The following is a 108,053-nucleotide window of genomic DNA, read 5'->3' as shown; positions in this document are numbered from 1 at the left end:
AACCAGAACAACAAAACCCAGACTCTAGCTCTCAAGAAAACGTGATTTAAGTAGAAATTTACTCACAGATGATATCACTGACGACTCATCTTTCCGTGACTTCTAGTTAGTCATGTTTGCCCAAGCCAAAAAACAAAACAGGATTGCTTATTCTAATCTGAGAACAATTCTGCCCTCTAGTGGAAAATCAGAAGTCAAACTCTGTACAGAACAGTAGTTTGTTTTAAACGAACCATAGTTATATTGGTCTGACTGCTTTCTTTAAAACAAACTATAACCTTATCAAATTTATAAAGTATAACAACTGCTATCAACTTCATTAGTCATTGAGATGACATTAAAACAGTCAAAATATTCTAAAGTAAAGAGTAAAACTCTCTTATAATTGTTAATATTTCATATTCTCAATATTAAGGTTTTCTCTTTCTTAAAGGAAATGAATACATAATGCTTTCCACTACTGAACTGTGCGTAATTATAAAACCAGTCCAGTTTGCTTACTACTCCCATCTACTGCATGACCTTTTCACTTGAAATGAAATCTGTGATTTAGTGATTTTATAGGAATGTTTTTTTGACCATACTGGTGCCAAACAACCTTTGCTGAAGCTCCTGATAATGAGACCTCAAACACTACAGGCCATAAATACCTGGAGCATCTGTGGCTTGACAAACTAAGACACAGACATCAAGACATTTCATCACCTGGATGTCTGCCTTGACTCTTCTCTGTTCAAGTTTTCTTATAACATCACCTCAGTTTTCATGCAAACCTCTCCGACAATGTGCCTACAGACTTTGACCTGCAGTGCATCACGATAGAAGGTCTGGCCTGTGACTCAAACACACAGTGGCTTTATTAACACAAACACATCAATCATGCGCGCTGAAGCGGTTTGAAAGCTGCATTGCAATGGCTCAGTCTCCAACATTTGCAGTCCAATGTAAACAGCACCAGCTGTGTGTAGAATACCCTTGCTTTGACTGACATATGCAAGCATTGCTTTGATTGACAGGCTGTATACTTTTTCGGGGCTCAGATCTTGGCTTGGCAGAAGGATGCAGTAATACCAACCATCCTCCTGCCCACAGTCTGTGCTTCATACTCACTGACGCACTGTCTGCCTTATTGTGGCTGAGTAATGGCAGGTGCTGCTAATAGTGAGCGTCTACTCCTCCAGGTCTGTGCTGACGCTGCGTTCTGATGGAATGCTGGAATCGTGTCCTTCTGGGATTCACGTCGGGGGAGGAGGAGATCACCACCACCACTGACAGGCAAGAGACCAGTCAATGAGCTCGGAGAACAGTGCTGTGTCACTAACAAGATCCAGATATGAGACAGATGGCTTTGACAATAGGAAGCAACAAAAAAAGAAGAAAAAAACAAACAAACAAAAAAACAACCTGTGAGCAGAAAAGAAAAGGATTTTAAATTTAGAATAATGGGTCTGGAAACTGCAGCTCCTCCACTGTAATATAACTGTACAAAATAACAACTGTTATTGACTGGAGACTGGAGTAATGATGCCGAATATATATATATATTGCTGCTTTACTGCATGTTTGTGTAACAGTTAATCTGGTTTTGGTTCTGTGTATGTCTTTGTTTAGTTACGTTTTCTCATTATTTGATTAGTTTGATTCAGGTGTGTCTTGTTCTCTTCATTAGTTTGCTTTGGTAATTAAGCTCTGTGTTTCTTTCAGTTGACTGTTTGTTCAAGTTGCGTTTTAACCGGTTGTTCTGGTTGTGTTTTATGTCTAGTGATTTGTTTGAATAAAGGACTGTTTACTGCCACTCCTATGTCCTTACCATTATTGCAACTGATTGTGAGAGGTTGATCAAATAAATACAAGAGATGTCATAAACACTAGAACATGTTAAAGACCTCTAAGTTTTGAATGGCAGTGTAAAACCTGTTTCAACCTCGGAATAATATTAGTCCTGTTTATGAGATATAAATCTGCAGTTGTGAGATACAAAGACGCAAACTCAAAAAATAGTTACAATTGTGAGATGTAATGCCAGTTCAATGAAAAATATTTAATAAATAATGAAATTAGTTGAATCCCTTTTACTCAAATATATTGAGCAGATGATGAGTCAACAATGATGCAGTTTTTAGACTCAAAAACGATTTTTCACAGGGCACGATTTATTAGAAATAAAGTTTTTTTATTGGCATCTAGTTCCATGAAGAAACTTTAACATCCATGGGAGCTTTCCATTGCACAAAAGGTTCTTGATAGTGGAAAAGGGTTCTTTAGATTAATAATGTTACACACACACACACACACACACACACACACACACACACACACACACACACACACACACACACACACTCACTCTCTCTCTCTCACACACACACACACACAGTCCTTTGCTGTAAAAGGATCTTGGCAACAATTATGTAAAAGCACTTTAGAAATAAAACTGAGTTGAATTATGTTCAATCCACAACTTAGATAGATCAGTGTTGAGAACTGCATCATAATATTAACATATTCATGTTTTTTTTTGTTTTTTTTGACGTTTGTTGATTACATATATTATCGGTCGTATCAGACAGGGTCTTTCCAGCTCGGATCTTACACACTGAAATATTCCCTGCACTGATGGCAAAGAAAATTACCATCCCTCATCTAACAAAATTTGCTCGTCTTTTAAAAGCTCATGAATATTTTAGAGATTCTGCTGACACAGGACATTTCTCTTCGGAGAGTAAATGTCAACTACGTTTTTTTTTTCATTTTCCATATAAGTGAGAGCTTAGCAAAACAGCACACCTCTCCTATCATTTGTGACAGTGCTGTGTATAAATGAGTGATAAGTCAATTTTAATGTTTAGGGGTTTGTTCAAATCTAAGTATGAGTAATAGTAATAGTCATACTTATGATACTTCTCTCTATATTTATCATTCCATATCATTACAATTTGAAAACATGGTATGCAATATATACAGTCATTCACATATTCCACAATCAAATCATTTCAGATTCTGCTATGAAAATGACAACGTTGTATCCACAAGGAGGCAGCGTGATCTGAAACTGTACCGAATCTTACAGTAGGCTGTGCATATTTCATACTGATACTAATTTAGTAATTAATTTAAAGTCATTTACACAACTCACAGTGAATATGCAAAAACACACGATTATTTAAAGTTTGGATATCAAGAAAATGGATTAGCTCAACCCTAGTTTAACCATTTCAAGTGTAAAAGGTTTGTCGGTTTAGTGAAATTAGCCATCAGTAGAACAAATAGAACACAGTGGGACTCTGGGATCATAAAATAAAATAAGCAAATCGGGGTCAGCATCTCCGTCTGAAATACTTTTCACAAGACATGCGAGCAACCTCTTATGACTTATTTATTATTGAATAACACCTAAATAAATAATCATCCTCACTCTAAAACAAGACTGTACCTTATCAGCAAAACCACTACATCAGGTTTATCCAAGGAAAACACTCTATTTCCATCTTTCAGTTATTTGATAAACCAGCTGTTGTGTTACAGCATGAGAAGAGCATCCTGCCTTTGAGCTCTGCAGTGACAGAATGAGAGAAATCAATGACAACAAAACAAATGATTAGGGACAAGAAAATAAGCAATGTGTGTGTTTGGAAACAGTCCAAGTCATGAATTTATCAGTCCAACACTGCATTCATTTCAGACCCTCTGATATGCTGGTTTCATTTCGCTGCAAGGCACTGAATGGGAAATGAGTGTTATAGCCTATGTCTGGCAGGAAGGAGTTGATATGTAGGCCTACAGGCTCTCATCAAATCTGACAGGTCACAATTTCTTATTTTCAAACAAGCAAATGTAGGGTTCGGTTGAAAAGAAAGGCTCGCAAATCTCGAAATGAGCAAAAGGATCTGTAAGGTTATTTGCAGAAAAGCAAGACAGTTCAATATGGGCCCAAGTTATTTAATTTTAACTTCTAATCTATGCTTGCTGTTCGTTCATTTAGTACATCAACTCCCATTTAATGCCAGGAAATGTTCTGGCGTATTCCGAGTAAAACCTACTCTGTTAAAAGGTCTGTAAAAATATGGCACAATGTAGGCTACCGCTACTGTATAAATATGAATTTTCTGTATTGGTATTTTACAGGTACTTTGAATTACGCATTGCATTGTGTAGTGCTTTCAGGTTAACGTATACATTTCCATGAAATTACTGGATAATGTCCTGGCAGAAAATTACTAGTAGCCTAGGCTACATTTTGTGCTTTTATTTTTTTGCAGTGTTTGAAAGCTAGTATAAACTGCTCTTTCATTCATTCATATTAAGAAAAATGTTTTATTCACTCAAAAGAACCGACTCGGTAAGAGTCATTATTAGTACACAGGCGGCGCTGATGAGAACCGAATCACAAGAGTCCTTCAGTTGGGAGTCGGACCAAAGCTATCTCATGACCAATTCGTACGAATTCGTACCAGTGATTAAAAGGTGGCTAATTCGTACGAATTCGTACGACCTCACTTGTACAAATTCGTACATTTGTCAAACCCACGTGATGGTTAGGTTTAGGGGCGGGGTCAGGGATTCGTACGAGTGAGGTCGTATGAATTCGTACGAATTAACCACCTCGTAAAAATTTTATGTTTTGTTTCGCTAAAAAAAAAGAACAAGAGTAGTTCATTTGGGAATCTGACTACACTGGTTGAGCTGTATGTTTTTGATTTACTAAGAGTATGTTTACCACGACAACGATGCACTAAAAGCGGAAATGTTTTTTTCTTAGTACAGATAACAATGATATCAAAACGATGCCCATTCACACTGATCTGCAAAAACGACTAACATTGCTGTATTATGCATGTATTTATGCATACCAGGCCAGTAGTTAGTGACGTCACTTTGAAGAAAGACTTCACATCAGTGCACATCTCGCGCCAAATGTCCGTGCAATAATAGTCCGGCGTGTATCTATGAATTATTCATTCAAGAACATTGTGCAAGTTTACTGCAACAATGGAGCCACGAATTTCACATATTGAAAATCCAGCGTTTAGTTGATCCTGGTAAGTGCACATGGTCATAGTTGTAAACACAACGGCGTTCTACTTCCACGAGGGGGTTTGGCATCATGGCATTTGTTTCCACGCGGACCATTAAAGATACACAAACACTTCTCCCGGACATCCTGTAGAATTCAACCAATCAGATGACGACTTCGAAACTCCTGAAGTGTTTCCAGATAAGTGTGCCATATATGCATCAGACTGAGGCTGAAACTAGGTTGCATGTTTTATGCTTTTGATTCACTATAAAAACCTGGCTCATAAAAGTTATTCATTTGGGAATCACACACCTAATCCATTCGGGATTCGGACTGCACATAGGTGGCATGTGGTTTAGATTCAGTGAAAAGTATAGTGCAGGTGTAAAATTGTCAGAAAGTGTATAGCTCGATGTTTCATGGAATAATTAACGTTTGAGAACCGAATCATGAATTTTTTTTTTTTTTTTTTATATATTTTGTAAAGAAATTGAACCTTTTTCTCAGTTCCCAACCTTAATTGATTATTATAAATTCAATTTGACTGAATTAATAATAGAAAAAAAACCTAAATAAAACTTATAATAAAAAAGAAAGAAAGAAAACAATAAAAAGTAGATTGACATACATAAAAATGATTACAAAAATATATTGAAATAATATGCCTTTTTAAATTTTAGGAAGGGGGTCCCTCACAAAAGGATGATCATATTTGACGGTCTGTCCCTAATGCGCAGCACCCATGACGCGCGCACCCCTCAGCATCATCTAGTGGCTGACGCGAGCATCGCACTCGGATGAGAGAGAGAGAGATAGAAAGAGAGAGATAGAGCAGCTGGAGCGCTTCACTATGGACCAGCACGGCCGCTGCGCTCTCTGACCCATCGTCTACATTCTCGTTTTGCTTGGACAACTCTCCAAACACACAGGTAGGCGAGCACAACACAGAGCAGATCTTCAGCATCACACATATTCATGATGGCACAATGAGGAATAGCGCAGATCATCTTGGCTATCGTGGATACGGGTGCGTGCATGCGCTCCTTCCTCCAGAGCCTATGGCAGAAATGGGTCTCCCAATGGATATGATGATGACAGGGGTGTGTGCTGAACAACAAAGCCGACAAAACACTCGGTTCGGATGCGTAAAATGCGCGGACAGGTCATCCATATGGATAGGAAGATGCTCGTGCAGTCGTATAGTGAGGTGAAGCGTTTGCAGACGCATTTTACGGATTGGATACAACGATTCAAAGGCGATGTTGTGTGCAGAAATGTTCAGTCCTTTATGCAAAATATAATAGTGAAAAGACATTCAAATTCATAGTATCGAGAAACCTGTAACAAAGAGCAGAGCGTTTGCGCACCTGAAAGGGTTAATGCTTGAAAGATGCTGAAGTAGGTTATTTGAGCTAGTCATCCTGAGCATGCATGAAGTTATTATCAAAACCCCATCATTGGTGTTACTAAATATAGAATGAAAGATTTATGGCAGAAACTGTTGAAATGAAGAGTTCCATTTTTTTAAGTTACTCAAATATATATACATTTTCAGAAGATTTCATCTTGCATTAGCCATTGACCCATATCATTAAAGGAATATAATAATGTAAGTGTCAGATTTTGTGCAATTATAGTTATTAAAAAGTTTCCTTCCTAAGTCTCTTTGAAAAGTTGTGTAGTTATCTGGATCAAATGTAGAGTTTAGGATGTTGGTGATCTAATTAGTTGTAATCGGGGCTACTTGTCACAATTATTTTCTAAGTAATCCCCAGGGTGGTTTTATTTTTGAAATTCAATTTCTGAATTGGCACATGTAGAAAGATACATTACATTTATACCATGCTGATGATGCATGTTGTAACAGTATATGGGGTAAGTTGTCACTGTGAGAATCTACCATTAAATAGCATATTACAGATTGGCCTAATAGAAAAGCCTTGTTTTAAAAATGCAGTTTAAACATTTGGTTCAAATCTATCTTCAACTAGGTGTTTTAAAACCATTGCTAGAGAAATCAAGCATTTGTGCAGCTGGACTCATGTTAGAGATATGGGATATATAACCCTGGTCTACGTCTTTACAACTTTTTAAACTTCATGATGATCAAATGTAATACACTGATGATGAATGATAAGAAAAAATAATGACAACATTGCATAGTTGGTTTATTGAAGGGCAAGAACTGGATTGAAAATGCATTTTCATCATTTTTACATCCTTAGATACTTACTTAATGCCACAACCCTGATATTTTACAATTCAAATTTGTGTTAACCAAATTGCACCTGGCCTTACCTTCAGCATGTTGGACTATACTTCCATCAAACAACACTATGAAGGTTAGCAGTGTAGCTAAAGTATTTTGTTTTCTTCATGTAGGCCTACGTAAGTGTTAGATCTTTGCAGATGTGCCCTCGACATCATTTCTCTTGCCCACACACATATCCAAATATAGATCCATACATCAACGGATAGGACCTTGTGGATCATGTTAAGTAGGCTGAAAATTATAGATACTCCCAGAAGAGGTAGTGCCCGTTAGAGCCTTTGCAACTGCCTAGATCTGTGCTACTATGGCATTATAGATTCATAAGCTCCAGTATGTATACCAGTGGTTCTCAAGTGGTGGGTTTGCGACTTACGACACAAAAATGGGTCACCGATCTGTTCTGATATAGGGTCGCTGAGAGCAGAGAAAAAAGGCCAAATGCTTTATACATAAGCTAATAAATATGATGATCAACTTTTGAATCGGAAAACCCTTTAGGGTCCTATCATATACCCGGCGCAAATCGGCGTTTTTTGCTAGTTTCAGCCCGACGCAGTTATCATTTTCACGTCCTGCGCCACGTTGTTTAAATAGCAAATGCATTTGTGCCCATTTGTGCGCCCATGGGCGTGCTGGTCTGAAAACGAGGTGTGTTCTGGCGCATTGTTGGCGCGTTGCTATTTTGAGGCAACTGAAATAGACTGCGCCATTGACCAACTGAAACCTGGTCTAAAGTCAATGGCGCAGTATTTTTTTTGGTTAAAGGGCGCATTAGTAATATGCGCCTATAGGTGGGTGCAGAACGGGCGTACACTCTGCTTATTACACACACAGGGACGGGCAGCAGCACACAAATGTATTAATTAATGAATTAATTAAAGGATTACAATGTAAAATATTAATATTGTGTATGTAAAGATATGGTGGAATCCGGCTTGTCCCGTTGATGGCCTGCTTGGGCACTTTAACCTCATGCACGAGCAGATCCGTTTCCTGTTTGGAGAAGCGTTCAATCTCTCCGCTTGCAAATTCCGCCATGTAAATAGCGAATCCGCCATGGCGCAAGCGCAACTGGCTTTTAAAGGGAGTGAGAGATGAGACTCTGATTGGTTTATTGCACGTTACGCCCAAAACACGCCCATTACTCATTAAGAGAATAGGGACAGCCCTTTTAGACCATGCGCTGGGTGCGCCGACCATTTTTTCCCGTCGTTAAACTAGCAAAAGTGGATTCGGACACTCCCTAAGTGCACTTGCGCCGTACACTTTAGACCATGCGCTTAGATCATTAAAATAGGACCCTTATTCTTTGTTGTTGAAGACAATATTTGGCACATCACACTTTTTCTGTCCATGAATTTACAAAATTGTCCATTTTACTAATGTAGTACTTAATGTAGTAGTAGTTGCATATTGCTCAATGGATGCAGTTCATGATAATATTAATTCATCTTTATTTACAATAATATGTTGTATTGTGTCGCCACTTGATGTCTGTTGTTAAATCTGGATCCTGAATCAAAACCAGTTGAGAAGCACCGCTGTAACAGACATGCTTGCCTTTTTGAACCTTAGGTTTGATAGATTTGACGGCCACTAAATGATAAATGTAATTCAGTCAGTCACGCTGTGTAATCATGCAGAAGAAACTGCTTTGTTTTTTCAAATCCTTAACATCCAAAAAGGGTTGAATAATGTTGAGTCTTGACTCATCTATGCATCATAGAGCCAGCTGTCTACTTCCAACACAGCTGCAGCAGACCACGTACATTTATACTGTCAGGATTGCATTGAAACATCTTCAGCATCTTCTGCTGGAGTCCTTTAAATTATCAAAGCTTCAATTGTAATTAGGTCTCATCTGTTACCCGGATAAATGCCCAGGAATAGCTGCAGATGTGCTCGTTTTTAAACAAGCACAAAGTAATGCATTAATGAGGAATCACATGAAGAAGTAAAGTATAAGATGCAGGGAAGTTATTATGATCAGTTGGACTGACGTAAGTGTGTGACATTAGAAGCGTGTCAGCTGTGTATTGATTTTTTATACACACATTAGATATATATTCAGATGTCTTCGGCCTAATGTTTGTCATTCTTCAGCTGTCAGTGGTGTGTTTATCATCTGTATAGATGGTGATGTAAACAGTGTTTCCTCAGCTTGTTGTTTGCTTGTTCATCTGATGCTTAATAAGTTAATTGTTATTTTGAGACAACAAACTGAAGTATGTCTGCTGGAGAGCTAGTTTCTTTCTAAATCAACACGCAATAGCTGTTTTATTAACAGTGTCAAATCAATTTCTTGACATTTAATCACCCCCTTAATTATGTCAAACAAAAAACATGCAAACACAAACTAGAATAATTGTAGTAGAATGATTGTTTGTATTGTTATTCAGCAGAGGCCAAGACTGCGGGTGTGCAACTTAAAGGGATAGATCACCCCAAAATTAAAATTCCATTATTTACTCACCTTAATGTTGTTCCAACACACAAAAAGATAAATAATAATAATAAAAAAAGTCAAAACTGTCTAATGTTTTGGACCCCATTGACTCCCATTGTATGGACAAAATAATTCTTCAAAAAATATTTTTTTATGTTCCCCAAAATATAGAAAGTCATACAGGTTTGGGGCAACATAAGGGTGAGTAAATGAGTAAAACAGTTTTTTGGGGGGTGTACTATCACGTGCAGAGTTGGGCTGCGTCCGAAATCACATACTCTCTTGAGTAGGTACTTATTTTGAATAATTACTTCAAGACCACTAAAAAAGTATGTTCTATATAGTATGATTGTGTGTTGTATGAGTGTAATCTGGACGTACTACATTCACCATGTTGTCATTATCATGCATGTGACCAACCAGCGTCAGTTACATCGCTTCACTGCCATTCATAAACCCTCTCCCCTGGCCTCATGGGATAGTAAAGTGTCCATTGTATGCACACTTCAGAATCTTCCCGGAAGTAGTAGGTCACCTGGGTACTACTCTTCGGACATACTTCTTTTGTCTCATATATTATTTTGTCACTACATAGTAGGGAAGTATGCGATTTTGGATGCGGCCATGGTCTTATTAGTGTGAGATACAAGGATCTGTGGCTCTACCATTGGAGAAAGCATAACAGCCAACTTGGATCACATGTGCTTTGATAACCAATCACATTACAGCCGTGACATCATTGAATTTCGTTCAGAGTTGTACGACAGTCAGTCACTGTTTGCGGAAACCATATAAACGAATGAGAATGGCTGTAAACTGTAAAATGGCTGTATTTTCGGTGTTAACTAAAAAAATAGATCAATCTAAAACGAACGTCTAAGAGCAAAAACGTGTTGAAGATTAGCCGATGGGCGGTCCACTCATTAAATGATAAGCTATTCCCTCCTGTTTATTCAGCGTAGTGAAGCCTCTCCTCTATTGACATCCATTAAAAAACGGCCTCTTGTCTCCTTCCCTGTGTACCGCAGCGTTAGCTAGCAGTAAGATTTTTTCGGCTAAGGTTGCAGGCTTGCCTTCAAGTGTCTTTGTCACATGGTTAAGAACTTTCCGTCTTAGTTGGGTTCAGTGGAAGGTGTGTTATTAAGTGTAAACGGGCCGCAGTAATCTGTGATGTGAGGGTGCTGTGCTGCGATCACACCTGTTAGCACAATAGCAGAGGCTCAGACAGGCTGAGAACAAGACACTTCAATAAAACGGCCTCTTTAACTGATTGAGCCTCTCACGAGGGATGCTTTGGGTTTAGCATCGGCTATGTGTTGCTTCACACATATAGAAGTCTGTCCCCGTGATGTAATTTCATTTTGTGAGAAGTTCATTTAATTCCTGAGGTTGGCTTACTGTCTGCACGCATAGGCTTAAGCATGTGAATTGACTCTCCTCTTGCAGACCCGGTTAATTATAGAAATAACTGTGGAGTTGGTGTGCTGAACCATGAGGTAAATAGCTCTTTATATATTATTGCATTATGATTGGTGGCATCAAATTAAATTTCTGATTTCAAATAATGTTTGATTGAATTACCAGACTACATCTGTGGTTTGAAGACAGATGCATGGCAGTTATTATATCCAATTGTAATATTACTATAATGATTTCATAAATATAATGATTTAATTAATGATTATAATAATTAATATTCATAATACACACTCTGAAAATTCACCTGCGTAGATTTAGCATACAATTTTTATGATTTGGGATGCACTAGTACTATATAATATGGATATAATCATAACTTTTTTCTGTTTTCATTTTACCACTATAGAAATATTTTATAATTATAGAAATATTTTGTAAAATAAGTGTTAAAAATTTAGAAAATACTAAATTAAATACCAATATATATATAGTGTATATATATATATATATATGCTTAGTTTTAATAATGTAATTGTAATGAATATAGATTTTTTCAATGTTAATGTTGTCCATTACTGAAACAAAAATAAATCAATAAATAAAATCAATAAATAAAAAGTTTTTGCAAAGGGTGGAATGACGCTACTATAATATAATAAATATTAAAATACTTAATATAATATTTATGTATTTGTGGTCCACTTTCCATTCACACTTTTTTATTTTAAATTACAGTCTATAGTGCTGAGATTGATGCATCGGTGACTTATTGTTTAGTGGTGGGAATTGTGATTCCTCTCAGTTTAGTCTATTCACCAAAAAACAAATTTTTAAAGATTGCATATTTACATTATCGGACATTTAAAGTCATCAGGCTGAACCTCATCAAACCTTTCAACCTGTATATTTGAAATTAAGACTAAAAGAATTGTTGGAAGCTCAGTGATGGTGACGTGGAATCATGTGACCATGCATGGTGTTGTTCGTTTTTTTTACTTCTGACAATTGTATAAAGGCTTCAAGATTAATAGATTATATTGATGAACAAAACATGTAAGAATCATAAACTTGTGTTGGTTTTTTGAGGGAACCATGGGGTGGTGCTAACTTTTGGGTTGGCCTACAAAAATACATCATCACTGCAGAGCTCTATACAATATTAAAATATGCATGTCTATACTGTTAAAGCATTATAAGTGTTTTCTTAATGAATGACAACAAAACCATAATGTATTGAACTCCTGACTTTAACGATTTGTTCAAAACCACTGATTTGTTCATGAATTAAACATTACTACAGACATCCCAAGTCTCCCGGTTAGAGTACAGTTTGTAACAGTGACTTCAGCATTGCCCATGGGCATGGCGTGTTAAAATGATTGAACTCTGTGGGGGGGGGGGGGGGGGGGGGGGGGATTTCAGGATACCTACGATATATTAACAGTTATTAATCAAATGATGATAAAATGATGGAGAAGAGCATTATAACCAGGTACATATCAAGTGTAGAGAAAAAAACATTTTAGGTGAATCAAAATCATTCCCCCATGCATCTTAAAAGCAGACAGAAAAGGAATGAGGATAGTGGATAGTTACTGTGTCTGCTGGTTTTAGAGTAGTGGAGGTAGGGCTCCGCAGAGTCTATGAGCTGTGTGCATTGGGGATTTCTTTATTTAGAGCATGTTGGGTTTGGGGGATCAAGCATGCCTGTGATTAGCCTTTGGATGAGCTCTATTTAGACAGCCAAAGCTCTCTGTGGAACGACGCTGTAGTAAAATCCAGAACCCGGAGACAGCTGGAAGACAAGCTAACAACCAGAATCGCCCTTGAATACAGTGCTTCTGACCACCACTCTTTTCTACATTGAGCTGAATGTTGGAAGCTGCAACTAAGCCTCTGCTCAGGACGTAAGCTAACTGTTCACATCCAAAGTCAGACTGGTGCTTAAAGGGCGCCTTAAGGTGGAGGCATTCGTGGTTACGAAGCTAGAAGCAGTTTGTTTCTATAGAGTCCATGGCCCCAGGGGCCATTAGCTAAATCTGCTTGGGCTCTGCGTGCCTAATTGTTTGCGATAAGAGGCTATTAGCGTTAATAATTTACCTAGAGCTCCCTCAGAAACAAACATCTGGTCCTGACGTACTCTCATTTGTGCAGACCTTAATGTGACCCACACGTTCTCTGGTGTAAAAGCTGCATGTGGTCATTTGTTAATCCAGTAATGGGTGCGTGCATCAACGGTGATGGACCCTTAAAGACGAGACTCCAGATTTGAACACTTGTGCACACTGATTTAAATCAGGCTGGATGCCACAAGACATGTTGTTGTAACGTGTATGTTACATTTTTTGTTTCGTTTTCACTCTGTTTGCTCTGTTCCTGTTTGCCTGATTTGATCCTGATCCCTGTTTTTTAAATAAATAGTTTCCATCATTCCTAATTCCACTCATTCCCTACATTCTCTTTGTATATAAGCCCTGAGTTTCCTTAGGTCATTTGTCCATTATCGTCTATGTTGAATGTGGTTGAGTTCTAGTTTATCTCCTGCGATCCCCTGAGTTTTCTGTGTGGATTCTAATAAAGACTGTTTTTGTTTCTAGTCCTTCGTATATATATATATATATATATATATATATATATATATATATATATATATATATACATACAGTATATATATATATGTATTTAGATTTAATAATGTAATTGCAATAATTTATATATTTTTAACAATGTAAGCTTAAATGTATGAGTTTCTTTCTTCTGTTGAACACAAAATAAGTTATTTTAAAGACTGTTGGTAACCAGACAGTTGACGCTAGCCATTGACTTCCATAGTATTTTTTTTCCTACTATGCAAGTCAATGGCTACCGTAAACTGTTTGGTTACAAACAGTCTTTAAAATATCTTCTCTTTATTTCAACAGAAGAAAGAAACTCATACAAGTTTGGAACAACATACTGGTGAGTAAATAATGACAGAATTTTCATTTTGGGGTGAACAATCCCTTGAATAAATGACTTTTTACAAGATAAATATCTTATAGAAAAGTCATTTATTCACAAGGTCCAATTTACGTACATATGCAGTAGTCTATGCCGTTTTGTAGTATAAATAGTGTGATTAGTGCGTTCACACTGACAGTGTGCATTTTAAATACTCAGATGATGCACTTAATTAACCAAAATAACGAAGTTATGCATGACATGAATATTAAAATACTTAATATAACATTTAAACTTTTTTTTTTTTTTTTTTACCCAGCCTGAATGTTACACTACAATATTGATTATTGTTATGTGCTCTATTAATATATGCAGTCATAACTGCAGTGAACATCAAGTGACCATTTCTTTTGCTGATCTCTGTTTACAAAGGACGACTCTGTGTGCCAGTGCAGCTCATAAATCATTTGTGGCGCTTTGAAGGCTCGGTGAAGGGAAGAGGAAGTGCATGATGAATGCTGGTTAGACACACAGGAAGCAGACAGGGATACTTATCAAAATGATTCATACATCTGTTAGATTCATCTTCACATGAGGTTGAGCGTTAACCTGACTTGAGTTTGCTGGACTCAGACCAACAGCAGGACGACAGTGACTAAACAGCTGAGAGAGAAGTGACCCTCAAGTCAGGAAGATGCCCAGGGTTTTCATGGATCAGACATTCTAGAAGTGTTTACAAGCAACTGCTTTCCCAGGTGAGCGACGTGTGGGACTATTATTTTCTCCCATGATGCCCTGAGTGTTCTCTCATACATTAATAGCAGTTTCCCACTTGGGTTATTTGCAGAAGGCAAGTGAATGATTTGATGAAATATTCTGCTGCTGCTCCATAAATATGTCAGATAGGCCATTTCCTGCTGATGTGTGTGTGTGTGTGTGTGTGAGAGAGAGAGAGAGAGAGAGAGAGAGAGAGAGAGAGGCGGGTGAAGACCCCAAAACATTGTTATGCTCCTGAAGAGTTGCAAGCAAACAAGATTATATAAGGCATCCTTTAAGCAAGTAATACAGTAAGAGTTTAAAAGTTGTTTATAAACATTTATTTTGTCGATTTCCCTCAATCAACTAAATCTTGACATATTCATGCCCAAAGGAATAAAATAAAGCACAAATAAAAGCTCTTATATCTCAGTTTTTCCCTAGACAGCAATAAGTTTAAAGGGATAGTTCACCCAAAAATGAAAATTTTGTCATCATTTACTCACGCTCAAGTTGTTCCAAACATGTATGAATTTCTTTCTTCTGTTGTCGAAGAGAGAAGAATATATTTTAAAGAATGTTGGTAACCAGACAGTTGACGGCACCCATTGACTTCCATAGTATTTTTGTTGTTGTCCTACAATGGAAGCCAATGGGTGAAGTGAACTATCCCTTTAAGTCTCTTGAGAAAAAATTCACAAAAATCTCACATCTCTTCTAGAGCAGTTTTTCTCAAACAAGGGGTATTTGCAAACTTCCAACGGTGCAATAAAATGACTTAAAAAAAAGAAAAGAAAAGCTATTTAAAATAATAATTAGAATAATATTAAAACCGCTCAAGATCTAAGCCTAAAACATCATGTTTCTGCAGCGCTGAGCTCTCACTCGGACACTTTTTCACTGCAGCGCAGAGGTCTGCGTGGATTGATTTTTTCATCCCACTACTGCGAGTTTCATTCCACACCCGCCCACTACCGCCGAATTCTACTTTTGAGTAGGTACACTTGATCCATGTTTGCAGTGAATCTGTTCTCACATGGTCCTGCTTAATTTAGGATCCGTAACTGGAGTCCTACATTTGATTTATTCATCACTCTAAGTATACACAGCTGTTTATGCTTTTACTCAAAAGACCAGCGTCATATCTTTATTGTAGATACGTTTTTATGTTTTCTCATATAAACTGTTGTTTTTAATTTAGAATCCTCTTGAATCCTGCCATTAATTATGATGAATTACTTTGGGGTTGGAAAAAAAGGACTTGTAATGGAGTCCAAAAGCTTGAGAAGCACTAGAGTTTCAGAAGTGATCTCAGTAAACAGTGCTCCGATTTGCCAAGATATCAAAGTCTGCAATTGAAGGTCAGAGATCTCATTATGATCTCAAACATTCCTTATCAAATTCTTCCAAGACCAAATTATCTTAAGTATGCTATCCACATTTATTACTGTACATCAACAACTACTTTTAGCTAGTTCTTTCCGATTGCATGCTTACATGTGACTTTTGTTAATCCCACTGTGCAACTAGTCCGATTACAAATGGATTATTAGGCTCCATATAAACGCAGATATTGTCTCATTTTTCATCTTTACCAAGGAGTATTTCCCTCCCTTAAAACAAGGTAAATTTAATTGAGACTAGGCTAAGACTTATTAGCTTTATTATATTTCATAAAATGTATATATAATTATTTGTTATACTCCAATTGGCACATACTGTAGATTTGTCTTGTTTTAACACAATTTTAAAGGTCAAATCTGCTACATGATTACATGTAAATGTTTATGCTTAATATGCAAGCACATGAAATGTATTTATTTGTTACAGCCTGAGCTATGATGGAGCAACTGTTCCCATGGGAGATGATTCCAGCTCAGTGATGAAAAACTAGTTCTTTTCATTTCGGTCTGATCGGGATCAGTGTTCTTAGATTTGTGTGGATTCAAGACAGTAGAACTGTGACGTTTCAGGCCAGAGAGGGTGTTTTAATCTCTGACGCTGGTACATGGAGATGCCACTGTCGTTTTGCAGCTGCGTTCCTCAAGAATGATATCCAGCTGGGTGCGGTTAATACGGCATAAATGAGACGTATGCTTGGGCTGTCTGCAGTGACGCAAACTCAAGACATGAGTCATCATCAGCGCTGGATTCCCATAAGAGCTGTTTATCATATAATACAGCAGACTCTAGACTTACAGTTGCAGAGCGAACACTGTCACGATCGCACAACCACACAGCAGACTCACACCATCCACACTCATATGTTGTATGGTGCGGTATTACATCCATGATCTTTGTATAACAATCGGAATAGGTTTATTTTGTGTTAATCTGCTTACTGTACCATATTATGTTTAATACATGACTGTTTATCAAAATAAATACACAGACATGAAACAAGGATTCAACTTGAAATAAGTGTATTGACTGGCTTGTAGATTAGCTCAAATCTCCTATTAAAATGTAGAAAACAGTCGGCCTTGCAAGAAAATGAGCACATTAAAAATATTGATTTTGTATTATTATTACTCTGCAATCCATGTTAAGTTTTCTCTGGACTAGTTTGCTAACTTGTTATAGTACAATGCGACATGTCTAACCTTTTTTTTTTATCAGCCGAACTATTATGAGTTAAAATAATTTCTTGAAGTACCCTTTGAAATTTTTACATTCATATTTCAATTATTTAACATCACATTTTCATGCACGGTTCCTTGATATTGATTAATGATCACATGACATGCAGGTAAACAAATAAAGGTAACACTTTACAATATGTTAACATCAGTTAACATGAACTAACAGTGAACAATACTTATACAGCATTAATTAATGTTAATCTCAACATTTATGAATACACTTTTAAGATCAAAAGTTGTATCTGTTATGAACTGTGAATTAGCATGATGTGTGTATATTTGCTGTATGTGTATGTATATGTATATATAGCCACACAGAGACTTCTGTGAACATGTTGCAGATGATTAATTGAATGAGTTTCATTGAGATTTTTTTTTATTTTATATATATACATTTGAAACATTTTGAACTGTTTCATGTAAATGAATCGATCTTACCAACCATGTACAGACACTTTCTCATGATTAACATGGTTGTTTCATTGATTAACAGTTTAACACAATCAATATTATGTCAGTTGAGTTCATTGGCTATTGATGAAACCCTGCGTTGTAACTTAAGGGCTAGAAAATGCTCTGTGTGTTTCTTCTTGATTTATTCTGGAAATCCTGCAACTGAGTATTTCTTTCCCACGTACCCTTGCTCCTCTGTTTGTTTTGGGATCTGGTGGCCTAATCTAATCTAAAAGAGGGATCTCGCTCTTACAGGTTATGCCACCCCACAGGCTGACTGGAAATCCAGCCGTGAAAGAGAAGGGCTGATCCCAGACCCCCTCGTGTTCCCGCAGCTGCGCCCCTCCCTGTCCCCATGGCGACAGGAGGTCATGCCCCCGAGACAGATGTGTTGATCAACCTGCATCAGGTGAGAGATGTGAAGACCCTGCCTGTTGTTTTCAGGGTTTGTGAGTTTTAGTTATACTGCTTTAGGCCTGTCACACTCTTAAAGGGGCATTCCACCCATTTGAACATTGTTTTTTATTTAAAGTAGGTCATATATGTAGTCGAAATGTAAAATAAATTTTGAATTTGGTGCCTTCGTGACCGAGGAAAGACAAAAAATAACTTCAGGACGCATTTGTATGAAAGACAACAACTCCCACAATGCACCACATTGCACAGCTCCGCAAGCCACTCCCACTAATCCAGAAAGCGCATATCTGCCTATAAGAGAAATCACTCTTCCGTCTACAAGTCTAGCTACCACCAGAGCTTGAAATTCATTTCACATTCACACAAAATGTCTAGTTAGTTGGCGAACTCATTAGTGCATTACTCCTCGTTTGTATTTCTTTCGAAAAGGTGAATTATTGCATGGTACCTGGATGTTCAGTCAGAACATATGTGGTGCGAAACTAGGATAGTTCTCAACACAAACGTCCGTGTCCTCGTCTGATTCAGAGATTTCGTCCAGGAGAAATTGTCATCGTTGAAATTCTTTGCCGCAGACGGACTCTATCTCTGTGTTCGTAGTTGCATCTTACAGTCTATGAGTTGCATAGTGAGATCACCGGCGCCACCAGTCCGCCCTAACTCGAGCCAGTCCGGGCTCCTCGTCCGCGGCAGGCAGGTCTTCTGCCTCGGCTGCTCTTCGCTATAATGCGGCTTGTAAAGGTAGCCACAAACACCTGATTCAAGCATCAGACTTCCGAAATCCTCTTCTTCTATATCATATTGAGCACTCTCCTCCGCTATTGTCATTACTTTACATCTGTCTCCACAGCGCCTGTTAGCTTAGCTTCAAACAAGATGGAGGATATTGCTTTCAGTTTCAGAGAGTAAAGTCCCACCCACTGATCTGTAATAGGTCTGTAGCGTGAGCGGGTCCCGCACCCTGGGAAAGATGAGGAACTAGTGCTTGTAGTCTCAACAGAAATCCCCCCCTCTTACACTTCCTCCTACAATGACGCAAAATGACGATTTTTGCGTCATTGTAGGAGGAAGTGTAAAAGGTAAATAACGGATTTCTCCCGTCTCAGGGGAAAATGAGAGAGTGTTGCACGACCATTCAATAGTATGACTGGGTTTCTAACAATGCAAAGCTTAATGCAAATGGGTGGAGTGTCCCTTTAAAAATAAAGGTTTCCAAAGGTTTGTTGAAGTGCATGTTGAAGCAGAAGCACAGCTGCAAGTGAAGTTTCAGCATTGTGCCTATTTTTGCATTGCATGCTCAGCAGAAAAATGCACTAAAAATCATTATTTACACAGTTTTGCAGTACAAGCTTTAATGAAGCAATATAGAATAAACTACTCACATACTGTTTAAAAAAAACTCTGCTGGCTTTCATATATGTTCCATATGTAATTGCAGACACGCTCAAGCACTTTCTATTCAGTAAATATGACTGAATCCATATGATCCAAGCAACAAATACCTATAATTTGGGTTTTGTTTAGATTTATTACCATTTTGGATGTAAATGTAACCCCCTTCCTCATGTAAACTATATTTCATAATGCACAAGTCTGAACAAGAAGGGTGGCTGACCGCACACTGATCCACTCAAGACTGGAAAAGTCTACAAAAACATTTTTATTTTATAAATGGACTTTTCCAGTCTTGAGTGGATCAGTGTGCGGTCAGCCACCCTTCTTGTTCATTCTTCAATATACCTTTGGCTCTATGCACCTGTAGTACAAGGACCTGCAGTACAAGGACTTTTTTCCTGTTTGGAGCGCTACATTTTTTCTAGTTTCATATGATGCACAAGTATGTAATAGTTACCAATTTCTCATTCCTGATAACTTCTTTTTATTTAGACTATAGAGTGCATTAGGAAAGACTTTAGGTATAAAATGACGGTGCACTCATATTACTATGAATGGGAGAAAGTGCAACGCGCAATATAGCGGAATAAGTCCCGCCTTCTAAGTAAAAGAGCCAATCACCAATTGATAATGTCATTGCATCACTGCAGCTGACGTTAGAAGCTCGGTTGCTAAAGAAACAGTCAGTGTTCTGAGACGTGCGCATTGGCAGCTTGAAAAATAGTTTTTTTTGGTCATGATTTGAGTGTTTAGAAACTAAATTTATGAGACCATTGTTGTCAGATTTCATTGGTGATTTCAAATATGAAATTGAATCATAAGCTTGGTGAACAGCTTTGGAGAAGTTTATGTTTTCCCATTCAAAGAGATAGGAGCTGCATTTGCATGACTGAAATCATTCAAGAAACATTTCTTATTATTTTCAATGTTGAAAACAGTTGTGCTGCTTCATATTTTTTGTGTGGAAAATATATGGTAGAAAGACTCGTATATGGTTGGATTTGCAAATGGTTGCTATTTGGTTTCCTGAGCAACGGCAGGTTCGGGGCTGGTGGCGCAGTGCCAAGCAGGGAGGCGCAGGTGCTGGGTTACATGTGATGAAACACACGGGCCGTACACAGGACAATAGCATCAGTCTGACCTCCGTCTCGTTTGACACTTGGGATGCACGGATCTCAGGCAGTGTGTGTATATTTGAATGGCCCTTTTTGTGGTTGCCTGCATCTAATGTGTGTTTGTGTTGTGTGTGATAACTAATTTTTATCAAGTTTATCGGCCAAACCTTAGTGAAAAATAAATGTATTTGAAATGCATTTCTTTATACTAAGTATACTGCAAATACATTTACATATTTATGTACTTAATATAAATACCCTACAATTGTACTTTTGGTATACTAAATTGGTATACACTAAGTCTGCTAAATTGGGGCAACTCATTTTGTTCTTAATGCAGTTTAGTTATCCATTAGTAGTGCGGAGGTCCAACTAAAGATAGTATATTTGATTGTGCTGAAGTGGAACTATTGCAAGTATACTTTAGGTACACTTTAAATATCTTGCATTTAAAGACTGACATTAAACAGAGATTATACTATCTTTATTAATAGTGTTATTAAAACACATTTTAGGCCTAATATTATGAAATGTGCATTGTGCAGTAAAGAAGCACTCCAAATAAGTATAATTATAATATTTATATCAGTAAGTGTCGAGTGATATGTCAGTAAATATGTTAATGGATTTGTAGTATACTTAGTATGAAATACATGTATTTTAAATACATGTTGGAATAGGGTTTTTTCACTAGGGTTTTTAAGCCTGATTGCTCTCATATATGACACAATTTCATATAATTTAGACGTAGAGGAGTAGCGCAGAAAAAAAAAAAGGCAAACCACAACGGTCAACCTCCATCGCATTCCTGTTGCTTACAATTTTGCAACCCAGTATATTCAAATAAAAATGAAGGCCGACTGTAACTGAGAAAATCTGTCATGTTGAGAGAAGTGTAAAAGAAATTCTTCATCTTGGGCTCAATAAAAAGGAGACGTTCTGCTGTTGCTTCTGCAGTTGTTCAATTTGTACTTGCCCCGCCAAAATTGTAACTATTTCACCAATATTTTGACCCATTATAGAGAAAATACACATTTTATTTTTAACAACACATTAGTCAACAACATTGTAATATGTTGTTTATTTTTCAATATACTATTATTCAAAATATTGAAATTTTTTAAACAGGTTTTTAGAAAGCTTCGTTGCTGCTATTAGTAAAAGAAACAGACACGTGTGGTTTATACAGCCACATTCATTTATTTTGATACTGTACCATCATGTATTTAGTATTCCATTTAATCTAAGTGATGGCATTCCTATCCATGTAAACAGCAGAGCAAATGAGACCTTTTTGGACCTTGAGACCACCTGCAGTAAAACTAGAGCCATTACTGATAGTTTACTTGTTCTTAGATGTAAGTAAATGCAATCAGGGCCGGTGTTTTAAAAGAACTGTCTCGTCAGAGGCGTCTTGAGATGTGCTAATTGGTTGATGTTCACCGTCGTCCTGTGGTGCTGTCAGCTCAGAGAGTGGTGGATCCTCTCTTATTGATGTCAGTCTTTCAATGGGCTTTCTGAGGGGGAGGCACACGACAACATCTGGCATAAAGCCCTCCGATATTAGAGAAAAACACAGTAATGCTTTTTCAAAATGATTATTTTATTTAAATTAGTTTGGTAATAAAATATATTAAATTAATAATTATTACCATTTTCCACCCTCTTATTTAAAGTCCTCCTGTGGTGAAAATCAAGGTTTTAATATTGTTTATATGTCTATGTGGTGTTTTTAATATGCTTTAAGACAAACTCTGTGTAAATTCATAAGTCAACACTCTTGTTGAGTATTTTCTCCTTAAAACTGCTGTGAACCAAAGACAGTCCCAAAATCGTGGTTTGAAATTGCGTCAACGTGTGATCATCAACGAGTGGATCTCTGAGCTGGTGTGAGTGAGTGGAGGCGGGGCTAATTTGCATATTCATAGAACCACGTAAACTAAATGAGGCAATGGTGTAGAGTTATACATTCAAGCTATTTTAAGGCATGGATACATTTTTTTTCACTGAAAAAAAAACGCTTAAATATGTCATTTTGGTGACCAAATATGAATTTTTAGGGATAACAGGATTTACGGGGACTTAACCCTTAGAATTAAAGGTGCAGTAAGTGATTTCTGAGAAGCATTGTTGAAAGTGGATCAGACTGAGCACCACAACAAACTTGTAGCCAATCAGCAAGGGGCCACTCATGATGTCGGAGGAGAGAGAGTGAGCAAGAGGGAGATTTCAAGAAAGACTGTAGAAACAGAGATGGATGAGAAACATTACAAAAGAGAAAAGGTCAGAGGAATATCACTGGAAAAAGAAGGGATTCAGGCAAGAGATTTAGGACCCGCGTTAATATCTGGAGAGACGTAAGCGGGAAGGTCTGAAAATGGACGCCAAGGTTGCGTTGTTTCTGCTCCATATGTGAGTAACATTGGTTTTGCTATGTTTCACAGAACCAATATGCTATTGTTGTAGCTATAGTTACAGGATAGTTTTGAGTGTCATTGTTTGGCTGGAACTGGTGTGCTTCTGGCAACTAACAGCCAACTATTGCTTGAATTTTTTGTCGTTCATTTGACATCTTCGCTTTATGATATGATAAAGAGAGATCAACTCTTGCATTGCATGTTCATGTATTTGGGGGCGAAGCAATGAAGGGAGAGGTGTTTGTTTGGGTTGAACAGTGTTTCTCAGAAATCACTTACTGCACCTTTAAATTGGTCATTATGTGATGTTCCTTTAAAGCATTGATGTAAACACATAATTCACACATGAAATTATCATTTTACTCTAATACTTCATATTACCGCATGGTGGCTGGATAGGCCAAGTTTCTGAAAACTCTATATGTTGCTGTGTTGGAATATATTCATCTTTCTTATTGCAGAATTGTACAAAAGTTCATAATGAGTCATTTTAGCAGCTCAGTTTCAATAAATGCTCTTTTTGGACTGGGTTGAGGTTTTGAGTTACAGTTTAGAGTTACATGTTTTCTTAGCACAATGAACTCTCACAAGATTAGGGAAAATCTGATTCCTAATGACATGAGCCCTTTAAATACATCATCATTAGTTGTTAGAAAGGATTCGGAGCATACATCTATTAGTACCAATACATGGAGCCTCACCAGAATTTAGGGCCTGTTTCCATGAACTCTGCTGACATATTGTGAGTAAGTGTGGTTGGATCGTTTTAGGCAGCAATCTGCTCACCATGGCATCAGATACCAGATTAATTGCCTGGTGTCGACCTGCATGCGGATGGCCATTTGGTATGTTGTGCCTGGCTGTAAAGATCGCCATATCATGTTTCAGCAAAGAGAATTGAATGTTTAGTAATAAAATAGTGTGCAGGAGACATTATAGTACAACCCAGACAAAAGCAACATGTTAATGCGGCACATTGTTACTTTCTTGTTTTCTAAAGCAATAATCAGCATTCCGTATGTTGATGCAGACTTCCCACACAGCAAAAAGTCCAGTGTTGAATTAACTCTCACAGAGTTGATTTCAACACTTTTTGAGAGTTTATATAGCTCCACACTTTCCGGAGTTAAATTAACACTTTCACAATAGTTAAACATTTAACACTATACCAGAGTTCCTTCTTTGACTCTATAAAGTGTTAAAATAACACTCAAATGGATACAGAAAAACAACACTGTTCAGAGTTACATGTTTTATTAATTAATTAGTTTCAATCTGTAGTGTTAAAAAAAAATCTACAAAACAGTTAAATAAACTCAAGCAGACAAAATCATTTCCATCAACTTGTTTATTTTTAATTCTCTTTTGCAGTGCAATTTTAAGTCGATTTAAAACATTACAAAAGAAGGTATGATATACAAATGTTCATCTGCAACACTGTATGAGTTTTGAATATCAAATGGCTTACAAAATTTAATCTCTGACATTTTTATAACACACCTTTCCTCACTTCGTAGTACTCTGAATGCATGAAGATGCTCATCAAAATTCTCTGTAAATAGTTTGTTTACCAATAGATAAATGAGGTTGTCAACCAAAAGTACATCACTTATTTGACAAAAGACTGGCATTTCATTTTCCATTGCACTGCAAACAACAAGTCCAGCTCTATATTCGACACCATCAACTTTAACCCAACTGGTTGAGAAGACATCTTTTGACAAGATCATTTCAAGGATATGATTGCTGACCACATTCTCATCTCGTAGGGAAAATGATTTAATTGGACCAAACTCATTATGTTTGAGGGTCAAGGATTCCCAATGATAAGCAATGGCCATTTGATGCTTTTTAGCCAACGATTTTGTTATGTTTTTGAAATTTTTAAAAAAATCTTTGAACATCTTGTGTTTGGCCTCAAACCTCATAGACCACATATATAATAAAGGGCCAATTTTCCTTATTGAAGAGGGGTAGTGTATCATAAAATGATGCTTGGGTATTAAATTTTTATGTGGGTACAAGTACTTAAATAGTTTGTGGTGGTCAGCAATCAAGTGCTTCAAATAAACTGTCATGCCTAAAGTGAGACAAGGCGAAAACACAATGTTCATTATTTGGAGTAACAGTAACAACAAACTCCAGTGTTTGTGACCTGGAGGAACAATGTCACCAAACAAAAGAGGCAGGTTTTTCACAAGACATAATGTCTGAATGGAATTTAAACCAACACCATTACCAGCACTCTCCAAAATAACCTTTGTGGGGCGGTTTTTACGTTCTAAAAATCCATAATCAAAAGAATAAATCCTCGAAAGCAAGTCCTCTTCAGAGATAAAGTTTTGTGTGAGATATCCTAAAAGCAATTTAGTTTCGTACTGAGCCACACCCTCTAGAAGATCATGCATTATATCGAATGAGTAGTTATTGCAAACATGAAAATACTTGAGTGTATTAAGTGTAGAATTTTTTTTCAAACCATACAGTGACCTCAATTGTGGGTTTTCCTGGAGAGACTGGCAATGCATTTCAAAGATTTCTTTTCCACGAAGGACCACCTTAGGATCATCCTCACTGTATACTGTTTGAGTATCCTGCTTTTCAATTAAACAAAGGCGACAGAAATGACGGCTACTAAATGACTCATTAAAACCAAGAATTGAGTGCATTCCTAGATTATCGCCAGTGATCTGTGCAACGGTGCCATAAATCTGCTCATCTGAAAATGGAAGACTTAATCCTTGGCTTTCCAGTATCTTTATATCATTTATCAACGGTTCCAGAATAACATTAAAACCGTACTTACTTATATCCTGTGTGTGAAAAAGTGATAACAAATGAATGTTCATTAGAACAGAGTTAAATTTGGGGGGCAAGTTTCTTACAATAAAATAAAGACAGCCAATTTTGTGAATTACACGTTTGGAGCCAAGGGGATTGGCAGTTTCAAAATCGTCATAGTATATTTGGATTTGTAATGCATGTTTCTTGGTTGTAAACAAAGGGTGAGTTTTAAAATAACTACCATCGCTAAAATCTTTAAAAGTGTCAGTCTCTAATCTACAGTCTTTCCTTAGGAGATCACAAATGTCTGGATTTCTGCACATGAATTTCAAACTTTCTAAAATTGGCACATAAATGAAAGTATCTTTAACTGGTACTTGGTCATAAGTACCAGATTTCTGATTCAGTCTGCTATCATATCTCAGTCCAAGTGTTATCTCAACTGGTTCAACCACTCCCCATTTTTCTTTAAAGTACTCATTTCGTTTCCAATCGGTATTCAGATTTGTGAATGGATTTTCTAATTTTTCAAAAGATTCGTTTATCACAGATTTGTAAGGGTCACTTGTAGGTAAAGCAGAAAGCATGTTACGCTTAGCTTGTGTGTGAAGTGCATCTGTAAGTTCCTCTAAATCTCCAACAATTGAGGTCACTAAACTGTTTGAAATTCCACTTCCTTGTAATTTTGCCACAATGGATTCACACATTTCTTTAGTTGAATCTTTAGTAAACTCAGAATCATTGTTCTCAGAGGAAACACTGGAACAAGGAGATTCATGCTGGGGATTCATTTGGTTCTCTAAAGCATCTACTCGAGAAGAACTTGCAACTGGCTCACTCGAACATCCAACAGTTGAAGTTTGAGCAATTCTCTGAACATTGCTATGAACATTATTAAGGTGCTTACGAAAACCTGCATATGTTTGGAACTGATGCCTACAACCTTGCTGCGAACAAATCAATTTGAACTTAGATCCAGGATAGTAACTATGTTCACCTCTTAAATGTGAAATCAACTGTTGACTGCTGTGGTGCTGTGTCTGACAAATAAAACAGATCAGCATTCTCTCAACAATAATCAGACTTTAAGATAAGGTTACTGTCTGGTTAAGCAGTCTGGCTCTCAAGTCTTTGACTCTGGGTGACTCCTTCATTTTCCCTACATCAATGTTATACACTGTTGTCTGCAGGAAAGTGTAAAAGCTCACAAGTGCACTATCATAGGACAAATTGAACACGAAATGTGCCTTGAAAAGTTCATCAAAAGCCCCAAGGGAGCGGTTTGCCTGGCATGGGATGAGATGCTTATCCAAGGTGATGTAGAAGCTGTCAATCTTGCTTCTCTGACGTCCAACGGCAAGGAGGTACGGGTGCTGATGCTGGTTGTTTCTGAGGTGCTCCTCCAAACTGCAGCATGACTAGGGTTAGAATGAACACTGAACATTAGACACAAACATAATGTGCAATCACAGAGAAAACAACATTATAAAATGATTGCTCAAACGTTGACTCAGAAATATGTGAATGCCTACAAGACTTGATTTTTAATCTCATTCATGTTTTGAACAACAAACAACACTTTAAAATGCCACTACCTTATGAAAGATTACAAGTCTTTCAACAGCATCACATGCACTGATTTTTGGAGACTTCAGTCCTCCTGGTGGTGGTGGAAGAAGATGTATCAGTAACAGAAGGGATGCCATTTCCTGGTCATAGACTGAAGACAAAGATTAACATGAATTAATTAACTGAAAACTTATAATGTAATACTTTAAGTTTGATTAAGAACAGAGAGCATATTAAACATTCATCTGTTTTGTTCATGTTTAGCCTGAAATTTGTTTTCCAGATTAAAAAAATTAATCTGGAAAACACCCGTCTTATAGGTTGTGATGTTGCTCATATTTTTAACTATAAATGCAAATTTAGCAAATGCTCCAAAACAATTAAATCAAATACAACTTACCTCTTGCCTCGTCAAGATCACCTTCTGCTGACAGCAACAACTGACTCAACTCTGCTGTCGATGATAGACGCTTGGCTTCTTTTATGACATTTGGCCTGAAGAACGTGTCCCACTTCTGAAGCAGCCTGGTGGATATCTCGGCATCAAATAGGAGAGTGAAGTCCTGATCCACCTTTAAGAAAGAAGATATTAAACTATAAACAATACTCTCAAAGTGCATGCCACTGAAAACATGTTATTCCAAACTTACCAGCCCCTTTGTATCCAGGAATCTTGGGAAGGTGGAGAGAATATCAACACTAGAGCCTGGATCTTTAACAAGCTTCTGGCGATGCTGAAAGGTCTGTCTCATCTTCTGGAAAATTTGTGACTTGTCTGTGGCATGGTTGAGCAAAGACATGGCCTCTTTGCAAGCATCCCCATCAAGTTGATCTTCAAAATTAGTAACCCTTTGGCATTTAGGGCCTCCTGGAGAAACATCAAGAGGGCTGTCTGGTAACACAGATCCTCGACGAATCTTCCTGTGGACTGTTTTCATACGCCAGGCGATGTATCCTGTGTTGCTTGCAGCATCATAGAAGTGTTCCTGAAATAGACTTTATAATCCTTTATCATGTACAGACTAAAATATCAAACATTTACATTTCAATGTCATAGAAACAGCCTGTGTAATAATATTACAAGTATGAATTAAAGTGCCATGCAAACAATAACAATGACTTACGTAGCCTTTCTTAGAATATGGATCTCTGAGGGAAGGGAACAGCATCACGATGCCATGGGCATACTGTTCTCTGACTGATTTAGTAGGGAGTTGTCTAAGAGAAAGTATCAAATTAGTTATCGTAATTTACACAATGACAATGCAGTTATTGGTGTGTAAAAAAAGAAAAATATGCTAAAACAAATACCCGTGTGTATCAATCATGTGAGACACCAGAATATTAATCATGTGTCTTCTTGTGGCATCTGTAAGAGTTTCTGTTTCTAGATACTCCTGCAGTACTGCCTCACCACCAGACTTGAATTTTAGCACATCTTCAACCAACTAATAAAAAACATGAGAATGGTGATTCACATTTTTTTAGAAACTCATAGGGGAGAAAGTGTTAAGAGGGATAGTTCACACAGAAATGAAATTTTTGCCACTAATTACTAAGCTTTGTGCTAACCTGTTTAGCAGACAGTGCAGATGTATACTCATTTCTTTGTCTTTTGTTAGGGACCTCATCTAAGATTACAGTTGATGCACTTGAGCTGCTTGATTCAGATGTCTCAGATATGGAAGAGTAGTCTGAAAATTCTAAAGAATTAGAAAATATTAAAATATTTTGATGACCAGCACAAGGATCAGAAACATGAAATAGCTCATTTATCATATATTTATTTATTTATTTATTATGAGTGCTTGATGATACCTTCCTTTCAAATTCAATAAACTTACCATCATTTGAGAAAACAGTCAGCACCACATTGCCTTGTCCAACGAGGTCACTGAAAATTTCAGCATCGACTTCTGTCCCCGTTGCATCCTTGTATATAACTTTTGCATCTGGAGGCAAGCAAAATCTCTCGATGACTGAAAAAGATGAGATGAAACTGAATGTACTTTTTACATGTAAAGAAATATGTATACAACATTTAGCCTATGTATAAAATATAGACTACCATATTTTAATCAAGTAAAATAAAACATACCTTTTAGATGAAATAGCATGAAGTCAAACCGTCCTTCAATACAATCCAGCTTCACATACTTCTGCTGTTCGCTGTACTTGACCTGGACCAGCATTTTTATTATAACTGCAATGCGTTTGACAATGTAACGTTACATCAGTGTAAAGGAAGAACACTGTACGGCTGCATGACATATCATTTAAACATCAATAGCTCGATGTGAGGATGCGCACAAGTCACTTAATTACATTTTGTCTTGTAATAATTTGATCCCTTGTTACTTAAATCAAAATGAGGGAACGTATTAGTACGACATGACCGCGATTTACATACGTTATGCATGATCATAAATGGATATATCGTGTTAATTTTCTTACATATAAATAGAGAGAGAGAGATAGATAGAGAGAGAGAGAGATGATACCGTGGCCACGAATTCGTTCCCTCCTTTTAGTAAATGGCAGCGTTAAATCGTGACCCACGAGGTAGGCCTAAAATTCATGTCCTCGTTTTGATTAAAATATGAACTTGTCCGCATAGAGCTGCATACTATATGTAAAATTGCACATGTTGCGGTTGTATTCATAGCATCAATCATAAATGTTTAAGTAGTTTGATTTAATTTGGCTTACCGTTCAAACCTACACGAGGACATTGACGACGACGCTTTCTCCAACGAACGAAGAAGTGAAATGCGCATGCGGCGGCGCCACTGGGCGGAGTGTAATTACACCTCTAAGGAGTTGGTTTAACACTGATGATCAACTCTGTCAAATAACTCCAACTCCGAACACCATTTTACTCTAAATGAGTTAAAATTACTCTTAGGGTGTTGAAATCAACTCTGAAATGTTTAACACCTAAATTTTAACACTCCAATTTTTGCTGTGCACAAGCAACACCTCCTCTTTGAATTGACAAAAATCAACAGAGAATAAAGAAATCAATAGTGGTAAGCGAGATGATTTGGCCAGTCTGAGTAAACAGAAAGTGTTCAGAGATTGATGCGCTGTTTCAGTTTAGCCCAGAATTGCACACTGATGTCCCACACGCAAATATTTAACCGAGTGTTATTTATACATCCCATAAAATCCAGTGGCAGCAGGACACACACTTCTGCATGCATACTGCTGCGCAATGTGGTTTTTGAACATTTAACAGAGCTGTTCTTTTGATGATGGTGATGAACATTTTCAAAAGTAGAAATAAATTATATACCTTAATGTTTGGGAGATCTAAATCTAATGAGAGTTAGTAGACATGTAGGTGCAACATTACTTATAGTCAACAGAATGTAAAAGTGTAAAAGGGACAATCAAAATAAAGTAAAACCAATTTTTGCTGTGTGACTTCAGTGTGAACAGACAGGACAGACAGAATTAATGTAATTTTTACATCAAACTCAACATTTGTCAAAATTACGTGCTTGATAACAAACATATGCAATAAGATTTTTTAAATGTTTTTGAAGGAAGTATCTTACGCTCACCAAGGCTGCATTTATTTTATAAAAAATACAATAAAAACTGTAGTTGTCACATTACGTGTAGGACAAAGCTCATGGATATGAGTAATACCTAGAAATAACATTTAATAACCAAACTCTCAAGGGAAACACCAAACACTCACGCTTACATTGACAATAAAAAACAAAGACTGAAGGAGAACACAAGGTATAAATACACATGGACTAACAAGATAACTAATGAGGTGATTGACAATGCATAGGTGATAGACATGACTAATTAGAAAAATCATGGAACACTAGGTCACAAGACTAAACCAAAAACACAATGAAGGGGGGAAACACAGATCATACATGTAACAGTAATATTGTGAAATAACATGAATGTAATTTATTCCTTCGATGCAAAGCTGAATTTTCAGCATCATTACCCCAGTTTTTAGTGTCATATGATCCTTCAGAAATCATTCTAATATGCTGATTTGCTGCTCAATTATTAATAATGGTTTTATTTGGTTGTATTTTGGTTGTGAGTATTTGCAGCGTGTTTCTAAATTTGGTTGCGTTGTGAGTATTTGCAGAGTATTTGCAGCGTGTTTCTGTATTTAGTTGCGTTGTGAGTATTTGCAGCACGTTTCTGTGTTTAGTTGCGTTGTGAGTATTTGCAGTGTGTTTCTGTGTTTAGTTGCGTTGTGAGTATTTGCAGTGTGTTTCTGTGTTTAGTTGCGTTGTGAGTATTTGCAGTGTGTTTCTGTGTTTAGTTGCGTTGTGAGTATTTGCAGCGTGTTTCTGCGTTTAGTTGCATTGTGAGTATTTGCAGTGTGTTTCTGTGTTTAGTTGCGTTGTGAGTATTTGCAGTGTGTTTCTGCGTTTAGTTGCATTGTGAGTATTTGCAGTGTGTTTCTGTGTTTAGTTGCGTTGTGAGTATTTGCAGTGTGTTTCTGTGTTTAGTTGCGTTGTGAGTATTTGCAGTGTGTTTCTGTTTAGTTGCGTTGTGAGTATTTGCAGTGTGTTTCTGTGTTTAGTTGCGTTGTGAGTATTTGCAGTGTGTTTCTGTGTTTAGTTGCGTTGTGAGTATTTGCAGTGTGTTTCTGTGTTTAGTTGCGTTGTGAGTATTTGCAGTGTGTTTCTGTGTTTAGTTGCGTTGTGAGTATTTGCAATGTGTTTCTGTGTTTAGTTGCGTTGTGAGTATTTGCAATGTGTTTCGTTGCGTTGTGAGTATTTGCAGTGTGTTTCTGTGTTTAGTTGCGTTGTGAGTATTTGCAGTGTGTTTCTGTATTTGGTTGTGTTGTGACTGAGTATTTGCAGAACATGTGTTGTCAAACTGATGAAGACGTTTTCTTAATTTGCTGGTGTTTTTTAAATTTTCTTCAGTTGCAGCACATTGAGATCTCTCTGCCACAGCAGATTTAACTAAAACAAAAGAAAGAAATATTACAACGTGGCCATGATTTAGTAAAGCGAGGGATTTAATTATTTTCACAATGTTTAATGCAAATATGTATACAAAATGAGTTGCAAGCACTGATCTATATAGAATAATAGTCATTATATAGATCAGTGGTTGCAAGTAACATTTCCTGTTGACTTTAAGGAAAGAAAACAAAATGATAAACTACACGTAACAGAGAGGATGGACAGAGAGTGATCAAGAATTAGGAATTATGTACGAATCTAATCCTATTATGCATCAGTCTGTTTGAGCATGCGAGTCTGTTTATCTAACTGAGCAACAAACTACCACCCATATTTTTCTGTACAGTAAACCACTGGCTGTAAATTTTTAAGCAGCAGATCAATGTTGCCCCACCCAATCTGAACAGGTGGCATCAGGATAGAGGGGGGCGGTTACCCCAGCTGTGTACAGCACTATGATATCATCATCACCATGACAACCATGAGCTCAGACCACTGAGAATAGAGATCCGTCTATCCTCGACCCCGTACAGTGCAAACACTGATAAAGCAGCGTCTAGCGGGGTCCTCAAGGGACCGATTAGGGCCAGACATCTATTCCAGGGATAGTCCACCCTATCTCTTATTTCACTCTTAAACACACAAAGGCTTGGAAAAATGTGCATGTATGTTCAGGAAACATAAACGAACAACATATCATCATTGACCTGCTATAACAAAAATAACTTATATAACTATATAGACTGACAGTCTTTTACAGACACTAAAAAAAAAAAAAAAATCAAAGCTGACAATAAAACAAAGCTTATTGGAGTACGTTTTACAGGAAATTCAATCTTTTATACTTAATTTCATTTTTAATTTAACATGCTAGTTCTGGAATGGAATAGGAATGGCTAATGGAATAAAAAACAAAAAAAAGGTAATTGTGACATCTTTATCTTTGAATTTATTTTCCTCAGAATTGTGTGTTTATATATTGCAATGCGGATAACTATATGTCAAAAACAATTTAAAGCAATTTCTGTTTCTAGACCAATTTTTTTTGTTGTGTTTCTTTTTTTTTCATTGTGCTGCTGTCACAGTCTGGTGGTGATAAATGCAATGAAAGCTAATGAACTTCAAAAGAATTCAAACTCAGTCTTTACTTGATAATACACAAGACATATAACAGAAGAAGAAGGCAGGAGAATGCACACCACGCGTATACACTGATAAGACAAGACAATGAACAAAACAAAACAGGGAGTACTTATGCTAGAACTTAACGAGGGAACTATTGAGTTAATAGATGTACACCAGGTGAACTAAATGACTAATCAAACACAACGGAGAACTGGGTCAAACTAAAGCTACATTTACACGTGGCCGGTTATTTTCATAAACGGACATTTCACCCTCTCCGTTTTCAGAAATGTGTTCGTTTACACAAACCCGTGTATATGCCGTCAAGAGCATGCCAAACCTGTAGGTGGCAGTGTAACGAGAAGCTCAAGCCCATGTTAGCCAATCAGAATCCCGAAAATATAGCTCGCACCTTTGACGCAGTGCAAGTTCTGTCGCATACTGTGACGTCCACTGCCTAAAACTCAGTTTTTCTCAGTTTACATGCAAACGTGCAAACAGAGTTTTCCAAAATCTCCACTCTGGCCAGAGTTTTTAGAAAGAATCGTTTTCAGAGGCGAATTCTCCGTTTGCGTGTAAACGAGAGGCACAACCGAAGGGAAATGTCTCCGTTTTTTCAAAATAACCATGTACGTGTGAACGGGGCCTAGCATACAACGAAGGCAGAATACACAAAGAAACATGACAAAACAGAACATAACTCTGACAGCGGCATGATTCATTATTTTACTATAACGTTCCCTGTGCTGCTACTGAACCTACATTGCTATGGCAAAAGAAATGACATTTTACCCATATTGCAAAAAACAGCAGAAAAACAGGCTAATAATAAGAAGACAATAAACAGACAACACATTTTATTAGTCAGATAAAATCACAAAGTCTGAGTCATAATGAATGACTGAATTAATCTGACTCACTTTTTGACTGGATGTTTTTAAGGTATCAATTCGCAAAAGACCTTGTTGTTATAAATGCTAATTAAAATAAAGAAAAATTATACAAAAACAGTATTGCGTGTGTGTTGTTAGGGCCATTTCATGTGTGTCAATAGAAACACTGTGCAGCTATAATACACTATTTATAAAATGTTCTGTCGTTTTTCAAGAGAGTTCAACAGTTTGGAGCAAGAAACGCACTGGCTCACACTCCTCCATTCACAGGAAAGCTTCGCACATTTGTCTGTATAGGGGTGAAGGAGCATTTCTGACTCACCCTTTTGGACTGAAATGCAGACGCGGGTTTTAGACAGCTTTATTTGTCTTTGCATATCTTGTGCATTCGGGAAGCACTGTTTAAAATCTGAGAAGAGAAGAGCATTGTTGCCTCTGTCCATCCTGGCCAAGGCAAGGTTTTTTAAGTAAGTTTTTCATTGCTTTATTTCATTAGTTTATTTCATTTTAGCTTAATCTCAAATTCAGAAAATTATTTTTAATATTTTTAACAACAGCAACACTGCAATTAGTGAGTCTTTTTTGACTTTTTCATTAAAAAGTACTGGCTCATTTGTTTGTGAATCATACCATACTGGTCAATGTTGCCGCATGCAACCAGTAAGGACATTGTAGTAAGAAAAATGTGTTGTCTATTTATTGAATTTATATCATTTTAGAGCACCTCATCTTTATCTATCAGCCCATTTAGTCTCAGTAAATGAAGTTCACAACTAAATACTTTTATGTTTACATCCTTTATTTTGCTTTGTCATTGTGCATTCAGTCAGAACATGTTATTTGTACAGTTCCCGAATGGCTCTCCATTCCCAACTCTATAGCTGCCTTCAGGAACGTACGTTTGACCTGCTATTGGCACATGTTTGAAATCCTGGAGAGAACGAAGCAGACCTTTTTTTTTTTGCCTGTATTTACCTCTCTTTTCAAAAACATGCCATGAAATTTTTTCCATAGTGACAGTGAGTCATCGCTGGTACTGTGGGAAAGGGCAGATGCTGTGAATCCTGTCGTAGTGTGCTAGTGAAATGCCAGCTGTGAGCTGGTTGATCTGGTGTTTTTAAGCAGAGGAAGGTGTCTCTGCCTGCAGCTCTTTAATGACACAAATTGAGTTGTTTATAAGCCAATGACTCACGATTACAAGCTTAAACAAAACAACTCATTTACATCATTCTCGTCTCCCATCACTCCTTGGCAGCATCTGTGAGCTTCATTTCTGACAACACTCTCTTATCCAGCTCTCGTGCAAGAGCCACATTTGTAGAGCAGCTCGCTTCTTCTTTCTGCTGCAAGGCAAGTTTATTTATATAGCATGTTTCATACACAAGTTCTTTGTGTTATTAATTTTGATTTGATTATGTCATTCACAATACTTCATGGGATTGTTCTTTATTCCCATTTTCAGTCGTCTATGCCTTATAGTCTTTCTGTCACTACAGGCCACATGTACATTAAGTTGTTGTTTGTTCTGGGAATATTTGTGAATGTCACTGTTGTTGTAGTGAGACCTGACACACATCACTGAGAGCATCAGTGGGGCTCAAGGGACATGTTGTGTTTTGTTCACCAAAGCTAGATGGAGAATGGTGATTTGACATTGTGGCTCAGGCTGCAGAGCTGTCACAACACTAGAATTTCAGTGGTCTTCGTTAAACTCCAAAAATTGAACTACGGCATATAATACATCAGCTCATCAAATGCTTTCACTTCAAACCCTCTAAATCCCAGCATCTGCCCATTCAGAAATACCGGTTTGTTACCAGAAACCTCTAAACACCACTTCCCTTGGCCAGCAAAAGCCTCTAAGTTCAGAGAACCAATCAGAAGACACGAATCGAATCATATGATTTCAAGATGAATGACCTTGTGCATATGAGCCAGTGTTCTGCTGAATAATGCTACCTATCCATAGAAAGTATAAGAAGTGGACAGAGCCATCTCATTGGAACTCAATTGAGACAAGTGAAGCCCATTTTTAGCGATTTTTTTAGCACTTCCGTTCCTGACGCGCAGACTCAAACCGACTCAAATTAAGCTTGATGACGTGAGCAACCTGTCTGACAGATGTAAATCTTCTAGTAGCTGTGCGTGCAAACTGCCAACGTTAATCTTGCAGAGACGGCGAGCTTGAGCAAAGAGTTCTTTGGCGTGAGTGAGCAGGAGTAAGTATTCTGATTAATTCTTTTGTATAGTATTTATTTTAAAATGTAACGCCAGGGCTTCTCCCTTGACGTCCCCCCGATTGCCTGCGAGCTTCTCCTCCTGTCTGTACGGTAATTTCTCTACTGTGCTACAGACAGTCAAGTGGTTATGACGCAATCGTTAGCCTATTTTTACAAAAACTGTTTCTACGGGGCCATAATGTAACATAGAAGGTAATGGAGCCCTTTATACATTGTTGTGTTTCTTTAGAAATAAATAATGGAAAAATGGAGTCTTTAAATGCCTCAGATGTAAAGTTATTCGCTGTCAAAGTGACGCCAAAATGAATGGGAGTCAATGGAATGCTAACGCAAGTGAAGTTCTGCATGATGGCGGCACGCGGCCGGCTTCAACTTCCGGTCGATGGATTACCCGCTTGTACCTATCAGATTGTGCTACCAACACTGTATTTGCATTGTTTTAAGGGTAGGTTTAGGGTAGGGGTAGAGATGGATGTCAATAAAGCCTCAAACCGCATGAATATGATGCTGGTAGCACAATCTGATAGGTAGCATTCTTTGCTGTTGAAAAATGCAGGTTGTGTTTAACACACACACACACACACACACACATACACACACACACACACACACACACACACACACACACACACACACACACACACACACACACACACACACACACACACACATACACACACACACACACACACACACACACACACACACACACACATATACATAAATGAGTGTGCGCACATAAACGAGATTGCTAGATGCAATCAATCGCGATTAATAGTTTGGACAGCAATTATATATTATATAAAACGTCATATATATATATATATATATATATATATATGAAAACGTCAGATATATATATATATATATATATATATATATATATATATATATATATATAGTTTTATTTTATTTTTTATATATTATAAGTTAAATTATTATAAGTTAAATTATTATATAACAAATTAAAAATATAATCAAATACTAAATAATATGTATCAATATAATATATTATTACACACAAAGAAAATACCATATATATTAATTATTTATTTAATATAATACAAATAAAACATTATTTATTTCAAAATAAAAATGATATAAAAAATGCTGAAATATTAATATTAATATTAAAAACAAAAATGAATTTCTCTGAATTTCATAATTCAACTTCCTTACATTATTATTATTATTTTTTATTTGTTTGTGTGTGTGCTAATTTAATTCCAGTTCAGTTCTGAATGGCGGATAACCCTGGTGTAAGTGTTAGTCAGGGATTGTCTCTCTGTTCTTGGCTGCCTGAAAAGGTCAGTACTTTTGGGAAATAGTGGGACTGTGAGAATGAATGAGTATCCTGTGCTTTCACAAAGAGCTCAGATGGGCCTCCACAGTCACCTGATACCCAGGCCAGACTTAGCAGGCATACCTGCAGCTTTAGACGGCACTTCGAGCACCAGAATAGCTCCTTGAACAGCCTCCAGACAAAGAATAAGTGTAACCCCATCGGATCTACTCGCACCGCTCCGAGCGGGATATCCAGCATGGGAGGCGGGCACACTAACAAGGACGCTGGAGACCGTAGCATCTAGCGTCAGTCGCTAGTGCGCCTCTTGAGGACAGGGGAGTGAGGTTTACTCCCACAGCTCTCACTAGCTGGCCTAGAGAAGATGCAGTTCACTCTCTCTCAGCTGAGGCACAAATGTCATGCATGAGATATCAATAGCATGGGTATCTATTTTCTGCAGTATCAGAAGTACTTACAGTTTTTTACGATTGCTAAACGACAGTGAGCACAACTGGAGCTACATGTGCAAAACTCTAACTACAGTCTGCACAGCAGCAGTCACCTGAGCTAAACAGTTCACATCACCTGCAAAACTCATTCCAAGCAACACAACTCTTAACACACGGCTCAAAACAGGCTCAGTGCAGCCAAGCCAAACACTATGCACAACCCTCACTGAGATAACACACACTGTCACTCAGAACACACTGAGAGGAAAAACACTAGCATCAAACACCAATACAGAAAATACAAACCTTTCATCTTTACAGTTTGAACAATTTCAGTGACTTCATACAAAGTAATATTTTCTTCAAAGAAAAGAGTGACATTCTTTCACATGATTTATTTAAATTTTTAGAACATAAAAATTCTTTAAGGTAAATGAAAATTAGCAGTTTGCTTCAATAGTCTGTAGTAATTTACGGAATTATACAGTAATGAGAAAAAAAAGGTAGAAACTAAAAGTACATACTGTAATTCGAACAAATAATTGAGGGGCTAATCCTGAAATTGCAATCAGCAGTGTTTGAAAGGCACAAGGCTGAAATCTATTCTGTTTTGAATGTGTGGTTCACAGTTTTGACAGCAGTGTGTTAGCATTTGAACAAAGTGCTGTAAATCCACAGTGTTGTGCAGGTTGTGGTTAAAGTCATGGGATAAGTGTGTAGACTAGAGTTTTGAAACATGTGTTCAAGCAATGAAAAACGAACTAGAGTTTGGTCCACATGAACTGCTGCTGTGCAGACTGGAGTTAGAGTTTTCCACATGTGACTCCAGTTGTGCTCACTGTCGTTTAGCACTCGAAAAAAACTGTAATACAGACTCAATTTGATACCTGAGGGCTGACTGCATATTTGTGTGCTTGCTCTTTAAAGAGCTTTTGGGCCTCGAGGAAAAAGAGAAAACCACGCAATGTGTTCTTTAATACTTATTACACGGCTCATGTGGAATACTTGATTCTGATTGGTCAGTCGAGCCATCCAGTGGTATGTCATTCCCAGATAACAAACGGTAAAAAAACACAGGGATCATTGCAACGATTGTTTTGTACACTGTACTGGATTATAAGATAACACAGGTAATATTTTAAAACATTTTAATCTCAAATCAGTATCTCCTATCCCCATAATTATTTATGTGGTGAAATGCCGTAGCCTATAGCCTAATAAGTAGTATGACTGTACCGTATGTCCTTGTCCCTTAAATGTCTGTCTAGTTTGAATTTATTGCTTGCTAGCAACTGCTTTCTTCAAGGAAGCTTAACGTTTAAAGACCTAATATAATATTTCAACTGAAGTCAATATTTTGTGTCTAATTATCTAATTATTATATGTAGCCATGTAATAAGTTTTGCGTTGGTGTCCTGATCACCCTGTCAGGGTTTATTTTGTGAAAACAACCGGCTGGATGTACATTATTACTTACTTAATGTTTAAACCATAGACTGTAAAAAAATATGGACGTAGTGTCCGTGACGTCACCCGTAGGTTTCTGAAGACCGTTTTTGAAGCCTAAAGTGGGCGTAGCCGACCGTCGCCATCTTGGCAGCGCGTCACTCCCGAATTTATTTATTTTTTACAGTCAGACAATTAGCTGAGGTAACGGGACGGCTAACAAACATCAGACAAACGGCTAATGATGACTAATGACCACAGCAGCGGGAATCCACCTGTCACTCAAAAGTGGACACCATTAATTATGCAGAAATTTAAGGCTTAATATAATTTAAACGGATGAGTTATAATAAAATTCACCCCCCTCACAGTTGTCATGAATTCGCTGTATAGACCAAAGCCACTTTTTGCTCCAGGCTGTAAACGTGTTTTTTTCTGTTGTAAAGTTGGGCATTTTAACATGGGGGAGATGCAGATTTGACTCACTTTTGCAGCCAGCCTCAAGCGGCCAGTTGATGAATTGCCATTTAATTCACTTCCGTGTTGGTTTCAAGAGAGAGGGAGGTTGCCACTTGGTTTAAACTTAATGATGAAAAAAAAAAAAAAATTTTTAACAAACTGACCAAATTACTATTGCAATTATTTTTTAAAAAGCGAAACGGCTTCTCAAACAAGAAACAAATGTTGGGCGGGACTTGATTTTTTCCATGGAGAATTGATTGGACCGTTGGATTGTTGTGGCTTGTTATTTCTGTGAGCTCATGTGGGAACTATTCATTAAAATAAGCATTTCATTAGAGTCATTATTCATTCAGATGACAAACGTACACTGGCCACGCAGTATGTTTTCAAATCACTTAAAAGAGAACCGGTTCCTAAAAGTAATTTTTTTGTGCATTGAATTAGACTAGTCACATGATATGTTTTTGATTTGCTACAGAAAACCGGTTCATTAGAGTCATTTGTTTGGGAATCAGACTGCACTGTGTGTTTGATTCACAAAAAAAAGAACCTGTTCCTTAAGAGTCATTTGCTTATGAATCGAATCAGTTACCATAGTTTGAATCACTAAAAAGAACTGACTAAAGTCATTTGTTTGTGAATCATACCTCAGTGCTAACGTCATATGTTTATTTTTGTTCACAGCCCGTGGAAATTCTGTCGAGACAACTTAATAGAAAGACGTTTCTTCTCATTTTTGCAGCTCACACAGGTTTTTAAGTGCTTAACTCAAATTCACAAGATGCAACAGGAACGCTGCCTCTGAAAAGTGGGACAGGAAAATACACACCATTCATTTACTTTTATAATGAACAGAATCCTGATATTTCACTGCATTGGAATCGACTACTGAAATGTTGGTATCATGAGAAGCCCTTACTATCTCGGCAGAGCGGGCAGCCACCTATGACGTACGTAACTCTATCTACCGTTTACCCAGAGCACTTGCTAACAGCAAGCAAACACATCTGCCAGTCCTCACTGAATTCCCATTGTCATTCTGTTCACCTTGCAGTTGAAATAACCCGTAACCTTTATTGGGAGCGCATGCACTCAGTCTCGCTCAAGCCATTAACATTTGCACAATCAGAGAACTGCAAGAGCAAATGCTGTTTGGGTCCTTTGTTTTACATTGAGTAGAGAAACAGTGGGAAATGCTGTTCAAAAAGTACTGTTCTAAAAACCCTGCTGTTGTTTGTTTGTTTTGTTCTTTTGATACATTATGGTAATTAAGAAGGGGCAATTACAGAAGAGAAACCGAATGAGTGAGGGAGAGGTGACTGAACAGAGAAAATGGATAATATTACATTGCTGCTCATGAAAACATGACCAGGTTTCACCCCAATTTCATCCTAGCCTATTTGCCTGTTTTTATGAGCATTTGCATTGGGACATATTTCCAAATTACTCCAAATTCTTGTAATGCATCCTCATGTCTTCTGAGCTTATATAAATAATACAGTATATTTATTGTAGTAAAAAGGTATTACATTAAAAATAATAAAACAATATACAGTAGTATATTCTTTATAGTAAAACATTACTGTAATATAATAAGGATGTGAATTACGTGAGGTTTGGGATGAAATCCCCAAAAAGGGAGTCAAAACAAATCGGGATAGGAAGACAAATTTCAAACAGTTTATAACTCGCAATTGCAAGTTTATATCTCAAAATTCTGAGAAAAGATGTCAGAATTGTGAGTTTACATCTCGCAATTCTAGCTTTATAATATGCAATTGCGACTGGATGTAAACTCGCAATTGTGAGATAAAAAGTCACAATTATCTTATAAAATGTTTTATTCTGTGGCGGAAATAAGTTTCCATACAAACAAGCCTAATAACAGACTGGTGGGAGTGGCCTTGGACAGCAACATGCCCAATGCATTATGGGTGGTTACGTTTTCCTATACCTATTTGGCAAAATGGAAGACAGCAGCCTTTTTTTCTATGTTTTCTCTAGTCAGGTAGCACCAATGTCTTTTTTTTTTTCTTTCCTTTTTTTTTTACATTTCTACGTATAGGCAGCCAAGTTTTGTTGAAAGCCTATTGTGCCAGCAGTAAAATACCCCTTTAAGAGGTTGGAAAAGCATCATGAAAGAGCAGAAATCGTGTGATACAGCAGAATGGACTTCTCCAGTGTCCCAAACTGGCTCATTTCCAAGTCTCCTGTACTATCAGAGCCAGCCGTTTATCATTTGACTTCACAGGTCTTCATTAAAGTCACCACTTCAGCAATGATAAAAGAGCGGCGCACAGCGTGCAGACACTGAGAGCTTAATGAAATGTTGTCCTCATTAATTTACGCAAAGCTGAGGGTCACAGACAACAAAGAAGACTTTGTTTCCTTAATTAATGCCTCATTCGTTCATCTCATTTCAGTTTTGCCGAATTTGCCCCATCTGCTCTGATTAATTATGCAGAGGCCTGCCATTTGCCCGTGCTTATTTTCCTGAAGAATTAAAGAAAATGTATTTGAAAAGATTCATGTTTGTTTTAATGCCTCAGGGTAAATGATTTGTTGGCTTTTGTGTTTGCCGAGGTTCAGTTGGCCGTTCTGAATCTTGGTGCTTGTTGGACATGACAGAGGTGCTGTTGAATGCAGTTGTATTTGTTAATGGGGACGCTGCAGGGCTGCTGTTGACTTCATGCTGACACCGTGGCATTTACTCTGACTGATCTGCGAGCCTTGTAGCCTGTCAGCATGCTTTATCCCACCCGCACTCCTCAAAGCCTTCTTCTCACGAGCCAAACGTTAGATGCCTCGCATAGGTGGAACTGTGGGCGGGGCCATATGGGCACCTAAAATATGATTGGCCCTTCCAGTGTCCCATTCAACATTCCTTCCCAGTAAACAATTACCGTCTTTCAACGTTGAAATATGGTTGAAAATAAGTCGGTCCGCCTTGGCCTGGATTACGACGTGATTTCAACTATGTAGTTTCGGCCGGACTGTTTGACTACGTGTTCTCAACTGATCATCTAAGACAGGATAAGTCTGTTATACATGCTAAAATAACGGAGAAAAACAAACTACCAAACCATGTTTATTATTATCTCAAATAAATTGAAAGAGTTTTACATATTCCATCAAGACGTTGAAGATCGACCTGTTTTCAGCGTTGAAAAGTCGTAATTAGACGTTGAAGATTTACGTATATTCAACGTCTAATAGACGACCTTTTGCTAGCTTTGTTTTATTTTGATCATGATGGTAATGAGATAATTTTAATGAAGATATACTCTTGATACTGTAAGATATTAACAATGCTCTATCTTTGTTTTTAGAAGATTGTGCTTATATTCACACTATTGCGAACTATCCTAATGCCCTGTTTACACCTGGTATTAAGATGCGTTTTCGTCGATCGGATCACAATGAGGGAGACACATTCCCATTTACATCTGGTGTTTTAATTCGTCTCGTTTGTCCACTTTCAACCACTTCTGTCCTGATTTCTTCGAGGGGAGGGTCTATGTGTGGGTAAATGTGTAGGCTTTTTAAGGATCTTTCGATCTAATGTTGAATTTTCTGTCGAATTTGAACCACTGAATTTGTGTATAAGCGAATTTGTAAAGCGAAAGAAACTGACAAAAAATTGCCTGTCGAATATAATAGGTTGTATTTTTAAACAGACCAAATAATTTGGAAGTGAAATCTAAAAGGTGAATATGGATTATTGAATTTTTAATAATGAAATTGTGTGTGAAATGTTTTGAATTGAAATATTCACAGCTTAAATATACCACCATGTTGAATTTCAGCCCATGAAAATTCAAACCCTAAAAATAGCCTACAATGCATTAAAATACAAGCATGGTCAATGCAATGCATATTTTTCAATTAGTGCAATTCAACAAGCTTTTTTTGTTTCAAATACATTTATCATTATTTTACTTCCATCACAACCTATGGCATCACGGGGTTGGTTTGCTCCGCTGGATTAATGGAGATGAACGTAGTTTCTATTCTGGTCTGATTTGTCTGTTTATTTTAAGCTGGGTTCACACTGTGCGATTTTGGCAATAATTTTGCCGTCTGAGACACGTTTTGAGAATCCTAAGAAATTCTTCTGATCCTAAGCCAAAATCTGAAGTATCGCTAGTTTGACATGTTCGGCGACAGCTGATTAATGACCCTTGTTATCAAATTTTACCTCAGACAAAACAGACAATGTCAGAAGATTTGAGGCACAGTCCTGCATTGTGACTTTTCCAATAGTAGCGCAGAACCCGATTACACAACTAGTGAGACAACAACAAACCACCTAGAAAAAAAACATGCCTAGAATCTCCAATAACGCCTCTCAGTCACCATGATGCCCTGTTCTTCTTGGCTGATAACCCATCCAGAATTGCGGTGCACTGGGTGAGCGCTAATGGACGTGTGGTTGTGGTTCAATCTCAGAGAACATAAAACATCTGGCCGTAACTGCTCAAACTCTTCAGAGCATGCCAGAAGGAATCATTTGGCCTCAAGTTTATTTCCCATACTTCCTCAAATGTATTTTAGCATCTGGAACATCTGTCTGGCACTTACTGTGTGGTTTCAAATGATCTCATCTGCAGGTTTTGTTGGAAGAAGAGAAGGACTCCACAGCAGGACAAGAAGATGAGGAATGGGAGAAGGCCTTGTCTGTGGAGAGGTTCGGGGACATCATTACTGAGTCTGCCATCAATGGCGCAGACAAAATGGGCCGCAGCTACAATGAGAAAGACTTTGAGTGTAAGTACTGTCTGATGTATAACCATAATTATATGTGATCTCCATTTTAAATAATCTTCAAGTGTTTAGAATAGGTTTGAAATCTGACTTGGATGATCCGATCACAAGTGTAGTGGTCTGCCGAGAAAGATTTTGCCGAGTGACAAATTTACACTGTTGTGTGCAAACATATTTTATTAACATAACAGTGTTCTTAAGAACATTTAAAACTATTAAAAGTCGATTTTGTTTGTACAATTAGAACTTAAACTATTAAAAATGAATTTGTTAATTGAAATAATCCTGAAATAAAATTAAATATAAATTTTAGATGAAAAACTTAAATGTAAAAACTTTGAAAATGCTTAAACAACAATTAGAAATGTCGCCTTGGTAAACCGTTTGTGTTAAATGAAATAAAGCCTATATATATATATATATATATATATATATAATATATAAAAATTATCATAACAAAATTACTAAAACTTAAACTAAAATGCAAAAAACTGAAAATATAAAATAGAAGCTATTTCAAAATAGTAATAAATACTAATACTATAATATAAAAGAACACTCTACAAACATTTCAAGTGTAATGCTTACTGTTATTCAAGTCCCTTTTTCAAATGATGGTTATGTTTCATGCATGCATTTTTTACGTTTAAAACTCTGAGGGAAATTGGCTTCAAAGTGTTTTGATTGAATTCTTATTGATCTGATATACATTTTCACACTACATTTTCTACAAACACCACACACTACAAAACCTGTCTGTCACATGAGAGATCACTCTCTAAGAGTCCCAATCAGTTTCAACGAGATGCATTTAGCCTTTTTGCATGGCAGCGTTAAGAGCTGCGTTTAGTGCTGACCACTTGTGACTGGATTCTCAGAGACGGATGTTAATACGAGGTGTGAATAAGGTCAAAGATATATTTTTTCAAACTTTAGGGGCTGTTTACACAACACCATTTTCAACTAAAAAGAACAACTTTGTGTGCCTTTTGGCTGTTCATTTACATGACAACGGCATTTTGGGGGCCTGAGAACGCAAACCTTTGAAAACCAGATTCAAAGTGGAAGTTTTTGAAAACGATACCGTTTATCATCTCCTTGTAAACTACAAGAACGTGAATTTGTGAAAACGGTGACGTCATGCGCATGCGTGTTACGTGTTCAGTCTATAGGCGCAAAGTGTTTATTCGCAAAGTAACATCGCCAACTACTGGCCTGGCAGCAGAATACAGCGTTTTTAGTCGTTTTCGCGGATCTGTGTGAACGGGGATCGATTTGACAACGTTGTCATCTGTACGCGAAAAACGCAAAGGAAAAGCTTTTCCGTTTTTAGTGCATTATTGTTGCTGCTGTTGCTGAAAGTGTCAGACTGCTAGAAGGTTCCATGTTTAGATACATAATTCTGCAGAAGGTGTACAGAACATGGCAGTTCAGAAGTACAGAGAAGACTTTTTAATGGCTCTCTCACACTCCCTGGACTCCTGTGGAGCTGCGTCTGTGCCAGTCGCTTTCCAGACCCTGATAAATCAGGGCCTACATTTCCCTCTACATGTCGCGGCAGTAGTGGGAGGTGTAAACTAGCCTGTGATGCATTCACAGAGGCACCCTGAACACAGGACAAATCACACGTTATCCGCTCTGTAAGGGATGTCAAATTACAATTAGAATTTCGAACATTCGTAGAATGTAAAATAAAAAGCATAATTGCAAGATATAAACTCGGAATTGCGAGTTACAAAGTCAGAATCATGAGATATAAATTCGCAGTTCTGACTTTTTTCTCAGAATTGCGTGATATAAACTTGCAATTGCGAGAAAAAAAGTCGCAATTACCTGTTATTGTAATGTTATTCTGTGGCGGAAACAAGCTTCCATAGAACCCCCTTGATGCATCGCTGCTACGTTGTTCATTCAAAACATTGCAGAAATAAAGACGCTCATTTCGTAGATCTTGGTTATGCCAGCCTAAGGCACACCTGTGCAATAATCACGCTGTCTAATCAGTATCTTGATATGCCACACCTGTGAGGTGGATGGATTATCTCGGCAAAGGAGAAGTGCTCACTAACACAGATTTAGACAGATTTGTGAACAATATTTGAGAGAAATAGGCCTTTTGTGTACATAGAAAAAGTCTTAGATCTTTGAGTTCAGCTCATGAAAAATGGGGGTAAAAACAAAAGTGTTGCTTTTATAATTTTGTTCAGTGTATTTTTGATTTATACATTTTTATTTATTTATTTATTTTATTTTTTTTATTTTTTTTGCACATGACAAGACGTTATCTCAGGGCTCAGTGTGCCCATTGTTATTTAAACTACTCTTACAGTCAACGTGAAATTCACAAACACAAATTTACATTTACATTTACATTTATTCATTTAGCAGACAAAAAATACAAAAATACACATTGTATTCCTTTTGCCCTAGTACACGTTCCTGATCGTATTGTGCACGATTCATCAGTTCTTCCAAAGAAAATAAATGTCTTTGTGATCGTTCATCAAAAACATGCTCTGCTTCTGAAGCGACTGTCCTTTTCAGCTGATGTCACAAATCCATCATTATTTTCCTCTCCTCCAACCACACATTCTGATATGTAATTCCCCATTTTCAAATTACAAGTCAGTTAAAAAAAAGGTATCTAGAACACTCACACTTCCATGTTTTTGCATGCATTTATTTAACAAAAAAAAAAAGAGTAAAAACTGTGATATTATGAAATATTATTACAATTTAAAATAACTGCTTTCTATTATAATATATTTTAAAATTTAATTTATTCCTGTGATCAAAACTGATTTTTCAGCATCATTACTCCAGTCTTCAGTGTCACATGATCCTTCAGAAATCATTCTAATATGATGATTTGCTGCTCAAGAAACTTTTCTTCTTATTATTATCAATGTTGAAAAGAGTTGTATATATTTTTTTCAGGATTCTTGTGAACAGCAAATTAACAGCATTTATTTGAAATAGAAATCTTTTGTAACAATGTCTTTACTGTCACTTTTAAACATACTTTATTTTAAAAAAATTACTTGCCCCAATCTTTTGTAGTGTATAATTCTGAAATAAGTCTGCACATCATATTTATTAATTGCTGTAGCTTGTTAATTTCATGTACATTTTAAATGTAACATGCAAGATTTAAGCCTGTGAAATAAGAGATACCTGGTAACAGAGAAATTTGAGTAAGAGGAACCATCTAATGGAGATGTTGCAATGGCAGCTTAATTATCTGTGACCTTTTAAAATACCTTGTAATTGCTTATTACATGGTTTGATCAATGGTGGCATTCTTTGGTCAAATGTGTTTGTATAGTGTCAATAAACTGAATCATTGACCTGTGCTAGATCACTCCGCAGTCTCTTTCTTTTGCATCTGTCAGCCGTTTGCAGTCTGAACATCATCCTTTACCTAATTTCTCTCTCTCTTTCTCTTTATGGACAGATCACCGGCACACCTTCCACCACACGCACCATCCCCTGTCCACCCACCTCCCCCCGCAGCGTTTCCGCAAGAGGGTTCTCAGTATGGACCGCCGGCGAAAGAAAAAGAGGAAGAAAAAGAAGACGTCCATGCCCCCGTCAGATGTCACGCCCACTATTCATGAGGTGGATGAGGAGGAGGCGGAGTCTGAGATGGAGGGCCAGTGCCAAGCAGCCACGCCCACTGAGCCATCTGAAGAGCTGCCACAGGTTACTTCAACTCACAGTACTATTATTTTTGTAGATTGAAGTATGTAGTATACATTAATTTTTTAGTACTGATGTACCTGGATGACCTACTTCTGCTGGTATACTGTATCAAACAATGCAATGCACTTGACTAGACCTTCCCTTTAATATGAAAAATGAAATGGAAATAATGTCTCTTTCTTGACTCTTGTGATTGGACCATCAGAAGTTAAGACATTTTTTGATGGGGGCAACTGATGATTATTTTGATAATCGATTAATCTTTTGATTATTTCTTTGAATAATCCAATTTTTTTTTTAAATATTTTTTATTTTTTATTTTATACATAATTCTTATTATACATTCTGCCCGATGTTGTCCTCCAAACTAATTTGAACTAGCTTTTTATTACGTAGTATTTTTGTCTTGTTTCCAGTCCAAATATCTAAAAACTCTTAAATCAAGATCTACTAGATGAGTAAAATGCCATAAGATTGTATGTCTTGTTTTCTGGGAAAAAAAAGAAAAAAAAAGTGATTTTTTGCTTAAAACAAGTGAAATTATCTGCAAATGGTGTAAGAAAAATAATCTTAATTCAAACAGACACAATATTATTTTTCTTACCCTATTGGCAGATCATTTTGCGTGTTTTTTTTTTTTTTTTAGATAATAGCTTGCCATTTTACTTGTCTAAATGCATCTTGATTTGAAGACAGAAAATAACCACCTGGACAGCACTTGCTAAATTAAGCATGCAATATATTATAATGAGGTCATGTGACAACAATGTACTATTGCTTGAAGAGTTTGTCATTGCATTCAGTTGCACATACTATTAAAAAAAATATGCTGTATACAGTATATACTTTTAGCACAGTTTCCTTCTGCACTGCTGGATATGTATGGATATATGTGTGAGAGATTGCAGGATAATAGGGAGATGCTGACAGATGCTGTGATCTTACAGCTCAGTTTGGGAAGTGAAGAGGACTTGGCGGCCAACCTCTCTCTCACCAGTTTTCATCTGGAGAGCGAGAGACCCCCGAGCAGTGAGGAGACCCCACCCATCCCCGCCGGAATGGAGGAGCAGCAGGAAACACAAGAACGACTGGATGGAGAAGAGGAGGAAGAGATTTCAAACAGGTATTTCACTAATAAATGATAGATCTACACCTGAATGAGTCTACAACTTATGAGTTAAAATACAATCTTCATTTACTCACCCTCATGTCATTCCAAGATGTGTAGCCATCAAATTTATTCAACGCTATGTCAGAAATAATCATTGTAAGCAATCAATTGCGTGCATTTTATTTAGATCATATGCAGAGCTTCCAGGTTTTATTAGAGTAATGAATAATACATGATACATTCAAGACATTAGTGTAAGTTCACTCATTTCTTAAGTGATTCATTTGAACGGTGTATTCACAGCAGTTACTTTTGGATGTGCTTTCAATGGAAAGGGCATCATGCAACTTTTTTATACAATGTGCTGCTGTGAAAAGGAGATGACTGCTTGAGCGTGAGCTGGAAAAGTTGTATTTTATTGCCCTCTGCTGGCTATCCTGCTTCTTGCAGCTTATATATGCATATTTGGTTAAGGAAAATGTACTAATAAAACATCATTAGGCATGTATTTATAGCATTGCCTGCCTCATTTAATATATATATATATATATATATATATAATTTTTTTTATTTTTTTATTTTTTTTTGCAGTGCCGGTGCTTTGAATAATGAGACTTTTGATTGTATATTTTGTCTGGGCCTCCGACTTTAAAGTATCATTGCGCATCACTTGGAGCATTTTCATTCATTTAATTAGCGAGTTTAATTGAACTTGGGTCATTTTTTGATGTATATTTTGAACTTGGGTCATTTTTTGATGTATATTTTTCATTTTTTGGCTCATTTAATTTGGTGTATAATTTCTGAACAACACACTGATTGGGATATATGGCCAGCATTAAATCAAATTGATGATATAGTGGCATTTTATTTATTGACATATTAATCATGCTGCATTTCATTCTCAGTTTGAATAAATTATAGTTGCTGATGTAGCTTAGTTTTTTAAAAACTGTTTAATGAGTGTATTTGCCCTTTAAAGTGCCCCTATTATGCTATCTTAAAGGCTCCTAATTTTTTTATGGAGGTCTCCTACAACAGGTTTACATGCATCAAAGGTCAAACAACACTTTCATTTTATCATAATATACTTTGCAAATCATCACATTTTTTAAAGATTCTCAAACGACTCGTCCAAAGATTCATTCTCTCTAAACCCCTCCTATCCGAGAGCTACTCTGCTCTGATTGGCCAGACAGCTCAGTCTGTTGTGATTGGTCTAACACTTCAGCTCCCGAGGCTTCCTCAGTCCTCAGCGATTGTACACACTGTAAAGACAGTAACGATGGCGTAATTTTTACCATATCAATCCGAGCACGAGTCAGATGATGAAACATTGGAAGAACTAGTTGTTCAACCCGAACCTCCATCGCAAGGACGACTCGAGCAGGGCGTTTCTCAGTGATACGCTACTCAGTTTGACGTACATTATGAGATGTTGCAACTGTAATTCCTCACCATCAGCATTAACACATTACATGTGTATATTTCTAATTTATTGCGGTTCACACGTGGGAACTGTATCATTAACTGACAGCGCATACATTAGCCTAGCACTAACGTGAATGACTGATGTAAGAACAACAGACAATCTGCATTAATGGACACAGTTTTAGGTAATAGTAGCCCACAGCTGATTAGCAGCCAATGAATACCACAGGTGGGCATTATGCTAATGTAAGTTACAGAAGTAAGACTGGAATTATGCCGCGTTCCAGGCAACCTGTAACCCGTGTTTTTCCAACTTGTAACTGGGAGTACATCGATCTAGTACGAGTTCACGGGTGGGAAGTCACGGGTTTGACTGCCGTTCCAGTGCACTTTCACGGGTATAAGGTTGGAAAAACACGGGTTACAGGTTGCCTGGAACACTACAAAGTCGTGAGTCGTGGTTTGAAGTCGTGATTTACGTGCTCAAAAACCTGCCTGGAACGCAGCATAATACTGACGACTCATTTCGGCAGTTCAGAATCGATTCTTTCTTTTGGGAGACTTTATTTATTTATCGTGCACTTTAATATTTAAAACTTTGCAGACCTTTTACATTCACAAACAGCTATATTACACACTGCATGAAAGGTAATGTCCGAAAAAGCATAATAGGGGCACTTTAAATCAAAAGCTAATATTACTTTTTTTTTTTTTTGATCCTTTTCAGCATAGGTGTTATGTGGTTAACCCAGACACCTATAATCATGCACATATTTCAGTCCCAATGCAGTCCTGTTCATTTCATCCTGCTAATAACCATAGGTCAAAAAAACAGTTTTAAAGTCAGTGTTCAATTGCAGGGTTTTTTTGAACAGGTTTAGCCCTTCTCCAGAACTTGCCAGTATGACAACACGAGGCTGGTTTCGCAGGAAGCCTGTCCACCGGCTGGCTGGAGCCCAGCGGAACAGCTACGACCTACGAGAACGCATCTGCATAGGCAGCATGACAGCCATGGAGACTGCGGTCTACCAGAAAGTTCCTACAGACGAAGCAGAGGCGCAGATGCTCGCCAGCGCTGACCTGGATGACATGAAAAGTAAGCAAAATCAATTCTGAAGGAGTCGTGAAAATAGCGGGACGCTAATACGTTTTGATTTTAGAGACATGGAACAAATCATCTAATCAACCTGCTATTAGTTTTGACATTTCTACACATATCAGATATTATCACTAGAATATTCTAATGCACAATTTCATTTTTTCTCTGTACAACAAAATATTAACAATAAAAAATTATTTGTACACACATTATCTTTATTTTGCATTTGCACTTTCAGAATTTGGAGGATGCAAATAATTTATCATCATAGTATTGGGGCCATCAAAATTGCAATTATTTGCAATTTAGTCCTTTTTTTGTCTTCAAGTAAAAATAAGATATATTTGAGATACTTGAGAAGCAACACTGCATGAGATATTAAGACTTATTTTTTTTATTAATATAGCTTTAATATGATTGTATTTTTATGACTGCACTGGGAGACTTTTTCAAGTGATAAAAATCTAAAACCTAATACAGATAAATTATACACTCTCTAAAAACAAGTCTTAATATATTATGCAGTGCTGCTTCTCAAGTAAACTGAATTTCTTTCAGGATTTTTTATCTGGAAAACAATACAAGTATAGTCGTTTTTTGCAGTGTAGTAAGCATAAATCTTTCGTAGATGACTAGTTTAATCAAGAAAGCATTATTTCAGGCATAAATCTTTCATAGATGACTAGTTAAAACAAGGAAGCTTTATTTCAGGGTCTGATAACGACAGGCTGACTATATGACTATTCCTTAAAAATGTCTTCTTCAGTGCTTAATTAAGAAAGGACATCATTTTTATGATCTTATTTAAGGTTTCATCTATAAATTTTGTTCCTGGATTCTGCAAGGGGTGTGTAAATTTATGAGCACGACATGCAACTGTAGCCTTTTGTCTCGAGAATCAGTGCACTTACTGATTTGAGTTTTCAGCGTGTGTAGCCGTGATGATTAAAACAAGGATTAAAGCAGACAACTTGCATGTTGTTGCGGTCGTTCGATCTTAATTGAAATCAGTGCAGTAACTCAAACAAAATTAGATTGGCGTGTTTGATTGCATGTGTCATTGGAACCACACCAACGACCGAGTCTCGGGCCGATGGTTTAACTTGATCTTGACAAGCCAAAGCCTGTAGTTCCTCCAAATGCTCATTAAAATCTCACTCTAGAGGAGGGGAGTGATGACAGGGAGTGTTTGTATAGTGGACTTAGACGTTCACATTGGCAAGGTTTCTGGTAAGTTTTGGGGCGCTGGGGTATTCGTGTCCATACTCATAAATGTGTTTTGGTGGAAAGCAGAGCAGCAGGATCATTGGCTGGCCATGGTCAGCACTTGGCCTGCCCTCTGCTTCCTTTCCCGTGGTTGTAAACAAGACTTTCGAGATGTTCAGATGTGGTCAGGGTCACTGGATCTACGCCATGCACCAGAGTGCTTCCCGCTGTTTTTACATTAATGATTATTCTTAATAAAGTAAGCTCAACTGATTACAGGGTATGACAGTCCAAGAATACTACTACTCCTTTAAAAACCCTTGCAAGAGTGTAATTGGCACTTTCCACAAATAGAATGTCCCATTACTTAAAAAAAAAAAAAAAAAAAAAAGTATTATAAAGAAAAATCCCATGTTTTTATTTATTTAATTTTGGTGGGGCGAAATGTTAAATAAACTGTTATTTAAAGTCCCCCTGTAGTCAATAATTGTATCTTTAGTCACCAAAATGACATATTTAAAAGTTTTTCCCTGTGAAAAAAATGTCTTCATGCCTTAAAATAGCTTGAATGTACTCTACACCCTCGCTTCATTTAGTATACGTGGAGATTCAGAGATTAGTATACGATCAGAGATTCACTCGCTCAACTTACTGAGGTAAACGCTGCACAATGATATCGCTCTTTGCAACGTTGGACACATAACGCCAATTAATATGATTAGCCTTTTGCTTGCCTATGTTATCAAACAGCTAATAATGTGTTGCTAATGTTACACAAACCATGTTCCCATTCGCCATTCCAGAGTCAGACAGCTGCCTTCTAACAATCATCAGAAACACTATGAACAACTTAGAACGCCATTGGAGAAAGGCATATAATTCATCATAACATCGTAATATACATCATACACCCGCTATTTTGCTATATCTACCCAATTTTTCATATCATAACTGAAAAATACACCAGAATAAGCTTGCTTCTCTCGAGACTCCCCTGCTAGATTGCTGTTAATGATGTGCTAACCTGTTGGTTACAGGTAGGTTTTGACGTCAGAAACACCAGATATTTCAAATCGCGTTTTTAAGACTGTCTTTAGATCACTGCAGTTTTAAGGAGAAAATACTCATCAATTGTGATGACATGTGAATTTGCACATCGTTTTTCTTAAAAAAAAAAACACCACATAGACATATAAACAACATTAAAAACTTGATTTTCACCACAGGGGGACTTTAAGATAAAATGAACATAATATAAAGAATAGGTATAAAATATAAAATGTCTTTCGAAAGAAGTGTTGACCGCAATTGCTAAGCTTAATTATTCAACCTGTTTACCAAAGTTATTATAAGAGAAAAAAGTAAAAAAAACAACAAAAAACCCTGTTTCATTTCCAATAATTCATAACAATGTCAGACTGAGCTGCAGCCTATTTAAGCTATTATATTCCCCAGTATATAAAACGGTAAAATACATCATCCGTCAGTCAATACATCTTACTTCTAATACATAAAACTGAAAAGGAGAACTTAATACTTTTAATGGAGTAATATTTTAATGGGTATCTGTACTTTTACTCTAGTACTTGATTTGTGTGCTTCGTCCACCACTGATAATATTTAGTTTGACCTGTGGGCTGTGGATCAGTTTATGAAGGTTAGGCACCTAACCTTTGATGAAAGATAAAAAAGTTTTTACATTTCTCTAAATAAAAATGATTGAAAAGTAAGTTTAAGGATCTCTTTGGCACCCTATTTGTGGAAAGTGCAAATTAGTATTTTATCCTGGGGAACGTCACCGAAGTCATTCCCGTACAGTGTCTGGGAGGATCCCTAAAGATGTGTTGCGCATGACTATGTTTTCTTAGATGCAGCATTGTAAAGTTCTTCCTGACGCGAGGGGTTTGTTTTAAATGGGCTCCCATGCCCCAGTTGGCCTCCCAGCTGTTCCTCTGTGTCATGTGGTGATTTTTCAAGCCATGGGAATGGCTAGACACACACTCTCTTTTATTGAGCCAGATGATTTTCACAGAGCCTAAGTTTAGTACCTTGTTCATTTTAGATATAAAGTCCCATCCAGAATATTTGAATCCATAATGTTTGCTCATGAATGGTGCTTACCATGTGGCATGTTGCATGATGAATGAAATGTGGTTCTTGTGATTTTCAGCCATCTTACTAGATGAAATGTACTGGATTTATCCCTTTAAAAAAAAAATATATATATATACATATATATATATGTGTGTGTGTGTGTGTGTGTGTGTGTGTGTGTGTGTGTGTGTGTGTGTACAATATTAACTCATTATTAGTTCAATTGTTCAATATTGTTTACATCATTGTATATTATTTTAATATATTATATCATTGTTAATATTGTTTTTTATATTGATATATTAATAAGTTGATATTATTGGTTAAATTGTTCAGTACTGCTTATTATCAATATTTTTTTAATTCTATTTATAAATACTTAAATGCTAACATGCCTGCAGCTGGTTGGGTTTTGAAGGAGGCATAGATGTTTCCATCTGGCGTGCCGATACAGGCTAATTTCATGAATGATACTGCTGTTTACTCTACGTGACGTACAGTGCAGCTAATATGGCTAAATTAGTCCCTGTGAATGAAGGCCAGAGTCCAGCAGAGTGCTTTTAGGTGAGGGCTGCAGCGGCTCTGTGGATGAGTCCCCTCCAGCTATAATTAACTTCACTGTTCCAATTGATTATCCTTCCCAGAGACCCGCCCGCAGCCTTTCCTGCTTTTAGAAAAGAGGAAGCATTGACTGCTCTACCGCAGCAAATTACAAATGAGGCCGCCACACTGGAACAGGCCATTGAATTTAAGCCTTGCATCACACTAGCTTGCTATAAACGGCTCATGTCTAAGTCTGTCCCGCTCCATGCCACTGTTTTCATATGTGTGACACCTTTATAGGCCATTTAGATACCATAAATGTCCGAATGCTCACTTGTGTAAACCACATAATTGATTTTCTTACTTATTTTTTGAATGACCCCATTGTTTGTTTTTTATTTTTAGAATAGTTTGTAATTGCTTGTTGAATAATCTCAAATGGCATATTTTTCATATCTCAGTTGTTTCTCCTACAGCAAGGTGATTACAGTACAATTACAGGGAGATTTTATTTTATTATTTTATTTTATTTAGATTTTTTTTGAATATATATTCTATACATTTAAGTTTATTGAATAACCACAAATATTGTCTCGCTATTCCAATTGTATCTCACAACAATGTGATTATAGTGTGATTATTTAATTATATATCTATATATTTGTTTTTTTATTTAATTAATTTAATTTAATTTATTTAAAAAAAATATTAATCTTATTTTTATGAGTTTATAACCTCATAAAAACTCTCAATATCCCATTGTTTTTTCCTAGTCAGCAATTACAGTGCAATTACAGTGAACATGAAATACAATATCATCTATTTTGTAAAAAGGATTTACATGGAGAGCAAATTGAAACTTTTTCCTGAGAAAAAAAATACCCAATTTTTTCCTAATATTGCTCATTAAATTCTCCCAAAAATCAAATGATCTGAGCTCTCTTTTATCTTATCTACATAATAGACACATTTGAGTCTGTATATGTTTCTTCTAAAGAATTAAAATTAGAAAGTTAATATCTAAATTAAACATAACTGAGATCTCCCTTATATCTCATGATGAGCTATGAAAGAGCAACCTCTGAGCAATAAAATGTCCCTCTGATATGCATACAAATTTAGAAAATGTCCAGCTATAGGCTGTTGAACGCATCTGAACTGTGATTGGCTAATCCTTGTGCAGGTAACCGCTTGAAAACGAGACAGGGTTGAGCTCTAGAAGCAGCCATGGTTTCCATGGAGATCGGTCATGTGGAGACAGTGCTGTGTAATGTGTGGCACCATGTTGTGCACTTCATCTGCACCGATGTTGTTTCGGATGGAGGTTTTCACCTCTGCTTTCTGATAGGGTGCTGTAACCAGCTCTGTACCTGATGGGGGACAATCCGCACGGAGGACCGCATCTCTGTCCCTCATGCAGCCTCGGGATCAATCGACAACGTCATGGAAAGCACAGAGGCAGCCAATAGATTAGTGCGAGTCCTCAAAAGTAGTTCAGTTGTATCAACATTTCCTCTGGATCATCAGCCAATTCCAGTGATCCCTGCTGTTCGCTTGCGTACATGCGGACACGTCTCGCAGAACTACTGCTTGGAAACCCTGAGGCCAGACACCATTTTCTTATCAGGCAGCCAGGTGGATCTTACAAACTCTCTTTGGAATGAGGGCCTAGCTGAGAGATTATCCTTTTTCCTTCTTTTCTTCTTTAACTTCTCTAACAAACCACATTTCTGGTCATTCCATAGTTTTAGAAATTTGTGCTTCCAGGATATACTCGGGATTAAACAGAGTTTTTTGAGTTCTACTTTGTAGACGGTACAAAATAGCATCGCGGAAGAGGGTGGCATCCTGGATGATCCGGAGGCACCAGGTTTGGAGATGACAGACGTGGAGAAGGAGAAGGATGGCAGTGGCGGCTCAGGGGAGGAATGCCCTGATGCAGATGCTGGAAAGGGGCATTGTGTGGATCAGGAAAACCCTCTGGGAAACTTTGCATTGGTCGGCTTTGAGGACTTTGAGGAGTTTGTGCTGGATTTTGATGATTATGACCTTCTGGAGTCCATCCACTCACACCTTGGCTCCCCAGTCGAACCGATCCGTAAGTGTGCTTACTGTAAAAAAGTTGGAAGCGTGATGAAGGGTAATATTTTCCAGCCACCTTAGTTTTTGCAAATGTCACAGCGACCTCCACTTTGCTTCACACTTACATCATTTTTTGACAGAATTTTGCCATTGTCTTTGACAATTGTAGTTTAGGTTAATGAATGGCAAAAAGCCTTGAAGTACGCATTTGCACTTGAATGTGTAACAGAGAGCTCTTGATTAAATCCGATAGGATTTTCCGTTCACATGACTGCGGTTGTGACATTGTAAAAATGCACTCCACTCTCTATAGATCTTGCTCACATTGGAAATTGATTGCTGGGGATTTCGAGTTACTGAGTTGTTTTATTGATCGTGTAGGGAAATACAAGATAATGAATGTCAAGCTGAGTCCATGCAAACAATTTGCTGACATGAAACATTATGGCCTCCGGTGTGATGTGGCATGTTTAAAGGGATGGCTTATGAAGTTCCATATCCACTCCTGTTGACACATATAGTACATGTGCAGCCAAGTCTCCACATGCACAAATCATTTCAGGGCAGAGTCATATTACGCAGTAACTTGATTCAGACATAAAGTATAGTGATTTCTATTGATATTCCTCATGCATTATGGTTAGAGGTTTGTTCGTCTGTAATTTATTCAGACTGAACCTTTTTTGACCTACAGTACCGCTCAAAAGTTTGGGGCAGTTAGTCAATTATTAGGTTTATTCAGCAAGGATGCATTGAATAGATCAGAAGTGACATTAAAGTTTTTAACATTGTTCCAAAAAGATTCTGTTTCAACTAAATGCTGTTCTTTTCAACTTTCTATTAATAAAAGAATCCTGAAAAATGTTTCACGACTTCCACAAAAATATGTTTCTTGAGCACCAAATCAGCATCATATAATGATTTCTGAAGGATCATGTGACACTGAAGACTGGAGTCGTGATGCTTACTTTAAGTTATCTTAATATTTCACAATAATGTGAATAATACTAAAAAAACTGTATTTTTGACCAAATAAATGCAGCCTTGGAGAGCAGATGAAACTTATTTCCAAAAACATTTAAAAAGTCTTACCAAAGTGTACACTGATTGACACAAGTGGCATCATTACTGTATATTCATACTGAATTATGATTGGTCTTCGTTCTTACATCTATTTGGACACTGAATTATGAATGCTCTTGTCTTTCCTGCATGTTTTTAGCCATTTATAGCCACCGAACAGTGATTGTTCGATGAATCTGATGTGCCACCAACAGAAGATTAAATTTGCATATGAATTTGTCATCTTTCTTATATCAGCCATAAGCCAAATCAATAATCAAGAAGCTAATACTGACTAACTTTCATATTTTAGACACAACATAGTTAAAAAAAATCCAAATTAAGTGTATGGCTATGTTTTTCAAGCTTGAATGCACCCCCCCCCCCCCCCCCATTCATAAATATTTGCATGGAAAAAGCAACCAATGCATTATCCATTCTCTTTTTTTGCAAGAAAATCAGTCATACTGGTTTGTAACAACCTGAGTAAATAATAACAAATGTTACTATTCCTTATATAAAAAGTGATGGGTCTGAAACATTCCAGTTATCAATCAGAGTTCAAACACTGCTTTTCACTAACAGCCTACTTGTATTTTGATAAACAGTAAAACCCTCAGGCTTTTGCTTTTGTCTTTGTGTAGACTGTTTACTAGTGCGTTGCCCTCAAGGCCTTTCCCTGTCTGTGATTATCTGCAGTCCCTCGGGAAAATGTGTGTGAAAATATCCATCTTATCTCTCTGTCTCGCTGTTTCTTTTCAATAATACACACAAACTCTGTGTCATAAAACTTTTATAACTGCAATTTGCCTGCATTTGGGTCAATGGCAAATGAAAAATATTTAAAAAATCACCTAGTTTAAATGAGGCAAGTTCTTAGAAATTGTAATTATGCTAGTTTAATGTGTTTTTTTTTTTCCAGCAACAAAAACACAAAAAATCTCAACCGGTATAACCATTAAGTACTATAATATCCTTGTCCTTGTGAGTCATTTTGTTGGTCCTCATGAGGAAAACAGCTAAAAAATCATACTAAGTGATGTTTTTTGAAAATATAACAATGCTAATAGTTTTCTGTGATGGGTTTAGGGGATAGAATATACAGTTTATACAGTATACAGTTTTTTAAATGCATTTTTTAATAGATCTTGTGCCTGTGCCATTGAACCATTTCGAGAGTGTGTTTGAAGGTGGTAAATAGGTAATGCTAACAAAATATGGGAGGACAGTTCAAATGTTTGAATTGAGATTTCAAATCAGCACTTTTGTGCGTCAAACACACATTTGCGGCCTGAGTTGGTTTCGTCCTGTGGTGTTTTGATGAAAACTTGGCTGTTTTGGTCTCCTCTAGGATTTTTGCTCTGCTGCCATGAAAAGCACAACCAGAGTACAGCCAAAAGGCACGGCCACCTTATTGTTACTCTACTGGGTAAAGGCCCATCACCAGTGTGTGGACTTTTTTGTTTTTGTTTTTAAAGGGGGATGTGGGGTTAGAGTCATGTGCGAGGCTAGGAGAGAAAGGGTAAAAAATTAACTTTGTTTAATGAACATCCCCGGGCTACTAGGACAACACAAACCAGCTGAGGCCTTGGGCGTCCTGGCAGGCCTCAACCCTTGGAGAGCCCTGGCCTTTTACTTGGCACTCGGAACAGCTGGAGAGAGAGAGGGTTTCTCATAATACACCCCTTCAATTATCCCAAATTCAATAAAAACCTCGGTTTGTGGGCTAAAATGATACAATATTAAATCACAGCAATTTTTTTGGAAAGGCCTAGCATCCAAAGTACGCCTCTTAGTTGCACTCAGCTGAGAAGGCCTGGGATTCACTTGTTTTTCTAGGCCCGTTTTTACTCTCAATCACACAAATGTATGTAATTTCATTGCTACAGTTGAGTAAAAGCTACGTGAACCCTTGGATTTACCATGTACTTTTGTATAAATTGGTCATATAGACAATTTGTTTCGCCATGGACATGAATATCAAGGCTTGTGGGTGTTTTTAACCCTTTTCAGCTTTATGCAAGTCAACGATTCTCAATGTTATGTTTTCTGAGATCTCCTTTTCAAGACATGGATCAGGCAATACTTGATGCAAATAGAAAAAAATCTAAATCTGTGAGTGTTTGTTATAGGGCAGTTCAGATCTGACCAACACCTACAGTCTGGTTTTGCTGGGCTTGTCCCAATACCAACATTTGCAGTCTTGACCACTTACATGACATTCTTTCTGTATTTGGCCTAAGTGTTCAAGTGGGTAGAACATTTAATTACCTGATGGAACACACTTACAACATATAGGCCCGGTTTCACAGACAGGGCTTAGATTAAGCCAGGATTAAGCCTTAGTTCAATTGGGGCATTTAAGTGGCTTTTATAAACGTGCCTTAGAAACAAACATTACTGGTGTGCATCTTGAGATAAAACAATGGCACTGACATATTTTAAGATATATCAATGCAAGTTGCTTTCAGTTAAAACAGCTCAATAATGCATTTTAATCTGGGACTATCTTAAGATTGTCTGTGAAACCAGGTTATAGTGTTGTAAAAATGCAAGTAACGTTTTTACAGGTCATATTTTTTTTACATATTTTGATTTTTAAAACTATGCACTTTAAAATAAACTCCTACATGTCTGTACAGTATTCCCTATTTAAGATACGAAACAATTAGTTATAGTGTGATGCTTCCAATTAAGTGATAACAATAAACATGCTCTGCACCAATACAACATGCAACACTTTACATTTACTACCAAATTACATGTAATATCTAATTAATTTAACTCGCAATGGAAAGTTTTCCTCGAAGTCTTGCGATTCCGGGACACATGAGTTCCTGGGATACACTTAACCTCAAATACCGTTCCAATGTCAAAACTTTGACATTTATCGGACCTGGGACAGTCTTGTGCTCTTATTTCCAGTGGCTCTCAAGGGTGGGTATTGGGACAGGCCCGTTGTTTGGACTCCAGATTAGCTGACTCCGATTAACTCAGATCATTCATCTAAGGATTACTAATTTTAGTTAATTGTAGTTAACCTGCTATGAATGTTTACACAGTGTGTTCAATAAAGACATGAAAATGTATCTAATTGTTTGTGTGTGTGTTATTTGTTAAAGCAGACTGTTAGGTATTGTTGGTTCACTTTTTTTTTCTGCATCTGCCTTTACAAAACTGACAGTTTAATTTTTTTTATTTGCCTAACCACTTCCCTTTTCTTTCACTTTAAGGTCACCGTTTCGAGGACAATCCTGGGGTTAGACGTCACCTCGTCAAGAAATCATCACGATGTCAAATACCACGATCCAGCAATAGCTCACCTCCTCTGTCCAGTCTGAAGAGGAGAAAGAGGATGGACAAGAAAACTCATGAGGTGAGAGCTGAGCTTCCTGACCGCATGGAGAAAAGAAAAATGAAACCTAGTTTCGTTCATCCAGACAGTTTGCTCCACATTATAACTAAACTAAAATGCAAAGTGACCAAACACAGTTTAGGTTTCGTTTATGAGCAGATTGATCAATAATAGAACAGCGTGGACAAAAACATAAAATAATAGCATGGCAGGCTGTCACAATATTATATAGTATTGATTTTGAGATCTGAATTTCAGTGTTGTTCCTCAAGAGGTAGCTCAAAGTAAAGCCTCCATTTACCCTAGACTGACATTGATACTGATAAAGAGGAGGTGTTAATAGAGGTAATCAATCTAGAGGAGCAGGAGAGACCCTTGATTCAGAGATATTTCCTCTAGTCTGCTGATACCTATTGATCCGTTTCATCCTGTGGGATTCACTAAACGAGCGAGATCTGTCTCTCTAAATCAGTTGGATTAATTACATAAGGCACTTAGTCAATCAACACTGGAGTATGTGCTATTCATGTGGCTTTATCTGCTGATCTATGAGCTCCGAATCAACCAGTGGAGGAGAATCATTTGTCTCACTGGAGTACAGGATTCATCTACACATGCATTAAAGTCCTCCATTGAACGCAACAGTGAATTCGCATTTTTTAAGCACCTCAGTTCCAGAAGCATTTTTGTTTTTTCCTTTTCTTTTAAGCCATTTTAACAGTTTATTCAGTAAATTGTTCTTGAGCCAAAGGAATCATCAGAGATAAATCAACATTACTTTGCATTGATTCAAAGAAAAAGCTATTTGGAAATCTGAAAAAAAAGGAAAAAAAAGACAGTGCATATTGTTTTTTAAAGAACATAAACTATTCATCTCTTTGCAAATACCAATCGAATCTGAATTTACAGTACAATATAAAACAATTTACTTATAGTCATTTACTTCTTATTTTTACTTATTTTAGTCTTATTTTACTATTATATATATTATATTGTAGTACTAAATTTTGAATTAGCTTTGTTTCAGGTTTCGTTTTAGTAGTTAATTCATTTTAGTAGTAATGTACTTTTGTTATTTTTTATTAGTTTTTAGATTTAACTTTTTTCTTTCTTTTTAGCTTTAGTTCATCTTTATTTCAGTTTTAGATTTAAAAATGTAGTAAGACTTCAATTTCAATTTCAACTTTTAATTCTGTTATTTGCCACGGTGACATTTCTAATTTTCATCATGTTTATTAAGTTATTTTTAAGTTATGTTTTTGCATCATTTGCAATGCATCATTCAGTGTGAAAGATCATGTAACAACAACTTCTCTAATTGGCTGATATCTTTTTAGGATCGTTGGTAGCATTGCTCTTAGCACTGAGAATTTGGTTATGAAACTGTGATTAAGCTCATAGTAGGTCTGTGTTCAAAGGTTGTCATTTATCTTTGATAGATCCATTACCTGTGCTTTTACTCTTGAATAAAAAATACTAAAACAAAAGAAGATTTATGATATTGCTGTCATATATGTGACCCTGGATCACAGAACCAGTCATAAGTCACACGCAATTTGTGGCAATAGCCAACAATACATTGTATGGGTAAAAATGATAAAATTTTCTTTTATGCCAAAAATCATTAGGATATTAAGTAAAGATCATGTTCCATGGAGATTTTTTGTAAATTTCCTACCTTAAATATATAAAACATTTATTTTTGTGAGTGAATGCAGCACAATCGTGCACATAAATGAACAACTTTAAAGGAGATTTTCTCAATGTTTTGATTTTGTTGCACCCTCAGATTCCAGATTTTCAATAGTTGTATCTCGACCAAATGTTATCCTGTCATTACAAACCATACATCAATGGAAAGCTTATTTATTCAGCTTTCAGACGATGTATACATTTCAATTTAAAAAAATTGACCCATGTGACTGGTTTTGTCATCCAGGGTCACATATTTCTGTTTTGTTCCCCTTCCAGCTAGAGGTGTACTTGTTTGCCTGTTTCCTATGAGCTGCCCTGGGAATTGCCTTGAAGCGACTTTGGTTATGATTCTTTAAAAGTTCTTTATGACGTGCCTTTGACATTGTGATCACCGTAGGTGTTTGTGGAGCTCAACGAGCTGATAGTGGATAAGAACCAGGAGATGCGCTGGAAAGAAACAGCACGTTGGATCAAGTTTGAGGAAGACGTGGAGGAGGAGACGGATCGCTGGGGCAAACCGCATGTGGCCTCGCTGTCCTTCCGTAGCCTGCTGGAGCTCCGCAGGACCATCACACATGGTAAGAGTCGAACGCTCTGCCAGCCCACTCAACCCTGCGATCCTGGTCCAATCCTAACATCCATGCGCTGTTTCTAGTTGACAAACCGTGTGACTGACAGAATTCAAATGGACACTTAAATGATATAAATGGATTAAACCCTCTTGGGCATATCCACTTTTTGACCATGAAAAACTGATCATTTTCCATTCAAGATAAACAGTTCTTTAGTTTTGAGACTCCAAACTACAAATCCAAACACATGTCTATCAATGAGAAGGTTTTGGTAAGTTTCAGTTCTTGTGGTTTTGGAACCAACATGACAACCCTGACAAAAAAACATCTTTAATGGACGGCAGTGATGAACGGACATGAGGGTTTGCAAAAACAACTAAAAATACTGTGGTTATGTAGAGTTAGGCGGTGTGATCAGAATATGAGAAATTTAATATCACAGTAACAGTATATGTCGTGATATATTTGTTTATGCTGACCATTTGATTGGAATGTGGTGCAGTGCTATTTTTGGATAATCCAGTGTGTTAAATACTTAACAAATACAAGCTACTTTGAAAATGTGCATATATATATATATATATATATATGCGTGTGTGTGTGTGTGTGTGTGTGTGTGTGTGTGTGTGTGTGTGTTTGTATGTGTGTGTGTATTGGTGTTGTTTTATAATATCCCATTGGCATTAGAAGTGAGAATATGTCTTTAGTCTTTAGAATGACTAAATGATAGAGATTATTTCATTGTATAAGCTGACAGAGGTGTATGATAAATGGAGCGATGTTACAAACACTGTGTTTTGTTACCCAGGTGCCATAATGCTAGATCTGGATCAAACCACACTACCTGGCATCGCCCACTTGCTGGTGGAAACCATGATAATCTCGGACCAGATCAGAGCCGAAGACCGAGCCAACGTGCTGCGAGCGCTTCTGCTCAAACACAGGTGAGTGGAGGTCAGACATCATTACTCCAAACAAAGCTCATATTGATCTTCTCTGCGGTGGGCCTTGATGCCAATGTCCTTTGTCAGAGCTGCCTCTATTGGTTTCCTGCTAAATGAAGAGGTGTGATTACATAACAAATACACTTCGTATGACAGTTCGCCAGGCCGATGGCCAATAGAGTTTTTAATGGCGTTTTGCTATTGCAGCTGCAGAGACATCAGACATTGATTACATCAAAGAGTGTTTAAAGGAATAGATTGTTTAGTCATCCTCATCTCATTTCAACCTTGAAATATTTGTTGTCTTTCCTTATTTGCAGCAAAAGTTATTTAAGGTCCAAAAAAATCTATAAAACCATTTCAAATGGCTTATTTTAAATGTCCATAGCTACAGTATATCCCATATCTCTCAAATCTAATAAGCTGTCTAAGTTTTCCGGCACTTGCCACGCCGCATCAATTTAAAAAAACAAAAAAAAAACAGTGTTATTTTAGTATAATTGAGAAATATATATATTTTTAAAAAATGCTTGTTATATGTCTTTCTATCTTCAATCAAAAAGAAATTAAGTTTTTTGAGGAAAACATTCCAGGATTTTTCTGGACTTCAACGGTTATCAACAGGTTGAAGGTCCAAATTGCATTTTCAGTGCAGCTTCAAAGGGCTCTACACGATTTCAGTCGAAGAATAAGGGTCATTTCCAAAAAAAAGTATCACAAATGCTTACCTTTCAGAGCTCTGCAATGCGCCACACATTATGTGATCACGCTGGAAAGGTCAATCGCGACGTAGGTGTCGCCATACCGCAGTTCTTCTGCCTACGTCATGCGTGACCTTTCCAACGTGATTACGTAATGTGTGGCACATCGCAGAGCTACTGAAAGACGAGCATTTGTGGTTAAAAAGTATAAACATTTTTATATTTTTAGAAAATGGCCGATCGTTTCTCTAGATCCCTTATTCCTCGGCTGGGATCGTGTAGAGCCCTTTGAAGCTGCATTGAAAATGCAGTTTGGACCTTCAACCCATTGGTTGCAATTGAAGTCCACTATATGGAGAAAAATCCTGGAATCTTTTTTCCTCAAAAACCTTAATTTCATTTTGACTAAAGAAAGAAAGACATAGACATCTTGGATGACATTAATTTGTTGGTATGACAATTAGAAATTAGACTGCACAGAAATGGAAACTGAACTACAGGTAGCCCTAATACACATTAAATGTAGTCACGCAATGCCGATGTTGTTAACATTAACAATTTGAGAACAAAGTATAATTTGCACGGTTTGACGTGATATGATAAGCGAGCGTTAGATTTAATCAGCGCGATTTACTGCAATGCTTTTTTCCCCTTAACATTATTTGGTCAGAACAAAAGTGGATGTTACTGACTTGTTCAGATGACATTTTCCAGTGAGAATTCTTATGTTGGTCAATGGTCATACTTCCAAAAAGTAGAATCTGTGATTGCGAATGACAGTATCCACACCGGCACGGCGACTGACAGCCGCACATTCTCCTCAAAACATTGGATTCATCCGCGCTGTGCCGTGCCGAGGCACACCCCACGTAAAGTTGATAATTCCGTGAATAACTGCAATTGCAGATTTCGAACAGATATGGCGACAAAGAGGAAAAACTACGGACTGCAGCTTTAAGCTAGTGCTGTTTAAATGCAGTATTTAGTATGGCTCAGACAGGCCTCATTTCTTGAAGGATTGTGAAGTGCCATGTGTTTTCTTTGTTAAGCTCTGCTCAGCCACAGGACCACACTCTGAGGTCAGAATGGTACTCTACCTGAGTGCTACTGCTAACAGAATTAATATTGCATGGCCAGAAATGTGGATTGCATTAATGGTTTGAAGATGTACCTTTTTAAACCCCTTTGCATTAATATGACAAAAGATATTCATAAAGTGGCTCCAAAAAGTTTTGGGCACTCAAGCCACATTTAAATGTCTTCTTTCAAAAACATTCAAAAACCTTAACTCAAACTTTTCAACGTTAGTGTATAATGCAAAGACATTTATACATTTTTTAGGTGTGGCTTGAATGACCAAATCATTTTTGGGGCGACTGCATATGTTTGATTAAAAAAATAATGTTTTTGTGATTAATCATTTATTCTTGTTCTTAGGCTAAAACTAAACATCACTTTAATTTGTTACCAATATATGTTAAGGATAACAAATGTTGACATCTCCTTTAATTGGAATCTCTTTTGGCAACTTTGGCAAGTGAGTGCCACAAAAGTTCAATACCAGTTGTGCTTGCTTCTTCTTGTTGTCTTTTTATATCAGTTAAGGGAAGTTGGAACTACTCAGAGATGCGTATTTCACTCTGCCAGGCAATAAAACAAACACACACAAACACATGATGAAGTCAAAAACTAGATTAAACCTCTCTACAGCATTTCCCATCATCTCAGATGCAGCTTTCCATGAGAATACGTGTCAAATTAGTCACCAAAAAATGTCTTTGTAATGTGGAAAAAAATACATCAAGGTGCTCTATAAGTTAGGTCATTAGTTACTTATGTTTTGGAAATGTTTTCAAACACAATTCAATGTCACACCTTGTGTTTGGGAACCTTTCGGTGACCAGTTTGGCTGGAGCGTAACAAGATCTCAAATTAAGCTTAATGAGTGTACCGATGTCAACCGCTGGACGCGGTCACGGTGACGTGTGTAACAAAGCCTGGCAGCCACTCTTTAGTCTAACTCTTTACTTTTTTCAGCACACGTAGAGCACCAAGAGCAAAACAAGATTAGTCTTTTTGTGAAAAATAATAAAGGCATTTATTAATTCATTGGACTACCTCTACAGTCAATTTTTTAGAGTTCGAATTCTGTTTAAATATTCCCTGATATCATCTAGCCGCATGTTGCTTTTCTGTTGTCTTTAGCATTTTTTACTGATTGCTTTGGCACATGTTTTTTCGAGCGAACAGGGAATGTGGTTTGGTTTTGCAGTTTGGATTCTGATATCCTGACATGTTGGGTTTTATGTTTGCTTTGCAAATATTGCAAGCGAAGATGGAAAATTGCCTTTTTGGACATTGATAAGCAAGGAAATTGCTGTACCCGTGGAGCTAAATAAACACAAGAGCAGGGATATTTGTCTCACGGAGGAGAATAAATGGACTCGAGTAGCTTGACAGATTAAAGAAGTCATAACATTTCCACTATTAAAGACATATTTCACCCAAAAAGAAAGTGAAAATACTGTCATTTATTCACCCTCTTGTCATATGACCCATATGACTTATACTTTCATGGATGCTGTTTTTTGTTTCATAAAGATAAATGGCAAAAAAAACACACACACACAAAAAAAAACGAGGATGAATAAATAATGAGAATTTTCATTTTTGTGTGAGCTATCCCTTTAATGCCTGATGTTTATAGAATAGAGTTTACTTGAGACAAGTGTACTTGAGAAGAAAGAAATGTATTATTATATTATATTATATTATATTATATTATATTATATTATATTATATTATATTATATTATATTATATTATATTATATTATATTATATTATATTATTTTATATTATATTATGCTGTTTCACATTTATCTTGTTTTAAGAATGTTTACAGATAAAAAAAAAAACAATCAAGAAAATAATTTTATAACGTCAGGATGCTTTTAACGTTCTCACATGAAAAATTGCTCTCTAGACTTCACAAATTACTTTCTCTTGTCCAGTCACCCCAATGATGAGAAAGAGGGCCTTTTCCATCGGAACCACTCTGTCAACAGCCTGGGCAGCTTCCGTCACAACCACAATCACGTTCACGACACCAGCTTACCTCTGGTGTCCCAGGACCACGAGGAGATGCATGACAGCAAAGCGGCAGAACATGACAAAGAGGTGTTTGTGGCATTGTTTGTGAGTTGCTTGCTTCCATTTGTGTGCATGTCGTAGTGAGCATCCAGGCTTCCAGAAAATTGCTACCAAATTTATTGGCCCAATAATTTAATAAAAAAGTGATGTGTTTACCTGGAGGACACCATCTTTGACCTTCATATGGTAGTGCTTGGTCTATTCAGTATGCATTGCTCTGAAGGCCTACACCCAAGCGAGGTAATGTACATATTTTGTTGGTTAGAACCAGATCTACTGAGAAAAAATTCCTTAAACTAGCCTACGGTGGTTTGCCGGTCTTAGTTGACCACAAATCTGACCAGGCTGGTTTGTTTTAATCGTTTTAGACATGTTTGGATACTTGTCAGCTGGTTAGGCTGGGTTGACCAACAAAACTAAATCAATCTAAACATCAGCTTGAGAAACCGGCTAAACTAGCTTCAACCAACTCTGCAGAAAGAATGGGAACATCCATAATTTCCAAAACTCTACTCATTACGTCATTTCTTTATTTAATATTTAGACTTATTCAATTATGCTTTCAGCTACCAATAAAAGTGTAGCACTACATTACTCTGTGTAAATGCACTCCAGAGAATCACACAGATTTTTAACCAAAATCAGTGCAGAACACTGAAAAAAAATATTTTCTTACTCAGTATATTCGTCTTGTTTTCCAGTACAAATATTTAAACATTCTTGAATGAAAAGTCTCGTTTTATGACACTGGGGTGAAATCTTTTTATCTTTTTTATAAAATGAGAATTTTCATTGTCAGATATTTGATTGTTTTAGACAAAAACTTGATAAACTTGATAAATCTTGATAAATTTTTCAGAAAACAATAAATAATATATGAAGTAATTCTGCTTCTTAAGTAAATGTATCTTAATGGAACAATATCTATGTTTCCACCCAGCTGTTTTAATGTGCATTTTCATCATTCGCATAGAAAAAACGCTGGATGGAAATGCCAAAATGCTCACACATTCTAAAAATGTGCATAAAAAACACATTTACTGAATAAATTTCTCTATGCACATCAAAAAAGTCATGTGACTTTGCGATGGGACTGCATAATTGGACCAACCAGTGGACCGATCTCATTGCACAGCATCTGAAATGCTGTCTTGGTCGTTCTGATATGCCTGAGCAAAGTCTGTCATCAAAGTGGTTCGGTATATTTACCTGCCAGAACTGTCTTATACGACTGCGTTATCAAACAGCAGGCATCCACCTCTGAAAGCAAGATAACTTAAAGATAAATTAAAGTAATTTATTATACTGTATACTAAATTATAATATACAGAGGCTTCTCCTACTGCAGGAACTTCCATTTTTCTTAGTGATATTTAGCGACAGTTTATCATGAAGTGACAATTTTGTTCTCTTCGACTCACTGGATGGAAACTGTGCTTTATTTGCAAATGTTTTATGCGATGTTCCAATTTTGCAGTTAAATTTGCAAATGGAAACATAGCTATTGTTTAGTTATTTGTACTGGAAAACAAGACTAAATACTAAGCAAGAATATATATATTTGCAGTGAGAATGCATCTGCACACTCGGTCTGGGTCTGGTTAGCAGCACTGCTAATGCTTGGATCATGTAAGTTGTTCTGCCACATGTGCAGGATTAAGCGTAATAGTGAGTTTACAGGTGCTTCAAGTTAAACTCTTGATACATTAGCTGTGAAACTATGAATGTTCCCCATGGCTAAAAATGTTGGCACATTCGAAACAGCCCATATAAAAAGTAAAGACGTATTGTGTTAAATTGATTTGAAGTGATTTACCATTTGCCTTTCCACTTTGTCACCTGGATCTGTAGGTTTAGATTTGTGCTCGGTGATGCAAAACAGGCACAATGGTTCATTAAAATTCACCCTGTCACCCGAACACATGAACGAAATGGAACAATAAACAATCAGAGTGAGAGCAGCTATGCATGCGCTATCTGCCAAAGCTTGAGGCTGATGTGTGGCGTTCAAATGGCACTAACTATTTTCTTCTGTCAACAAAAGAAAAACCTCCACCCTGTCTCAGCTGAGGGACATGCTGCCGCCAGATCTATGAAACTTTTGGCAAAGATTCCCAAGGATGCCGAGGCCACAGTGGTCTTAGTGGGTAAGCTAAGGAGCGTTTCGTTCCAGCGTTTGTTGTTTTCAGGTCCAGAGATGATGTTGAGTCATCGCACCAGAGTTTTCCAATAATGCCTCAGTCAGCTAAGCGAAGATTAATGCTTTCTGTTGTGTTTGATTTCTGTCTCTGGATCTCTGTTTGTGTGGTTTTTGATTTTAACCGCAATATATGTGTTTATAGGGTGTGTGGAGTTCCTAGAGAAGCCCGCGATGGCCTTTGTCCGGCTGAACGAGGCTGTCCTTCTGGAGTCCGTTCTGGAAGTCCCTGTCCCAGTTCGGTTCATCTTTGTGCTGCTGGGCCCAACGCAGACCAACATGGACTATCATGAGATTGGGCGCTCCTTCTCTACCCTAATGTCTGATAAGGTTCATCTTCCGAATCATACAATATGAATTATGGTTTGATAAGAAATATCTGAATTTTTAGTTGTTTTAACTTATTTTAATGCTTGCTTTGTCTTATTTTAAATATTTAAAATCCTACTAGACCACAGCCCCCTGGTTGAGAACGACTGCATAGTGCCATAAAAATTGCATTTTTTTTTTTATGATTCTTGGGTCAGTTCAGTTCAGATACATTTCTGGCTAGATTTTTGCCTAAGGAAACTAGGGTATCAATGCCTTCATGTCTTGAGAGGGCTTAAACAGTTTCATGGCATACAAATTAATGGCCTAAAATGGCATACAAATGCCTTGGCCTAAAATTACGCTTCTGGTTTACTCATACTCCCTAAGTAAGTCAAAATATACCCCATTTGTCAAGTTTCACCTTATTACTTGGCTGCCATTTTAAATTTAATGTTTTTTGGTACTTCTGCTGCAAATTTTGTCCAATCTTCTCCAAAATTGGGTAAGATAATATTCGGATCAAACCACACAAAAATCCCTGAATCAATTATTTCCCATTCTCCAATAAATCTCTAATAAATTTTATGGCAAAGCCTTCAAACAGAAGATGTGCTTATATTTCACCATTACTTTGGCAAACTGAAACAAAACTTTATAGGTATCATTGGCATCATGTCCTAAGAGTGCTTAATCAGATTTATGGCATAGAAATCAAATCATAACTTCAGAATGCCTTGACCCAAAATTCTGATTCTGGTTAACTCATATTCCTCCATTCTGTTATATGACACCCCATTTGTCAAGTTTTAAATTATGACCCGTCTGCCATATTGAGTTTTATTGAAAACTGTTGTTTGTTGTATATTTTTGAGAAGATTGGACAGAATTGGTTCAGATGATCTTTAGACCAAGCCTCACCAAAATAACCATAGAGATGTTTGATTTTCAACCCTTTCTACAGTAAATCGCAAACAAATGCAACAACAACGCCAATACATTTTTTTTTTTTACATAAAACTTTGCATGACTGTGTCATTGAGACCATGGCCTGATGAGAAGTTTCAGGACTGCAACCGACTTGTCAAAAGTTGCTCGTAACTTTTAAACCACTAAGTTTCACTGTTTTTCATGACCTTCCACAGAACTTCCACGAGGTAGCATACTTTGCTGATGACCGCCAGGACCTGCTTAATGGAATCAATGAGTTCTTAGACTGCAGTATTGTAATTCCACCATCGGACGTCGAGGGAAAAGACCTGCTGAAGACTGTGGCCTCCTTCCAGAAACAGATGCTACGCAAACGCAAAGAGAGGGAGTACAAAAAATGCGGCAGTACTGTTTCAGGAGCTGAGCTGGAGACCAAAGGTGAAATACCTATTACATTTGAGATTCACATTTTCCAGTTTGTCTGTTCTGTTAATGTTGACCTGTACTCTTTGTGTTATAGACGCGAGTACGGATGAACAGGAGGAGGAAGATCAGTTTGATGTTGACCCTCTCAAGCGCTCTGGCATTCCCTTTGGAGGTGTGATCCATGATATTCGCCGCCGTTATCCACGCTACCTAAGCGACCTGAAGGACGCCATGGACACACAATGTTTTGCTGCTGTCATTTTCATTTATTTTGCTGCTCTTTCACCCACTATCACCTTTGGAGGTTTATTAGGCAAGTGAGACAGTGACGCTCTCGTCCCTCGACTCACCTTCTATCTTTGATTGTGGAGTCTGTATAATATAGAAGCCCATTCCACCACATAAGAAAAAAAAAACACGCTTTGATAAATCATAATGATGACATGAAAAAGTCATGAATATGAGATATGAGTGTCATAGTTTTGACTTTTATATCATAAATATGACTTGTGTCATATATATGACTTTTTATCTCATAACTGACTTTTTGTAACTTTGTTTTATAAATATGACATAGTGTGTCGTAATTCTGACATTTTGTCATAATTATGAGATAAAAAATCATGAGCTTGTAAGTCAGCAATTACTTTTTTTCTCATAATTCTGACTTCATCTCAGTTATGATTAGCATCTCATAATTTTGACCTTTTTATATTATAATTTCATCATAATTTACTTTTTATGTTATAATGACTCTCTTCATTTTGATTTGTCAATTTCCATTTTTTATTTCATAACTATGACTTTTTATGTCATAATTTCAATTTTTAATCTCAGAATTATGACGTAATGAATAAAGAAAATCAGCTATTTATGTCATAATTACGATTTATCAGAGCATGATTTCTTTTTCTAGTGTGGTGGTATTGAGTTTCCATATAGTATGATTTGATACTTTATATTCTCATTTATTTAGGTGAGAAGACACAAGGCATGATGGGAGTCTCTGAGCTCATCATCTCCACGGCGACAGTGGGTGTGCTGTTCTCACTGCTAGCTGGACAGCCCTTGCTCATAATTGGTTTCTCTGGACCACTTTTGGTCTTTGAGGAGGCTTTTTATAAGGTACTTTTTTGTCTTTATGGTTCAAACATTATGAGAAAAAGGAGGATGTTTCATTTCATTAACATTGGTCTGCCTTTCTATCTTCCTGTTTCTCTCTTTTTCTTCTGCTATCTTTCCTATCGCTCTTTCTTTGTTCTTCCTCATTATCAGTTCTGCCAGGCGCAGGGCTTCGAATATCTCACAGGCCGAGTGTGGATCGGGTTCTGGCTCATCTTCATTGTCCTGGTGATTGTGGCAGCTGAGGGGAGCTTCCTCGTGCGCTACATCTCCCCTTTCACCCAAGAGATCTTTGCGTTTCTCATCTCTCTCATTTTCATCTTTGAAACCTTCTCTAAGCTAATTAAGGTACAGATTTAACGCTACCAATACCAACATGTGCAAAGCCATCGTAGGTGTGCTTCAGATGTTTAGACTGTTTTAAAAGGAAGGTGTCTTCTTTTTGCCAAATTCAAGGGCATCTTTGCATGTGCTTAGAAGGCAATCCCATAATACTCTGCAACAAAACATCTTCCAAGGAGAATAAGTGAAATGTTGATTATGAATACAAACTGATGATCAGATAGTGTCAATAAAAATAGTTAGTGCGGTGCCTTATAGCTTAGCAACATGTTAATGGCAAACAATCTTTTTAATCACGAATCAAGTCTCCCATGCTGCTCTTATAGGGTTCACATGTTGTATGATGCACAGAATTTAGCACCGGGACTGAAATTAACTTAGGATGCTACCTATGTAAGGTGGTAGACAGCAAGTAACAAAGTTATTGAATGCTATTGGTAGTTTGCTGTTACTGTAAGGTGTGAAGAAACCTGTTCATTTATTTACATTTATTCATTTATCAGATGCTAGAATCCAAATGAGGGTTAAATAAATAAATGTGTTATATTCCCTCAGGTGTTTCAAGAGCACCCTCTGATGAAGAGCTACCCTACAGCTCCTGTAATATCTGTCTTCAAAACCATAGACAAAGGTGTGATTGGGGAACCCATCCGCAACCAGCCAAACACAGCCCTGCTATCCTTAGTACTCATGATAGGAACCTTTTTTGTGGCCTTCTTTCTGCGAAAATTTCGTAACAGCAGATTCCTTGGTGGAAAGGTAAATATAAAGCAAAATATAATTGGTAAAAGGAATATACAGTATTTATCTGAAGCAAATCAATCAAGAGAAGCAAGCTAATTTTTCATCATTATACTGTATGTCTTGTGTCTTCTATCTATCTATCTATCTATCTATCTATCTATCTATCTATCTATCTATCTATCTATCTATCTATCTATCTATCTATCTATCTATCTATCTATCTATCTATCTATCTATCTATCTATCATCTATCACTTTGCTTTTCAAATAAATGAATTTCATTTTAATGATGTTTTTTCTGGAAAGCAACAAAAATGCTGATTGCAAACATGATTTTTTCCAGTTATGATTCCTTATGAGCAAACATTTTGCGCTGACTAAAAAAGTTTGCCATCCTTTGTTTGTGTGTGTGTGTTTGTGTTTGTGTATCATCTGTCATCATCAAAGGCCAGACGAATCATTGGTGATTTCGGGATTCCTATCTCCATACTGATCTCCGTGCTGGTGGACTGCACCATCCCTGATACATACACACAGGTAACCACACTCTTAAACTCTCACGTGCACTATATATTACTTGCAAAGAAACTCTTCTCCCATGCAACGTACTCTTCTTATTAAGTACTGGCCTGTAATTGGAGCCAGGTTTCTTCCGAGTCTGTATTACAGCGTGGTTGGTTTGGCAGAGCGCTGTAACCAATGAAGCCTGGGATCTCTGGGATACGAGCGCTTGTGTTTTTGTGGTTGCAGAAGCTGAACGTCCCCTCTGGTTTCTCGGTCACATCTCCGGACAAACGGAGCTGGTTTATCAGTCCATTTGGAGATAAACAGCCTTTTCCAGTTTGGATGATGGGGGCCTCAGTGATCCCGGCCCTGCTTGTTTTTATCCTCATATTCATGGAGACTCAAATCACCACGTGAGTAAGCTAACATTGTATTGTACAGTCCTTTGCAACACATCTTGAGATGTTAAATTTAACCTCAGATGGAAATGCAATCATATTTGTGGCTCATTGTATTAATTCCAACAATTTCATCCTGTCTGCAGCTTGATAGTGAGCAAGAAGGAGAGGCGTTTGATCAAGGGTTCTGGCTTTCATCTGGACCTGCTTCTGATAGTGACTTTGGGAGCTATCTGCCCACTCTTTGGCCTGCCCTGGCTGACTGCCGCCACTGTGCGCTCGGTGACTCACGTGAATGCTCTGACAGTCATGAGCAAAGCCACTGCCCCTGGAGAGAAGCCCATGATCCAAGAAGTTAAAGAGCAGAGGGTGACAGGGATGTGTGTGGCTATCCTAGTGGGTAAGAAACACTAAAAATAAAATACATAACAGATATTGATAGATTACTGACTCTAAATTCTATGGAGCCCCGAAAGGGACCTTTGCAAAAATAAAAAAGTACAGACTTTCATGTGCTCACGAGAAACGTATCTCATGCTCACGAGAAAGTCTGTATATATATATTTTTTTGCAAAGGTCCCCTTAGGGGCTCCGTAAAATTCCGATTGGATGAGCATCTCATTATCACACATGTGACCACACATTCTATATAAACTACTGTTCAAAAGTTTGTGTTTTTGAAAATAAGTCTCTTTTGCTCCCCATGGCTGCAGTTATTTAATCAAAAATACAGCAATATCAGTAATGCTGTGAAATATCATTCAAATTTTAATGTGTTGCTTGTTTAAAACATTAAAAAATTATAATTTATTCTTATGATGCAAAGCTGAATTTTCAGCATCATTACACCAGTCTTCAGTATCACATGATCCTTCAGAAATCATCATTATGACTATAGCCATGTTATTGATGACTGTGAAATATTTCATCAGTACATTAATTCCCCTACATATTAGGTTGAAGAAGTGATAAATGCAATAAAATAATAAAATAACACCAAATGGTAAGTTTAAGTAATTAACTACCTGCTGGAGGCTAGTGCTGTATCGTGAATTACTCCGCTTCGCGTCGTGCCTAACAACGCCCTTCAGCCGTGACTTATTCCCGATACAGCACAGCCTCTCGTTCCTTATTGCCTACTTATATGACATCCCAACAGCCAAAAGGAAGAAGTCAGAGCTTGCAGTTGCAATTATAAGTTTTTACTACTTCAAAACGAGTGAAAATGAACACCAGAAATGCGCCAAGATGCTGTGTTGATTGGCAACCATGAACATCCTGAATCCTTTAGAATAATGAACTGTTTCTCAGTAGAAGAATAGTTTAATCTGATTATCAATATATTAAACTGAAATATGTATTGAACTCTGGTGTCCTTTATCATATTGTTATCAATCCTATCTCTTCTGTGCAGGGTTGTCGATAGTGATGACAGATGTGCTGCGTCATATTCCTCTGGCTGTGCTGTTTGGGATATTTCTGTACATGGGCATCACTTCTCTTACTGGTATCCAGCTTTATGAGCGAATCACCCTCATGGTCACGCCTGCTAAACATCACCCTGACCACATCTATGTCACCAAGGTAATCAGTTCTTCCCAAGAGTTTGAGCTGGTGGTGATGTTATTTACAAATGCAATGATGATCATCTGTGTTTGTGTTTGATTTTGGTATATGCTACAAGTTTGTACTAAATTGACATCTGGATTCTGTTTGAAAGTTTTTTAAGCACCCACAAGGTGGCGCACAAATCCCCATTGCATTTTGCACTTTTTCACAGAACCCCCAAAATTAAAATGACAAACAGCTTTTAATAAATATAAACACTGTATGTAGTTTACATGCACAGTAAGGGTCCAAAAGTCTGAGACCACATTGGAAATCTAGGCTTGAAAATCAATTTGTTTTATTTAAAAACTATTTCTGTTGCTGAAATGAAATGAGCAAATTTGTGTCTGACAATATAATTAATGCAAAAATATGATCTATTTAAAAATGTAAAATAGAAGCATTTTCACTAGAGTTTTAAGACCTTGTTGTAATTCTAGGCGTAACTTGTTTGACATTCAGGTGAAGACTTGGCGTATGAACATGTTCACCATCATTCAGTTGTTGTGTATCGTCCTGCTGTGGGTGGTGAAGTCGACCATAGTCTCTCTGGCCTTTCCCTTCATCCTAATCATGACCGTACCTCTGCGTAGACTCATCCTGACCAGGATCTTTGAGGAGAGAGAGCTTGCAGCGGTGAGTCCGCTAATTCATGTTGTATTCATGTTTGTCCATGCTCTCCTTTACACCTGATGATCCGATCAAAACCTGGTTTTGATTTCATTTTAACACATTTTTTGTTCTTGCAGTTGGATGCTGATGAGGATTCGCCCAATTTTGATGAAGATGGACGCGATGAGTACAACGAGATCCACATGCTTGTCTAGATGCAGGTCACATGACTCACCTCGTCACTGACCGATCGATCGCAGGTCTATGCATAATGGGAAAGGTGTACGGAATCTGAAGAACTCTGATGTACTGCCGTCTTTCAGAATTATTTCATGTGTACTTTGAAATCATATTTTGGATACTTACTATTATTTATCTTTTTTCTCTTTGTTTTTTTTTTTTCCTCCCAAAAACGTGGCCTACATGTTTGACTGCTGCTGCCCAGTGACCTTTGAATATAACATAATATATAGATATGGCCCGTGCACCTTAGACCTCCCAAAGTGCAATGATGGTGAGACAAATCCAATAAGTTGCGCCTGTAGATCTTTGTTGCCTTGTACTGTACTGTAGGCATTGACCACAGGGTCTGAATATTACAGTAGCATGACCTCTCAGTGCCCTTTAGAGTGGTCAATCCCTTTGCTGTGCAGTCCCGTTGCTTGAAAACAGTAGTGCAGTCCCTTTAGACGTACTTTATGCAGTAGTGAGATTACTTTGATTGATGTATGCAGTAGTTACAATACGTGTAAAGGTGCTATATGGAATAGCATGCAGAAAATGTCCCTGCTTCCTGACAGATATCACTCTCAGCCTGTCAGTCATTTTGAATGAAGTCGCTTTTTGGAGTTAGCGAAACGAACCTTGGAACGTGATTTCCCTTCCAAACAGATTCACTGCTAAAAGTTTATTTTATTTTATTTTATTTACAAGAGATTAATTATCTCTCAGAACATGATTTCCCCTCCAAACAGATTCACTGCTAAAAGTGTATTTTATTTGATTTTATATTGTATTATTTATTTATGCTATTTTTATTTATTTATTTGTCTTGGAGTTTCCCAGAGTGACTGATAAGTTTATTTTTCTTTGAGCAACTCAGCTTTATTTTGCTATATATAAATCTAGCATTTAGAATTTATAGGCTTTATTGCCCAAATCTGTTATTATTATAAATATTAGTTCATTCAAGTCCGTGTGTTTTCAATATAGATCTTTTCAGAGAACTAATTCCATTCCTAATGCTGTTATACTGCAGTGTATTCGGGAACAGTTCAGCTGAAATAGGTTAAAGCCATAGAAACCTGGATTTCGTTGATTGCATAAATGCTAACTTTTTGAATCAATACGATTCCAAAGGCTGTCAACTGCCAGTGTGTATGGATGCACTTATTGCTACAGTTTAGACTGGAGGCTTTGATGAAACGTACTGCCAAATTGTTAGTTAGGGTCATAGGATAAGGTCAGAGGATAGCTACAATGTGCATGACCTTTTAAAATCCTTGTTAAGCCAACAAATCCATGTTTCCCTTGCCTTGATATAAAGCCTTTAAAGGTGATGTGTGTATTTTCTGTGTTAAAATACTTTCTCCCAACCTAACTTAATATGCAGCAACATATTGAAAACATTGCTCTGTTTGTTTGAGCATCCCAACCAGCCCGACGCAATCATCCAACGAGTTTAGTTCAGTGCGGGACAAGCAGTTTGACGTTCGAGTCACCTGTTTGCAGTTCCATTTGGATTTTTTTTTTTTTTTAAACCTTTACATCTTCATCTCTTTCTTTGTGTTTTGATAAAGAAATTTCCTCTGATCAAAACAGTCTCATACATAAGGCTCAGACGGACCTGAAAACAGGAAGAATCGTTCCATTACAGTCATGTTTTGAGTTCGGACAATTGCCTTTAGAGAAAGCCGCCCTTTTGGACTGTAAATAGCGTGCCGTCCATGCGTGTATTGAATTTGTTTGTGCGTAATACAGACTTCTTGGTCTTGTCACGGTACACTAGCTCATTTCATCACAAACACATATTCCACATGTGTTTCTTTTTGCTCGTCGTTTCCCCAGTTTTTTAGTGTGAAAACAAGGGGAAATTGTGCAATATAGGAATATCTGTCATGCAGTGCTATGCTTCTCTGAATAGATGTTTAGTTTCTTGGAAAGCACAAAGCTAAGTGCTGCTTTCGAGCCTGAGAGCGGTAAGGGGAGATCTGTGGTTGCGAATGGCAGGTCTTTGAAGCACTTAATACGAAGCCACACATCTGAGGTGTTTTGCCGTGTGTTCTTAGTTGAGCCATCGGATAGCTCTGTCCGGAAGCCAAAAGGGTAAACTGACGGTAAAATGTTGGTTTTCATTTTTTTGCCCTTAGCATTTATTAGGGATGTAGCTGAGTGATGAAATCTGATGAGGACAAGCCAGCTGTAATTGCTTGAGAATCGGATTCCCAGTGTGTGAAGCCTTTGGCAGGCTCATTGGTTGGTAGTTTTAGCTACATATGTTAGCTGACCAAAGGCAAAATGTTATTGCTCAAAAATGGCTCTTTTTGTAGCTCAGGAGATTTATTGAAGTTCTGAGTGAGGTTTTATGTAAGGTAAATGGGAAATGGCATTCACATTCCTTTTTTAGTTCTGTAATGTGACATCTCTGATGAAACAGGATTTTTAGCCAAAATATAAGGTGGGACTTAATTTTATAAATTAAGAATTGATTGGATTGTGAAAAGTGAGCATTAATGGCAAAATGGAGACATGGAGACACTCAAATATTAGAGTGCTTGGTGATGTCAGCAAACAGGAAAGTCGTTTCAGAGGTAGAATGAGTTGTTACACTTTTAATGAGGACAAACATTGTTTCCTTTGGAATAATGTGCACCGAGGCCAGGAACATGCATTAATGAAGTTAGTTGGATACATTTTGTCTCCATGTTGACTTGGTCTCAGATATTTTTCCAAACATTACTTAGGAGAAGTTAAATAAAAATGAGATGATTGTGCATGTTGTTGCTATAAAATTAATGTGGAAAGCAGCTCAGATACTCTGGTCTTGAAAACAAATTGATGAAAAATGTAAAAAAATTACATTTTACAATTAAATTTACAATTTAATCTCATTTTCAATTATGCTTAAACCTAATATGGAGATATTCAAGAGATATTCTGTGTAATTTTTCTTTCCAATTGGGTTGAAACAAAGCTCCGTGGTTGCTCTCAGAGCTGATGTTTGCTTGGGGTTATTAGTTTCTTGTAAATCTTTAAACTTGTAAATAAGTTTAAAGCTTTATGGAGAGTCTGAAATGTATTGCACTGCCACTGATGCTCACACTGCCGTCACAATCTCTGCAGGCTTGCTTTTTGTTTTTTTGAGTTAGTGCGATCCAAGCAACAAAGGAAAGTGAAAGAAACAGAGACATGTTTTCCAGTGGCTTTTCGATCTTCATCTCCCACTATGAATTAGCACGGTAAGCAGGAACGCTAAGTTACACAGATCTGCCCATTGCACTATTTACATGATTGGCTTGATCAATGGATTGTGAGCATATAGGCCCAACTTTGAGAGTAACTTTGACCTCTAAGAGTAGTTAAGGTAAGCAGTGAAGATTTGGATGCATCTTATTGTTGGTTTTCATACTATTATTTGTCTGTCTATGGCAGCCTTTTAACCAACTTTGAGCTTGTCAGAGTATTTAGCACCTAGCAGATCGGCCTCCATCTTCGATATTTGAGAATAAATTGTGCTGCTCCTCTGACAAATTTTCTCCAATCTTTTCTCTAATGATCTTCAGATTAAGTTAAGGGACAGTTCACTCAAAAATGAATATTCTGTCATCATTCATCACCCTCACATGGTTCCAAACATGTATGACTGTGGACCATAAACATAAATGAGATACAGTGGAAGTCAGTGGACTCCAGTGTTGTTTGGTTCACTTTTGTGATCTGCAGGAGAAAAAAAGTCTCATGAGGCTGAGTAGGCCTAAATGATTTTTCAATTTTGGGTGAACTATGTCTTTAAGGAAAACAGACTGAATGGTTTGGTGATGAGTGACTTGTCAAAAATGTATTTGCTTACAACTTTTGAACTATTTGACCTAAAGTTAAACCATGTGGCCTTCTGATTCCTGGAGTTAGCCTATCTACCATTCTGGTACCAAAACAAAACTTACCTTAAGCTTGGAAATGAAAGAATGGAAATACTAAACTATGGTAAACATGACTTGATACCCTGAGCATTTTTGGGCCAAAACCTACAGTGATCACCAAGTTTGCTGCAATTCATTTACATCAAATTCAGTTCTCTCTTAAATTGGCACTGATTATTTTCAGAACATGTTGGATAAAAGCTATTAAATGAATGTTCTGTTTTCAAAACCTCTTTCCTGTAGCAGCAACAGCATTTTCTGCTTTCTACTATCAGTTGTGGCTGTCTGGTTCAGCAGCAAATGATTTATTCTAGACCAGAAGGGTGTTGTTTCAAACTGTTTTCAATGACTAACCTAGTTTTGCAAATGTGAATCATATTCCTTCAGTGTTTTGCCTCATAGTTGCTGTAACCAATATGTTTGACATGGAATTCCCCTTCAGGTTAGGAAATAGCAGATCATTCCTTTTAGGGTTAGTTCACCCAAAAATGAAAATTCTGTCAGTAATTACTCACCCTCATGTTGTTCCAACCCTGTAAGACTTTTGTTCATCTTCGGAACACAAATTAATATATTTTTGATGAAATCTGAGAGCTGGATCACTCCTCCATAGGCTGCTAGGTAATCGATATCTGCCATCCCAGAAAAGTTAGTAAAGACATTGTTAAAATAGTCCAAGTGACTACAATGGCTCAACCTTAAGTTTATCAAGCGACGAGAATACTTTTTGTGCGAAAAACAAACAAAAATAACGACTTTATTCAACTATTCATTTTCTTCTGTGTGGGTCTCTGAGTGAGTTCACATATGTAACAGCGCAGCATTTCTGGGTTGTATGTCAGAACATAGGCTCACTAATTGGCCAGCATCACACGCACCACACACATGACCAGCGTCGGCCAATAGTGAGCCTACGTTCTGACGTACAACCCAGAAGCGCTGCGCTGTTACACTACGTGAACATTGAGAACTTTGAGGCCCACACAGAAGAAAATGAATAGTTGAATAAAGTTGTTATTTTGGGGGGTTTTTGGCGCACAAAAAGTATTCTCGTCACTTGATAAACTTAAGTTTGAGCCACTGTAGTCACTTGGACTATTTTAAGGATGTCTTTACTAACTTTTCTGGGATGGCAGATATCGATTACCTAGCAGCCTATGAAGTAGTGAGACAGCTCTCATCAAAAATATCTTAATTTGTGTTCCGAAGATGAACAAAAGTCTCATGGGGTTGGAACAACATGAGGGTGAGTAATTACTGACAGAATTTTCATTTTTGGGTGAACTAACCCTTTAAACTCAAAAAAAGGTGTTTTAATATTGAATTCTTTGAGCCACAGATGTGATGCAGTGAATGTACATGGAGTGGCATAGATTTCTTGCACGCACAGAACTGTTACAGTGGTTATAGACAGGTCACTCACCCAACTAACCAAGTATCTGGGAGACTTTCACCTGATGTGGAAGTCCTGAAGCTCTCCGTAGTTGAAGTGCACACTTGTGTGGGTTTGCGGGGAGCTCAACGATGTCGGTACCTCACTTATTTTAGGGTCATATGAGAAGTTGAAAAAGGAAAAACACTTTGTGTGGATTTGGTTATTATGTGAAATAATAAAAAGCACTGCCATTTCCTGTTTGTGGTTTTTAGGATGAAAAGGAAACAGTATGAATTGTGCAACCGCAAAATGTGTGTCTGAATGACTACGGTTTTGGTGGATGGTGCCACCCTGTATGTGCAGACCACCCACCCGATGCTATGAAAGATGTGTTTAACTTCATGTCTGATGCTTTTTACACTTGCTTGCATTTTGTTTCATGTTGTGAATTTTAAATGTACACCATTCTTCTTCCCGTTGTGATGAAATGGATGACAATCAGAAATATTTGCAGTCAGATTATATTAATCTCATTCACACCCAGCACATTTAACAGTTCACACAGACCACACAAAAGCCAGTGTTTTGGTTCTAACAAAGCATTTTACTCGGTTGTAAACAGTTAAGACTACAAGCTGAAGATACTGAGACTCATTACCTCTGTTACATGCTAATTCAGACAGTGCTAATTTTAGATCCAGATGAGACAACCTCTAGATGACACACACACAAAAAAAATAGTCATGGCAAATCCTTTATTTTATGTAGTGGTATTTGAGTTTGCAGCATTTTAGACCATGTCAGAAAGACCTCTATTAGATCTCTAAAAGTGTTGCCTGGTCATAATTAAGACGTGTAGTTTGTCTGTCAGAAAATAAGACAAACATTTTGAGTTCATATGGTGAAAATTATGTATTACTTTAGCATTAGCAATACTGAAAATACTATGATGTTATGTGTATATTTAATAGCAGTTCCAATTGCTATTCTGTAAAAAGAAAACACTGTTTTCAGAGCACTGTAAAACAAATTGTTATTTTTTTGTCTCAAAATAAATATTTATTATGTGTTTCAAATGTCTTTGCATTGACTGTTTATATGACTGTATCTATCTGTATCTGTGTATATATATATATATATATATATATATATATATATATATATATATATATATATATATATATATATATATTATTGTTTGAATTTGAAAGTCTCAGGTTGTTTTTTTTTAAATACTTAATACTTTTATTCAGCAAGGATGCATTAAATTGATCAAATGTGACAGTAAAGACATTTATTATGTATAATAAGTTCTGTTTCTGTTCTTAGTCCACTCCTGTACTCCCTCTACGGAGTGGCAACACACAACTCCAACGCCATCATAACGTTTGCTGATGACACAACAGTGGTAGGACTGATAACTGAAGAACGATGAAACAGTGTGTGCTCTGGTGCCAAGAGCATAACCTCTCCCTCAACATCAAGACCAAGCAAGACCAAGGAGATTGTGATGAACTTCAAGAGACAAGATAGAGAACAGAGCCCCATCAGCATCAACGGGACACCAGTGGACAGGGTCAGCAGCTTCAAGTTCCTCAGTGTCCACGTCACATGGTCTGTCCACACAGAGGCAGTAGTAGCTCCTCTTCTTCCTGAGACGGCTGAGGAAGTTTGTCCTGAACCTCCGCATCCCCAAGGCGTTCTACACCAGCACCGTGGAGAGCATCTTGACTGGCTATGTCACTACCTGGTCCGGCAACAGCACTGCCATTAACAGGAAAGCCCTGCAAAGGGTGTTGTGAACAGCTGGACACATCGTTGGAGGTGAACTTCCCTCCCTCCCAGACATCTACACCAGACGGTGTGTGAGGAAAGCTTGTGGAATCATCAGAGACTCCAGCCACCCGAGCCATGGGCTGTTCATGGGGTATCACAGTGTCAGGTCCCTTACCAGAAGACTATGTGACAGCTTCTTCCCCCAAGTGATCAGACTTCTGAACTCTTAAACTCCCACGTTCAGCCTTTTACAGTCTCACACCGGACCCTTATATACTGCTCTTTAGATATAGTTATCCTAATTCACTAGTTGACACAAAATTAATTCAACTGACTTGAACTAAACAGACTGATCGAACCCACTGTTCATAATCACTTGTGTACTCGCTGCGACAGTTTTACATTATATAGTATTTTACATTATATATTTGTGCAGGGGGAATATGTAAGGGATAATATAGAGCGAGGCGGTTGTTAGCGGATACAACCCTGACAGGCTGATCAGGAATTGGAATCAGTCTGAAGGGGTTGTATTCGCTATAACAACCGCCTCGCTCTACATTATCCCGCTTATTACATGGCTACCTACCAAATAAATCAATAATTTAACACAAAATATTGATTTAAAAAGGAGTTTGTTGATTTAAAAACTATTGTATTGCTTCAGTATAGTCCCTTCCGTCTCTACAGTTAGAATCCTTCGTCCATAGCAACACTCTGTTTTTCATGGCAACGGTGTGTTACACTTAGCAGCAGACTGTTATCGAGAAATAACACACCGCATAATGTAGAATGTTCTACGTCACATACGTATATTCTGTATTGTTGTGCTATAACCTATGTATACCGTGTATACTATATATTGTCCTATCATAGGACTATAGAAAACTTAAAATTGTAATAATATTTCACAATAACACTGTTTTTACTGTTAAACAAAGGAACTCTTGGTGAGAATAAGTGTACATTTACATGAAAATACTGCATTAAAAACAGAAAGGTTTTTCCTTTGCTTTTTTTGCGCAGAGACAACTCCTTTGTCAAAATGATCCACATTCACACGGATCCGTGAAAATAACTAAAAACACTGTATTATGCTGCCAGGACATTAGTTGGCGATGTCACTTTGTAAAGAAACACTACACGGCTATAGACAGAACACGTAACACGACTGCGCATGCCGTCACCGCTTTCACAAATTAATTTGTAATTTTTTGTTTTTGCCTAAATGTTTGAATGACAGTATAGATAGTAAAACATTCCTGCAGCTCATGAACAGGAGAGCAGGAGAGCAGGGTCATGGATTCAGAGTTAAAAGCATCTGCCAAATGCACAAATGTAATCTAATGTGGTCATTAGACTTAATAGCCAATCAAATGGTGCATTAAATATAATTGCAGGTATATTGTGGGTGTCAGGCCTTTCAAAACATCTGAGAATACTTTGATTCATTCACATTATCCATTCTAAAAAGTAACACTCTGTCTGATCATTAGTTGTAGTTTGCCAGTCTATACTCATGCAGTTTGAAGTACTGGCAGAGGAACGGTATTATGAGCGGGATGATGGTGCAGGAGATGATGAGCAGCAGCAGGATGGGCACACCTGGATCCTTCATATAAAAGCACAGAGAAAAATACTCCTTGTGGATTTCCATCAACACGTGGTGTCTGTAGGGAGCGTAGGTACAGCATGTGTTGTTAGCCCGAATCTCAATGCACAGCATCAGGTTGACGTAGTGTCTGAGAGACCAAAAGAAACAGCAGGTGAATTACAGAGAAACTAACTTCTTTTTTTTTTACTCTGACACTTCCATACAAAAATGCCCTAAAAACATTATTCAATGTTCATTTAACAATGTATAGTTCATGCACTTCTTGGTACTATTAATACACTGTTAATTAATGTCAACAGTAAAATATATGTGAAATGTTTACTCCCTTTCACAAATTGATATATGACTACGTATAGAGAGGACAATATATATACATGATATGATATTATATATCATTACATAAGTTGCATTTTATTGCTTGCTTTAAGCATTGTTTTCTCAGTATAGAACTGTACCCATTTTTTTAGGTCATGACCCACCAGTTGAGAACCACTCGTATAACCTATTCATTAGCAGAAAGTCGGGGCCAAACCATAAAAATGTTGTCCTGCACCCCCTTAATTGTAGCGACAGCCCTGGCACTACAGAGAAGTCAAGTTGAAGGTACGCTGTAATTTGTTGGCTCATCGAGATACGATGGACTAAATATTTTGGTTTAAGACAACCCACATGGGCTGGCCGTCATGACGATTGAAGAGTGTAGAGTCATCCTCTGGGTTTGGCGTTACTGTTCATAGAAATCTGATGTTACAAAGACCCCAGGGAAGCAGAAAGGCTTGACTTTCCCATGACTCTAGACTGCAGACTCTCTTTGAGGAGAGTCATTCAAGTCATTCAAATCCCTACTGCAGGATTTGCAGGATCTATCGAGACAAAAATGGATGGAAGGACACATGGACGGACAGGTAGATAGATAATAAGATAACATATGAATACAATTATAAATAAATAAATTGCATGAAATGAAAAGATAAAAATAATAAATGAAATAATAAAATATATTAAAAATAAAATGAGATAAAAGAATACAATAAAATATGAATTACAAAGATACAAGAATATCAACAATCAACTATCTCACCTTCTAGCTGTTGGCCAGGGACAACTGAGTTGGTAGTCAGTGGTTGCCATATTCTGAGTGAACGGCAGAACACAAAATTCATGAACCGTAGCATCAAAGGTTACTTTTTCACATGGTAGACTCCTGCACCTTTCTGGCTGCTTCCAGATGCTTTCTGCTCCCTTCACCAAGACTGGGACAAAGTAAAAGAAGATGCATTAGAAAAGATACATTAGCCATTTCTACAGCCACTAAAAGACGTATAATTTACACAAAGGATGATTTCATGTCTGTAAATGGCCATTTCCTTTGGACTAATTGCATTTGCTCGCTCCAGACAGAAGAGGGAGGGTCTGTTGAATCTCTCACAAAGGCATAGAGGGCAGTTGTGATTACCTGCGAACGTTAAACACATGATGAAACGGGCAGAAATCACAGAGGCCTCGCTTCTCTCCATCCCTGAAGAATTCTGGGAAAAGCAGAGAACCTGTGAGTTTTCGTCAAACAGTCCAAACAATGCCTGTATTAATGGCGCGATGCCTTTCAAACAGATCCGTGAAACTGGCCCAAAGGATATTCTTTATCTCGATGAGAAATATAAGCCACGGCAGGCTGAGGAGGTGGAGGAGGTGGTCTCATAAAGCACAATATTTAAGTGGTCTCTTTGTTCGGGCTGACATCGTTATGGCTGCGGTCCATTTGCTCACTTTATCATGTTTCCAGAGCTCTTGTTTAGAGTTCCCCTCTGATGAGTCTCCCACATTTGGTGATTTATATCTTCTAAGTATGCTTGACTTTTACTGACATGGGCAAGATGCACATTTTCTCTTGGCTCTGATTTAATGGAACAATCTTTCCACCAGCATGTGTCTCAGCTGGGCTCAAACAGTGTCAAAATATTCCAAAAAGGCTCATTATTCCCGCAAGCACTTGTTAGCTTTTGCACATTTGTTTTACACCCACCATCCTTCATTATGAAACATGTGTGAAAGACCTTTTATTTACAAAAACAAGGGTTCAGATTACAGTCAAATATATCAAATGGCTTTTGGAAAGTTAGTCTCAAACCCAAAGGAAAATATTGCTCAGAGACTTCTCGTTCATAACTCATGAGACTTAATGGAGAACAAATACAGTTATGATTCATTAGTCTTACATGTGTTTCAAAGGTGGAAATTTAGGAATAAAATGGGACGCTTCGTGGAGATCTGAAGTATCAATTTTGTCTCAGATGTTTCTCCTACAAAAAAGGAAACCTCAGAAATCTAGGAGTCATTTACACAACACTATTTTGATGCGTTTTACACTACAATGGCGTTTTGGGGAGCCTGAAAACTCAAACTTTTGAAAATGGATTTCAAAGTGCAAGTTTTTGAAAACGGTACCGTTATCGTCTCCATGTAAAAACACAGTGAAAACAGTGACGTCATGTGCACGCGTATCACATGTTCAGTCTATAGGTGCTTAGTGTTTCTTTACTAAGTGACATCGCCAACTATTGGCCTGGCATGAATTATACAGCGTTTTTCATTTTCGGGGATCCGTATGAAAAGGGATATTTTTTACAACGTTGTCGTCTGTACGCGAAAAATGCAAAGGAAAAACTAATAACATCAATAGAATGTTTATTTAAATTTATGATAATGTTCTCGAATGTTTGCATAAAAATGTTGCTTTATACATTGCTCATAAAGTGTTTTTGTTCTGAAACATTGTAGTTGGATGTTCGTCTAACATTTTTAAAATGTTACTACTTGTTTCAGAATGTTCAGAGAACACTCAAAAAAAGTAACATTCCCGTAATGTTTGAAGAATGATTAAATTGAATGTTGCCTTAAAGTGATAGTTCAACCAAAAATAAAAATTCTCTCATCATTTCAGTTGTTCTAAACCTGTATGTGTTTCTTTCTTCTGTTGAACAGGAATGGAGATGTTTTGAAGAACCCAACAGTTGCTGGGCCCCATTGACTATGGAAGTCAATGGGGACCAGGAACTTTTTGGTTGACAACATTCTTCAAAATAACTTCATCAGAACAAAGAAACTTATACAGATTTAGAAAAACTTGAGGGTGAGTAAATTATGACAGAATTTTCATTTTTGGGTGAACTATCCCTTTAACGTTTGTATAAACATTTTGCAAAAACGTTCAACATGGTTTCAACATTCAGAGACCATTTAGAAATAATGCTTTTTTAACTTAATGAGAACGTTAGCGAAACATTCTTAGAACATATTTTTGTTAGCTGGGATAGAGCTATACAATTTGTGACAGTGCAATTCAAATGATTTGGTATTGGATGAATTTGATGAGAATAATTTGAGTTTATGATAATATCTTTGATTCTTTGATCTTTTTGTTTGCACACTTAGTTGTTTTTTTTGGCAAAAGTGAGACATCAAGATCTCTTCTGAGACTTTAAAGGAGACATTTGAAAACACTAAAGTCCTTTTTTTCCTGGAGAAACATCTGAGAAGCAGGAGAACATTTGCGCTTATGTAATCTCATTGCTAAATGGTTGAGATATGTACAGCCATCTGTACAACATGGATAATAGTCAGAATGTTAAGACCAACGCTTTGCCATTCCAACATCACTAACAGGTGGACATTTTCTGCATGATCTTTAGCACCACCCACTATTGTTAATATATATATATTTTTCAATACAAATCCAGCTTTTAAAATCTGCACTTACCTCGCCTTTGGAGCAGCCTCTCAGATTACATCACCTACTTATGCTGGAGGATAAATTCAAGTATCTTCAGAGCCTGTGATGTGATCCACACTAATGGAGAGAGAGAGAGAGAGAGAGACAGAGTGCATGTACACAGTCACTGAAACTCTTCATGTTAATTAGAGTGGGAATTTGCTTTCGCAATGACAGCCACTAAGCCTCTGGACGTCTGTTTCCTTTCCCAGGCTCCTGTGTGTCCTTCCCTTTCGTTCTCAGGCATGTGATCCACGTTCCACTGTGTCCCTGGCCTGATCACAATAAACATTCACACCAAGTCTGGCTATTAATTTCAAATTCATTTTGCTATATTGGCATGATCTATTTTAGTAGCTTACATATTGCTATATCATCACATGCAGGGGAAATAACATTTATTTTAAAGTCAATATGAAACAGCATTTTTGGCATGGCATACTTTAATACATATTGCTAAAGCATTGCATGACGATAAATAAAATAATTTTTGTGTAAAAAATAAGAATAATAGAATGATAAGCTATGGATAAATCACTTTGAAGTCAGCATTTTTGACATTACATACTTTACATATTGTTAAGTGGATAAAATAAAATAAAATAATTGTATTAAAAAAACTGAACAAGCCACTTTAAGGTCAGAATTAAAAAAATACATTTTAGTATTGCTTAAGCTTTGCAAAGGGGGGAAATAATAAAAGAAAAGTAAAAATAATAAAATAAGCACAAAAAATACTAATAAATAAATAGAAAATAGTTTTTGCTACTGAATGTTTTTTTTCTCTCTACTTTAAACTAAACTTAAACTTAAACAGTAGTCGATTGTCGAGTTCACGCGCGTGATCATAGGTAACTAAACCTATGCGCGTAAACTCGACAATCGACTACTGTGGACTTCGACCGAAAACAGGAAGTAAATACAGGTATGTGCGCTGGCTGAATTAGCATCACTTTTATTCATATCTTTCACATCTACTGCAGTCAGATTGACCCGCGTTCACTCTGAAGGAATCACTCACATTGGCTGTGCACTTGTAATGACACATCAAGGATGTAAAGAGGCTAAAAACAGGTTTAAAACTTGCCCCATTGAAGTCAACAGGGTGCAAATTTTAAAAAGAGGATAACACGGTGTAGGCAACACCGATTTTTGTCGTTGTTCTCTGTACTGACAGCACTCCAAATTTACAAAAAAATGAGCTCAATGTTAAAATTGACCAGAGTTCTCCTTTAAGAAGGTCCTGTTGACTTTAAGAGTTGTGTGACATGCACATATTCCCCAGAATCCCCTTCCTACTGGCCACATATTGATGCATAATGATGCAGATGTTTAACTCAAATGTATGAGTTCTGTCATGGTGTATGTTGGTCTGCATAATCCTAGAGATGATGATAAAATGGTGTCAGGCACACAACAAAAAAGAAGAAGAAGAAGAAAAAAAGACCAGGGATTCATAACAGCACATTTCCCATCCATGCCATTTTGCAGCATATGCACATTTCATAAATCAGTTCCTGCAGGGGAGACCTTTCCGTGACCTCTAAAAGGAAAGTGGGGATCTATTTGTGTGTGTCTGTGTGTGTGTGTGTGTGTGTGTGTGTGCTTGTGGAGGGGAAACATTTGTAAACATGAATTAGGTATGCAAGTGAAACAGCAGAGGAAAAAGGAAAGCTGAATCAGCCGGGTAGTGCCTTGAACCTTTTCCATTAAATCATTTCCCCGAATTCTAACCATAAAACAAGACGGCTGTCTGAAGCCCGGCCAAAAAGCATTAATAACTCCTGGGTTTTGTTTGAGTTTTAATGCTTCTCCAAAGTTGAGGTTTGGGTTTGTACAACAGAAGAACGAGAGTGGAGTTGGCACTCTGTCGCGTTTAATAAACAAAATAAATTGCACATATTTTAAAAAAGGGCAGAATTTAATAACTCAAAGAGCTTATTTTACATGCTTGGTTACAAAATCTTATCTTTCACTGTTCGGTTAAGGACTACAATGTACATTGGCTAAAACAGACATTTCATATTCAATGCAATATTTTTGATGCACACATTTGTCTTGGCCATGACAACAGTTTTGCTCTATATTGATGTTCCCAGATATACAACCCCGAATTTTGTAAAATGCAAAAGAATCTGTGATTTGTTCATTCTCTTTCAACTTTATTTAACTGACAAAAGTATAAAGAAAATGTTTCCAATGTGTTCACTGAATTGTATTTTGCAAATTTAAACATTTAGATTTTGATGGCTGCTACACACTCCAAAAAACAAAAGGCAAAATAAAAGTGAAAAGCTTATAGAATATCCAAGTTAAACTCTTTTGAAACAGTCCACAATAAGTAGGTGAATTGGTAATAGGTGAGGGTATCGGGATTGAGTGTAAAACGAACATCTCAGTCTTTGCATGTAAATATGGGTTATTGCTCATCACTGATGCGCCAGATATCGTGAGAAAATTGTCAAATCGTTCAAAAATCACATTTCTAAATGCAAGATTGCAAAGAATTTAGGTCTTTCACCATCTACATAATATTGTGAAAAGATTCAGGGAATTCAGAGAAATCTCAGTCTGTGTAGGGCAAAGCAGGAGACCTCTGTTGAATGTGCGTGACCTTTGAGCCCTCAGAAGGCATTGCATGAGAAACCGTCAAGCTACTCTGCTAAATATAGCCATATGTGCTGGGGAGTTTCGTGGAAAACCGTCACTTAAAACAGTCTGCTACTGCATCAAGGAATGCCACTTGAATCTCTGTTGTATCAATTCAAATTTTCAGTCAACTTTCTATGCTCATAATATAATTTGCAACGAAAATGGATGTAAATGCAAAGTAGAAGCATTTCTAGCATTGGTCTCAGACTTTTGGACTTTAGGCTACTCTATATAAATGCATCACCCCCAGGAACCCTAGATCAATGTTAACAACATCAGCAAATTTCCCACATACTGTTATGTCAACATTGGAACATATACAAGGCCTCCCATAGTGCAGAATAAATGTAAGTGCCGTATCCATGACTTAGACAGCATGCTGAAACCTAAACGCACTATTGAAATGTTAAGCCTGCTGGAGTCTGACATATGTCAGGATGGATGTCTTTGGTTCATATTTGAAATTACATTATTTAAGGCATAGTATCCAGAGTTTTGACTTGAAACAAGTCTGGTCTACTTCGCAGATTTTTCCGATCACTAAGTTTAGTTTTTACGTGCTGTTTAATGGCAGGGAAATCTGAAATAGATGACACCATAATCAAAGGCACAGCAATCTCAGCATACATTAGTACAGAAAACAAAATAAATTACTGGAAATATGTGCAAAATAGAGTGCTGGATAGATGATGTATTTTTGTAGGCTAAAATCCAGAAACGAGTTTGCATTTTAGCCTTTAGTTTTGAATGGGCTTTTGGTTAAATGCCTGAAATAAGGTCTGTAGTTAAAACAAACTCGATATATATGTTCACGTTTTATTCTACAACATAAAATAATGTAATCAGTAATGTCCCCTTGTGATTTTTAAATATATATAATATAATAATAATAAAATAATTTCATACAGGTTTGGAACAATTTCTCTCTAGGTCGTCCTCAGACGAGCCTTCCATCGTTGCCTCCAGTCATCCCAATTCTCCATGCATCTGGCCAGTTCGTTGGTGCTCTGGGCTCCTGCATCTCTCTTGAGTATGTCCACGTATGTTAGCGTGGGACGTCCTCTTGACCGATGGCCATGTGTTGGTTCCCATAGCACCAGCTTGCTGGCTGGCAGCTCTCGATGCCTTCGGCAATGTCCTGCAACAATTTGAGGGTAAGTAAATGAAATAATTTTGAACCGTCCCTTTAAATTGTCTTTCAAAAGACAGTTGCTAACACGTGGCTAAATTGGACTACAGTGTCACGAACATTGTTTTTTTTTCTCTTAGTTTCATTTTCATAGACTTTCATTTTGTTATTTCCAGTCACATGTGTTCCTTTGTTTAGTTTCCCACCACGTATTACTATGGAGATTCATTAATTATCACAGGTGTTTGTCATTATTTCCCTCATTTGCTGTGTATTTAAGTTGCAGTCTTCTCAGTGTTCATTTGTCTGGTCATGTTTCTGCATAGCGGTGGTCTGGTCTGGGGATTATTAAAGACATTATACCTGGGGCCTATACCATGAAGCCAGTTTAGCCACCATACCACCAGCCTGGCTAGCCTGATATGTTTCAGTTTAGTTTGCTCCAACCCTGGGTTTTAGGCACCATGAAAGTGGTTTGGCTTTTAGCAGTGTTCATCGCCTAGTAACTTATGCTCCACGGCTAACCTGGGCAGGTTATGTTCCAGGTAAGAGGTTGCAAGTCGAACTCGAATCAGCTGTGAGCAAAGTGACATGTCTGATGCGATAAAGTCACTCCACCTGTTTCCACTCCAAATTAAAGATCACTTCACAGCAAATGATTTTTAAAGACAAAATTGTCTGGCTTTTAATGCTTATTTAGAATAATAATTTTGTATGATTTAGACATTATTTACGTAATTATTGTACCCTTAATCGATCACACATGTACAATTTTAGTTTATCTATTATTATTATGAACAGTTTAATTGAATAAATATATAAAGGTAATATAAATACGCTTTAGAATCAATAGATAAAGCTATAAAATGACTACATTTGAGCTTAAATGTTAAATTTTCTCTACCTTTATCAAATGTATAAACTAACTTCACAACTTTTACTTGCACTGATGTAGCAAGACTTTTTATTTTAGTTGTCCTCTTTCATAGACAGCTATTTTCTTCTTGCTGTGTAAATTTGTTTCAGTTCTTTTATATTTTTCAATCTCATAATATTCTGTAGTGAATCGCGCTGCTCCTCTCGTGAGAAATTAATCTCATTTTCACTCTTTCTCAGCATGTGATTGGTTGTTCGCTACTGATGTCACACCTAAGCTCCTAAACTCAGGATCAAAGCTTGAGTTGACAGAGAAAGTTGATGATCAGCATCATGGTACAGTACCAACAAAACCTGGTTGGATTGGTTTGGTTTTGTCTACTCAAAACTAATCCTGTAACCCTGAGTTTGTTCAGCTACCGTCATGGTACAGGCCCCTGATCTTCATCTTCATTGTGTGTTCCTTGCAACTGCTGGTGACATACAGAGGTTGTCGAGGACATTAAACATCATCATGCAAAACAGGAAAACGAATTTTCTCAATAGTTGTTACGTAGCAGTGTAGATAAGGGAAGCAGTGAAGGGGATCAGTTTAATTGAATATCTCACAAGAATCCACAGGAGAAACAAAAGACAGCATAACAGCTTGCATTAACACAAGAACAATAACCAACAAACCAAGGAGGCCAACACAGCTCTATATATACACAAGCAACTGAATAAGAAACAGGTGACAAACATAATCAGTAACTATGGAAACTAACAAGACAATCAGAAACCAATGGAACTCATAAGACAGGAATGTTTTTATAATCTTTTTATAATTCTTAACTATTGGCGGAATATACATGCTTTTTGCCCTGTTTGCACCAGAGAAACTGGAAATGATTTTAGTTCTAGGAACACCTTTTGGTGGAACTAAATAGCTCAGATTACGGTCTAAACCAGCACAATAGGAACTACCAGTGACATAAGTGTATGTTGATTGGCCGAACGCATGCAAAACACTGGCACCCGCCATTTTGAAAAAGCTGTGTAAACATACAGTTTATATCCTATATTCTCCACAAACATGGAAAACAGTGATATATGGCCCGACACTGAAGTCCAGGCACTACTCAACCCTTTACACTAAGGAGGAAATCCAAAGCTACTTTGAAGGGACCAAGTGAATCCTGGTTATATATTGGGCATCAACCACATGGTAAACACTATAATACTTTTTCATATACCATTTACTTTCTTTGTTTAACAGTTATATCTAATAGCTTCTAGATAGGACTGTTAAACAGATTGCAAATTAATAAACAAGTAGAATGAGAGCGATGTGTGCTCAGGCTCTGGCGTTCTCAGCGCTGTCAAAATAAATGTCCCACACAGCAACAAGAACGGCAGGACATAAGTAACAGCTTGATCAAGTCAATTCAGAGTTCCTACTGGTGGTGCAAATTAGTTCTCGAGGGACTACCCTGGTGTTTAGTTCCTATAACTGAGTTTCTATAACTACTTCTATAAGCCCCTAAGAAACTAGAATTAAGAAACAACGTGATCAAATAAAACAGAACATAAACCTGACAATAGTCACTTTTACAGTCATGTTGTATTTATAATTAAATCTTTGCAAACTATTCTAACCTGAACTATCAGGGAAAATGTTTTTCATATTAAGACTGAAAGAGTTGTCTTTAGCTTAAAGCTGGTGATGCTAAAATGATGAGACCATGGCATTGTTCCCTTATAGCCTAACTTTAGCTTTTTACTTCAGGTGATTGTTTGAGGTCTCAAAATTCATAAAAGTTGTGTTGATTTGTGAAGAATATCTTGATGAACAAAGCGTGTGAGAATCATAAACGTCTGTTGGCCAAAGAGCCTATTTTCTGCAATAATCAATCAAAAAAGTCAATGGAAAAATCGTATTTTTGTCGAGAGATCCAGGATGACGCGAACTTCTGGGTTGTCCTACAAAAATAAATCATCACTGCAGAACTATACGGGAGTATGGATAATTTCACAATTTCATGCAAAACATTAAATCCAGTGATTATTTCTTCTTCACAAGCATTCACTCTATTAACCTGGTAGTTTTAAAAACTATTTTTGATGGACTGTGTGGTAATAAACTGCCAAAAGTTGTGTTGCTGTTGAGGAATCTAATTGGAGCTTGCCATTTTCTTGCCTTCCAGTTTTTATTTCCAGTAGACATGAGGCGGTCAGTAATCAGACTGAGACAGAGTGATGTCTTGAAACTAATGAGAGCTCAACATGAAAGGCTCATAATGAATTAGGACATTTTTAGTGAGTGACACTTTAAGCCTTTTCCTTATTATTAGTTTGTTTAATTATCCCTCTTGAAGTTTAAGGTTTTCAAAGAAGTAATGATCTCACTGAAAGAGTATATTCTGGTAGCTTAACAACTCAGCGAAAACATCGTAAACAAGTGTGTTCGCCTAATCCGGATTTGACTAGTACTGGAATATATTCTGGATTCTCCAGGGTTGAAGAGTGACACCAGGCTTGTCCTTTCTGCCAAACTGCTTTTGTGATTTGCAACCAACTCCGCTGTGTTGAGACCAGGTCCGTTCTTCGTCCAAGGTGACCACATTTACCCCACGTTCAGTTCGGTGCTTTCTTTGGAAAGCAGAACAGAGCGGGGCCTTATTGTTTCTTTTAATTTTAAAACGCAATTAAAGTGGAACTGGAAAACATTGCTCACCTCTTTCATCTCATCAGTCCAAGTTTTCGTCCTGGGTGTTAGCAAGGCCAGATGATCCTTTTCTCTGTTCCTTTCAATTACAGTCCAGCGTGAGCAATGGAAACATTCTCCTGCTCCACTGTTAAATTTGCTTCAATGAGACAACCGCTTGAAAGATGGACACCTATAAATGCTGTGAAAATACCTTTCAGCGCCATTCTGAATTTTCACACGGCGTAAAAGTATTTACCTAATGCACATCCATCTGGAGTTGCTAGGCAACATACACATGCTACAATCACAAGCCATTTGCGATGGGAAAAAATTTCCAGGAGTGGTTATATGAAAACATTTCCATTTTAGTTAAATGCAGGCGTAATCCCATTAGCCTCTGAACAAACACACAGGCTGGATCTGCATTAGGACCTTGTTGCAGGTCTCAACAATAAGGATTTTTTTTCTGCTGGCTCAGTCACGCCTTTAGTTTCCATTTTTACTTGCCCTGCCATCATGTTCACTGGCCCTAAGGCACAAATGAATCATTTTGCTACAAGTGTCAGAAGCAAAGTATATTTTATAATAAACACATTGTAAAACATGTCAACCCTCTTCAAGTTTAATTGCTGCCTTAAAGTTTTAAGTTCAATCAAGTTACAACTTTGTGTTAAGTGCACTGAACTTCATCAGATACAACGATGAAGAAACAACGAACAAAGGTGAGGCAGAAATATTGTGACCAGTTAATTATACCTTTGTTATGAAATAGCGATCGTGAGATGAATCCAGTCCATCGCACTTGGGTAAAATGTCCATGACAAGCGTCCATTGAGAAACATCCAACAACACTTCTTGTCCACAAAAGAGTTAAATCCATGAAATATTGATATATTGTCTCCTGTTTATGTCAGTTTTAAGCTGAACGATCTGTCCTCCATCATCGTTCTTCAAGAAATTATCCAAATTATATTCTTCAAAAAGTTAAAAGTTTGAAGTTATTCAAAGATTTCTTTAAAGGGGTCATATAATGCCATTTTTGTACAAGCTAATATGATTCTTTAGGGTCTAAATTAAAAGTTTGTAATATACTTTAATTAAAAATTCTCATTAGTATTGTAAGAAAACACTCATTTTACCTGGTCAAAAACAGCTCTGTTTTCAGCACGCCGTTTCAGTGCATGTGTCTTTAAATGATAATGAGCTTTGCTCACCCCGCCCCTCTGTTCTGTGGGTACACCGTATCTAACACAATAACCACGTGTTATTCGTTATAAACGTGTGATTATGAATTATATTGAGAACATCATACATAGAAAACATGCAGTAATGTACCCTGAGTGTAAACCTTAGACGCATTCATTGTGAAGCCTGCAGCAAGGTTAGCAAATTTCGCAAAGATTAATATAAATACTAATATAAAGGTTAATAAAACATTACACTCACATCTTCTGGAGGTTCAGCAGTAACACGTTGGTACCGATCCGTTTTTTCTCGTTTGTAAAGCTGTCTGGTGTGAAATGATTCGCGTAAACATGAAAGCATGGACGATCGTGGGGAATCCCCGTGAGGGAATCCCCGCGTCAATCCTTTGGGCATATCACTTCAAAAACAAAACTCAGCCACTGCATCTTCAACGGCTCAGATTTAGGAACATCCAAATGACTGCTGTGTTCCTTATTACATCTAAGAACAGAACACCACAATCGCTTAGATGCCATTCTACTCCAGCATATCAACAATGGCGGACTACTATGACGACGGCTGTCACAGCTTGCTCAGGGCGGGTCTTGTGTTGAAACACGGCTGTCAATCACAATCGCGGGAGGGGCGTACGATCTTATGACGTCACAATATCGAACGGCTTGATTTCATAGATGGTCAAACATATATGGAGATTAAAACAAAACCACTGGATGGATTTTAATCATGATAGGATGGTTGTGTACAGGCACTGCCAACAGACATTTCAGTGCAATCAACTTGTAAAAGTGCATGTACCATTATATGACCCCTTTAAGACAATATTTTTTATGACAACTTCTTTAACTCTTTCCTCGCCATTGACATAAGGTTCCCTCATTTATGAAACAATGCTTCCCCGTCATTGACTGAATTTTCCCCATATTTATGAGACAACACTTCCCTGCCATTGACAGAATTTTCCCCATATTTATGAGACAACACTTCCCTGCCATTGACAGAATTTTCCCCATATTTATGAGACAACGCTTCCCCGCCATTGACAGAATTTTCCCCATATTTATGAGACAACACTTCCCCGCCATTGACAGAATTTTCCCCATATTTGAGACAACACTTCCCCGCCATTGACAGAATTTTCCCCATATTTATGAGACAACACTTCCCCGCCATTGACAGAATTTTCCCCATATTTGAGACAACACTTCCCCGCCATTGACAGAATTTTCCCCATATTTGAGACAACACTTCCCCGCCATTGACAGAATTTTCCCCATATTTATGAGACAACACTTCCCCGCCATTGACAGAATTTTCCCCATATTTATGAGACAACACTTCCCTGCCATTGACAGAATTTTCCCCATATTTATGAGACAACGCTTCCCCACCATTGACAGAATTTTCCCCTTATTTATGAGACAACGCTTCCCCGCCATTGACAGAATTTTCCCCGTATTTATGAGACAACGCTTCCCTGCCATTGACTGAATTTCCCCTTATTTATGAAAAAAACACTTCCCAGCCATTGACAGAATTTTCCCCATATTTATGAGACAACACTTCCCCGTCATTGACTGAATTTCCCCTTATTTATGAAAAAACACTTCCCAGCCATTGACAGAATTTTCCCCATATTTATGAGACAACACTTCCCCGTCATTGACTGAATTTCCCCATATTTATGAGACAACACTTCCCTGCCATTGACAGAATTTTCCCCTTATTTATGAAACAACACTTTCGCGCCATGGACGCGATTTTCCCCTTATTAATGAAACAACGCTTCCCTGCCATTGGCCGGGAATTGGCCCAGCCATATTTTTTATGACAACAACTTTAACTCTTTCCTCGCCATTGACGTAATATTCCCTCATTTAGGAGACAATGCTTTCCCCCCATTGATGGGATTTTCCATGATTTATGACACGCTTCCACCCTATTGCCGGATTTATTTTTTTTCATTTATGAAACAATGCTTACCCGCTATTGACGGAATTTTCTGGCTTTCTGTATTTTCACTTTTATACGGTAGGGGGCACTATTACACAACTTCTGAAAGAGTAGAGAATCTCCAGACTAAAACACAGACAATAAAGGAGAAGAAACAAGTGATAAAAGCAGTACCCTTTTTTTTTTTTTTTTTTTTTTTTTTTTGACAGAGGCTCTGTTCTTTCTTATGATATATTGCATGTTCAGATATTTATACAACAAAATATTCTGGGGGCCATGACAATTGTGTGAAAGTTACCAAACCTGCTGCTTTTAACAGAAAATTATGGTGGGGAAAGAGTTTAGAAGATACAAGTTAAAAGTGTTAAAAGTTTTTTTTAAAGAAATTAATATTTTTATTCGGCAAGGACGCATTAAATTGACAAAAATTGACAGTAAAGAAAAACATGAAAAAAAATCAATAATGTTAGAAAAGGTTTCTATTTCAAATAAATCCTCCTTTGCACTTTTTATTCATCAAAAAATCCTGAACAATGCCATGGTTTCAACAAAATATTAGAATGATTTCTGAAGGATCAAGTGACACTGAAGACTGGAATAATGATGCTGAAAATGCAGCTTTGCCATCAAAGTAATTGCATTTAATAACTGAACTAAAAATAGCTTGTTTGAGACAAGACTCCAACTGGCTGTCTTCTGCTTTTGACAACTAGACTGACAGCCTTGTTCCTTACTCAAATGCACAGTGGTGATAAGAAACGAAAAAGCTGCCCATTTCAAGAGTCATTCTTCCCTTCCGGATTTTGAACCCAGCCCAGATCATTAACCACCCCCATATGTCTCCTATTGAAAACACATCTACTGTACAGGAAACCATAAGAGAGGAAATACTCGTACATAATAATAGGAGCCATAGACCAGCTATCAATCTGACTCAAGGGAAAACAGGAACCACGTTTCCCACGAGTTTTAATGATGGTTTGACATGGACAGCCTCCGAGACAAGAACTGTGGGTATGCATCCTGACTTCTACTCAAAATGAACCAACTGCCTCTCGACTAAAACGTACATAGTCAAGAGTGCAAAGTACAAAGATAAGAAAACAGAAGTTGACTCCTTAAGGGGTTAAAAGGAATAGGTCCAAATCCGATAAAATTTGTTGACAAAACATTTGTAAAAAAACATTCCCAGTCAGAAGAACAAGTGACACGGCAGGAAGTTACAGCTATTCTAGACAGGGATGAAAATATGAACCCTGAAATACAGTAAATTGATACACATTATAGTTATAGTCAGAAGCAAGAAGACTTCTGCTTTTGAGCTCCTAGTGAACACAACAGATAGCAGGATACAGAAGATTTTAGAAAACAAGAAATCAAGAAAAAGATGTATCCCATTTTAAACAATATTAAGCAGCACAACAACATTAATAATAAGAAATGTTTCTTGAGCACCAAATCAGCATATTAGAATGATTTCTGAAGTATCATTCGACACTGAAGACTGGTGTAATGATGCTGAAAATTCAGCTTTGCATCACAGGAATAAATAAGATAAGAGCACACAGGTTATTCCCAATCTGCATGGAAAACTGTGTACTTTGTTGATAGAATGAATGCTTCAGAGAAAAGTTCATTCAAAAATCATTGAAAGATATTCAGTAAGAAACTAATTAGTTTGAAGCACAAATTAGTAGATATCTGCAACCACAACTGTAATCTTCTGTACTTAGTCCACACAGTTTTTGGCCAAAATGAGCTGCAATGTGGAACAGACTTTATATGGAAAGTCTTTAAAGGGTTAGTTCACCCAAAAATTCTGTCATTAATTACTCACCCTCATGTCGTTCCAAACCCGTAAGACCTTCGTTCATCTTCGGAATGCAAATGAAGATATTTTTGATGAAATTTGAGAGCTTTCTGTCCCTCCATTGACAGCAACGTCATTGCAACTTTCAAGGCCCAGGAAGGTAGTAAAAACATCGTTACAATAGACCAAGTGACTACAGTGGTTCAAACTTAATATTATGAAGCGACGAGAATACCTTTTGTGAGCAAACCCCCCCCCAAAATAACAACATTATTCAACAATCTCTTCTCTTCCATGTCATTCTCCTACGCTGTTGACATAGTGTAAACAGTGCAGCACTTCTGGGTTCTACGTCACACACATGACCAGCGTTGGCCAATAGTGAGCTGACGTTCTGACCGGTCTTACGGGTTTGGAACGACATGAGGGTGAGTAATTAATTACAGAATTTTCATTTTTGGGTGAACTAACCCTTTAAACCCAAAACCTTCTAGATCTGCATTAGATCTTCCCTGGCTTAATCCTCCAGGTGGCACTCAGACTCCAGTCCTTCAATGAGCCAGGCAAATCTCATTGGTCTTTGCTGCCACTCTTCCTAAAAACCTGAAGGGAAGATGTCCAGGCAGTCGTCCACACTCAATGCAATTATTTATATCTGGACACAAAGAAGATACTGTGTATCTTGGCAATGCCGAGGGTTCAACCCTTTCAGTTGACTGGCCGCAGTTCACCAGTGCCAAACAAATTACTGTGCGGTGGGGGCCGGATAATTAATGAAACATGGAGAATGCAGAGAGAGAATGATGTCCACATATCATGATCTGGGAGGAAAGTTGCAGAGGACAAATGAAGTGTAAAATTAAATCTGCAAGTTAGTTGTGGAGATCTCCTAAAATAGAACAGAAATGAGGACACAGATACTATTATTTATTGTTTCACTCATGAAAAATGCTGTATCCTAGCTGGATAACTAGGCCCATGCATAATCTAAAGTAAGAGAGAACTACTTTAAGATCCGTTTAACACATCTGACATTGTTAAAACCATTTTGGAGAATTGCGCTGCATGGTTCCTCAAAATCAACACTGAAAATCCGAATAAAAGTCGTCTGGGCCTAATAATAACTAACCCAAGCTGCAGTAAAACATGACATGAAGAGCTGGCCCTAACGGTGGTGAGAAATAAAATCTGTAATGCTTATTCACCATAGACTCCGTATATACTTCCTTGTGGAAAAAGTCTTGCCAGATTCTGGTGTGTTAAGAGAAAGGAGGTTCAGAGATGGTGTTGAGGGACCAACTTGTCAGACGTTACCTCACAGACCAATCCAAGGTGGCTCAGACTTCATCCTTTGCTAAGTTGCACAACATCCGCCTGGAAGTCCCAGAATTTACCCATGGGTCAAATGCAGGAAGCTTGTTAACAGTGGAAAAGTGTAAAAGGCAATTTTTTCCTGATGCTCTCTTGCCTCGTGTATTGGTAGCATGAAACAGGTGTCCCTTCACCTTGATGCCAGTTTGCTCAACCCTTAGCTGTCTTCCTGGATCTCTGTGCCTAATGTTTGGTTGAGGAAATGTCTAATTATGGAAAACTTCACTTAAGACTTTCCCACACACACAGATTTATTTTTAGTGAGAATTAATGTCATATTTAGTGTGGCACAAGAACACGGACTCTGAGGATGTTTATACATAGACCAGGTCTGTTGGCTGCTCAGTGGGAATTCTTTGATATTCCAGTTGGTGACCTTGGAAAGACATTGTGTAATACGGCAGCTGCTCAGGTTCATGCCATTTATTTGCTTTTCCAAAATAAGAGACACCTCTTTCCCTCCCTCCATTTCAATCCCTTCATCTTTTCTTCTCCTAAAGGAATACTGTAGTTCTCCTGAAAATAAAAATGTTCTCATTATTTATTTACTCTAGTCTGAACTGTTGTGTTGCTTTTTATTTTCCAAGGAGAAGTTTTGAAGATTTGTAATATAGCTCTTTTTCATACAAACTCCAAAACGAACAAAAAATGGTAAAAGCAGTCCATACAACTTCTGCACTATATTCGGAATGTTCTGAAGTTATATGATAACTTTGTGTGATAACTTTGTGTGAGAAACAGACCGAAATTTAAAGTTGCGATGAAACCGAAGTACTGACAAATCTTTTCATACATATTTTGAAGTACATCAGAGTGCAATAGATCATTGAAAAAAAAAAAAAAAATGTAGGGCGGGGATTTGGTTCTATTAATTAGTTGTTGATTGGATGATGAGATGTGGGCTTGGCACTCAAAAGTGTAGGCAGATGAATGTAAGCTTTTATGGGCGGGGTTTAAGTGGACTAAATGATTGGAGAAGTCCTTCAAAGAGAGAAGTTTGCCTTTTTCACTGGAAGGTCCAGTTATGACATTTTGATGAAAAATTATGAGGTCAAAATATTTTTAAAAATGAAACATGCTCTTATTAATTGTTTACAATATATAATCTATAACACACATTTAGAAAATAGATTGAGTGAGTTTTCATTTAATTTCATTAGATCAATTTTAGATACATTTCAGTTTTGTGTGAACTATTCCCTTAAAAGAACTGAAATACCACTAGTCCAAAAATAATCGGCATAATCAATCAACTATTCTTTCCCATCAGAAAGCAAAATAAAAACTACATTATATCTGACAAATTGTTTGTTAAGCAAATTTGACTGCTTGTGTTTTTTCCTGATGATATACAGTGATTTGTATATTCAGGGCTAATCAAGACTTCAGCCTTAAGTCTCCAAAGTCTATTTCATAAGCCATGGGGACGCACAGGCATGAATAAGCCATAGAATCATAGACAATCCATTAAACAAAGAATCCTTATGCCTGACAGCTTGTTACTACAGGCTAGAGTTACTCAGTCAGCGGCTGTTTCTGTGCTCATAAATCAACAGTGATCAACAACATTCAGTCTCTACAGCAACCATGAGAGACAGACACATGGGGTAACAGAAGCCTGTTTAGCAGTACAGCTCCTGACTCACATACAGAGAGATACGTGATTTGGAAACAGAAAGAAATAAACTAAATAATAAATTAGCTACAGCTGTTATTGTCAAGCCCAGGCTTTTCTGCCAAGTCCAGAAATATAAGTCCTGGCAGCCAAAACTAATTAACAATGAACACATCAGCAAAGGAGCTTAAATATTATTAAGAATTAATTATTGGTAGGCCTATGCTAACGCAAGCTTTGCTACTACTGCTCAGGGTTAAGTTTGAACGAAACTTGAACAAACGCCTAACTTTAAGTACTGTATTAAACTTCGGTGCATAACCTGTCCCACAGTAGCTACATTTACATGCAACCAAATAATCCATTTATAATCGGATTGATGGCTCAATCAGACTGTAAAAGCCTTTATGTAAACATCTCATTCAATACGATTGAGCTCGAACCCAATGAAGTTTTGATCTAATTGGTGATGTAGACCTGAAATAATCTGATCAACAAGAAAAAATAAGCATTTTGTGAATCCACCTATTTTCTTATAGGCCAATTTAACAAGCAACCACCACACACACACACACACACACACACACAAAAAAAATAAAATAAAATACTTCTCAATACAAGTGTATTGTACAAGGGACCCACAAGGGGACATAAACCAGGTGGACTATTTAGATTTTGTCAACATACCAAAGAAACTGTTATGGGAGAGTGCAAAAATAATCTTTCTGTCATTTTCTTAATTTGTTTTAAGGCTTGAACACACTTAAAAAAACAAAAAGTTCCTAAAAAGGAACTCTTTTTTTTTAAATGCACTGTATAAGTAGCTAATATAAGTTTGAATGGTTTTCGTAACCACAAAACGTCGCATATCACGTCAATA

The 108,053-nt window shown here is 37.2% G+C and overlaps 2 protein-coding genes across 3 annotated transcripts; one reads left to right on the top strand and one right to left on the bottom strand.

Annotated features, from left to right (window-relative positions):
* The first annotated feature begins 5,826 nt into the window (after positions 1 to 5,826).
* On the top strand, positions 5,827 to 80,096 carry slc4a3 (solute carrier family 4 member 3). 2 transcript variants are annotated; one of them, XM_079882296.1, is made up of 23 exons: positions 5,827 to 5,946; positions 18,201 to 18,354; positions 45,111 to 45,267; positions 48,719 to 48,966; positions 49,914 to 50,089; positions 52,384 to 52,604; positions 62,828 to 62,970; positions 65,042 to 65,222; positions 66,025 to 66,160; positions 69,874 to 70,039; positions 72,057 to 72,159; positions 72,355 to 72,539; positions 73,664 to 73,886; positions 73,969 to 74,187; positions 74,851 to 74,999; positions 75,150 to 75,344; positions 75,894 to 76,097; positions 76,530 to 76,619; positions 76,833 to 76,999; positions 77,131 to 77,384; positions 78,399 to 78,568; positions 79,055 to 79,228; positions 79,342 to 80,096. In XM_079882296.1, exons 2-23 carry the CDS (start codon positions 18,301 to 18,303, stop codon positions 79,417 to 79,419), a joined length of 3,693 nt encoding a protein of 1,230 aa, XP_079738422.1. In that variant the 5' UTR covers positions 5,827 to 5,946; positions 18,201 to 18,300; the 3' UTR covers positions 79,420 to 80,096. The 2 variants fall into 2 exon arrangements, with proteins under 2 accessions (XP_079738422.1, XP_079738421.1); XM_079882295.1 differs by having other exon boundaries at positions 69,874 to 70,057.
* Positions 80,097 to 87,323: 7,227 nt separating this feature from the next.
* On the bottom strand, positions 87,324 to 96,219 carry LOC307165024 (uncharacterized protein). Its single transcript, XM_079882280.1, has 5 exons — positions 96,185 to 96,219; positions 91,867 to 92,153; positions 89,566 to 89,638; positions 89,191 to 89,362; positions 87,324 to 88,236 (listed from the first exon to the last, which is right to left on the bottom strand). Exons 3-5 carry the CDS (start codon positions 89,624 to 89,626, stop codon positions 87,987 to 87,989), a joined length of 483 nt encoding a protein of 160 aa, XP_079738406.1. The 5' UTR covers positions 89,627 to 89,638; positions 91,867 to 92,153; positions 96,185 to 96,219; the 3' UTR covers positions 87,324 to 87,986.
* Positions 96,220 to 108,053: the final 11,834 nt, after the last annotated feature.

This window comes from Squalius cephalus, assembly GCF_949319135.1.
Source record: "Squalius cephalus genome assembly, chromosome: 9".
In the NCBI taxonomy this organism is placed as follows: domain Eukaryota; kingdom Metazoa; phylum Chordata; class Actinopteri; order Cypriniformes; family Leuciscidae; genus Squalius; species Squalius cephalus.
Note: the sequence above shows the minus strand (reverse complement) of the source record. Positions and strands in the feature narration are given on the sequence as shown.

Coding starts and splice junctions, on each gene's coding strand:
- slc4a3 (XM_079882295.1), top strand. CDS start 18,301: ATGGCGACAGGAGGTCATGCCCCCGAGACAGATGTGTTGATCAACCTG. Junction 50,090..52,383: donor GAGGAAGAGATTTCAAACAG/GTATTTCACTAA, acceptor TTTTTTGAACAG/GTTTAGCCCTTCTCCAGAAC. Junction 65,223..66,024: donor CCGCAGGACCATCACACATG/GTAAGAGTCGAA, acceptor TTTGTTACCCAG/GTGCCATAATGCTAGATCTG.
- LOC307165024 (XM_079882280.1), bottom strand. CDS start 89,626: ATGGAGAGAAGCGAGGCCTCTGTGATTTCTGCCCGTTTCATCATGTGT. Junction 89,363..89,565: donor CATGTGTTTAACGTTCGCAG/GTAATCACAACT, acceptor ACTTTGTCCCAG/TCTTGGTGAAGGGAGCAGAA. Junction 88,237..89,190: donor CCCTGGCCAACAGCTAGAAG/GTGAGATAGTTG, acceptor TTGGTCTCTCAG/ACACTACGTCAACCTGATGC.